Here is a 143,633-nt window from a genome sequence, read left to right on the forward strand (position 1 = left end):
GGCAGAGGGTCCCTGGGCTTTATTCAACCCAGACACACCGTGTGACCAGCTGTCACAGACCGGTTGTAAAATTAGAATAAAACCATAAAACACACTTGAGGGAAGGGAAAAAATTGCCCCTCCCTGGGAACGACACTTTGAGCTGTGACAAAAGATTCACAGAGCACATCAGACACAGACACACACAAAAGCTTTGTGCAGAACTCAGCTGGTTTTATTTTTCATGCTTGCACATTATACCGTGAGTAGGTGCCACAGTATAAAGGATTCACCTTGTTCCAGCTTCAGCAAGAAGTTCTGCTTTTAACTTTGCTGTCCAGAGCACGCACCATTTTTAGGGGAACAGTGGATCCTTTTAACCAGGCTGCAGGATTAAAAACAAGCTGTGAAAGCATTGGATTTTGCTCTGCTACATGAGAAAACAGCACAAGAATGGAGAGTTGTGCAGCCCTTTTCCATAAAGGGACTAAAATCTGTTTGTTTTCATTAGATCTGCCAGAGCCTGTGCGATGTAGACACGTGCACTGGTTGTGCCTGTTTTGCAGAGCTCTCTTTTCCCTCCCTTCGTATAAGGCAGCACACTGTGGGATTCTTCACAGATGCACCTGGGTATGTTTTTTTGTGGCTCCTCTGGCCTCAGGGCTCTTAAGTGGCCCAACCCCAAGCAAAGCTCTGACTTTTCCTCGTCTTCACATAAGAAGTGAAGCTGGGTGACTATCACAGTGCACTGAGTGCATGGGATGCTGGACCAGGAGAGAGGGATCTGCACTGCAGCTGTTCCAGGCATCCTTTGAGTGGAACACCAGGCAGTAATCAGCTGGTGCATGAACCTTGTTGAATCTGATTATATGGCTAAAGTACCATTACAGAGTTGAATTGTAATTCTACTGCATTTGAGAACTTGCTTGGAGTCACTGAGGGACTGATTTTTTTGAGTATCCGTATCTTCTCTTGGTGTCAGATGGAGATCCTGATTGTAATAGGACTCCCCAGATTAGTGGATATGAAAAGACTGTGGCCTGAGTTGGCACAAACAAAAGTGAGTAACAGAGTTGGTACAAAATTTCTATTTCCTGACTTTCATTGTTGCAGTTTAACTACCTGGTGTTATTTTTATTGCCATTGTTAGGTAATTGGATAATGTATAAGTAGGTCATAACTTTGGCAGAGAAATAATTCGAGACTTCAAGCCCCTGATAGGTGACTACTGTAGATGCTAACAAAATTAGTTAATTAACAGTGATGAAATTATATCATCATCCAGTAAGTGAAGCGTGCAACACCATGACTGGAATCTGTTCAGTGCCTGCTGTTTACCTTGATTTGTGCCAATTTATAAAATGGGTTAAGCGATTTCCATTCCAATATCATGTTCTCCATGCGCTTTGTCTAATGAAATGCTTTCAACTGAAATATTAGTTTTTGAGGCTCTTTAATCTCTTTCCTCTGTGATAAGGAGATGCAGTTCTATGTCCATGCTGAATTCTGACCGCTCTGGAGCCGAGAGGGTAGCAAAGTATACAACGTGGAAATTAAATGCATGTTAAGTTCTCATTTTTTGAGTGACACACATAACCTTGGATAGAAGAACAGCTTTTTGAGGATGTTAACAGGCATCTGCAATGACTTTTCCATGCAATGTTACAAGTTGCACTCATCTCTTAAAATCAGGTCGGTATGTTGAAAAGACAGAGAGATGTGGCTGCTGAGATGTGTCAGCACAGTAAATGAAGGTTTGGGTTCAGGTCTGTTCTCTGTTGGACTCAAGAGTCACATCAGGTTCCTGTTCTGAACAGTGACACAGCCCAGTATTGGAGATGGAAAGCCCCCACATGCTTCATGATAGCGCTGGTTCTGCTCTGGGATGGATGGATAGATGGATGTATGGATGGATTTGGGTTTGGAAAAGGCCAGGCTGCTCTGTTTGTGTAGGTACCCTGCATTTTGTTCTTCCTAAGCGTAGTAAGATGCTTTGAGTCTGATTTACAGCAGAATTTATTAGGCTAATCCTGCATTATTCACTGTGTGGGAAGAGATGTGGCTTTTTGCAATATATAGACAGAGGTCCCTCTTGCAGCATTATTTTATCGATAAATGTGTTAAAAAAACCCCACAAAACAAACAAAACACCTCTGATATTGGGAAGCAATAGGCTGGTACCTCGATCCAAAAAGAGCATCTTGAGTATGAGTATAAGGCTACTATGAGGAAAACTAAATTATGATGTTGATGTTTTAATTGCCATTTTACTAAAAGGATGGCAGTGTTCCGCATCTCACAGGATTTAACCCAAGACATTTCTCTTTATTTCTACTGTGTTTCTATAAATCCTAAGCATAAGATTTTTTTTAAAAAAAAACTTTTTTTAATGGCTTTTATAAAAACAAATTTCAGGTACAGATACACTTTTACCTGATGAGTTCTGGGATTTCACAGCCTTTTTTTCCTTTTTTCATTTTTTTTTCCCTTCCCCACCCTCCCCCCCTTTATTACAGCTGGGGATCTGAGGAACAAGGCTGTTTGTCAGGCAGCATTTTTGTCTAAAGTGGAATGTGACCAGCCTTCCCAATGAAAGGCTTTCAAATGGGCTGCCTGTGGGATCTCACAGCAAACTCACCCTCACTGCAATAGTAAAAGAGTGGCTCTGCTTTAGCTGGCCCGGCAAGATGGATACACAGGAGTGAAGGCCCCTCAAGGGAGTGAAGCCAGCTGGAGTGTCCTCTTGACTGAGCAAATCATAAAGGAAGTCCTTATTCTGCTGGGAAGAAATTGTGAGATTAGCTTTACTCCCAGCCTCTGGCAAGAGGGACATGTCTATGGCGGTGCTTTTGTCCCTAAGCACTGTGTGGCTTCCCTCTGTCTTCAGAAGAGGACTTTCTTGCTGTCTAAGGGGACTAGGGGAGACAGACTTGAAGGGAGAGTGGTCCTAAAATAGCTTCAGTGGCAACATGAGCTCAACTAGGCCCCAAAAGTCTGGATGTACCTTTATGATACTTTTCCTTCTCTCCTTTGCTTGCTCTTCTCTCTCACAGTATTTGCAGAAAAGCCCTCAGGGTTTTTTTTACCGTCCATTTGCTGTCCTTTATTTTTCCTGACAGGTGTTTCTATTGATTTTGACATGATCAAGTGGTTAGTGTCATTCTCAGTCCTGTTATTAGGCATTTTAAGTGCTTTAAACTATTGCACTGTGTGTAGATTCAGATGTTGAGTTTTCATCTTCTGAAGCATCTTGCCCAAGAAGGTAATAGATGCACTTTTACCTTTAAACAGATAATAGCTCCAGAAAAAAAAGAAAATGCTAATGCTGCTTTTCCCTTGAGGGTTCATATCCTGAAGGGCCTCTCACCAAATAAACTGCTGCCAGGCTGGGAAGGAGGGTTGGATCTTCAGCTGTGTGCTGGCTTAGGCCTTTTAAATGCAAATCCATGTTTCTGGGATCTGATTTAACAGAAAAAGATTGTGTGAAAGCAACATCTTTAAGTACATGCAGTTTTTAAAATCTGGTAGTTTAGCTTTGGCAACTGGCTGTTCATATGACAATTAATTTTTCATGGTAATAGCTACTTTCTTCTAACTGGAAAAAAACCCTGATTCTTCTGTTAAGCAGGGATACTACAGACTCAGTCTAGTGTATGTGAACTTTTTGATTTCTAAGGGACTTCTTGAGAATTGTCACTAGCATTAAAGAATACGTAAGATGAAATTTTGCTTTCAGTATATTCAAGGTTTGAATATAGAGGAGGACTTATCAATTGCTGTTTAAGTAATAATCCCACTGGGCAAAAATCACAGGCACAAAAGCATTTGCACAGGCCTGCTGTGAGAGTAAGGTATCCCTGGGTGTGCAAATACCCCCCTGGCCCCCTAAGGCAAGAACACAGATCAAAGCAGGGCAAGTGCATGGGAAGTCATGAGCCACACCTGTCATTTGACTTTCTGTTTCTGTACCTCAGTGTTTCCATCTGTAAGCTGGGAACGAGTAGCTCCACACTTCTCAAAACTGTTGTGAAACTTCATGCATGGGAATTTATAGAATGATTTGAGGTCCTCTGGCAGTGAGGTGGCATATTATTAGATCGGAACTGGGCCAAATACTGAGTTCATGCATGGACCCTGGGGACCATAGCTTGAGTCAGATGCTGTAGGTAAATTTAAATCCATGCCACAGTTGCTATGTCTGCAAAGAATGGCTGTTTTCCTTTTAATCTGCTGCTCTTCAATGGATTTCCAGCCTTTGCTAGCCTGTCTTTGTGAAATGAATTTTCACCATTCAAAAGCAGCAGTGTTTTATTTTTGTTTTAGCTGTGCTTGGGAATGCAGAGCAATTCAATCAAGAGGAAAATACACCATGAAAAGCTCTGAAAGCCCTGAGGTCAAGGATCTGAAGTTACCCACAATATTAATGACAAACCAGTGGCTGCACCATGGCAACGGACAGAAGAATATGTGGCGTGGAAACCATAAGTAGTGTGGGGCTTTGAAATAGCACAAACGGGAGAAAAATGGAAATTACATCATGTTCTCTCTGTTCTGTGCTAGGACAGCCATGTACAGTCTAATCCCTAATGCTGGTGAGTCCAAGACTTTCAAGAGGGCCCTGTGAGAGACAGAGAAAGGAGCTGGAGCTGGAATTAGACTGCTGAAAAGTTTTATTGAAAGGGGGAAAGGTTTGGATGGGAGCAAGTTAGATGAAGTTACTTTAAAAAAAAAGGATGCTGATGCTGTGGGATCTCCATTCTTGGGTTCTCCTCTGGAATTCCCTGCTGGGTCCAAGTGAGTCACTGAAAAACCAAACATGGGTGGTGGAGCCGATTAGCCGTATGAACCTCAACATCTTCTTTTGCATAAATGCCTTTTTTCCTCTTTTCTTCAGCTGTACGAGCACTTCAACCATGTAACTATTCATGGAGCTCTCTATGCATGTGGGGTTTTTCTTTTTTAAATCAAACCCCTACTTTTCAGGACACCAGTGAGATAGATGGTGGCTCAAAACCAGGTCATGGTAAACTGGATCACTGAACAGCCCACAACTCTGTGTCGATGTAACATCTGTTGCTGCAGGATTTGTTGTGTGTGCTTGCAATCAGATGACCTAATTCTCTTTGTGTGAGCAGGGAGGGCACTTGGGCAGGGAGAGGGCTGAGACTTGAGGACAATCCTGTGCAGGAATCGCTCCATTCAGTCTAGTTGGCTAGAGGAACTTGGTTGCAATGACTGAATGAGAAGAGAAGCATTTAAAGCAGCAAGACTTACAAGGCTTTGTGGAAGAACATTAAACATCAGTGGGGGAGTGGGCAAGGGAAGGAAAGCCATTTAAAATCAGAAGAGAAAGATTTTAAAGTTAAAAAAAAAAAACCAAAAGAAACAACTTCCCTGCATAAAGGCAAGAACTGAAGAAGCGCTGAACTTATTGCAGTAAATGCTGCAAAGGATCACTTAGTACCTAAAATATACCCACAAGACCCTTTTAATGGTATGAAAGGCAGTAGCTCTGGAGGTGTTAAATTTGAGAGGGGAGGGCTTTGTTGCTTCTGGGCACTCTGGTGAACAGTTTCCTTTGAAGCATTCTGATGACTTGGGAAAAGCAGGGATTAAATGACAGAAGAGGACACAAAGTTCAGCTGCTGGGACATGAGTCTGAGAAATGTGACTGTTTTCTTCAGTTTGTTGGCATTTCTTGAGTACTTTTTAATTTCTTGTTCAGTGTATCATTCAGTGGCTATTCAGCTGACCTTGAGTGTTTTTCTTCTGAACACCAGTTACATCTTTCCATATTTTCTAATGCTTTGTGGTGTTGTAGCTCCAACCACACAGCGAACATAAATGAGATGAAGCTGCCTAGTCGTTAGCACTCTTATTTCCTGAGGGCATTCTAATTTCCAAAATAATCCTAATTTTACCAGTTTAACTATTTTTTAACTACCTCCCTTGCATGGATCCTTTTTTCCTCATAGCTGGTTTAAATATTTAAAATGGTTGTGAATAGCTGGGAATGGCAATGAAGAGCGACTGGAGGAGGGAGGGTGAAATGTGCATGTGTGCAGTCAGGGTGATCCAGTTTCTGTGGAATTGTTTTGCTGACTAGTGTCTCCAGGGCAGAGGCATGCTCTGGATTCCCTTTCTATGACTAGCCAGGACTGGCTGGCAGCAGATTATAGTCCCATGAAAGATCTTCAGGAGCTCGTCATCTGCCTTAGAGGGTGTGAGCAGGACGAGACTGATGGCCAGGTTTGGGGCAGAAAAGAAACATTGTCTTTGCTGTTTACTGCTGGAGGAACCTGTGTGGTTTTGGGCTCTTGTTGCTTCCAAAAACTTTTAACAAAGGGATCTCCTAGGAGAATTTGCTTCCATACAGGGTAGCTGGTGGAGAGGAGCTGGGTCCATCCATGCAAGACTGATCTCTGTGCCACTGAACATGATTAGTGTGATGGATGTCCCTATCCTTTCGACACCCTTAATCACAGAGTCACAGATTGGGTCAGCTTGAAGGGACCACAGTGAGTCCCCTGGTCCCACCTCCCTACTTCAGCAGCTCTAGGGTCATCCTAGAGCATATGGTGCAAGATTGCATCCAGATAGTTCTGGGATATTGCCAGTGAGAGAGACTCCACAACCTCTCTGGGCCATGTGTTCTAGTGCACAGTAAAGAAGTTCGCAAAATCACAGAATTGTTACGACTGGAAGGGACCTCTGGAGATCATCCAGTCCAACTCCTCTGCCAAGGCAGGGTCATCTAAACCAGATTACTCAGGAATGCATCCAGATGGGATTTGAATGTCTCCAGGGAGGGAGACTCCACGACCTCCCTGGGCAGCCTGTTCCAGTGCTCTGCATTAAACTCTTCCTCATGTTCAGGTAGAACTTTTCATTGAGAGATATTTAGACATCTTGGCTAAGCTGAGAGATGTACAAGTAGTTGGCTACACTAAGGTTTAGGTTGAAAGCTAAATGCAATGCTGGTGTGATGGAGAGAGAAAGGTAGAAATAGTGGGTGCCCCATTTTAAGTGACTTTGTAGAAGGTTGCAACAGGCAACATGGGGAGAAGTTTGTGTAACATCCTTTGTTTTCTTGTGCTATTGCTTTCTCCAGGGGCTATTTTGCTGGTCAAACCAGATATCGAAAACTCTGAGCTACTTTCCCCTCAAAAATGGCACAGATGTTACACTTGGACTAAGAACTGCAAATCTGCCTCTCTTTGGCTACTTACTTGTTTCCCCTCATTAATGTCTTGATCTTTCTCAAGATGGTAGTGTGGCTATGGAGCCACAGCTGCCTCACAAGTACAACTCCTCACACACTGACTATGTCACATAACCAGCAGTGGGGGGCTGTAGGGCTCTGGAGGCTTTTCTGTGACTTCAGATCTATCTGGAAATAAGCCAGGAAGGGGCTAAGCCTGCTATCACTGCATGTACAACCCAGTGCCAACACACACAAGAGCAGTGAGACCCCATAGGAGCTGCTATCCTTGTCTCTCTGACATATTCCTGGGCTTGCAGAATGATGTCTTGTGGGTTTGGGCTGCACAAAACTTTCAGTATGCAAAGGAGGTTTGGCCACTGCTCCTCCAGCTGTTTGTGAAGTGTTACGTGTCAGTGGTAATCCTGTGTGTAATGTCAGAAACAGCAGCTACAGATGGAAAATCACCAAAGTGCAAGTCGTACTGAGATACTCAATGCCTGACGTCAGATTCCTCGGAAAGGATCCTGAGGAATCTGGGAACTGTGGCACATGATGGATTATTTCTGGTTTGGCCTGTCTCCTCTGTGCAGCTTATTTCTGTCAGTCTCTGCTCCTCTTGACAGCTGGTGGGTTGTGGAAATGCAGCTTGTCTCTTGCTGCCTTTACTATTCCAGCTCTGCTAACAGGCTGGCATAAGTCTCAGTGTGACACATGCGAGTGGTGATCATATGACCTAAGGTGACAAAGTCCTGGAGTACAGTCTGCTCTGTTCTTTCCAGCTAGGATGCAAAAAATAATTATATGTGTTTGCTGGAAGCAGAAGACATGCTGAAACTCCAGCTGTTATGTTCCTTCAGAGTTTGTAAGTAATTAAGCACCAACAAAAACAGCTTACATAGGTTACAGATAAGAGGCACATTTAAAGTCCATTGCTATCTTCTGCCAATAAAACTCTCAAACTTCTTCCAGCTCTTAGTAGCTCATTGCAGGGTATATTCCGAACTCTTCCATCACAGTTCTTTCACTGAGCCTGTTGTTGCAGTCAGATGTCAGCAGTCTGCCTGGGCAGCACTGGGCAGGGCTTGCAAACTGTGAAGCACAATGTCCCCTGTATGCCAAGCCCTCTGCAAGTCCCTTGTCACTGTGCAAGTGTGGGGTGAGACACAGGGAGAGATGATGTTCTGTGTAAGCACAAGTTTAGGGCCCAGCTTGTCAAATGCTCCCAGCTCCTCAGTGCTGCCAGTGGGATTTAGGATATTCAGTACCCAGTGCACAGAGTGGCTTGCTCAGATATGACAAGAGAGGTTTTTACTCCAGGTTTTGGTGATCTTACTTTAGTATGGGAGGGATGACTCAGGCATCTTCTTTTCTTTCAGGCTGTTTCCAAAAGACTCAAAGAACAATGCTACCAACTCCCTGAAGTTCTTCATCTTTCTCCCTTGAAGAATGTCCAACAGGGGGAAATATCCCAAAACTCACTCTCAAGCACAGATTCAAAAAAATTAGAGCCCATGCAAAGCTGTGGGATGATCCCACATCTGTAATGGGTCAAAAACCAGGGTTGAAGCCAAGATTGTAGTGGCATTTTCACTCTGGATCCAAGTTTTTTTTTTAAGAGTCTTATGTTTATACAACCTAAGTAAAGTTGTGGATGGACTCACAATACCTTACTGAGTAGTTATTTTGTATAGTTAATGTTGGTGTTCGTATAGGTAATGCTGATGACCAGTTAATACTGGTCAGTCCTTTCACTCTGCCTAGAAATTTCTTCCACAGTCCAGGGCTCAGTGAAGGAGTCACCCTATCTTTGAGCTCATTCTCTACAGGATGGTGTTTTTCTAATAGAGATCCCAGGAAAATAATGGCACTTGTGGGAAGGGTGATTTTACCCTGAGGAATCCCACTTACACAGGTGGAAGGAACAGAGTAAGAGCTTCTGTGGCTTCCTGCGTCAGAAGAGGAGGGGACGTCACTGCAGAGACTGTTATTTTCTGGGCACTGGGGCCAAATTTTGTTCTGTCAGCAAATATGCTCTTGTAATGCACAAGACCTCTTAGGTATGCAAATGGGGCAAGATGAGCCTTTAGCTCCTGTAACAGTTCCAAAAAAAAGAGCAAAAGTCCCATGCCGCTTGTTCACAACCTTCCTGGTGTCTGCAGAGGGGAAATGTAGTGCCATTCTCCTGCCATCTTGCTTCCCATGAGTATCTGGCAAAGAATGCCTGATGCAAAAAATAGCTGTGGCAAATGCCGTCTGTTTCCATTACTGTATGGGGAATGACTGGCTTATGTAACATGCAGCGTGAAACCACTGCAGAGATCAAATATAAATATTGCCCTATTGTGGAATGTACTGGCGGCATAGCTGGTATTTTTGTGGCTGATGAAAAACCAAAGCTCATTATCGCTCCTGAGGTTTGCCCTCTCTGTGCGTGTCGGTGTGTGGGTCTATTTCTGTGTGTTAAAGGCTCTGGGTCGAATCCTCATAATTCCGAGTCTATTTTTACTTGGTTGCTACTCAGGCAAAACTTTCATTGACACTAATTGGAAAGCTGCCTAAGTAAGGGGCGCCGAGGGAATTGAGAAGCTGACTGTAACTCAGCTTGAGTTTAATTTTTGAAAATCCCTTTCTTGAGATTTTCTTTACGTTAATGCAAGTTTAAAGTCGGTGCAAATTTACACTGCACCACTGGAGACATACATTGATTTTATGCAGCTGGGATCTCTTCTACTCTACGTTTGGGATATAGGTGTCTTGTGTGTCTGTGGATCTGTACTTTGTAGGACTTCACACATGGAAGGGGTGAGGATCTGTGAGTGAAGGCAAGCAGATGGCAGTGGAGCTGTACTGACTTGCACTGGCTGTAGGTCTGGCATGCAGGGTATTTATCTTTTTTCTTCTTTTCTTTTTCCCCCTCATCACTGGAAGCATTTGGAGTTTGATGGCAAAGATTCAAACAAGTCCCCTTCAATCTCAAAGCTTTCCTTGCTTTTTTCCTTCTAACCTGCTGCTTTCAAGCTTGTTCTCTCTGAGCTGCCACCACTATCTCACACAAAGGTGGCAGGTTGTCATTTGGCGTGGAGGGCCCCATGTGAAAGACACTTGGGGAAAAACTGGCTCGTGGAGTGAAACACGTACCCAGCAGATGAAACAATCCTCTGGCAGTGTGTTGAAAATATTTGCCAGGTGGGAACTCTAAACCAGAGGCAGTCAGAAAGAAAGATGGATTTTCTTTTATCATTAGCCTGGTTTTTGATTTTGGACTCGCTCAAATCATGCACTGGCTTCTCAGGAAGAATTTGGATTGAGAAAAAACAGACAAGTCCATTCTGGACAGATGGTGCTGTAGAAAAGGGTGGCAGAGAGGTGGCGTGAAACAGGGATGGAGAGAGTGAATGTGTCTGACACAGGCTCAAGCAAGTCTGTGAGGGATGATGTAAACCAGCCCCTGAAGTGAACTGGGGAGCCTGTGGTACGTGAAAGTCGTGTCAACAAGAAGAAACTTGTGTGAGTGCACAGGGGCTTCCTGTTTCCATCAGTGGTACCAATGAGAGTCATCAAGTTGCAGCTACTGACTGGACACAGTTAAAGGCTTTGTTCTTGTCTTTCTCTCCACATCCTGAGCTTTCTTTTCCTGGTGCTACCACTCAAACTTGTTTGGAGTTTGGGAACTCGGGACCAGCCCACCCAATTCCATTCTTACCTCCCTTTGATTCATCCTGTGTTTTAACTAATTGGGTTATTTTCTAATTATCCTTGGAGAGTGTGGGCGAGACCATGCTTTGGTGGGCCACATGTTGGTCATGGAAAATAAGCATGGAAAATGTTCTGATCAATGTTATGTTCTGCTATTAAGGAAGTAATGGTAGGAGAGTTGGCAAGGGCTTACTGCTGTCCCTGTAGAGAAGAGGTTCCCAAATTGAACTGTGACATTTCAGTACCCACAGTCCTATTTACTGGTGTCAGGCCTCTGACAGATTCTACTGAATCTCTTCAGCAAAGTGATATATCCACCCTATGTTCCCACAGTCAGGACATGCTTGCACTTGTACAGAAAGGCGACATCCTTCCAGAACAGCCTTTGAGAGGAGGTGATGAATAGATTAAACAGGTTGGTTATTCTCAGTGACACATTAATCTCTCTGGAGGCAGCAGAAGGAGGACCTCTATACTGAGAGATGCTCCTGATGAACATTTATCAGCACTAGCTTAATGTTCTGCAAACTCAGTAAACTTTCAGTGAGCTGTATATAGAGCTCATTGTCTGGCCTGACTGTTTACCCCAACAAATATGTTGGGCTGACTGTTGTTCATTTCAATGTTAATCAAGTCTAATATAAGCTTAAAATTCACAGTGTGTTTAAACCTCAACTTACATTGGTGATGACCACAGAGCAAGAAATTTCTCCTTTATCAATCAGCTTTACTGTCAGACTTCAGGTTTCTTACCCTTTGGTATGACAGGTTATCCCAGTTATTGGCCCAGACAGCTGATTCCACTGCAAAAACATAAACTTGGCTTCAAATGCAACCCTGGACTTCCAGGGAAACCATTCTGAATTTCCTGGGTTATCTGTAAAAGCAGTAAAATGCAGAAATCCCTTCTGTTATGAGCCTTTTTCATGAGGTTGTTGACTGACTATTTAGGAAACCAAAAGGACTGAGTAATTTGGATAGTTTTGCATGTTTCTCATCTTCATTCATTACTATACTTAATATGTAATTACAATCAGGTAAAATACCATTAGCCATCAATTCCCTGTCACTGATGAAGATGGAATTGACTTGCCACATATAAGTGTCTTATTTCATGCTTCTTAGTGCCTGAGCCTCCAGAGGACCATTTCATTAATAACTCTGTAGTGTAGGCAGAGCTTTACTTTACTAGAGCTGGGCTGGAGTTGTATTGCAACCTGAACAAAGCTCTCTAGCACGTAGCAAGACTACTGGTGTGTGTTGAGAAAACTTCCCCTTCCTGAGCCAAGAAGGAAAGCAAACATCTTCTCCAGGCACCTCTTGCATTCTGATACACTCATTCTGTATTTCTGCATGCACCTAGTTTGATCCTCTGGACAAAAAGCTTCAGACTTAAAAAAACCTGAGCATAAGCTCCCACAGTGCCTCTGTTCCCAGGCTGGTTGCTTTGCAAAATGCTCCTTCCTCTCAGGCTGCTCGGAAGTGTGGCTGATCACTCATTTACTGGGAGCGTGCCAGCACTTTAAAGGGTTCATGTTCAATTACCCCTCTATGCCACTTTCTGGTCACCAAGGAAATGTCTCTAACAATCAAGAAGGCAGTACAGCTGATGAGGATGTTTCCAGCCAAATCCCTTAGCGGGAGGGTAAAAAGGGACACAGAATTGCTCAGAAAGCCACAAACAAAGTAAAAAGTGATCACTTTAGGAGTATCCATTCACACCTCCCCTCCACCTTGCCTTTAGGTCATATTGATGAAAGTTTTTATTACCACTGTTATTGTGGTTCGGGTAATTTAGCAATAACGAAGTCTTTAGAACAAAATAAATCTAGCTGTACCTATCAACCCCATTGTCTATCTTCATACGTAGCTTGCAAAGATATTGCATGAATGATTGATGGCATGATTCATATTATGCCATTGATTAGTTAGCCACTGACTGAACCATTACCCAACCCTTTGAAGATGAAGGGCTGAATATTTATTGCCATTATCATAATTCTGGCTTTCAGTTCCACGGAGAAGGGCCAGCACTGAAACTTCTGCTCCAGCCACCCCAAACATAGGTGGTGTTAGAAAGCTGATCCACAACCGGGTTCCAAGTTTAGCAAATCTTTGTCATGGCATAAAACCCCAGGTGTGACCTTCTTGGGATCAGTCTCTGACTTCACTTGAATCACTGGGGTTTTTGGCAGTGGCTAGATTGGAAACAGGAGTGCTGACTTGAGAAGTTCAAGATAGGATTGTGTTTAGAACTTGATCTTACTTTAATCTGGGACAGGAGAAGAAAGTGTTCCTTAGTTTGTAACCTATCCTAAGGACCTATGTAGAAGTAGCTAATTAAAATTGTTGTCTTAAGTGTCTTTTTCTCAGGCGTTGGGGAAAATATTAGGGGCTTGTGCCCCATCTTCTACCCCTGTGGGGTACACATCCCCTTTGAGATGTTCTCACTACAAGTGGTTTAGCCTATTAACCCATCATTTCTGGAAACCTGTAATGAATTTTATTCTCTGAAGGACCTTTATCCCTTTAGCCATTAGTGTCCCTTAAAAACAGCAGACTTTCACTCTTTTGGGAAACGAATGAGATCAGATGAGTGTGGAAGTCCTTTATGGGAATGTGTTACTTTGAGGACCTTGGCCAGAACCAGCATCATTTATTGCTGTTTGTAGACAGCCTAATCTGGCAGCGTTGTCCTTCCTAGGGACAAGTTAGGTGTCTTTCTGAGGAAGAGTCTTGTATTAAGGTGATGATTTTATTCTTCATGTCAGTACCCAGATGTTAGAGGTGGAAGGAAAAAAGGACCTGCTTCTTTCAGTCACCCCTGTTCCTTTTGCACTTACACTGTGACCAACCTTAGAGTGTTTGTCAGACACACACTGCCAAAACACTCTGAGTGGCTATGCTTGGGAGCACTGGGAACAGGAGCCAGCCCTGCACCAGCTGTGGAGCAGCTGCTGCCCACAGGCACGTTGTGTGCTTGCTGTGTGGTGATGCTCACTGTGACCTCAGTGCTGGGCTCTGACATCCAGCTTGCTCTCTGCAACACCAAACCACAGTAATCTACCCCTTCCCAGCTCTGTATTCCATCTCCAAATGTGAATTCTGGTGAATGTTGAGCTTGAGAACCAGTTTCTTTGGGCATAGGTAAAGGAGAAGTAACACACTGAAAAATGAACATGTTAAGAAAGTTTCCGTACTGCTTGTGGAGAGGATGGGCTGCCAGTAGATAGAGGTAGACAGAGAACCTTCTCCTGCCTGGAACAGGGCAGGATGTTGGGCAGATGCTGACAAGCAAAACAGCTTGTGACAAGGAAGATTGAGTGATCTGTATTTTACTCTGACAAACTCTACCAAGCCACATCAGTATATCTCATAGTGAGCTTAGCTTTTTCCTTCCTCTGAAAGGATCTTTGGGAAATGAATGCTTAACACTCAGATTTCACTATGTCCTTGCACAGAATTTATTGGCATGTGCAAAAGACACAGTGAGTTGAGGCACTTAACTGTGTGAACTTTGAGGATTAAGATTGTAACGTGGGTAAATGCTGGGCAGGTCTCCCTCTGCTCTCCCAGTGTGAAAGAACGTATTCCTGTGAATGCAAACCTCCCTGCATAGCTGCAGGGCTGAGATAAGTAGTTATACCACAAGAGTTGTTAACCAGATGAGAAGAAATCCAACCCTGTCCGCAGGCATGAGCCCTGATGAACCCAGAAGCCACTTGAATATTTTGGTCACTGAAGTCTGAGATAAAAACATTCCTCATTGTCCTTGTTTAACCAAGACCAGCACATCCATGTCCAAGCAGAGAGGTGGGAAGTATTGCTAGGCTTTGTTTACTTGGAAGATTTCTTCCAAGATTCATATTGTCTGTTACTGCACCTTGAAATTTGGTGTTTAAAGCAGATTCCTTCAGTAGTCAGCAGAGAACGATGAGCACTTTTACTGGGTCCCATCTGAAGAGAGGTGTTTAAGATGGATTCAGTGAATTGCTCCCTGAGTCTCTAACCTTCCTAATATTTAGTGGGTTTAATCCAGCCTGTCTCAATTTTGACATATGCAGTCAGGGGCTTTAGACACTACTCAGGTTCTGCTGGGTTAACAGTGCTCACAGCTCACATTTTCCCTCTCATCTGTGAAAAGCAGAGATTTATGTAGCTCAGCTGATGTGCAGTAGCTCAGTAAACCAGAGTAACTCGATAGAGTGTCTGAGGGTGAGAAATGCAGTTAACTGCAATTCATAAAATACCCAAGGATGTACCTCCAGTTGCTGATATTGGATGATTTTTTGAGAGTAGCTAGTCGATGTTTATCATAGTTAGTTAAATTGTGGAGTGGGAAGGGACCTCTGAAAGCCATCTCATCCATCCTCTACTGTAGCTACCTGCATGTAGACGTTTATTCCTGTAAAGATCTCCATTACTGGAGGCATGCCGGCCTAATGCTTCATTATCTCTGTAGTCTGAAAGCTCTTCCTAAGCTGAAGGCCAATTTTCCACATCTTTCTGGATGCTCGTTATCATTTCAATGTAGGCAATTAGACTAGTGTATTAATGAACAACAAAATAAACCAAAAATTCCCAGAGGATGTTTAAGTGGGCAAGAGATGAGAAAGGAGTTTACTAGTACATAGCTAGATTTTAACAGTGACTGTCTACAGTGTTCAGGAGATGTGTTAGGAGGTACTCTGTTTGTGGAAGTAAGGTTGGAGCATTTACATTTTTTAAGCCAGTTTGCTTGGAAAAACAGCAAAGGACTTTTGAAGGGCTCTTCCAGATCAAGTTAATGAAATACATTTAATTACATATTGATTTGAAAAGTAAGGAGAGCTTCAGCAAGATCTTTTTTTCACCTGCACAAGATTCTCTCTGACACCTGTGACCTGGTATTTGTTCAGTTAGAGTGATAGTCCCTTGGTGTTATAGAGTTGTTTTAAAGTTGTTTTAAAGCTCACTCACAGCCAGAGTTTTCTGGGAGGGTGCAAATTCTTCAGAAGCTCATTAAATTATTACCTTCACCTCAGACTGAACACTGCAAAACATTTCCCCCCTGGTCTTAATGTCACCGTCCGTTCAGGCTTATTATTACAGAGCACATCACAAGATGTAATGTACCAACAGCCTGTCACAAATATGGAAAGCTCAGGGCCCACATACTTATTACGGCTCCCATTACTCCAAACCATTTTGGTGCCAGCTCAGAGTTTCCAGGCAGGGCAGGGCAGAATTCATTCACCAGTGTCTCTCGTGGCACAGGGGAGCATTAAGCGCACGGTGCTCAGCAGCCTTGCTAGGGAGGCTCTCCAAACAGAGAAACCTGTTTGTCTGTCATTTCAAGGACTCTGTCTTTTTGCTTAGCACACAGATACATAAATAGATCTCATCTTAAGATATCAAAGCTGGTTTGCATCCTATTTGTGGCAGAAGTTGAACTACTAATGGAATAAAAATCCATAAATGCATCTGCAGCTTTTTTCATTCAAGTGTTTAAGGAAGCTTTACCACAGATTATGCTCAGTTGTTAACTGTAATTATCCTGGTAGCATAAATGAGAAGCCTGAGGCACAAGAGACTAAAATGCTGCTCAGACTAGCAAGTGTAAGTGTAAGCTTTGCTTTGTCCCCTCCAAACTTGCTTTTCCAACAGCTGGACTGTGCTACCTCTGAAGTCAGCAGCAGTGCCAATATCCTTCAGAGTCATATCAGAGTCATATCAGAGCTTTTGGTAAACAGATTAAAGAGCCACTTAGCATATATTATGTGCTATGACTTCTTTTTTTCTGAACCAGAAAGGCTCTGCATCTGGTATTAACACTGCTGATAGAGGGAAGCAATAGTTCTCCCTATGGCCAGAGGCGATTAGAAGAGTGGGTAATGTTGAGGGTACAGATTCTTGAAAAGCCAAGGCATGTGATGGCTACTCTCAGCATGCTGGAATGAGACTTAGAGGCAGCACATGGGTTGTATCCTGATGGACAGGCTCCTCACTGACAAAGCATTTCTTGCATTCAGGAACTGAGAGTTTCCCTGCACAGAATGAGTGGTGGCATGCAAGCAAGGACATGCTGTCTCTTCCCTTTGTCTAGGCTGCAAGTTAAATGGAAAAAACAAGATTTCCTAGAATTATATTTGCCTCTGGTGTTGTAATGTTACATACATACTCACAGTAATCAGATTTTCTAAGCTGCTTTGACAGAGTATCTGGGCTTGCCGTGACAGGACAAGATCTCCTGCATGGCAGTGTACATGAACCCTCCAGGTTAGGGTCTGAGCCTGGAAAGAGGCTCTTTGTTATTAGGAAGAAGGCACAGGAGAAGAAGAGATCAGGGAATAATAAAAGGTGATAAAGAGGTTTAAAGGTTATAGAGTTTAAACAGGGAAAATTTTTTTCTACTTTGAGTCTACTGCTGATATGCCCATAGTTTTGTGTTCATTAGATAAAGCTCCTTGTGTTTCAGTTTCCTTAAGTATACCACAAGAGGAATGCAACCTAAGTTGGAAAGGCAGATCCGTGTATATTTTTTAGCCAAGTATCCCCAAAGTATTTCACAAATAGCAAGTCAGGTTCAAAACAAGCTGGTTGGGGTAGAAGGAAATACACAGAAATAGTGTCCCTTGCTCAGGAATGTGCTCATGTCTGGAACTGAATGTTACAGCAGTCCTTTTTTCACAGCCTGGCAAAGCAGTTCACAGCAGGGTAGAGAGATCAGGCACTGCATACCTTTGAAGAAGCAATGGTGAGGCAAATTTGAAGAATGTAATTTACCCAGGCTGAAGCAAGGAGATCATGTGTGTAAGGAAATCTGTTCCTTCAGTTTGCAGACATGCTTGACAGTCCTTCTCTCACGGTGTCCTTTGCCTTTGTGCAATGGTGGCAGAAGACTGATTCCAGAGGCACAGTGTTGAGTTGGCAGAGCAGCTCCCGAAGCAGCTGTGAGAGAAGTGTCTGCCTGCATCCAGCTGTTGGACATCACAGCCACTGCATCGCCTCGCTGGGTGTAGCTGGTGAATTTCCACCCCTGGGAAATACTTGGACAAACTTACTTTGGGGTGCGTATCCCCCAAAAGATCTGATGCAGTGTTTCTAAACTTGCTGTTTAGATGTGTTCATGCCCTTCAATTTGTCCTCAAAAGGCAGAAGTGATCTTGCTATAGCATCACAGAACAGAGGTTCGTGTGGTACCGATGGCTGCAGCACAAAGCACCAAGAATGTGTTCAAACACTGATTTTCTTTTTCAAATATAAAATAAGACTCAGCAAAACCTTGAGAGTTACTGTCTTCTTTTCCTCTTGACTATACAATTTTAAGTCTGAATCTTCTGACAGGTTGAGAACAAATTATCCCCTGGTTTAACAGTAAACAATTATGCTATTGGACTCTAGCTCTGTGGAGGACTAGGCCTGGAAATACGGTAGGTGTACTAGCTGATACTCAAATAGAACCCAGCAAGTCCCCAAACCTAATACTACCAGAGCTAATCTGCTAGGAACACTTTGTGTTTCTAGAAACCATTTTTCCATCTCACAAACCACTTATAAATAAATACCTTTTCCTTTTTTTTTTTTTTTTTGGTCAGAAGAGCCTGGCATGACCCCAGTGAGCCTGATCAGCCCCTGTTGTGGAGCTGAGTGACAGGCAGCTGCAAAGAACAGGCTGACAAGCTGCAGCCCAGCTGCAGAGCAGGGACACAAGTTTTCCCCTCATTTCTCTCTACCTGTAGATGAGGTGCTCTGAACAGGACTACGGAGGCTAAGGATGAGCAACGTCCCTTTCTCCTGCCTGTGGAGGAGAACGCATTGATGGGGAAAAGAAACTGGATGCTTTGCTTGGTGTGTGGGAGAAAAAGGAGAAAAGTCATGACTGAAACAGAATTGAAAGTGCTGAAGAAGTTGTTGCTGACGGTTTTCAGTGAGGAGAGTTTGTCAGATTTCTGCACATATAAATGATACCATGAGCAAGAGTTTGCAGGTATGCAGGCCTACAGCCAGCTGTGTACCCAGGGAAAAGGGGCACGTGAGTACATGGAAACCAATGGGGAGAGAAAACCCTTAGTATCTGCATTTTTAAGGAGACTGAGTCTGGTTCCACAACCTGCCTTTTCGGGCCTAATAACAGCAGAATGTAACGTTTATCATCTTTTCAGAATACTATTTACCAAATAAATCTACTTTAGGAGGCTTGTAAATTGCTCAAGGATCCATGGGGAAAATGTCTCTATTCTCATGCTACTAATACATCTTCCCTGCTACACAACCCATGAACAGATTCTGCTCTTAACAGGTGATCTGCAACACTTCTGTGTGTCTATTCTACAGCAGATGGTCCCCCGGCTGGCCAAGGACTGGCTGAGTAAAGGGTGTTGTCAGAGGTGTGCTGGTGTGTGCCCAGGTCTTGTTCAGACACAGAGTGGGGAGGAGAAAGGCCACATGCACAAGGGTGGAAACTGGACAGTGGCTTTGTAGCACTGCTAATATGGGCATAGGCAAATGTCAAAACTGTCCTTGCTCCATTTCCCTTGTTGCAGCACTTTTGCAGGACACTGGCAAGGAGAACATGCCTCCGAGCACAGAGGTGTACTGGGGACAAGCAACCCTCACACCAGCCACAGCAGGAGATCTCCACTGGTTAGGGAAGCTGTAGATATGTTCCTCTCCAAGAATGCTTCTACTTGAGTTTTTTTCTCTGATCATCTTCATCTCAGAAGTACATGCAAGTCAGTCTCAAAATCCATGGAGCTGGGTTGAACTCGGTCCCTCCCATGATTTCCAAAAGATCTCAGTGCTGTCTTATGGGAGTTCTGCATTGAGATGCTGGGGGATTAAAAGGCATTTGCATGATAACTATGTGCAGTTTGCATATTCATTTGGCAGGTCTTGAGACAGGGTATACAATCTGCAACTGCCTTGTATGACAATTCCTTTGAAAAAGTGCCCATGAAATTCTACGGTTATAACTACCCTTTTTAAAAGCCTGGTTTTGGTAATGGATGTGTTCATGCTCGGACTTCACAGTCCTCTAAGTTTTCTAAGACTTGTAAGCTTGGGCCAAGCTTGAGGCCATTTCTTATGGTGATCTCTGAGACACCTCTGGGTGTTTTGTCAAAAAACATTGCTTGGACTTCCCAGATCCTTTCTCCAGAAAGATTCAGCTTTTCTGAAAAGAGTTCAGGCAGGAATGTTTGCTTCTATTTGGAGCAGCAAACAGCCAAGAAATCAAGTGCAATGATTCATAATACAGATCAGCAAAAGGTAAGAATGAAACAGTTTCCTGAGGAAATATCCTAACAAACCGGAAAAAATTTTCAAAATGATAATTTGTAAGTCACTCAATAAAATTCATTTCAGCACAACTGTACCCTAAGGATAAGCATCTATATTTAATTCCTCTTGAGCAAGAGGCGTTTATCTGTAGGGAAGGTTTGCTGGATGAGAGCTTTGTTTGTCTTCCTTAGGGGCAATGACACAGCTCCAAATACATTCAACGATGCCCAACGTTCTGCAAAACTGAGTAGCTTTGAAAGATGGTTTATTTTCCCAGTTATAAAGAAAATTCAGTAAAAGGATCACTGCCTTACTTGAAGATATCACTTCCAGGTAGAACTGAATGGAAGAAACGATGCTCATGTTGCCTACTTTTGGAGCTGCTACATCCCAGCAGAAAGGTTTCCTCCTGCCTTCTTCATCACACTCAGAGCACCTAAAAAATCAGAGAGTTGCCAGTCAGAGTTGCCAGGCTGTGTCCTGTATCAAGACTCTGCAAGTGTAACATATTCTTAAATGGTTCTACAAGTTATTTTGAAGTGATGACTACAAACTGGGAACTTGAGGATGACTGAGTACAGCTTTTACCTCACATTTTGGTGTTTGCTACATGGAACTAATTTTAGTGCTTAGCATAAATACATCCTCTTGTTTCTTAGCAAAGGTGCGGTTATACTAAATTAAGCATGCTGTGATGACTAAGAATAATTATTCATCATGACATCTTACTGAATTTTCAGGGGTCAGGAAGATGACTCCCTTTTTAATAATAAAAATCACATTAGCTGAACAGACCATATTTGGCATTGCCATTAGTAAATTTGGAAGATGAAGCACACAGAGTAACTACTTTTTGGTGGCTAGAAAAGCTTCTGCCCGTGGCAAAGGCATTGGAAATAGATCATCTTTACAGTCTCTTCCAACTCAAACCATTCTGTGATTCTATGAAAACACTGATTTATTTTTTTTCTCTCCCTCTTATTCAGTAGCCTGAGCTGTCAGTGGTGGTGAGAAATGGACCCTGCAAGGGCAGCAAAGGACAGGTATGTTCCCGGAGAACAAGAAAGAAGGCTGTGCTATGTGTCGCTCTTTGTGACAGTGCTATTAGTCAAAATAATGGAAGAATTTAGAGCTGACTCATGAATGAAAATAACTGGGTAATTAGCAGCAGTGAACATTTATTTAAGAAAAACAGGTCCCTTCAAATGAATCTGGTTAAGCTGACAGGTTACAAGCAGTGATCTATTGCTTGGCTGACAGTGACACTGTAATATACTGACAGTCTCCTGTTATACAGGCAAATACCCAGCATTTTAGTTAGGAAAATCCACGGGCCAATGTACCCATCTTTAGAGGTCTAGAAGGGCTAAAATGGTCACTGGATTGACAAAATCTACTGCTGGTGCAGGTGGTTTCAGTTCTATCTGTATTCAGCACTACTGCCTAATATTGGGCCCCATTCTGCAGGACATGGTTTAGAAATTTGTTAGTTAATTGGGTAAGTTTTGAGGGGAGCCACATGAATGAGTGGAAGCTGATCTGCTTTCCTAAGGGTGAGAGACTCAAGGAGAACCACAAGAAAGGAAAGGGCAGTTTGGAAATGAGCTTATGTAGTCATAAAGATGCAACTGCATTTAGGAGTTGAGAGAGAAGTGCATACTGGATGAGCTGTTAACCCTTGTGGTCAATTCTCCCCCATCACTGGCTGTTTTTTTGCAGGTCAGGTACTTTTCTAACAGAAATGCTGCAGTCAAACCAGGAACTAATCTAAAGACATGCTGTGTCCTTTGAGTCACACAGGACAATGGTTCTTTCTGGTCTTGCGAGGTATCAACCACAGATGAGCTGAAACCACAGAGTTCCAGTCTGGGATCTGAGCTGTTTATTCAGGTTGGTGAGGCTTGGATTAAATATAATACAAAATGAGTACATTATAATGTGTTTTTTCTTACCATTTTTCTTCAGCACACTAACTGTGGGAAAGCCACAAAGTGTTTGGCTTCTTCCCAAGCTCAGGCAGTAGCCCACATCTCAGAGGCAAATGAAACATTTCCTGTTTTCAGACATTCCCTGTTGGGGTATCAGGTGCATCTTTCCTGCAGTCATGTAGAGCTGTGCTGTTAATTCAGCATGGGAGCACTTTAGCAGCCTGTTAGCAGAGCTTGGTGAGGAAGGACAGATTCCCTAATGCATGTCTGTGTTTTCCTTACTATATTGCTCATGATACCTAGAAAGTTCAGTGATGTAAACATACCCAGAGGTGGGAAGCATGCCCTTAGTCTCATCTGCCATCCTGCTCTGGGACTGTTGTGAAGTATTCCCATTCTGTTACCAGTTTCCATGTGAAGGAGGCTGGGAGAATAATAACCGTGTATGCAGAGGGCCTGGGTGTGTGTCCTTGGAATGAGGCAGCTGGATTCCATCCCTGGCTAGCACTGGCATTTTCTGTTGTGTGGTGGCACTGGCACCATGAAATGTCAGCTCTCAAAATGGAAATGGCCTGGTATTGTTTAGGACTGATTCCAGGAAATGCCTTTTGGATGGAGGCACTTTCTCTTGCTGCCCCTTCTCCATGACCTGGTGAAGAGAAGTATCTAAAATAGGTCATTGTTATGCACGGAGAGAACCCTGCTCCCTAAGCTCCCTTGGTTTCCAAGTAAATGAGCTTTGGAGGTAAGTTAGCAAAAGAGGCTGATTCATTAGCAGCAAGGGAAATCTGTGTGCTGGAGGGGTGCCCAGCTGCCCAAAGGGATTTACATAGTGACACAGTGCTCAAATCTTAATAGAACAAGCTGAGTGATACACACACAGGCTTGAACTGTATCACAGTCACATGCTTGCTAGGCTCATTTCTTATCTCATGAGTTTCTCTGGAGAGTATCTGTTGCTCCAGTCCTTCATAGGGATTTAAATTTGTAAGGGAAGGAGTCACTGTGAGGTATCTTCTAATGTGAGAAAATTCTGTATCTGTTTTCTTTTCCAAATTAGGTCACCTTCTAAGGCAGTTCTGGATGGAGTTTGTCCCTGCAGTTATAGAGGCTGTAAATAACATAGGTGTTACAACATGTTTGACAGGATTTCATTGCGCCATCACTAGTCTATCTGAATATCATATCTCAAATTAATAACAAATTAATTTTATCTGCTGAAAGACCCCAACTGTCGCCCTCCTGTCTGGAATGAGATAATTTTGGGCAGTTATTCGCTTAAAGGAGGAATGGGGCCAGCACATTCTTCTGGCATCATTACCAAGGGCAGGCTTGTGCAGAGAGATGAGTGCTCCCCTTTGTCGAATCATCTGGAGTTCATGGAGGAGAATTCAGTCTTTTTGGAGCATCTTCTGTCTCTTTGTTGGTGTGTCAAGCAGGGATGGGGATGCCAGTTAGTGCCAGTGGTGAGATGGGCACTTGTCTACAAGACCAGAAATGGAATCGTGCAAAACTGCTCTCACACAGGACACTGAGCAGCTGTTGGATTATAAAGATCTCTGGCCCCTCCTGACCTGGGCCAGATTTGAACCATTGACCTAGAAGTGAAAAGCTTGAAATCCCTGCACAAGCCACGGGATAAATAGGACTTGCAGAGCTGTGTGCTCTCATTCCACATTCAGTTGCTGCCATCTAATGGCAGATGGAGAGTGGAAAGGCCTCAAGCAATAAAAATATCTTATCCTTGGATGTCTAGGGTGTGGGAGAACCTGTTCAAATAGTTCTCATCAGAGTGCTGGGGAAGCATGGTGATTTAGGCTAGCTTTATTCCTCTAAAGAATAGTTTGACAAAGAAGTGTTGTGCTGCAAATCAACAAAGAAATGTCCTGCTACAAACACCAGGTCTTCACACTGCTTTTGCTCTTCTCTGCTGGGTTATTTCCATACGTGAAACCTGAGGGAAAGTCTGTGATTGTAACCTGGCTTAACAACTGTCTCAAGGGCAATGGTAACTGAGTGGTGGTGCCTGTGATAAAGGGAGGTGATGAAAGAAAGTAGGTAGGAGATGGGACTTTTAATTTCTCTTAGTACCAGTGGTGCACACAAAACACCTGGACTTCCCATTATTGAGCCTGAAGGTTAGCAGACACATTCCTTCAAATATTACACATAGAGAAAAAAATAAAGAGAAGGAGAGATGTCTCCTTCTCTGCCTTACTCAGCTCCGGGACTCCAGGAAGTTTGTGCATTGTTTTCTGTCTCTAAAACTCCAGATTTACAAGGCAAAAAATACTGATCATATATCAGTTTTGCACTGCCTGTTTCTGTCTGTGCACAAATCTCCAAATAATTCTTTTAAGCCACACTAGCTAACACTGTCTCACAGAGGAGAAAGGTTAGAGACTGGATATTTCTTTATGTATCCCTGAACTGCAGCCACTGGGTATCCAGAGTCATGTCCCATGATGGAACTGCAGCCCAATGAGCCATGGAGCAGCCTCCAGCAGCCTTAATACAGCCCCAGTGGTGACATGAGAGCTTGCATGGCCCAACAGCCAAATAAAGTCTGTCACCGGGGCTAACTGAAATCATAAATCAAGCTTTAAATTTAAGAAATGTCTCTAGTAGTCCCTAGTCACCTGAGAAATGTCATTTTATAACAGAAAACTGGGAAGAAAAAAAAGTGATGTCTTCAGACACAATACTTGAAAAAGCTGTACAATTTCACTCTTCTTAACTGAAGGAATAATTGTTGGAAAGAAAGTCCAGTAGTGAAGCAACGTGGAGGAGAGAAAGAGAACACCAAACTTATTCTCTTTTTCCTGCTGGAAGAAGCATTCTTCCAAAGCACTGTGGAGAGAAAGAGAAATGAGTATCGTGAATCCTCAAATGCCCTTGTACCTGCTGATTCTGCGTGCATGTCTGTGGGAGAGCAGAGAAAAGCAGCACACGTGAGTTGTAAATCCGTGGGGAGATAAAACATTTTATCATGAAGTTGGTCAGCTTTGTGCCAACAGGAACTTCCCAGGCTGCAGGGAGCAGCTGAGCTATCATATCTAAAGAGTCACGGGAGCTCTGTTTGCAATCAAGGTCCGGCCACCATTCCCTTACGTCAAAGCCAGGATCTATCTAAACACTGCTGCTGCACTTCCGAGAAAGTGCAGCTTTGTGCCACTGCTGAAAGGCAGCCTACTCAAATATATACCCACTGGGGATGCACCAGGGATTTCTGCCTGGTACATGAGGTCATGATACACAAGCCAAACAGGTCTTCTGCACACAAAAAGAGGCCTGGCAGGGAGCTGGGAGCTCTTGTTGGAGCTCCTGGTTAGACTTAGGTAGGAGATCCCTGGTAGAATGGTTACATTACTGAGCTGGAACCATTACCAAAATGCCCTTGTCAATCAAGTTCCCCAGGAGACTTTCTGCTTGCTCTGTAGATATTTTTCTTTAAATTAAGCTCAGTGGTAAAGTGATAGGAGAATAACAGGTCTAAAATTGTCCTGGCAACGTTGTTACTTTTTAAAACTGCGTTCCTTCCCCTCTTATTTCTCACACTAAGAAGCCGTCTTCTGACCACTCTCAGCGAAGCATCAGTTGCAAATTGAAGACATAAAATTACACCAAGTGAGCTGAAATTTGAGCCTTGCCATTACAGAGTGACGTTCAACAGCCAACGTGCACCCTCAACACGCAGCAGCTGCAGGGTTTCATTACTGCCACTTACAAAAACCTTCAACCCCTCTTGGTGTGCCCTGCTTTGAGCCAGAGGCACTGTTTTATCTGTAAGAGCCCTTTCACGTAGCATGACATCTGAGAGACTCCAGTAGGATATAAGTGTGCTCTGGTGCTGAGGTATGATTTAATATCCTCAATTGTTCTGGAAATTTGAGCTGCATGATTCAGGAGACTTGCATGAGTATGGTTACTTCAGTGCTTAATGAGATTTATGTGCTTAAATGTGACAGATGCTGCAATTACATTTCTAACACGCTGGTTCAAAATGGAAGGGGGAGAAAAACTAAACCAAATCAACAGGAGTTTTGGTGGAGGCAGGCTTTTGCACAGGAAGCTTGCAACACGAGCTCTTGCAAATGCCAAAATAAGGACGGGGGGGGGGGGAAAAAAAAAGAAAAACCAAACCCAACCCAAACAGAGGAAACGTCTTTCCGCAGCTCGTAATTGCAGCCTCCTGTTTGCGCTGCCCACGCTGACAGCTGTCACCCTTTCCCTACCATCCGCCACGGGCTCTGGGGGAGGCAGGAGGCCCGGAAGGGTGGGGAGCGGGGGGTGTTCGGGGCATCCCGAGCGCTGCCTTCCAGGGGGCTGTTTCCCTGAGCGGGACCCGTCCCAGCTGGGAATCCTCCATCCCCGCCTCGGGCTGTCCGCCCTGGTACGGACAGGGGGATGAGCGCGTCGCGGGGCTTGCGGCAGCCGCGGTGCGGGCACGGCGCCGGGGCAGGACCGGCGGCTGCCACTCACGGCACCGCGCCGCCTCCGCGGGCGGGGGCCGGGCTCGAACCCGCGGCCGCCGCGCAGGGCGGGCGCCGAGCCGCGTCCGCCGCGCCCAGATGTGGCGGGCGCCTCCCGCGCTCGCATCGTCCCGGCTGCGCCCGCGGGCCTGCGGGCACAGCCCCGCCGCGGGCAGGGCACGGGCAGGGCACCGAGCCGGTAAGCGCCGCGGGGAGCGGGGGCCGCGTTTCCTCCTCCCGCCAAGGAGGACTTTGGTCGTGTCCATCCCTCCGCCCTCCCCCTCCCCAGCCGTGGTTGGGGCCTCCCGGCAGTTTCCTCTGCTCGCCAGATGTTGGGCAAGAAGAGGATTGGTCCCTACCTGGGGTAGCGCAGGGGCTCAGAGGGCCGGGGGCCCATCCTGGCAATGAGAGCATCAGGGAACATCTGGCAGCAGGTGATGGGGAAAGATCCAGGGCACTGCCTGGGCCAGCAGTGGGACAGGCAGTATGAATGACAATTTTATCAAGAATGAAATGTGATGGCAGGAATAGGGCTAATGGTAACAATTTTCCTGTTTATTTTTTTCTTATAAGATTGTGTGGGGTCACTGCATCTTCTCTATAGACAAATGAGTCATGTGGTGTATGCATGTCAACTAAGGCTCAAAAGGAAGGAGAAGTATCCAGATTAGAGAGAAGATCAAAGAATTACCTTGTTACTGAGGAGTGGTGGACATCTAGCTGTACTATGCTAGGTACTATGCATAGTACATACCTGGATGCCAGTCCTTTGTGTGACTGTAGGATGCTACAATATAAGGATGTCAGACCTTGGCTAGGGGTCAGACCCTGAAAAGGGTTGAATTCTTCTGGGTTCATTAGTTCTTGTGACTCCCAATGGTTCAGGAACTCCCAAGGGTTCAGGCCATGTGCAGCGCCTTCTGAATTCTTCTACTTGTCCTCAGGGTAAGAGCCATGATGCACAGCAAGCACTCCAGGGTGAACACAGGCCTGGGATGAGATGCTGTTACAGAAAGGGAGATTGGCTGGATGCTATACAAAGTTGAAAGTACTAGTATTTGGGCCAGTAGAGTGTTTTGGGTTTGGGGAGTAGGTGGTTATTTACCTTCAGTACACAAAATACTAAAGGATTTCCTGTCTCTCACTTGCCGGATACTTCTTTTTGTTATCTCATTGTTTCTCACTTTGTTTTTCAGAAAAACTGTGATTCAAGGAAACCACCATGAAAGGTGAGGAAGTTCGGCAGAGGAGGAAAGAGGGCAGGACTAAGAATGGAGAGCGATCCAGGCACAAAGGAAGGAGCAAGGGTAAACACAGAGAGAGCCGACTTGGCAGCCAGGAGACAGAGGATGTCTCTCTGCATGCACAGCAGAAGCTGTTGGCTGAGGAGAAAGTGGCCATGGCAAAGTCACAGGAAGAGTCAGCCATCTCAATTTGCCTGCAAGTGCTCCTGCCATACCTCCTAGCTGGGCTTGGCATGGTCTTGGCAGGCATGGTTTTGGATTATGTTCAGGTAAGGGAAAGAAACTCATCTGACATACCTGATACGGGATAGGTGGGGGAGTTTTCTTCAGAGGCAGAGGATTTGCTCTGTGAACAGCACAGTAAGGGAGAATTTGCAGCAGTTTCACATGCCACCATGTCCTTCAGTCAGCTACTAAGTAGTTCTGTGTGGCTCTCAGGAGATAGCATGTGGGGCTTTTTTGGCCCCTTTTCTCCCCTGGAGAAAAAAGACTATATAATGCTAAAGTGTACACAAAGAACATGAGGTATCTATGTAGGAATGTGCAGCCCCGTGCAAAGATCTCACCTTGGTCCTTGAAAGAGGGTGGGTGACCTGCAGCCCCAAGGGCTGTGGTGACACAGTGCTTTCCTGCAGTAGATAGAGTAGTATCACTCATGGATGTGGCTCTGGGTAGTCCTGTATCTGCTGCTTCATTGTGCAAGGCATCAGCCAGCCCAGCTGTATGAAGTTAACACTTCATACAACCAGCCCAGCCCAGCCTGTGCACCACATCCTTGACTGAGGCTTCATACAGATGACTTGAGGTTCTTCCAGTTCAGGTTCTGATCCTATGATGGTCAGGATGAGACCTTCCCTCCTGTGGTGCAGCAGTACAGAGCTTTAAGATAGTGGTGAGCACCTGATTTTAGACAGTTTAAAGATGCAGTTAATTTCCAGATTATAAATTGCTGTGCCTTTGCACTCTGGGTGACTCTCACTACTGCATGTCTTTTTGTTAACCCTTGTTATTTGACTAACTAGCTGTGAGGTCAGACTATTCTGACCTATCTGATACAGTGACACTGAAACTACTGTGCTTGCATTGACAACTTTCACAAATCTGGAGCTGTGTTACTTTGTTATTAACCCAGGGTTGATCTCCCTAAGCTAGAAGAGCTGTAAAGGCTTAAGAGCGACACAGTATCCTTAACTGACCTTAGCATGTACTCAATACCCAGCAGAATGTCTCATCAGATCACAAAATGCCAAGGCAAAGCCAGAATCCAGTGACAAACTACTTTGTGTCTCCTTTGACATTATTCTGAGACTCTTGAGTGTTGAGCAGCCACTTCTAATTTTATTTTTTAGACTGTTTAGACCTGCCCAGCCTTATGGATCTCTGACGTTAAATGTATGTTGCTTCCTGTTGTGAGTTATTAAAGTGTGAAATAAGTTGCAGATGGGTTTATGACGTTGAAGGAGTGCTTTTCTTTCAATGTTTCTTCCCTGGGAGTTGTTTTTGTTTTTGTTTTTCTAGGAAGAACTGGGCCACTAATACAAACAGAATGCGAGGCAAACCTCACTCTCCTCTGAAACTGCAAAAGTCTGCTTTCTGTTTTTGAAATAAAGAGCTGGCAAAGAGCTGTCATGTTAGTGCTTAGAGTCTGGGAAATCAACCCATGCCACATCTCATAGAAAGCACAGGCCTTTGGCAACTATCACAGAGGTTGTTTGTGCATGATCGTGGGCTACTTGAGCGTGTCTCATCATGGGCTCACTGCTGCTGGAAACTGCCCTTCCTTCCTGAGCCAGTCCTGGCCTTTGCCCTGGCTGCTGCTGTTGTTTCTGTGAAACAGCAGTGGATGCTGTGGGGCTCTGCATCTGCCTGCTCTCAGTCTCCCCACTTAACTTCTCTTCTCTGCCCTTTCCCAAAGTGGGAAGAGAAGAGTCAGGAGTGATAGTACTCGAACAAATGGGATGTGCAGTCCCTGCAAAGCATTGTCATCCCATGAGTCCAAGGCGTTGGAATAGTGCTGCCTGTTGCTAACAGGAATGTTGTAAAAGCATTCACTTGTCTTCCTGTCTCTTCTTTGCAGGGATGATAAGGTACATATGAAACTGTGTTCTTTGGCACTTGTCATCTTTCTGTTCTGTGTTTTGTACCGTGGCAGTGGACGGAGGCCCTAGGTCAGGGTCAGGACTCACCCAAGTCTGCTTCTGCTTTGACTCCTCCAAGGCAATGCTACTTGTTGGCTAGTTTGCAAGTGTGGGGATACAGTGTATCTGTGTGCAGTGAAGGGCAGCAGTGTACCTCCCCAGGCTTTGCCTTGATGAGTGGTATGAAAATAAGGTGGTTGGTTTGGAGTTTTTTTCTCCAGCTAGTTATAATCTTCTCCCCACTGTTGAGCAACTCTCTCTTTCTTCCCAAACCTGATGCATCTCTTTGTGGACAAATATGGTATATCTCTTTGCCAGGAAAATATGAGGCATCTCTCTGCTGACAAATATGGTGTGGATCTTTATCAGAGGCTCCTTAAAGGCATAATAAAATGACCCAGTGTACACACGCGGGTCACCTACACCAGTTACCTTCTCTGCATACTGATTCATCGGTTGAGGGCTTTTTATGGTGCTTGCTTAGAAACAGGGAGAGCCAAAGCATGATAAACTTATAAACCCTGCCAGGCTGACGCTTTGGTACAGGCTGTGCTGCTGCTCTGTTTTTTAATGGCATTTGAGTCATTCAGACTCATTAATATTTTCTTTACGTTAATGTTTCTGCCTGATATCAATCCAGTTGACAGATACAGCAGTGTGTGGGAGTAGGTGTGCACATTATTAGACCTTGAAAACCTATGGTAGTTTCCCAGAAATTGTCTTTTGTTTCCTTGAAAGAAGGTCCACAAGCCATTAACCTTTACGTCTCTCTGCAGAGGGTGATTGGGAAGGGGTTGATCCATCCTAAATTGTGTTTTTAAATTTTTTTTTACCCTCTGATTCAACTAGTCTACCCAAATTAATTATTAGAAAGGATCCCCAACATAATATCCTGACTCCTTTCCCTATGTGTGTGACTTTGAGCTGAAGCCTTTACTGAACAGGATAAAATTTTTTGGCAGTGTGTGGCCATGGTGCAGCTCTGGTTTTTGACCCTGTGTCAGATGCTTCATCATGGAGTCTCTGGGATGAGATCCCCTCTCTCAAAGACAGCAGCTTCCTGGGAGCATGCAGAAGCAGTGTGTTTCACTTTAGGACAGGAAGGGACACCAGCTCAGAGAGTGTCCTTTCTCTCCCTTGCCTGCGGTGTAGTGAGATTATGGAGCTACCTTAAATAAGCTCTGGCTATGACTCTTATCTTGGCCTTTGCAAACTAGCAGAAAGTTGAAGTGATGACAGCAGATAAGGGTGTTCACTTCTGAAGCTTATTGGCTGGTTCTCTGAACTTTTTTTTTCCCTGAGAGCCAGTCATTCAGAGGTACAGCTGGCACAGACCGATTGTTATATCCTGCGGAGACCACGGAGGGGACACGAGGGGCCAGGGTCCAGAAGTGCAGATCTTCTCTCACCAGCTGGCTCAACCGTGTCACTTACCTGGGGATGAGACCTGTGTAATATCGTCGGCTGGGAGAAACATGGCCCCGTGCTTTCCTTGACCTTTCTTCACCTTGAAGAAGCGCAAAATGGATCAGGGTTTTTAACTCCCCACCTCCTCAGCCTTGGGACAGTGAGAAAAGTTCAGTGGTGCTTACGGTGGGAGTGAAGGGACTGGGGCTGGTTCAAGCAGGCTTACGTATTAAACCGTCGTATCAAACGCAAGCCACGGTCTGACAAGAAATGTAACCCGAGGAGAAAGGACACCAGTTCGTTTGAGCACGCTGAGGGATTCTTGCATGACCTGTCACTCTTTCAGTGCCGTAGCCTGAGCAGGTCTTACTGGTTTTTGCCGAAGTGGTGGGAGCTGAATGGGGTGTGGGCTCATTTCTATTCATCCTCAAACGTCTCTGCAATCTTCTCTTCTCTTTTTTAATTTCCCCCTGGATATAAATCAGAGAAATTGTGTCCATCAAGTTTGCTGCCACCTGAGCTCAACCCAGCTGAATCAATTCTGGAGGATACCCTTGCTGCAATACTCTGGATGTGCTCCTAAGAGAAGAAGAAGCTAAACCAGCTTGGCATAGTTGCTGTAGTTTGAGGAAAAACATTTCTTCTGACTTCGGAGAGAACTACAAGAAGGATCTGTACGATGTCCTGATCTCCCTCCATTTTCCCTGCTGAGCATGGGTTAACAGTGTGTGACCATGGTGGTCACTCAGTTACAATTGGAACTGTGCTTCCATGGCAAGAAACTGAGAGGTTTCACCTGCAAGTTGACCAGATCAGCCAGTGGATTTCTCCCAGAGACTTCATTCTCCATTGCCTCCCAGATTTTCGTGCCATTCCTTCTGGCTGGCTTGGGAATGGTAGCTGCTGGCCTCTTGATGGATGTTGTTCAAGTAGGTGCATGTGGTTAGGAAACCTGTAGTGAGAGGGGGGGGGCTAAGACACTGACCTCGAGTATTTGTGCTTTTTTGTTTTTAATTTGTGTGGTCCTAGCAGCCAGTCAGTAGGATGGCTGTAGGCTTTTTCCTGAGCTAGAGAGACACTATCCATATTCTTTAGATCAGTAGCTGTGCTCCTTGTAAAGTGGGATAGCGGCTTTCAGACAGGCTGTGTAACACTGCACTTGGTGCATTAGACTGGGTGCTTCCTTTTCTGTATTGAGCTAAAACACTTTGGGGCTGACTGCTATGAAGCAACTGGATCAGAGTACAGCACGTTCCCCTGTTGCATGATATTATTTTTTTCCTTCAAAAATTGCTGATAAGGAGATCTAGGTCAGGGTTGTTATTAGCTACCTGTCTTACTTAGAAGAAAGTTCATGCTTTCAGTTCTTTGCAAACAACCTAGTGTAATATTTGGTCTAGAAGGCATTTAGATACTGTTATGAGAGGCTTGCCAGCATAAAACAATTAGCATTGCCTACAAACAGTGCTTCTCAGGCAGCTTCTGAAGTGGGTATAAATTTAGAATAACTTCCATTGACTTCCAGGGAGTGCTGCTGCATTTACACCATTGTGCCCACTACCAGAATCTATCCCATCTGTCTTTCCTTTGTACCAGTGGCACAAATAGAAATGTAAAATTCGATCTAGTTTGGGTGTCTCATGCCAGTGGATTTACAAATCAAAAGACTGGCAGTTTCCCGAGGATATATCCTGCAGTCTGAGCTCACTGGAGTACATTGGATTCTCTGGCATTAATACCACAAGAGGAGCTAAATATGGATACTTGAATGTTTGGAAAGACAATACCTTGCTGGTTTTTTCTTGCATTAGAAGAAACAAAGAGGACAGAGAAGTTGAATTAAAGAGAGTATGAGGAATATCAAAGAAGGGTTAACTGAAGTGGCACTCACTGTTGCTGTGCTGTTTGTCATCTCCACCTTGTGCCGTGCTTAGGCACAGACCTGTCTTGCAGCATTACAGAAGTTCTCAAAGTACCCAAGATGTTAGCAGTTATCTCAGAGAAGGATAAAGACATAGTACATACCTTGGAGTGAAGAAATAGAACACACTTGCTAAGAACTGGTCTCTGTTCAAAAATGTAACTGTATCCAAACTGATGGAAAACACATGTATGCCGTGTTGTATTTGTCCTTTAAATACCAGTGTGCACCCTAGTTTGTGTATTTGTTCATTAGACTCTTTGAAACGGAGTCACACATAAAGTGCAACCATAGGATCTGTATTTGTTGGTGAAGGTCTTTCCAACTATATTGAAAAAGAAGCCATCAGTCCATGGGTTCAGTTCCCAGAGGAGGCAGCCCAGTGCATTGAGAGTCACGGCTGGCATAGGAGAGATGTTAGTGAGGTGAACTACCACAGTGTCAACAACCATGTATCAATAACATCTAAAACCAAAACCAGTAGCTGGGAAAATCCAGAGATCTTAGCCTTTAAAGGTTTGGAATACTCTTCTATGCTTCTTTGTCTCTGAACTGTTTATTTTCAGCTTTTCTTGCTGCAAGTATGAGAGCTAGAAACTCACTGTCCTGTCCAACTAAAACTTGAGTCTAAGTTTGTTTGCTTGAGGTACTGTAAGACTTATATTGCCAATCATGAGGGCTCACACTACTAAAACTACAGGTTTTTCTGGTCCTGGAGTCTGTGATTTGCCCATTTTTTCAGTGGTTGGTCTGGCTGAGGAATGCTTTATCCTATTTGCATTCACTGCAAAATGTTCTTAGGAAACTCTGTGTTTGCCTTTGACAGGGAGAAATATGAGCAAGCTCAAGGATTGTATCAAGAGCATATGTGTGAGTTTAATGCAGCTGCCCTTGTTTTATTACATACAAAATATCTTGAAATAATTTGGTTCTGTGCTGGGAGTCGAGCTGACACCCTCTTTTTCAGGGCTGACGTTGCTGTAAAGAGGACAACAAAGTGGAAATTGCTAGTCTGTGTCCTATCAAACTTGCCAGGATTTTAGCAGTTTCTGATCCATCCTGGGATGAAACCAAGAACTGTTCATGTTACTGTTTACAAAAAAAACCAGCAAGAGAGATTTGTCGAACCCAGTTGACTCTAAGGCTCAAACCTGAGTCTTTCATACTGTAATAAAAAGACACCCCAAGAAATAGCTATTTGCCATTTTCTCTTCCTGGATGTGCAGATGATGCAGTCTCCCTGCAGGGCTGATAACGTGGCACTGGTCTTTTCTTGTTGGATGTTTCTGCATCTGCTCCAGTGATCCTTGGCCAGCTGGTTGATCCAGATTCTAGGCTGGTTGGCATTGCTGGAGACCTTGCAGGGCCCTGCCAGTGTTTGGCCCACTCTTTTACAGTAAGGTGAAGAATCAGATTGAAGCTGCAGGATCAGATTTCAAACCAGAGAATTCAGGAGGAAAGCTTCCCTTTCTTTCTCCCCTTTCATGCCACTCCAGTGGGACACAGTCCACATAAAAGTCACAGACAAGATATCCCTGTCCTTTGTTGATAAAAGCCCATGAGATGATGGACATTGTAAACGATTTTGTAATGGTTTCCTTTTATACTCCAGGAGCAATGAAAAACCTCTGAGGCTTCTGAGCTGTTGCCATGGGAGATGGATGTCCTGGAGAGGTAACAGGACATGTTTGGGACAGTGAGAACAATGTGAGGATCTACAGCAGGGCTGGACTGCAGTTGGGGAGGCTGGCTCAGTACATCACAACTTCCCTTCCTCTGAGGGACCCCCTGGTCAGATCCAGCTGCTGTGGGGACCAGCTGCAGTGGAACATGGGGTTAACCCAAGTTTCTTCAGAGCTCAGTTTTAGGGCTGAAGCTCCGTTATGGAGATGTGAAGTTGGAAATAGTCTCTTTCTGGCTCTGTGTCCCTGTGTGGGTTTGTAATGCTGTATGGAATGTTTCTGTTCCTTCCAGGCCAGTTTTCATCTCCAAGGACAGAGACAATTCCTAGACTTAGTTCAGCTGTCTTTATTCAAGCATTTCCTTGCCTGCATAGCTCTAACCTGCCCTGCTCACCCGCTCCTCCAGCTGACAGTCCTGACAGTCCTGCAAGTCAATGGCACAGGCATCATCTGTTTATTCTGTATTTCTGCAGTTGCTAACATGATGGAGTCCTGGATACTGTGGTAGAAATAATTATGAATCTGTCCTTAGGCTATTGGTGAGTCACTAATGAGACTCAAATAGAGGCAATTAAGTTAGCTTTTTTTATCAGTATGGTTGTGTGATTATTAATTGTTCAGAGCGTTTAAGTTTAATGGTACATAAGGCAGAGTCCCAAAAAATCATACCTCATATGCTGAAACTTCTGCATATGATGGTTTGAGACCTGCAAAATTAATCACGAACAAAAGTATTGGAGCTTACCTAGATATATCAAAATCATATTTCCCAAAGATAACATGCACGGGAAATACAAAGAGTTGAGGGGTTTTGTTACTTATTTATATGTCTTTTTATATGCAAGATATCCAAGGTCTTAAGTATAAATGTCTTCACATCTCTGTATTTTAAATGGGTGGGGGTTTTAACATTGTGACTATGAAGTCTGTTTTTTCTCCTCTTTCTTTTGAAGGATTCAAAGATTGTTTGGATCTTTATTCTTAATCAAAAAGAGGAGAGATGGGGATATTAATCTTTAAAAGAGATGTTCACCCCTAGCTTTCCTCAGGTATTTAGGTTCCATGTTAAGAAATTTAAACAAAATTATAATGTGTCATATAAGGTGATTATTTTTGTGTTGTTGATTATTTACTCAACAGTAACTAACTTACCTTTAACATTTTGAAACATGCCTGTTTCCAGGCCACTACTGCCAGGAAATATGCCTTTTTTACATTGATAATAATGTTTTGCCTCTTATCTGCGTGTCTGAGGGGTGTCTTGCACCACGTGCTCAGGACTGGCTCAGCCCCACTTTCATGCCAGCTTCCTGAGAAGGAAGCTGTGAGGTCTTCCCAGCAGACAACCACACCACTGGCTTCCCACAGCTTCCCATGGCACAGCCAAAGCAAAACACCAAGCTGTTACACCCTGCACATATTTCCTAACAGGCAGACAGCTGAATGTGTCAACATTTATTGAGTCTGTCCAACCTCCTAGACTTTCAGGTTTATAGAATCACAATGGGTGTGAAACAGGTGGGCAGGGATATGTTGTTTGTTTTGTTCTCTAGTGCCAGATTTCGGGACCATCATGGGATACTAGAGTGTGACAAGATGAAATTAATGAACACATTGATCCTTCACATGACACGTAGCTAAACTACGGAAATTGTTGCCACGGGATGGCACATGGGTTGGAGGGGGGAGATTGGATGAGCACCTGAAAGAGCAATCCTTTCATCAGTGGTAAGTGTGCAGAAAAGCCTCACCAGCTCTGTACCCTGTGACAGACAGTCATAGGCTGGAAAATACACAGGAAAATTATCCCATTTACTTGTCATATTTGTAGATATGTTTTATACACCTGAATTTGACTACTGGTAGAGCTAAGGATGGGTTAGATGAACCTGTGACTTGACTCATGGCAATCAGTCTTTTTTTCTTGTATTCTGCTCTTAGATGCTTGTTGGTTTTACTTCACACTGAGCTGCCCCATTCTGTGATTTCATCCTGATGTAAACCTCTCTGGCTACAGTGGGACTTTGAATGCACAGAGGGGGGAATGCACGTCCTTGAATGCACAGATGGGGGAATGCACGTCCTTGAATGCACAGAGGGGGGAATGAATTATGTTCCAAGGAACTGTATGGTCCATAAATTAGAGAAGACATGTCAGTCAACAAAGTTTCTTAAGGTCTCAGATCATCTCTAGTGTTGCAGCTGATCCAACAGCTTTGTATAGTTCAGCTTCAGAGAAGCAACAACGGTCAAGATATTGGCTCAGCTGTTCAGCTTATGAGATATCTTAATTCAAAATCCTTTTTCCAGCTGTGCTGGGAACATACTTGGTAACAGGAAGATTTAGGAACTGCCTGTGGAGAAGAGATGCACAAATCTCCTTCCCTTCCACCACCAGTCTTAGATGCTTAGTTTGAAGTTTGGTAAGAGAAGACAGACACAGCTTGTTGTTGTTAGATCATTTTCAGATCTTTGTGTTTATTTTTATGAGTCTATTTAGCAATAGATGTTCATGTATCCAGTGTCAGTGCAAAGGATGGAGAACATGCTGTATTTCATTTGGCTTGTGAACCCTAATTATTTTTCATGTTATTCTTGGCTAGTGCAAAAGGCACATTTTAATTTGTGGCTTTCCAAAATCTTATGTTACCCTCAGGAAGAAAGACCCTTCCCTGTTAGGATAGTGCTTTATCGTGCATGAGATGAGAAAGAACACTGCAAGCTGAGAATTCCTTCCTTCACTCCCAAAATGCAACAACAAAGTGCAACAGGGCAGCATCTGCCCCCATGTGCAGATGCCTGTGGAGCAACAGCATTGGACTGGTCAGCATCATAAACTGAAGTTGTTGCCTTTGTTTTTTTCCAGCACTGGGATGTGTTTCGGACAATTACCGAAGTGTTTATCCTGGTTCCTGCCTTGGTTGGCCTGAAGGGCAATCTGGAGATGACACTGGCATCCAGGCTCTCTACTGCTGTGAGTGTTAACAAGGTGGTGGCTGTGTGTGTGGGGAGGGGGGTGATTAGCAGGAGACATCAGGAGATTCTTCATTTATATAATCACAATATGTATGAGATATGCCCTTTTCTGCTAAGTGGAAACTAGTGGTGTGTGAGTGTTAAAATAATGTGTTTGCCCTCATTTTGTAACTGGAACAGAGAATTTCCATCTGTGCTTTGAAGGTGAATTAATCCCTGGGTGGCCAGTTGCTGATATTTGGGGCCCTGTGACACATGAAGGAGACGAAGACAGGACTCCACAGCTGTCAGCTTCAGTATTGGATTGCTTTTCTGCGGGTATTGATTCTTGAGAGGCCAGGGCTTCCCAGCTATCTTAACTTGGGGGGAGCAGACTGAGGCTTCTTGGAACGTGCAGCAGCTTTTGCTACTCTGTTTGATCTCTTGTATCTCCCTAAGCTGTTTTGTTTACTTTGGGCTGTTTATGTTACATGTCTCAGGAGAATTTGGAGCTTAACAGAGGAATTTAGGGGGAACAAAGAAGGAAAATTGGTTTAGTTTGTTTAGCTTTTTCTCTGTGTGGGATGTGATGGATATGCCCACTCCACATTTAGCTGGGTGCCCTGCAATGCCTCTGCACCTCCAGTGTGAGCCTCTGATGCCCCTGGGACATTGGGCTAGAGCATGATGGAGAAGTGTCAAGAAGCAAGTGCAGGGAAGGCTGGGGGATGATGATCTGCAGTTGCCTCTCTCTGACTTTAACAGCCTCTTTTCCACAGGGACCAGGTGAAACTGCCTTCAGCAGCCACCTGTGCCACAGAAACAGGCTTTCAGGGTATCTCTCTTGACTCCTAGGCTAACACTGGACAGATGGATGATGCCCAGAAGCAATGGAAAATGGCCACCTGCAATTTAGCCCTTATCCAGGTGAGTCACTTCAGCCGGGAGATGAAAAAGTCCCTCTTCTCTTGCTACGCTGCAGACCAACAGCATCTCTGCCCAGCAGTGCTGAACCCAGAGTAGGTGATTTGGGGTGGGTATTCTCAACAGAGCCAAGCAGAGCCAGGGCTTTACTTCCAATAAAGCTCTGTGTGACCCAGAGCTTGTAGTTTAGCTGCAAAATACATCTAGACATTCGTTGTCTTTGTGGGCAAACTGAAATAATAAAAAAACTCTTTTTGCAGGGGGAGCTATATCACAATCCCTGTTTCACAACAGCTCCCAGATAAAGCCTGTCATTTACTGACAGCGTTTGGGAATCAGCCTTGGGCAGGAGGGGAAAGGTGGGAGAAATGTACCTCTTGTAGCTCTTTCTGCTTGTTAAAATACAGCAACTAGCCCAGAGTTTTCACATGGCAAGACCACAAGGCTTGCAACGTGTGTCTGTGTGCTTTCCCTTATCTCCTTCCTCAGCTTTCAGGAGTGCTGCCTTGATGGGGATCCCATTTTTGTGTTGACCAGGGCTATTCCTTTGCTGATGGACTAAATGTCCTTTGCTGAAATGTTATCTGGCCTTTGCAGGCCTTCAGAGTTTTTCTCCAAACTTTGTCAGGATTTCTTTTGAATCTAGTGGAGCCTCACAGGGATGCTGCTTAAATACATAAGCAATCAGCATCTGTGCCAGGCTGTGCCCTCTGAGCTATGTGACAGCACTGCAGTCATGTGGAGCCGGGGCTGCCTGGAAACAGAAGTGGATGATTGCTCACCAGCTGTCTTTTGATCCCCAGGTCCAGGCCACTGTGGTGGGACTGCTGGCTGCTGTTGCTGCTGTGATCCTGGGGGCCATCTCTAAGGGCTCTGTGGAGCTGAGCCAGGCTGCTGTGCTGTGTGCCAGCAGCGTGACCACGGCCTTCATAGCTGCGCTGTCACTTGGTGAGTCTTTTTGGTTCCTCAGATCAAACATGCAGCAGTCAGGTGTGGAATAAACTGCCTCTTCTGCTGGGGAGACCCAGCTGACATGCCTCTGCTCTGGCAGAGGGAGGAGGGATGCAGGGAGCATGAGTCCTATGTGTGCTGCTTTCACCCCCTCTGCATCCTGCCTATGCTTCTCTTCTCCCCTGATCTGTTGTTCACTGGACTCTTGACATCCACAGCAGCAATCAGAATGTCCTTCACCTGACACACCAAAAATGCCTCATGCTGTGCATGGAAGTACATAAACATGCACATACTTACTCCATGTCTCCTGGGTGACACATGAGACATCTACACTGGCCCTTTCTCTAGGGGAAGGTGAACTAATATCATGCACAAAGCAGGAAATGGAGAGTCTGTTAGCAGACAACTCCAGACCATGCTCAAGATGGACTTGGGTCACCCAATACCCTGGGCAGGGTTGTGGCCAGCCCTGTGGCTTGCCTGCTATGAGCTCACAGCTGGGCACTCCTCCCCCCTGGCTCTTCCCCTTCAAGGGAAGTGTGATGGGCTGGGTGGTAGGATCTGTTCTGAGTGGCCTGAAGATCATCAGTTTGTAGGTCTGCCATACGAGGGCAGCATGATACCCTGAATAGAGTCAGCTGGCAGAGTCAAATAAAGCAAGTTTTCTAAATGAAAGGAGCAAGTTAAAACAAGTGCATATCCTGAAGCTGGAGTCAAAGGGTGATTGTAGATGCCTTTCATGAAAAGCATGGCATGAGGTAGTTGTTAAAAACAGCTTTCATTACTCTTCCCTACAATCTCCCTGCTTGGTGTGATACAGATAGGCTTTGTTGCTGTACTGTCACAGGCTTGCTGCTGGCATTAGTTTCTTCCCTGGACATGGTCACAGGCAGCCTGTGTGTGGGTGTGCACAACGGGAAGCTGCTATTTTTATGGCCAGAGAGGGAAACAGCATGAACTGTGCTGTGGTGAGGGGAGTGTGGGTGTCTAGGATGCCTCTTGTGGAAATGCCATGTTGTGTGAGGATGTGTTTCTATATAGGGGATTTTGTATCAAGGAAGGTGCACATGTGGCATTTCTTATGGGAGAGCTGATCATCCCCTGTATGGTCAGCTCTGGTGGGGCTGTATAGACCAGCACAGAGGAGTTGTGAACTGGAGGGAACCACCATCTTTTGAGCTTTCTTTGCTGTGTACTGTCAACCATGGAAGGACTTTGAAAACATGTCATTTGTCTTGTCTTAAGGCTGCCCTTGCTAGTAACACAGCAGTGGAGGCCAGCCAAGTAGGGTTTATTCCAGTTAGCTTATCCACAGGCCTGTGAGAGATCTGATGGCTGAGAGATTCCCACATGTTCATCAGGGTTTGGGGTTTGCATTCCTTAACTCACCTGGGCAAGCAAAACTTCCCTCCTCTCCAAGAATGCCGAAAAGCAGCTGAATTTTCCAGGTGCAGCTCAAAGGACAAGGGAAGAGAGGTGATGTGGGCCATCTCCATAATGCTCAGAGCATCAGCATCCACACAGTGCAAATTAAAGCAGCCCCAAAGGCTCTGGGGCATGAGGGGTCAGTTTGATGGATGGACTGAAATGCTAATGCAGGCTACTGTAAAGAAGCTTGTTTCTCCTTGGTGATTCAAACTTTGAGAAATTTTGGTCTAATATGGAAAATATCTTTGTACTGTGGAATCCAGAGCAGGGGATGGCACTAGGGCTGCATGCCTGCTGTGTGCTTATCTCTGAGTGTGCTTCGTGCTTGGTCCTCCTTCAAGGCAGCTGAGATTAGGCTGCTCAGGAGGGAAGCTTCTACATTTGGGCTGCCTGCTGGTATCTCCTTTGATCCCTGGAATTTGCCTGTGTGCCTCTGGGCCTTTGGAACAGTTCATAAGGGCAGTCATGCCCTTCAGGTTGGTGAAAGCAAGAGGGCAAACTCCTGAGGATGTCCAATCTCCAGCTGCGTGGTGCTGGTACGGGTAATCTGCTTCTCACTTTTCTTAGACCCCTATGTCCCTCTGGGAGCCAGAACAGCAGCTCTGGGGTGAAAAACAGCAGGATACATTCTCTGATGCTTGCTCTGTGTCTTCTCTAGGTCTGGTGATGATTGGCGTGATCATCGGAGCAAGGAAAGTTGGGATCAATCCAGACAATGTTGCCACACCCATAGCAGCAAGCCTTGGAGACTTGATAACCCTTTCCCTGCTGGCAGGAATCAGCAGTACACTCTTCAAATACATAGGTACAGTGTTTAGCAGGGAATTGCAGCTCAGCAAGGAAGGGACAAATCCTTGTGAAATTACTGCAGGGCACTTCCCTGTTTCTGGCATGGTTCAGAATGGAGACCGTTGTGCCACTGGGGTAGAAAGGTGACCAAAGAGGCTTTTTCCAGAGTTTCTATTAGTAACAAACTGGAAGGCAGAGCTCTAAGAAACACAACTGGGATCTGTCAAAGAAATGACCAACAGATACTGTGCAGCTTTGGAACAGAAGGTTGGCATATGTGACACTGACTCTGTTCCTGGATCTTTCACTAGCCAAGCATAACTATTTTCTGTGTGTGGGTAATAGCAGGTCCTTCCTCTCAAAGCAGTTTCAGGGGTTTAGCATTTGTAAAATATTCTTGTACCTTCTTACATGGGGAGTCGAGGATGACATCAAATTGGAGGAAGGCAGACTGCAGTGTTTCATGTTTGCAGGACTCTAAGTAGGACTTATGGCTGTGATGTTAAGCTGTGCTGCTGATTGGCAAAGGCATGGGCATCTGTTGATTCTGAAAAGCCCAAACATCTTGCTACTTGGTGATATATGCTTGACTGTTGCTTTTAAAGTGTTAGGCTGTTTACCATGAGCCTAACCTAGAACAGAAATGGGAAAATAAAAAGATCAGCAAACTCAAAACCATTTGACGCTCAAACTGTTGCTTCAGACTGAGCAGAAGCAGCAAGGCAGCTGTTCTCAGTTTGCATAACTGGTTCCATATGTAAGCGCAAGCGAGGGAGGGAAGGAGCACACACTGAAGGGAGAGGCCTATGAACTGCTTCTGTCCAATCCTCCTTGAGCTTCAGAGTGCATTTTTTTTAACAGGCTTTTTCCATGACGCCATTGCACCTTCCTCTGTAAAGCCAGGTTGTCTTTCAGTCAATACACCTCAGATAATATCTCCTAGGGAGCACAGGGCAGAAGAACATAATAACCTTCATGGCTGTGAGCAAAGGGAATTTGTGGAGTTTTCAGAGTAGTTTAAATACCCTCTTGAGATCGAAAATACTCATCATACGAACACCAAGTCATTGAGAGCATGAAGTGAAGCAGGTAGGAGGAAGGCATTGTTGATGGTGGCTGAATAAATTAATTTCCCTCCCCACTGTGTAGGAAGGTATGGTCATGCTGTGAAAACTTCTGGGTCCTACCAAAATGTATCCTTCAAAAATACTGATGAGACTGTAAGTTTGGAGTACTACGTGCCACCTGATGCAGCACTATTCCCTTTTGCAAAATACCCTTTTGCCAGTGAAGATTTTAATTTTTTTTTTAAATTGACTCTGATCCTTCTCAGTCCTGCATAATGGAGGTACAAACTGTGCCAGAGGGTTTCAGCTTGTTTATGGGCTGTGTGTGAGGGAATGTGGCAGAACTGGAATGTGGAGACTGAAGGTCATTCATCCCACCAGGAGTCTCTCTGTGGGCTTTGATAAGGTTTGATAGACTCCTGTGCTCTGTGTCTGCATTATTTAAGAAGGAATTAATTGCTCAAAACATCAAGGGGTGTGGGTAGGAGACCCAGAATAGCAGCTAAGTTTGTCATACAGCCCATCTGCCCTGAATGACTCCGGGGGGTTAAGTGCACTGACACAACAGTGTTTACAGCTGTTTACACCCCAGAAGTGGTTGCATTTCAGCACCAGCTAAAGCCACTCACAAAGAGTGCACCTCCTTGTGTAAGAGCCCTTGATTCATGGAAGATGTCATCACATCAGTGCTATCTCATCCAGGTAGCCCAAGGCCCTGGCAAAGACATTTTAAAAAATGCACACTTTGAGTTTGCTTTATCTCCCAGATTACCTGCAAAGTCGGCATTACATCCCACTGCCTTTGGCCCCAACACAGAGACCAGATGGAGAGCTCTGTTGATGAAGCAGTTTTGTATCGAAAGGGTTGGCATCAGCCCCATTGCTTGAAGGTGTTTCTCGTGCTTCTCAGTCATATTTATTTTCTTTTCGTGCTGCACATTTGCTTATTTTTTGATTCCTGTGCTTCTAAAAATCACTTCAATTTTATGCCTCTGCTGAATGGAAAAAGGACCTAATGGAAACACATGTAAGCTAGCACAAAAGAAACCCCAGATCTTAACTGGCTTGTACGTGCAAGAGAATATTTGTTCCTATAGAGCAGACCAGCTGTTCAGCAATTCTGCTGGCTTGCCACCTAAAGTATCTCTTACGTCTTGTTTTAGGTGAAGGTATGAGGTGTCTGCCCTAAGTGTGATACAGGAGTTTCCCCCTTGCCCTGCTGTTTGATCTGTACCCTGGAGCCAGAAATTTTGTAACTTTTTATCTTTCTTAGTTGGAGATTGAATTGGAGACTTGCTTGTCTTCAAATATAACTTGCTTTGAATCCTGCTAATTTTCAAACAGCATCCTCTAGCAGTGAATTTCAGGGATTTAGAACGGATTTCTGTGGTGGAATGAGGTGGTTTTGTGGGGAACATCATGGTTCATGTGATTTTTCTGCTAACATAACTCGGTTGGAGCAAGAGTCCCACTGCCTTTCTTCCCATCTTTGTGCAATTTGATTTTGGCAACCTGTGAAGCTATGGGCGTTTAATTCAAGATTTCTTTTCCTTGCCAGACGTGAAATACCTTTCTCCTCTGATCTGTGCTGTCTTCATTGTCATGATCCCTCTCTGGGTTGCTATTGCCAAGCAAAGCCCTTCTCTTGCTGAAGTCCTGAAATCTGGATGGCAGCCGGTTATTGTTGCAATGAGCATCAGCAGGTAAACCAAGGAGCAGCTCCCAAGCCCACACATGTATTCACACTGCAGAGAGACCCTGTGCTCACTTAGAAGGCCATCAAAAGTGAAACTGGAAGAGAGAGAAGAAGGGTATTTGTCCAGAGCTTCTGAGCCACTGGTGGCCCTCCCACAGACTGTGAGATAGCAGATAAGGAGCCTCCAAATCACTGGAAAAAGCAAATCATTTTAAATCTCACACATCCAGGCACCACGTGGGTGCAAGCTAGGAAACAGAAAACAAAGATGATGACCATCACAAATTGTCAGGCTTCAACTTCATTTTTATCCAGCTGTAAAAAGAAAAGACTGGTTAATGCAGAGCCAGGTAGTTCATTCCTCCTGTGCTGCATGTTTCAGATCCAACTGAGATCCGGGAGAGAATTTTTAAAAACTTCTGAAGCCGGTATAGAAGTGTGAAAAAGCTTTGGGGGAGGGTGATAAAGCTTCCCTAACTACTACCAGTTTTGCTTATGGGTGGGCAAGGTCTCTGTGAACTCATTATGCCATTAACAAAAACTGTAAGGTTACCTGTTGGTGGAGACTGAGCTGTAAAAGGAGTACCTGGGCAAATCAGTCCAGCCCTGGCAATGGGGAAGATGCAGTAACCCATCTCAGTGTGCTACTTTCACAGCATAGGAATTGATCCACACTCACTGCCTGTCCTTTTTTTAACAGCATTGGGGGGCTCATCCTGGACAAAACTGTAACTGACCCAAACTTTGAAGGCATGGCAGTTTTCACACCTGTGATTAATGGTAGGTTGGGCATGGGGGGATTCTCTGCTTTTATTTATACCTCCTCCCCAAGGGTTGTGGTATCCACTGTTCCCTCCTCCCATCATGAGTGGAAGCAAAGCTACTGGTCCCCATTACATCCCTGCTTACTCATGCCTTGAAGCATCTCTGGAACAAAACAGCAGGCAGAGCTGGAAAATACTGGCAGAGCTGTGGGAAAGGTTAACAGTATCTGATAGTTGTCTCTGAGAGCTACATTGACACTGTTCATAACATCAAACCTGTTAGGATGTCACAATAAATCCATTTTCCCTTGTCAGTCTCCCTCCACTTGGTAATTTGAGCTGTGAAATCATCCCCTATACAGGTTGTTGAAAAAGATCAATATGTTAAGATTAGATATGTGTATGTCTACAAAAGATTATATATATGGATCGCATATAGAGGGATTTTTGCATATTTATCTCTCAAGACCTTATGTGTGTATATTTATATTTATTGGAATCCTCACAGTACTTTTGTACACACACATATCATTACAAACTGCTGGAGATCCTGGTATTATTGAAGATCCACTGGTTTATTTTTCTGCTGTTATAATGTTCCTGTAGGACAGGCCCATTCCAAGGGAAACCCATGTTCCTAGGGTAGGCTTGGACTCATGCCACTCTCAAAGCATGGTGTCCTCTTGCAGTGTCAGAGGGTGACACCCAGCTGTCACCTTACTGCATCTGCATAAAGACAGCCACCTTGCTGACAAATCCTTTCCAGCAAGGTTACCCAAAAAATCTGATTGGGAGAGTACGTCAGCAGCAGTTTAGTTGAACAGTGATTGACCCAGACATCGCCCTGTGGGGCAGGTGACCTGTTTGGCAGAGCTGGTGGCAGAGTTGCTCAGTGCTCTCTGTCTTTGCACAAGTAGCTCTTCACCTGTGCAGGAGAGTCCTCCAAAGCGTGGCAGTGCAGGGTTCAGAAAGTTTCCATCTTCAGCTACGGTGACATAGTCTTAGTATTTGCTTTTTGATTCCCATCTGGAAAATCTCATATTTAATGATGGAGAACTTTCTTATTCAAGGAAGGGAAAACATGAAAAGCCTGCATCATCTGGTTCTCTTTTATCTTTTCTGTGGCATTTCTACCCTGAAAATACTCAGGGTGGTGGAAGTTTACTCTGTAGATCATTATTCTTCTATTTTCTACTTGAAAATGCATCTGCTTTTTCATGTTTTCTGGAATTAATCAGTCTGTAAGGAATTAATTTCCTTTTAATTAGCTAGCATATTTGGGCTCTAATTCATTCTCGTGATTTCTTCTCATTTGACAAAGTCAGATGCCTTAATACAGACATATAATCACTCTGTGATGTTTGTTGTCTTTTAAACAATAATGGTTCTCTGGATGAGTAAATCCAAGAAGTGGCCATGAGCAGCATCTGCCACTGCCTGCACTGCTTTCCCCAGGTGTTTTTAACAGGCTGTGTCAAACCAGGTGCAACTACATCATCTCCAGAGGCCGTGTGGCATTTACACCCAGTGCTGGGGAGCAAGGGAAAAGGTTTTCAATACAGCAGTCAGAAGGAGACGATAACTGGAACCTTCCTGATTTTTAGAAGCTGTTCCTGCAAAGCGAATAGCCCAGCATCACCTTGACGTGTGGGATCAGACTTCCTCTTTTTCTCACTGCTGCTCCCTGTGAGCTTGTAAGTGAGTTCAGATCAACTCATCTTGGGCTGGGTTTTAGGCTGATGTTTCCTGCTGTGCTGAAGGTGCTTTACACGTTTTCTGTGTTTCACCCTCATAGGTGTTGGAGGGAATCTGGTCGCCATCCAGGCCAGTCGAATTTCTACATTCCTGCACTTCTGGAGCATGCCTGGAGTTTTGCCGTACAAGATGAGGCAGAACTGGCCCAACCCATGCACCACATTCTTCTCATCAGGTAGACCCTGAACCCTAGGTGTCCATGTCTGAAGGCCTGTCACCACAGATAGCTCCTTTACCGAGCCTGGTTGGAAAAGGTCTAGGTGGGTTTCAAAGGCAGAACTTCCCCCTTACAGGGAAAACACTCAGATCAGAGAAGAAGCATCTTTGCAGTGGGCAGTGTGAAAAACAGGCTTGTTCACTGCTCACTGGCATGGAAAGAAAGCAGCCTTCAGGGAGCACTAAAGAAAGTAATTGAAAAAGAATCTTAGATTTGATCTAATAGAAAGTCATTTTAACCACGGCCAGTCTAGAGCCATAACCTGTGGATAGAAGGGTGAATAGACCATATTCTTGCTGAAAATCAGCAATTTCTCCATCTTCAGCATTGGATATACTTAAGCATCAGCAAAATTTGGGTCTGTTGTCTTTATAGATTGCAGATTCCTCTTGATTTTCCCTGCTGGGTTAGGAATCAGTGCTAGATCAAACTATAATCTGGGAAAATGTGTTGCAGCAAGACAGAGCAGAAGTTGTGGGAGGCAGAGAGCAACTGAGAGGAGTGTCTGTGAGAATTGGAGTGGATCAGCATGGAGCTCACAGTCCCTGACACACAGTTTCAGTGCTAGACAAATCTGCTGGGCTGATCCTGCAGATGCTCCTGATTGCTTTGTGATCTAGAAAAGGCATTAGCAATGTTGCTGGTGGGATGGGACAGCCCCAAGTCTATGCAATAAATATGGGTCCTGTCTTCCCCCTACCCTCTGCAGCTGCTGTTACCCCCCTTTCTGTCTCTGTCCTCTGCAGAGGTGAATTCCAAGTCAGCTCGGGTCCTGTTCCTCCTGGTTATCCCAGGTCACCTCGTGTTCCTCTACACCATCCATCTGCTGCAAGGAGGCCACACGTCTCTGTCCTTCACCTTTGTGATGTTCTATCTGACTGCTGCTTTGCTGCAGGTAAACCCCAAACTCTCAACAAAAAGGAACCTCTCAGATAGCAAGAAAAAAAGCCTTCTCCAGGCTAAACAGGAGTCATGGTAAAACATCCAACAGCAGCCACCCTTTTCTGTCATTTCAGTGTGCTTCTACCAAGCATCATGTACCTTCTGTGGGTCCAGTAATACTTCACCCAAGTTGGGAGGGTCTAGTTTCCCATATGAGCATGACTGCAGTTTAGGGTGAGTGAGGGATCAGATGTGAGATGAGGAACAAGTTCTAGTCCTCCACTGAGCTGCAGTAAGTGTGCAGAGACACATTTAGCAAGGAAGTACCTTGTTTTAAAATGTTCACTCCTTGAGTCCCTAAGCTCCAGGTATTTCTAGGCTGCCACTTGTCATTCCAGGAAGAGGCAAGTGAGAAGCAGTGAACTCCAGCCAGCAGGTTTCCTCGCTCATTTTGGAAACCAGTGTCACATATTATGGGAATCCATCGGGGCAGGGCCATGTAGGTCAAAAGCGAAGGGAAAACCCAGGCCTGAGCAGTTCATCTTTGAAAATAAAAGTTCTGGATAGGCAATGGGCAGTTCATTCAATTTGTTGTGCCTGTTCTCTTTTGCTGTTTGTCCTGCCCTGTAAACTTTGTCATCTCACCCAGAAATGCATGTGGCTGTTGCCTGAGCTCACAGAGGCTCTAACTTCACTTGCCCTTTTAAATCAGTGATTCATTAATTTGCAGGGTGAGGTGGCTGACTCTCACTTTGCCTTACAAGCAGCAACGTGTCTTCGGGTGAATTCCTTCTGTGTGCAAACAATCAGTTTCTCTCGACCTTTGCACAACCCTAAGCCCAGCAGCACAGCCACAGTTGTAAAGGAAAATATTTATTCTTCTCTTTATGCATCGAGGTAACACCTCAACTAAAGCCAAGCATGAAAATACACAGAATAAATGACAGCGTAAAGAGCAGCATCCCAGCAACACCACTGACCCTGAAAGATTCCCACGGAGGCCAGTGGAGGAGAATGCATTCAGCCTGTTTCTTTTTCCCCCTCCGTTATACTTTATAAAGAAAGACAGAAAGAAAGACGAGGGGGGAAGTTTAGGTCAGCTGGAGGAAGCCCAAAGAGAAAGATCAGAAAGCTAGAAAACATGACCTCAGAGGAATAATTGAATGGACAGGGGTTAGCTAGTCCAAAGAAGAGAGGCTTGAGAAAAATATGGTTAATATCCTTTAAACCACCAAATTTTTGGAGGGAGGGGCAGAATAACATTTACTATGTGGTCACTAGGGAGAAAATATGAAATCATGGATTTCAAATGGAAAAAGGCAGATTTATGTTAGACCTTAGGAAAAACAGAAACAGAAAAAAGAAGCCATGGGACTGATTGCTTAGAGTGCATCTCCAGCTCTGAGGGTTGTTTAGCACAGGTTAAGCAAATTTTCCATCAGGCGCATTTGATCCTGAATTGAGGCAAAGGAATGATCTGTGTAAAACTCTTGAGTTTCCAGCCAGCTTTAGTTTCTGTGATTCTGTTATTTAATTTGCTTCCCCCACCTCTCCTCCTCCCTTTCCCTCAACCAATTTTCACCTTTAGAAATGCCTCCTCCGGCTTTGGTTCCTGATGTGCTGTGGTCTCCCATGGAGGGACCACAGATGTGGAGAGCAAACTCCCTCTCTCCCTTCTTAATTCAATTAACAAGACAGTCTTTAATCTTTAACCGAAGCATTTTTCTTCCATCTGTTTATCAGAACTGGGAATGAAATAGGTATTAAAAGAAATCACAACAAAGATTTTTAAACTATTGAGGTGAAAAAAAAAAGAGAAATTATTTTATTCTTTTAGCATGTCAGTGCTGCTTGGGATAACTTTGATGTAAAAACTGCCTCAAACTCCAGTTGTCCACTGAGACTTTTAGGAAAAACAAAGTACATGTGATCTGAATTTCTAATGGAAAAAAGAAGTTATCCTTTGGGGTTGCCTGCATATTCAGAGCAGCCCTGTATCTGGTGGAATGAACGTGAGCAGTCCAATTCAAGGCATGGGAAGTAGGAACTGTACCTTTGGGAGAAGCTTTTGGTGTAGCCAGACTCATATTTTAAGCAGGAGATGCTGGTGAGCAGTTCAAGTGGGGTTGTCCACACTTGTGGCTGGCAGCACAGGGCAGTGGCATCAAGGGTGGTGCCAGGCAAGGCAATGCCAAAGAGTAGGAACCAGATACATCCATCCCAGTGCAGCTCCATCCTGCAGGGAAACAGCGTTTCTCTGGGGATGGTGAGAGCTCTCAGTGATCCCTGTTAGCTCTGATGCCTTGGCCATGACCATGTCACTTTGGCTGTGAGCTGACGGAGATTGGATGTTGCCTTCTTGCTGCCTCACAGCAGGGCCTTTCTTGCCTCTACCCAGGTGGGAATCCTGCTCTACGTGGCTGACCTAATTGTGCGTCTGATGTGGAGGAAGGCTCTGGACCCGGATAATTTCTCCATCCCCTACCTCACCGCCCTGGGGGATCTCCTGGGCACTGGATTCCTGGCCATCTGTTTCCGCCTGGTTTGGCTCATCCACGGTGCAGACATGAACCTGGGGAACTGAGAGACCACGCGCAGATCCGCATCCCTCGTGTGATACGGTGCTTTCCTCTGGGACAACAGGGTACTTGGCGATGACTGCTGGGTCACCCAGCTGGATTGGGCCTCCCCTGCCACCCTGACACCTCCCCTCCCCATCGTGCCTTACAGCTGGGCTCACCCGCCCCGAGGAATCAGCACCCACAGACTTGCACCCTGGCAAGTGAGCGAGCTGGTTTTAAGAAGTGCCCGCTGCTCACACCTGCACCCGGCAAACAAGGGGCTAAGGAGTGTTTGGGCCATTGGTAATGAATGAGCATTTTGGTCGGTGGTTTCAGTCCACCTACACGGCCCTGAGGCTGCTCCAAAGCCTGCCGAGGTCACTGCACCTGATCCTCCAAGTGGATGTTGCAACCCCTCCATTGGTAACTCTGACTTTCCCTCAAGGGAAGTTCTTTATTCACCCCCCTTTCCTCCTGCTGAATCCCTGGAGGAGGAGAGCAACTAGGTCTTTAAACTTGTCTCCTCTCCATCGCTCAGACAGACGCTCAGGATCTGAGGCAGTGAGCTGCTGGCTCCCGCCCAGCAGGAGGTTATGTAGGGATATCACCTACCTGCCCTGGCAGCATCACTGGTGTCTGACCAACAAGCTGGTTTGATTGCATTTTGGGGGTAGGAAGGTTTGTTTTTACGGTTTATGAAATACCCAGTAGTTAAAATGTTTATAGAAACACACATATAAATAAAGTGGGTAAAAAAAAAAGAAATGCTGTGGATTTGGGGATTGTTTTTTTCTTGCTATGACTCTGCCTGTTTCTAGTTCTAACTTGTCAGGTAGAACTTCTTGCTTCTTTCTCATCCATTCAGGTTGGACAATGCAATTTTAATAGAGCTTCTGTAAAATCAGTGTTTCCTAACCAAGAGTAGCCTTTTGCTGGCCACGTTTCAGGTTAGAATTAAAGCCCATTCCCTCTCCCACAACTGCCATCCACTCATTAACAATTGCTCTGGGATGAGTCTCGAATCTGTGTAAGGCTTCTGTTGGGTTGGGTGACGATTGGGAGTGAGGATGTGGCCAGTGACTCCTTCAGTCCTCACTCCAGGGCGGCTCTGGAGCTGTCAGGGACACGTCAGGGAGGGGTTGTGGGGCTGAAAACATCCAATTCTCACTGCAATTGAAGAAGCAATAGGGTCATCTGGATAATAAGATGCTGAAGAGTCAGGAGTCAAGGACATGGATCAAACCTTTGAAAAATGTCACTAGGCCTCAACTTGAAGAATAATCTGCCACCTTCTTGTTGGAGAAGGGAAATGGGAGGTCAAGTCCCCCAGCCTGCTGGCAGACAGGGGCCTTGTTCAAGGACCTGCTAGCTCTAAAACACTTAAATCTGAGCTGTGTTGGGTGACTGCTGGTGTTGGGCGTTTCTTTGCTCCCAGTTCCGCTCTGGTTTCCCAGAGCTGCTGCAAAGCTGAGGCCCCTGCACGGCATCAACACATGGCTGAAGGTCCCTGAGAGCAGAAGCTGTTCAGCTCTGGGCTGCCAGGTGTGGGGAAAAGCACTCCTTAAAAAAATACTAAGCTGTTGCCTCCCCCTTCCTCAAGCTTCCTCTTCCATTTTTTTGTTTTGAAGGATAAATTGCCCCCTGCTGGCTTCACGATGGGGAGCTCTCAGCATTCGAGGCACACACTCCCCCAGCTCGGGCCTCGCTGCTTTATCTCCCGCTGCAGCCTGAGTGCTGTCGGCTCTGCTTGGCTGCACCATCAGCCCCGAGCACCCACGTGTGATAATTGCAGCCCAGCAGCTGAGGGGGCTTGCGGGGAAAGCAAAGCGACCGTCTGATTGCCAGCCCCAGTTTGACGGTGCTGTGTTAGGGGATGCGTACGTATATATTTTAATAACTTGAGCTTAGTGCTTTGTTTTGTAAACCTTTATTAGCTCCTCCAATTTGGCACTGGCTTGAGCACTCCTGGAAAATAACTCCTCCTGCCTCACCGCCATCACTCCTTCTCCTTGCTGTGTGTCCCCCACTGCCTTGGAGAGGTCTTCTCTGGAGCCTGGTGCTTTTGCTGCTCATATGGATCAGGTAAGGCTGGTTCTAAAGACAAGCTGATGAAGACACCCCAGACCTCTACAGGATCCTGAACACGTGAAACGTTTTCTGCTTTCCTCATAATAGCACAGATTTGCCCTTGCTTCCTCCAATCCTGCAAAAGCCCTGACTGGAGCCTGTGGCTCGAGCAGACTACAAGGGACCCCAGTCACACTCCAGCATCAATTCCCACTGCCCAACACACAACTGCTTCTCTATGTGTTTGCAGCAAAGCCCTGGTACTGGTACATCCCTTTATCAGGGATTTCTGGGAAGAACTCAGCTTAATCTGGCTGTCACTGTTGACAGAGGACACGGATGGGAACACATAATGGATGCCATCCGTGTCCTGCTTGTGGGACTCGGCTGGGTCAGGGTGACCTATGCTGCAGCTTGCCCATGCTGGGCTTGGGGGGTTCCCACCTTGCAGGAGGCACTGGGGCTTGGAGCTGATGTGGGGAGATTAGAGGGCACAGCAAGACGTGCTGTTCTCCAGGGTACCCCTTGGTGGGCAGCCAAGCTTCAGCCTCGTGCTTGTGCACACAGTGCAGGGAGTGCACTTAAGACTCAAAATTGCTTCCAGCCTCAAGCGAAATGATATAACCAAAGGAAATGGTTTCAATAAAAGGGGATTTTTTTTTCCTTTTTTTAAGGGCAGCAAGAGGCTAGTTATCTGGCTGTTCAGACTGTTTACGCTTTCTCTTTCCTCCTTTTTTTTCCCTGTGCAAATGAGAAAGGGCCTTTGCTAACGAAGGTTATATGTAACCCTGGATCAGCATTCCTGTAACTCCATCTGAACCTGCTCATCTAAGAAAGTACCCCCAGCCCCTCCAGTGACTAGTCAGCACTGCTCCCTCTCTCTGACACTGGCTGCCCTGGCTATCCCAGCAGGGCCAGAAGCCCCTGAGTTATCCAGGCATCCTCCTCCTTCCCTCCCCTTAAAAGCAGAAATTTGGTGCTTAAATGCCTGCAGGATCCTCAGCTTTTAAGAGCTTTCAGTACATCACAGAAGGCCCTACCTGGTTTTATGCTCTCTGTGGTGTTGTGTTGATTTTGTTGGGGAGGAGATTTGGGGAGGGGGTTGCTTTCCCTCCTTTTCCTCCACAAAATTCACAGTTTCAGAGCAAACCTATGTGGGTAGCAGAGCCCAGACAGGGTGTGGACATTTCATAGTGATTTCTGTCTTTAATCTAACCCAGCAGGGAAGTCATTGCCAATGGTGGGCCTGGCTTCTCTGCTGCTGCGTCTGTGTCATTACTGTGCTCGGCTTCTCACTGGGCTGCAGCCACCCCACCAGAGTCACCAGCACCTCTGTTTGAGCCAACAGTGACTTTTATTTGTATTTAATCCTTGTAACTCCCAAGTAAGCAACATCCTTAAAAAAGGAGGAGGTGAGAGAAGAGAGCTTCTTTCTTGCTGCTCTTTAGTCCTTGTCTGCTGACCTGCCCATCTGGGCTCAGTGCTGGCCCTGGACTGAGAGACCCATGAAATGCTGTGAGACGCTAGTGGAAGGCTTATCTTGTTGTAACCTTTAGGGGGAATAGAGGAAAATGTGGAGTGTTGGCAGAAGAATGAGATCAGCTGTTTTTGAGCCCTGTGCAGCCATCAGTCAACTGATCCAGTCTGTAGCAGGGGGGAGTGAAAAAATACAATTTTATTTTTTGTTTAAACTCCTTTGATTTTATTTCCCGCTGTATTAGCAGTGCCATTACATTCACTCCTGCCATCAGTCATTAGTTGTCCCCCAGTAAACTCGGGTTGATGTAAGTGTTGTGGGACAGGGGCTGAGGAATGGCACTGGAGTTTGGGAGGGAGTGGGTGTCTGCCATGCACTACCACAGTGCCAGTGTGTTGGGGCCTCAGGGAGATCCAAGCTGAATTGGGAAGGAAGGTCAGTAAAGGGTTCCCCCATTCCTGGGTGCAGAGCAGTTTCTCTTTGCAGGCAAAGAAGGGACTGTCCCCATCTGTAGAGACAGATGAGAACAGGGGTTTGTTTTCAGGGACAGTCAAAGCATTTATATTTCTCCCCTCCCCAGCTTCCAGTCACTGCCTCCATCCTAATACAGTAATTTTCCAGAAACTCTGAGAATGCAGCATCCTTACCAGGGACAAGTGAAGTGCCAGCCAGCAAACACAAGCAAGTCTGAAAAGCCTCCTTCAAGCGAGACGCCACTTCCAAGACATACTTGAAAACACAATTTTTTTTTTCCCTTTCAATGGAAGTCTATTTAATCCTTCAGCTGGTAAACAACCCAGTCTGTGGTGCACAGCAAGCTCTGGAAGGAAACCTCCTGATTACTGAAGCTCTATTTTGTTCCACTGGAAGGGGAAACTCAACAGCTTCACATGGGCCACGAGGGATGGGCCAGCGGCTCCATAGCATGGAATACCCACAGCACAGGCAAAGTGCCCTCCATGCTCCTAATTCTGGTGCAAGTAGAGCTGTCAGTGGCACTCAGAGGAAAGGGCAGACTTTCCATCAACTGCTAAGCCATGTTGGATTGTGGCAAAGTTCAACACTGCAGGAAGGGAAGGTACTCTCTTTTTTATGCTAGGGGGCATCACTGTATTTATATAATAAATATAAATACAGTGCACATATGTATACGTAGACATAGATAAGCCAAATGCCTATTAAGTATTATAACCATATACAAATATAATAACTTAATATATAATATGTAAATATAATAATAAATGCTCTTTAATTATTCTTGTAATACATACTTTATACATATATTCATATTACATACAATGCATGTATTATCACCTATAAATATTTCAAGTATTTGCAATAATTCTATTACACATTATAGTATAATCATTACTTACCTTGCCTAAGTGTGCACACATAAACATGCCAAAGTGAGGCTGTTCTTGTATCTTTTGTGTCCCCTGGTGCTCTGAGAGCTCCCCAGTAGCTTCCAAGCCAAACTCCAGGACCAATTTGACTCATTCGGAGTTGTTTGTCCCCAAGCTTTTCAGTGTTTCTGAGGCCAGGATGGGAACTCCCATGGTACCAGCTGCCTTTCTGAGAGTGGAGGGATATTACTACCGGGGTCCTCACTTCAGCAAGGCCAGGACTGGCACTTACCCCCAGGCATACCCATGCTGTACTTGCCCCATCTTGGCTCTGTGACACAGGCACTCTGTGACTCAGAAGTCTCAATGCTACTTCATATGGCAATGGCCATGCTTTGCTGCTTAAATTATTTATTTCTAATAGGCAGCTGATGAGAGGGATTAGGAAGGGAGGGTTTAAATAGAGTTTGCAAGGTTATTCCTTCCCCAAGGCTGAGCCCTGTGTGATCATGGTGTTTAACTTGGATTTTTCTGTTAATCTTTGTGCTTCCTTTGCAAAGCTGGGGTGACCCTGGCAGTGCTGTCATGGCAGCTCTCCCTTTGCCAGCACAGTCCTCCTGCCCAAACCCATCACTGCCAGTGTAAGAACTCCAGCTTGGGCAAAAAACAGCACTGCCCAGTCAGCGTGATGCAGTGCCTAAACCCCACAGCAGAGGAGTTGCCTAATTATGGGATAGGTGTCTAGTGGCAGCCACACCCATTCTGTGATCTCTGCTCCTTTCAGTGCTTTAGCAGCCACTAGCATCCTTGCTTGGCTTTCTGTGGGACCAACCCCTCCTTGTCCACAGCCCAGCTGCTCCTAGCCAGGCCCCAGATGTGGGAGGTCAGTGGAGTGTAACCCCTGGGCACCAGCCCCACAGGGAAGGTTTATTTCCCTGCAGAAATACCAAGCTGTTTTTTTTTTCTTGGCAGTGTAAGGCTTGTATTTAAGGGCACTGAAAGAAGTCCATGTACAGACAGAAATGCCCCTGCTGCCCTTGGGGTTAACCCTTTGCTCCTTCTCCAGGTGGCAGCAGTTGAGCTCATTCCTGGTGCGATGGTTGGGTCTGTCTTCACCTCGCTGCTCTTGAGGTTGCCTGAGAAGAGTCTTCACCTCCACTCATCATCAAACCTTGGCAAAAGCACAGCACAGTACAAGGTGTGTAGTCCCACTGGCCAGTTGAACCAAAGCTCCATTGCCACTAAGACAGACAAATCCCACAGGACTGCATGTTGGTCACGTTTGAGATCCCAGCGGTGCATTTGTGCCCTTCATCACCAGACCACTCTCTTCCTTCCAGGAACACTCCTCTGCTCCATGTTCCTGGAGGGCAGACCCCAGGTATTCCCTTGTATTCCATGCCCTTGTGGCACATCAGGCACTGCCACATTCCCACTTCCAAGTAGAGGAGTAAACGAAATCCAATTACACTTCAGAGGTGACCGAGGGTTCCTTGGTATTTTCTCCTCTAAAAAGAAAAAGGAACGCAATGAAAGAGTTAAAAACGCCACAAGCAATCAGGATCCCTCAGAGAAATCATTCCCAACACACTTACACCGCCTGTAGTTGGGATCATCGGTCACACGGGGTCCTCCTAGCTCCGTCCTGCTCCCGTCCTCCAGCGCTTTCAGTGGGACTGGGGAGGGGTCGGGCCGTGCCTGCCGGGAGGGCCGCAGCATCCCGTCCCCGCAGCATCCCGACCCCGGTCCCGGAGCGTCCCAGTCCCGGCTGTTCGGCTTTGGCACGGCCGGAGCGTTTCCAGGCCCGGAAAGCTCCAGCCCGGGCTGAAAGTGTTCACAAACACAAAGTGGCTCTTTTCTTTTCTTTTTTTTTTTTTTTTTTTTCTGTTTTCACGGGCAGGTTTTGCTCTGGAAAGCGAGACGCAGGCAGGGAAGAAGCCAAGGGTATGACCTAAAAGGGTTGGACTGTGGACGTTTTTAGTTGGGTTTTTACAGTAAAAGCCCAGAAGTGGCTATTTCCAAAGGTCCTACATGACCCAGAAGACACCTTGTTAAAGGGTATTGCCTTCAGCAGCCCGTGGCTGGGGCTGGAGGGCTGCACTCGCTCCATACACGTGTGGCTGGGCTGTTGTTTGGGTCAATGGGTCAGGACTGATGGGGATGCCAGGAACAGGCTGCCGATCAAACAGTCGTTCATGGCTGGGACCATCACCCCATCACCACCATTGCAGGAAAGGCTAGAAACTGGCTAAAGAACAAAGCCCAGAGCTTGCCCTTCCCTCACTTTCACACCAAAGAGAGCCCAAAGGGGCTCCCAGACAGCCAGATGTTGCCTAAACACTCACAGAGAGCAGGGAGCAAGCCTATCTATCCTTGCCACTCATTGTGCCATCAGCTCTTTAGAGGTACCTGCAGGGAACAGTATTTAGGAAAAGAAAAAAAAAAAAAGAAATCCATCCAAAAATCTGTCCCTTTGTGACTCTGCATCTGACCCCACATTATGACCAAAAGGAATGAAAAGATCTCGTGGAGACTTGAACAATTACTCTTCCAAGCAGAGGCAGTGCTAAGCAGGGGAACACGAGACTCCTGAGAAAGCAGGAGGAATGCTCTCCAAACCTGAATGCTGCCGATGAAATTTGTTGCATCATATAATCTGTTTTTGTGCTTTGTGTTTCAGCTAGGCAGGGAGATACTAAGACAGCATGAGAAAGGCCATTTCTGCGAAATCTCTAGTCCAGATTGGGAGAATCAGTCAGACTGCCAGGATCACCAGCAGTTTCATTTGCTTTTCTTTTTCATTGCTTTGCTAAACCCAATCTCCAAATGCAGCAAGCAAGGAGGGAGTGTCAGCATGTAGATGCCAATCAGAGGCAGAGAGGAAAAAGGTTAAGATATAACAGCTGAAAGTTGTTAGATGGAAACATTGTTTTTGAAAGAGCCTGAGAGCACTATAATTTTATAAAACCTCCCATTGTATTGCACTAATAAGTCAAGTGTTTGCAGTTGAGCCAGCAGACACACTCTACAGCATCTCTAACCAGTGTATTTATTTACAAAGGCAGTCACTCAGCCAAAGCCAAACAGAAAAGAGGGAAGACTGAAATACGGTTTTAAAGAAATACAGCTCCTTGGACTGGTTTTAATTTAAAATCCTAGGGCTAGGTTTGTCATTTTCTTTTGTGTTTCACCCCATCCTCCCCTTTTTTAATTCAAGGAATGATTGTCCAAAGGCAGCCAGGCAAAGGGTTGTTTCCCTCTAGGTGTCTCTCTCCCCGTTTTTATCCTCAATTTTTTCTCAAATACAGACACACAGACATGCACACGTACACACAGACAAACAGACACAAACGTACAGAGACACTTTTCCGCTTTTGGAGTCAGGAGAAAGCACTGTGGACCTGCTGCAAACATGTCCTCTCACTCTCTTTGGTGTATTTTGTATTCAAACTGGGAGCATATGGAGAGGAACAAAAAAGCCCTCCAGGTATTGTCAGGGAGAAATGTGTGGTCAGAGTGACACATCTCTGCCTTCTCCAGCAATGGGGGATGGTGGGAGAAGTGGGACAAGGATGGAGGAGAACAAGGGAAAAAGAAAAGGTGGGAGCAATTTTCAACAAAAGGAAAAAGTTACATTAAATTATTGCTTTATTTCTGGTTCTATGCAAGTCTCTGACACACTCCACCCTGACCCCCAAGACACCATGTCTGCCCCTGAACAGCCCAGAAAGGAGGAGAAAGACCTGAAGGGATCCTGCCCATAAAAGGAGCCTTCCCAAGACTTGGATCTACAGAGGAGTCCCTTAGTTAAAAGAAAGTCCCCAACCAAGGCAAGCCCTCCTACCCAGCAGTTTCCAGTCCCACCACCATCCCCTGTAGATATTGAAGGGTGGGAGGGATAGGAAAGGAAAAACTCCAGCCTCAGTGTTTTGAGAGGTGTCCTCCCTCCAGACCATGCATGAATAAGGCATCAGGATGTGGAGCAGACCCTAGTGAGAGGGCACAGGGAAGAAGTCAACCAAGAGATGAGCACAAGGTGGAAGGAGAGGAATTTCGGCAAGATGAGAGTTATCCAGCTCTCCCTCCCCTCTCCCCACCAGCCCCTGTCTCATCGGATGCGGAGGTATGAGGGGATGGAGTAATTGAAGAGCAAGTAGTCCATTTTGTATAAATTAAAAAGTCTTCTTTGGTAGAAGGGGTTAATTTGCTGGAAGAACTGGGCCGTCATGTCGTCTGTGGTCCTGGTGGTCTTGGATGAAGCTGGGAATTTGACGGTCGTGTCGGCCCCAATCAGCTGGAGGATGTAGTTGGCATCTTCGGCCAAGGTCTCATACTTGCCCACCACGTCGTAGTGGATGATGCAGGGGTGGCAGAGCGAGTGCATCCGCTCCCAGTGCTCATTGAAGGGCCCCTCCTTCTGCGTCCGTGGATCCAGCAGGTAGTAGACGAACTCCTCAAAGCGCACGTCGTCCCCGCGCTCCAGGGCCTTGTTGCTGGGCTTCTGCCGGTGCCGCCGGATGATCTTGGTCCCGTAGTGCTTGTGGAAGGCCTGGTTGTAGCTGAGGGTGAACTTGTTGCGGTAGGCTGAGACCAGGCGCTCGAAGGGCTCCCGCACGAAGACGAACTTGAGGTAGCTGCGCAGGCGGTAGTTGATCTCGGAAACGCTGTACTCGGAGAGGGTGCGCAGGTTGGATGGGACGTGGGCCTCGTGGGCGGGGATTTCCAGTGGGTCCTTGTACTTGCCTTGCCCTGTCAGGACCATCATCACCCGTTTCCAGTTAGTGCAGGCCACTTTGGGCACATAGCAGTAGAGCAGCCCATGCGTGTCATCCACCACCAAATGCCGCAGGTCATCCCGCTGCAGGAGGCGTCTCTTGCGGGTGTAACGGTTGCAGACGTTGCTCAACGTCTCCCGTCTCTGATGGTGAATAGCCTGCAGTGTCGATTGCTCAAACTGGGGAGAAAAAAACCAACAGAGATGGTCACCAGTTTACCCAAGGTAACTGTAGCCTACACACAAGACTTGGCCCACAATTGTCTCCATTCCTTCCCCTTTCCTGGGTTTGGCAGTCACTCATGCAGGATTTTTGGGGACAGCATTGGCTTTGAACACAACTTGATTTGGTGCTTTTAATCCTTGGACAGGCTGGGGGCAAAAGGGAGGACAAAATAGGATGAAGAGCCGGGTAAAGATACAAGTCAAAGGGGGTGAGGGAAGAACAGGTAGTGCAGAGAGGGTCAATAAGGGAGTATCTTTTAAAAGCATCCCCGCACGCACTGACCTAATGTGTTCTCCCTTACACCAGCCTGGGGGACATGCACGGCCCCAGGGGCAGACACTGCAGCCTGTTTGCTGGCACAGGGCCCCTCCTGCTGCTGTGGGGCATTTCTGCGTTGCACTGACACCTACACCCATGGGCTTGCTGTGAATGCCCCACCCAAGAGTGGCACACACGTTCAGGTAGGCATGATGGAAAAGGCATGGATGTGCTGCCAAGGAAAGGCAGAGGGAATTGGTCTTTAACGCTGACAGTCCAAGCCTGGGGAGTAGGTGGGGAGCTGGAGGTGAGGTGGGGTGGCAAGAGGAGGAGCAAGGGGCTGCTGCAGATGGTGGTGGGACCCTCTCTGACGGTTTTGGGTTCCTTCTACTGAGGGACTTTTTCTACACAGGCCATTCCAATGCCTCAGCTCTGGTCACAGTTTCCTTTATCACAGGGATGAGGAATTAAGACATGGTCATTTATCCCTTTTGACTCTTGCATCAAGGCCTGGTAGCTGCTGCACTGGCTTCTGAGGAGCCCAGAACCCCCTAACCACTGCCCAGCTGAAACCCTCCCTTCAGATTTGGGGATGTGACCTTTCCTGTCATGGTTTTCATCAGAAATCCCAAAATGTCATTAAAACATCTAGGGAAGGAAAATCATTACCAGGAAGTCAGAAGAGGAAGGTCCCCTCTTCCTCCTACCCACTCACTCCCTGTTTTGCTCACAGGGCTTGGGAGGTTTTGTGTTCATCATTGCTGGGAACAGCCTTGTCCGGGTGATGACCACTAACGGCTTCACCACACGCCGGCCGACCCGGGATGGCTCTGATCCCGCAGGGCTCTTGCTCTGATGCTGTGTAATTACTGCCATGTCGCAAAACAACGGGGGGTTCCTCTTTGGGGTTGTGAAGACAGTCCTGTCAGTGTCCCAGGGTGCCACAGCAAACAGCTCTGCCACCCACAGAGATGTGGCAACCTCCAAATGAGGGCAAGGGCAGGTTGTGTCCTTGGTCCCTCCATCCTTGCTGCTGACAGCTGTCACGGCCTAGGCGTGCCCTTTGCTAAGATTCAGGTGCACTCTCACTGCTTCCTGAGGGACTGTAAGCCGGTTTGGGAGGCACCAGAGCCTGGGAAAGGTAGGGTTTGTAAAGCTCCTTAAAGAAGTTGGGATACTGAGACAAACTGCCCAGCCTGTGGATGATCCAGCGGACTTGTCTCCTTCAGAGAGGCATTAACACCTGGGCTAAAAGCTCCTCCTGCAAGGAATGAACCACACTCAGACCCTTTTGGATCTCATTTCCACAAAAGAAAGAACATTGTCTGGGTCACCTTAGCAACTACTTTCTCCAGGAACATGCATGTGCAGTAACCTGCGACAGGGGTAGGAGAAAGCATCCCATCCCTGCTCCTTCCAATAAGGAAAAGGGAAAATGTTCAGATGGAGGAAACGCAGGTGAACAGATGCTAACTGCCACCAAAATATGACTCTGACATTGTTAGCTACTTGGCTATGAAGAAAATACAGCACCTAGGGAGGTGATAACCATAGCTGAAGAGGCATTCTCATGGTACAACGTCTTGTGACACAGCCAAACCTTTCAATAGAAATTTCTTTTGTTTGGAGCCTCCCTGTAGCCTTTTAAAATTGGAAACTCTTTTTGCAAGGGCTTAAAAAAAAAAAGAGGCATTTTAACAATGTGATTTTTTTTCAGGTGTTTTTCCTTGCACTTGCATAATTCAAAGCTATTGGACCAGAGAGACAGACAGACAGACAATGTCTGCAGGCATGGCAACAAATAAATGTGACTACTTTTCAACAGCCGCCCACTGGAATAAGTGCACGTCTTGCAGTTATTTCAGAGCAAAATTGTTCCCTTCATTTCCTTCTCTTTAAAAGCCAGGGAAATTAAGCATGACTTTTAAGGAAATAACACCATGACATTCCAGCAGCATTAAGGTTTGCCGGCAGTGTGGTCGAGGAAGTCCATATTTGCCATTTTTCAGAGAGCAAACGTACTTCGGCTGCTTATAGGCATAAAAGCATCAACCTAGACAGTAACACAAAGCATCACATCTGGAGAGGAGATCCAGCTCCACCTGCATGGGGCAGTGCTGATGGGCAGTGGGGAGGCAGCAGGGATGGCAGCCCACTGCAGGGAACACCAGCATTGCCCTATGCCCTGCAGGAGATGACAGTCCCACGGACACAGGGAGATGAAGGGCACATTTGGTGGCTGGGGCATGTGGCAAGGCCCAGCCTGTTGCACCGGTTGGAGGGTGGTTTCCTGTAGGACTTCCTGCAGGGAAGCTGTGGGCGAGGATCCCTCTGCAAAGACAAGTGTGGCTGCAGGAGGGGAAAACTGCCCACCCAGAGGGGAAACACAGCAGAAGGAAACAAACACCTTTTGCAGTTTCAACCACAAACCCCACTGTGAAGGGCAAGCAGGACACCTTCCCTGATTCCGGCTGGGATGCAAGTGCTCCCTGTTTCAAGCAGGGATCATGGCTTGTCCTGTTGCAGACCCTTGCACAGGGAGGGACCCACTAATCCCTGGAGGGGATGATCTCTGCCCAGGTGCCAATTTTTCAGGAAATGTAGACGGCACAACTGAGGGTGACAAACAGGCCTGAGACATCCCAGGATTGTAAATCCCTCATGGCTGAGTACATAAAAATATATATATAAAAATATTTAGATATGCATATACGTATGTGTGTGTGTATATATGCAGCACCCAACACAGAAACATCTATCAATTATTAGCTCAGAAAGGGCAGCAACGATGCTCTTTCCCTGCTATGACAGCCCAGAATTGGCTTTGAATTCCTCAGATGGTGAAATCTCCCAGTTTGCCCACCTATGGCTCAGCCCACTGGTAATGAAATCATTTGCCTGAGTACCAGCAAGGGCCATAAGTGGTTTGTATAAACAGTTACTCCCCAAAGCAGTGTGGTCTTGTCTTTTGGACACAGCCAGGTGTTCAGGTGTGAGGACCTTGGGGGTAGTTGACGACGGCACAGCATCCTGCACACCAGAGGGGTGAAAGAAAGGGTCAGTGCCCAGCACTCCACTCCATCTTCACCTCATCATCTCCATCTCCCCTTCCTCTTACCTGGTAACTCTCATACAGGGCCTGGAGTGGGCTGCGACCGGCCTTCCCCTGCCAAGTGGATCTCATAGCTCCGTCTTCTGAGGCTGGAAAAGCAGTGAGAAAAATCAGAGGGGTTAGAAGAGTCTGCTTCCCTCACCTTCTCTGGAGATGCTCAAGCTGGAATAAGGCAACATCTCCAGAGAAGAGACAAATAAATACACCTGGTTCTGAAAGCAACGTTCAAGCAATTCTTGTCCCTCCCTCTTACATTTTAACAAAATCTGCAGCTAGGATTCAAAAGATCCAGACCTAATCTTTAACAAATAAAAGACCATAAATAAAGATTACATCTTGTTACAATTTCAAGAGCAACTGGGAACAGTTTGATCCATATGCATTTGGGAAATGCCCCTGTGTGCAGGCTGCATTGTTGAGGGAATGACCCAGGAGGAGACAGGACCTCAGTCAGCATTGCCACAGCCCTGTGAGGGACGAGATGGCATCTGTGCTTGGCAGAGGGAAGGGGCAGATCCAACACCAGCAGCTCTGTGCTGAGCCCTCCCAGGCTCAGAGTTTGCACTTCCAGGCTCAGAGACGTGGACAGAAATAGAGAAATTGGTCACGTGCTTTGTCTGACTAGTAAATCAATTTAAGTTCATTTTTGCTATTTGTTTTTTTTCTTCCCTTCTAAACCAGCACCATCTCCTCTGGTGTTTGAAGCTGAAGACAGCCACCCAAGCAGTCGTTGCCCCTTCCCTGCTCTGCAGATTGGCTGGTCTCATTTCAGAGGTTGATTTGCAGCAGCACCAAACCTAAGGCTGGATCTGGCCAGGTATGAATGTGGCACTGGACACTCAGTTGGTGACAGCTGCTCAAGCTCTCATGCTCATAAATTACGCAGGGATGCAACCACCTTCCAGGCTATGAAGCATCTGCTTCAGCTGCCATTCCTTGGCCCTAGAGACATGTTTCCAGGACAGCATGAGCAGAACCATGTGGCCTGGATATCCCAAACCTAATACAGGGAGCCAGCCATGGCAGGAGCACAGGTTCTTGACTGCAGTAATACCTTCAAGCAGCTGTCCCACAACTCAGTCTGCTTCGTGTCTCTGACCCTCCCTGTTGGCAGAGGATGTCACAAGAGTTTTAACATGAGGTTTCTAACCATGGGGGTTGTGCAGGCCTAGACTTGGCTTCCACAGAAGAAATCACACTCATGAGTTTTAAAAAGAAAAAGAAGATGTTATTTCTGAAGGGGATGATAGGAACCATTGTTCAGGAGATTGTGGCCTGGGAGGCTCTTCCAGTCCTCCAAATTCCTGGGAAAAGCATGTGACACAAGCCATTTCTAGCAACATGAAGGTTTCTAATAGAGGGGTTTTGCCTGACAGTTTGAGGCTCTGGATCTTTTTGTTCACTGACCATCACCAAACAAAACCAAATTTGTTATACAAGCCCCAGATGGCATCTGTATAACCAAAATAACCAGTAGGAAAAATCCAGATCCCATCTCCATTTTCATGTGCCTGTATTTTGCTTAAACGAAAACTGCTCCAAAGCATGAAATAACCAGGATCTAAGCTAAAGATTATTCATTCCTGGAGCTGCAATTAGGAGGAAGTGACTGCCTGATCTCACAAGATTTCATCAGCAGTGCCTGAATGCTTGCGCGTCCGTGGGAAACGACACTTCCTGCAGGACTGGATTGATCAAGATGTGACCCAACGAGAAGTTACAGTTTCTTCCTCAATCTCCTGTATCAGTTACCCCACAGGAGGGTGAAATGGCATCTATGCTAATGAGAGATAAGCAGAAAATCCAACGTACAGTGCTGGGCTGAGATGCTTGTCCCAGAGGGGCCTCTTTTCACATTTCCAGGCTCAGCCCTCTGCAAATGACAGAGAATGAGATCAGCCCTGAAAACTCAACTTGCTGCAGCTCAAATCTGCAAGCGGAGACCATTAAACTTGAGTCTCTTTCCTGTCTGGGCCTGATAAACTCCTGTTCGATGTAGGAGAGTGACCCCACTGTGGGCTGTCTGCAGCGCCCTGCACTACAGCAGACACTGGTCCTATATTTAGTAAAAACAATGCAGAGGTGTTTGTTTTCAAGATTAACATGTGCATCAACCAGAACCTTTCTCCCTAGGACAGAAGCAAACCCTAGGTGGTTCAGGCTGACTTAAAGCTGCTAGAATGCAAATAGCTTGCTCTGGTGCTGTGCAAGAGGGGGCGGAAACGTCCCAGGGAAAGGCTTCAGTGTCTGGTGCAGCGTCAGGTCATGGCCCTGGAGGAACACTGGCTCGGCAGGAGGCTGTTTGGGCTGAACAAAAGGCAAATCCGCAGTAGAGTGGGGAGGGAGCAGAGGTTGGGCAGGTCACATCCATGCTCTGACCTTTCAGTCCTCTTTTCTTCAGAGGAACCAGCCTGGCCAGCGGCTGCTGCACCTTGCAGGACTCTTGCCAATAGCCCCAGCAGAAATGTTCCAAAATGTATTTCCTCCAGCCTTTCCCCAGTGCAAGAACTGTTAGAGAACGAGGCATCTTCTCTGGTTAGCAGCAACCCCCCTGGGATCCCTGCTATCCTCTTGCTGCACAGGGTTCCAGAACAAAAGGGAAAGAGGAAAAAAAAAAAAGGAAAAATCCCCTGTCAGGCTGCTCCCGTGCAGCTGGAGGAGGCCTGGAGTGCTGAGCTGGCAGGGGGAAGACGCCGGTACTCCACACTCCTGACGTGCACATCCTGACGTGCACTCCAAAGCGATGACACCATCCCTGCCAGGGCACTGCCAAACCCTTCAGAGCGTCTGGCCCAGTGGCAGGATTTTACAAGGCTCCACTGCAGAAAGTCTCCCCCTCAGAAACTGTCTGCTCTCACTACACACAGCGTCCCAAGGAGAAAAGCAAACGGGATCCTGGCTGGGCCACAATGATGACTTTTGAAGCCAATGTTAAGCCCCACGGCATATGGGGAGATGCAGCTGCAGCCCAGCACAGCTCCATGAGGCACCAGTGCATGGGAGGGCAGCAGCTGGTATGCATGTGTGTCCCATGGGACCAGAGTGTCCATTCTCTGCAGGACTGGATCAGAGTGGCTGCAGCGTGTGAGCGAACACAGAGAAGCCCAGGCTGCCTGTGCCCAAAGCATCCCAAAAACACGTGGGATGACCTGGCAGAGCTACACTGGCCATCACAGTGGTAAGCAGGCCAGGGCTGCTGCGATCCTCTTGAGCCAGTAGCAGGCTGTAGATGGTGATTTAGCAGAGTCCAGCCCCACTAAGATCAAGCTTTGTCATCTAACACAGATCTGCCCCATGACCCCAAGATGTGGTCATCTCTTATTCACCATCTTTCAGCCCTGACCCTGTAACATCACTGCTCATGCACTCCTCTGCCAGTCCTCCCCCATCACCAGACCCTGGGTCCTCATCATGCAGCTCTACGAACACAGCTCAGGCCCAAGCTGAACACAAACCCCCACTTCCTCAGCTGCCTCATCCCAACCACCTTATCACTCAAAATCCCACAGCTTGTTCCCATTCTGGGCTTTCTCCCTATTTTGGGACTCTAGTTTTGGAAGGCCAAGGAATACTGAAATAAATGACAGTGTTGAGGAGGGAGTATCATCCGAGTAAATCAATGGTTTGTGCTGCATTTTGGCACCATGGCCCTGAGTACAGCAGGATATTCCATCATGGAGGAGCTGCCAAGATCTTCACATCCTGGCTTTTCTCCTGACTTTACAGCTTGTTACTGAGGTTCCCAGACTCCACCACATGCAGTGGTAATGCTTGGAAATTTAGCATTGCCACAATTGCATCTGAAAGCAGCGACGTTGCTTAGCCAAGGCATATCAACATTCTCAAGGGGAAAAAATATCAACCCTTGGCAGCTGCTGGATCACTATTTGGGTAAGAAGTATCAAAACAGTGTATATCTGTGATGCAAATCCAAAATGTTTTTCACTGAGATGGGCAGAAGGAAGTATCACATTTGTCCTTTGCATCTCCACCGTGTGAGACAAGGGAATAGCAGTGATGCAGAGCAAGAGAGCAGAACTCCCATGCTAAGAGACCCTGACCAGAAATCACTGAACGAGATGAGCCTGAAAGGGAGCTCAGGCACATTTTTGAGTCTCCTGTGCAATACATGCTTTCAGACTTTCCCTTGGAGCTCAAAAAGGCATCACGCGCCCTCCTTCCTTTCCCCCTGCAGCCCAGACTTTAGTGCTGTGCCATCACAACTGAAGTTATTATCTTGCAGCGTGACATCAATGCAGCAGCAGGATCTGAGGTTTCAATGACTTGCCAGCTCTCACTGGAAAAGGGAACAGATTCTAAAGCTGTGACTATTTAGGTGTACTAGCTGATTACAAAGACAGCCAGACATGTGTGAGGTGAGGGAAAGACTGGATCATGCCCATTCCAGACCTCTGGAAGCACCAGTGAAAGAATCTGCTGTTTTGGTTGCAGAGACCCTTAAGAAAGGAGGGAGGTTCTTTCTCTGCAACCACAACAGCAAATCCAGTGCCTGAGTTGAAAAGTTTGGCCAGGAGACAGGATTCAGGCAGCGACGAGCCTGCTAGGCTGACATCAGCATTACTCAGGCTTTAGAAAACAGTCTGAAGGAAAGAAAACAAATAGAAGATGTGGGTGCAACTGAAAAATAAATAAACGTGGCACTTGCCAAGCACAGCTCATACCCAGGCAACCTCGCCTGTGAATAAATTAAGCCACTTCTGTAGATCAAGCTCATGTGTCAGATCTTCACCCAGATAAACACAGTACATGAGATAAGACACACCACAGGAAACAAGTACTTCAGTGGAAGATGAAGTTTAAAAGGAGAACTGTAAAGGACAGGAGCAACTAGAAAGCAGGTGGCACTTAAATGAGAAATACTGGACAGAGGGCAGATTTCTAGTAAAATATCTCCCAGATCAGCTTTGGGATTAATACTTTGGGAAGGACTTGACATAAAAATAGAAAGATACTGATGACAGACAAAGCATAGAGAAAGGTTGCCATGGCAGGGAGAGACTGAAACACCAACAGGGAAAGTTCGTCCTGGACCAGGGGAGTGGAAATTTAACAGGATTTAATTTCACAATGTTGGAATTCAGCTGTGTCTTCTACTTTGCTGCTGGAAGTGGCAGGAGGTCCTAGATGCATTAGTTCTGGGCTATCAGCTGCCAGTGTGACAGTCATAAAAAAAAGGCAAATGAAGTCCTGAAACATATCAGGTGAGGTATTTGCCACAGCAGCAAAAAAAGCATGAATACTATTATCCATAGCATTGGTGACCCTCACCTGCTGTGCACTGCCAGCTCTGCTCTCCTGGGACAAAGGTAGATCCAAAGCTGCTGAAAAGGTGCCAGGTGATCCCAGGACTTGCTGCCCCACAGGAGGCTGCAAGGGCTGGATGTGTGTATGAGCTGAGCTGGGACGTGATTATACCCTGGGAACAGGCCAGCAGAGAGTAATGGGAGGTGTTTCACATGCAGGACATCTTCATGCCCACTTATGCAAGTGCCAGATAGGAATAGGTTTGGAAAATTCAGATCAGAGGGACCCAGTGGCTGAGACAAAACAAGGAGGCATCTCAATTCATTTTGGGCTGGAGGATGAAGATTTCAGGCATTTTCCAGGCTGGACCCCAGGGCCATGAGGAGCCAAAAACTCCACTTGTGGTCTCCAATACAAAACACTGGAGAGGGTTAAAACCTGGAGGAGATTCAGTGGTGTCCAGCCAAGGGAAGTGAAGAGACAGCACATGTGCTTACACATGAGCAGGCACCCCAGAGGCCCTGAGGAGCTAATCCTGACCCCACTGCTGCCTCCCGCTGCTGTCTCACAGCCCCAGCTTCACTTCCTGTTGTGTCTGTGCAAAATCTAAAAAAACAGAAAAAATAATTGTGGTGCCTGAAATGATCAGTGTTAATTACAGACTGCCACTGCCAACGGGTGAGTGGGATAGGTGCCTCTTTGTTCTGTAGGAAGACTCAGTTCTCAGGACAGACCCTCTTGGAAGGGGATGTTCTCTCTCAGATCAAAAAAACGCTCCAAACTCAGAGGAGGTGCTATTATTGATGAATTCTGAATGGAACATAGGAAAAGATATTGGTGATAGGAACTGTCTGCCTAGAACACATGGCATGTGTGCAGCTGAACTGCATTCATGGGAGAAGGAAGAGTTTACAGTGGGAAACAAATTACTATATTACCCCTTTCTATCAGAAGGGGAAACAACACCCAGAGGTCTATGAAGTAAAGGATTTAGCACTTGCATTAAGTCAGTCACTAGAAGAGCCAGAAATTAGGACCTGAATCTCTTTGTGGGCACAGCAATGAGCTTCTCCAGACCTTGCTGACTCCTCTCCAGCACCCGTCTCAGGCGATGAGTGAGTGCTTCAGCCACAGCAGTGATGGCTCACTCATCCCTGACTGCAGAAACTCAGTTTTGCTTCATGAAGAGTCTCCTCACTATTAAAATAATGCACCCAAGAGACACAGAGAAGGATCCTGCCATCTAATTTATGAGAGGATATTGTGACTGTTAGTCGAAGCCAAACCCAAGCTGCAGCCACTGGCTGCTGAATCTGTCCAATTTTCGATTTTAACATCCAAGTTGAACAAAAAAAAAAAAAAAGAGAAGGAAAAAGAAAATAGAGCTTGGCAGCAGCAGTGATAGATCCAGACAGTTCCTTCAGTCTGAGCTCAGTTTTCCCTCCTGCTTTGATAGCAAAGCCTGGGACATGCAGTTGGACACAACAACTGGATGAGGATGGTCCAGGGCACAGCAGCCAAGAAATCCCACATGGAACCACAGTCCTGGGCCGTGGCCAATGGTCCACGTGAAAAGTCCTGCTTGGAAAGAATCAGAGCTATTGGGTCAAACAGCGCCATCTCAAGAAAGCAGTCTAATTCTAGGAAGGTCTGGTTTTTATGCTTGGGCTCCTAATGGTGGAGAACATATTTCCTTAATTTCTACCTAAGCACAAGGTCTGATTGTTGTTTGTTGGTTTTGTTGTTGTTTTTTTTAAAGATAGCTACTTTTTAAAACAAGGGTGATGTGGGAATCCAAACACCAAGAATTCCATAGAGAACTCCAGATACACTGGCTTAATGCTGGGGAAAGCAGTGACCTCTCTTTGTGTAAAAGATGAACAAATAAGTGACTATTTGGTTTCTCACATGCTACACTTGGCTGTGAAGAACTGTGGTAATTTTGTCATTCACAGAGCTAAGGGAGAACCTCCAAGAATTAAAACCAAAGCTCATTCCTATTTTAATTCTTACTCAGAGGTTTCGATTTGGAAATGGAAATTTTTGGCTCCAAAATCAAATCAAATTTTTGGCTTCAAAGAGGCAATCAAGTACCCTTAGATTCTCGTGACTGCTGATTCTTACTGCATTTAGAAAGTCAAGGATATAGACAAAAGAGGCTGAATTAAAATGCTTAAGAAAGGAAAAGAAATCTAACAGAGCCACATGATTGATTTGCTTAAATGCATCCTTCGGCTTTGTGAATTCAGACAAAAACACCTCCACCAGAGAGCTGCAAGTGTAAGGAGGTGTAAGTGCAAAGGCTCATCCAGATATTTGCACCCAGAATGCTCAGAGGTAGTGGGCAGCATCCATGCCCCATTCTGGCAGGCAAATTGGCAGCAGAGCACAAACACAAGTAAGAATTTTGGGGAGAGAGAACATGTTATGGGGAACAGCAATATTCAGAGAAGCACAAGCAATGGCAAGAAGGAACCAGTCCTGTGGAGAACAACCAGAAGAGATGTTTTCTGGTCTTTTCCTCCTGCCTCTCCCAAGCAAAGTACTGCTCCCCAAGAAGAGGAAAGCTCAGATATCAACCTGTGACAGCTCCCACCTTGCACAGCTTCCACATGGCAGTGAACAGATCCCTTTGGAGCAATCGCTGTGCTTGACCTCTTTTGTTCATCCTGGGGCTGTGCCAGCAAGTGGTGAGCAGGAGGAGTGATGGAGGGGAGCTGGCATCAAATCACAAACTACGTAATTCTAACATTTACAATACAAACACGCATTTCTTGTTCCAGACCAACATTCTCTGCAACTCAGGAAATGCCCCTGTGGCCCTTCCCACCTTTGCTCCTCTTGTCATGGTGTTTTTCTCTCCAGTTATGGCTTGTTCAGTGTGTTCTGCCTCATGACAATGTCCTATTGCAGAAGCTCAGCACAAGCACAACACACCTGTTCCCATCAGCAAGTGAGCAGTGAGTGGCTCTCCTGTGCAGGTTATGTGGACACAGGTAACAGGCTGCCACCTAACACAGCCCTGTGTGGTGTGGTGTGGTCACAGGCAGACCCACCGCTGGCTGCCTCCAGTATTTTCCTGGCCGATGAACAAGCCAGCAATGTATAATCCAGGCTATTCCTGACAGCCCGCCCTCGGCTCTGCAGGCCAAGCCTCAGTGAGGGCTGGCTGCTCTGCATGACTCTCTGCTGAGGTAGAGGCGGCACAGAGTCTGTTGGAGATGTCTGTCTCGGCTCACTTGTTAGGGAAAGGGAATAATTCTCCATTCTCCCTCAAACCTTTCCCCTGCCAGCTCCTCCTGTTGCCTTACAGCAGACTGACAACCTGGAGCATCCTGGGGAGCAGCAGGGACCTTCGCCTCACTTGCTCCAGAATGTTTTCAGACATTAGAGCAGAGCAAGGGGCAGGACACCGCTGAGCTGACTAGCTATGAATAGCTGAAAGAACTGCACAGGAGCCCATGGATTCACACCAGGACCAGTTAAGGCCCTGATCCTGTACAACTCTCCCTGGAGGAACGGGCAGTGGGAGCTCCAGGACCTACAAGGGGAACCCAAGGTCTGTAGCTGGTTATACCCCTGCAAGTGTCCTGGAGCGGGTCCTTCCCAGACAACCTGGCCAGGGTAATGTAGCTTATCAGAAGGGTAGGACTGTCACATTTGGGATTCTGCTTCCTTGAGCAGATCAGCAGGTAGACACATCCCTGTGCCCTGCAAAACTACCCATCACATGATTTAGTGGCATTCCTCCATGTCACCAGCTGAGCCACAACCCTCAGGCACTGGCATGGCACCAGGAAGCTCAGCTGTCCCTCTAAAATCACTAGATAAGTGTCTTTCACCAACACTGCCTCCAAACTCTCAGGATAAGAAACTGCCTCAGGTAGGTCGTGTTTGGGTCATACAACTGTATTTTCAAGCATAGCCACCACCTCGATGTTGTCGGCCTGATTATAACCCATGGCAAAGTCCCATCTCCAGCCAGATGTCACCTCTCACAAGGACAGCCCCTAGAAGCACAAACAACCAAAATATGTCTGTTCTCACAGGGTTGGGGAGCAAAACATACATATAAGCCTGAAGCTCATCTGCTTGTCCCTCAGAGGGCTTAATGAAGGGTATTTAATTTTTCTTACCACTACAAGACTGCTGCTACGAGTTTGTATAAGGCACTTCCCAAATGGCACCCACATGACAGAGTGGGCTGGAAAACACAGATCTGATCACTTTGGGGCTGAGCAACAGATCACTGGATGTTTTGGTTCAGGTGGTCCAGCACACCCTTGTTTAAAGGCCCTGCTGAATCAGCCAAATGGAGGATTGTGCCCAGAGAGACCCTGGTACCATCAGCCCAGCCTGAGGGGACTGCTCCCCATGGGAAGGCAGAAGGCCCCCTTTGGTGATTCACATGGTCCTGACTTAACATGTTTCATTCAGCAGAAACTAAACTGAGCGACTTGAACTTGGCTGGATCAGACAGAATCGAGTCCCAGCAGCATGGGGATGCTTGAAAGCTTAGCTCAGGCTTTTTTTCCAGCGCTGCACATTTTCTCCCATCCAGCCCTAGACCTTTTGAAACAGCCAAATCAAGTAATTAACCCCTTCGTTCCCTGCCTCCCCTCACCTCCCAGCACTTAGAAACTGTGGAGAACTAAACAGAGATGTGCTGGGAGGAGGTTACCCACAAAGCTAAGGGAAAAACCACAAGCAAAGCAGCTCGGGGCAAACCTGAGTGGGGCAAGACAGGACGTGCACATGAGGAGGTTTACACAGAGAACCAGCCCACGTACAACAGGCACAATGAGCTGCAGCAGGGAAAGACAAATCATCTCTCCCATCAGCTTGGATGGGTGAACCTGCACATGTTTGCATATGGGAGAAGGTGGTTTTGCAGCACCACAGGCACTTGGGGTCACTTAGAAGTGATGTTTTAGCCACCATAATAAAGTACCATCTCAGAGTAAGGTGAGGGAGGGGTGCAGAAGAGGGATGAAGGCTGCACAATGGTCCATCATCTTCCTCTTCTCCAGTACCTGGCTAAAACATATCTCATTGCTGGGGAGCCAATGGAGGGGTCCTACCAGCCTCTATCATGCAGACCTTCCTTCCCTGAAAATCTCTCCCTTTTCCCCAAATGACTCCTGTTTTTCTGGGAAGCTACTTAAGGCAAACTCCAAGCAGCCACAGATGGCTCCAGAAGGGTGACAGGGCACCCCACCCCCTGAACCTATTTTCACCCCATGTCTCTGCTGACAAAGCACCCCCAATAACTCCTTCCCAGCCATGTTCCTCAGAAGAGGCTCCATGGGCAGTGAGGTGACACAGCTCACTTCCGAGGAGGCACAGCTGTACAAACCTCTTAGCCAAGAAGCAAAGGGGGATTTTCCAAACTCTTTCCATCAAATGTATATGCTAAATAGCTACTATCCCCTGGGACAAACCCTTCTGCAGCATTTTCTGCCCCAAGCCACACAGTTCCTACACACACAGAGATGTGGAAGTATTTGGGATCCCCAGAGCTCACCATTACAAGATGTGCATGGGCAAGATGTCCAAGATTACTTCTTCTGGGAAGCAGGTGAAAGGAGGTGTCATGTCCTAAAAATAATACCTTTGTTTTCAGCAATCACCCCCTTGCAGCTTCTTCAGAGTCCCAGGGCTGTGTGGCACAACTGGGCAGTAACGGCAGCCAGGCTCCCTGGCACTGATGACATTCTTCCTCTAGCCAAGAAACACACTCCAAAAGGGGACAATGAGTCACTGTTTTACATGGGATAACTCGACAGACTGCACTGCCTTTACAGGAAAAGTCATTCACTCCTCCAGGGATGTGCCCTGCTGGCTGGAAGGCAGCAGTCCATGGGCAAGAGAGGCACAAGGGGAGCGCTGCCTCCAGGAAATGTCAATGCAGGGTGTGGATGAAGGTCCTAAGCTATTCTCTATGGAAAGTCATGGATGGGAAGAGCCACGCAGAGGGGTGAGTACATGTCCTGCTCTAGTTCCAGCCAGACAGGGAACAGTCAGGGCTGCCAGAAGCAGCAGTGGCTGTGGTGAATGTCTGGGGGTGTAAACACATGGCCCCAGGCAACTGAAGCAGGACCAAAAATCAGAGCATTCCTGCCTCCACCTGTGCATAAGATCCCTGACATCTGTGCACAGTAATCCACTGCCTGCATCCCTGTACCTGGGGCTCATGGGGCTGGAGTGCCTCTGGCATGCTGCATAGGGGGATGGAGAAGCAGCAGAGCTGTATCACTGCTCTGCCTGATATTGGGGCACTTATCCCACTCACACAGTGCAAATTACTTGCAGCACAGAGCCCTCACACAGAAATCTGAGGGTAGACAGGTGTATGGAGAGCCCAGGAGCCCCGGGCATATTAAATGCTCTCACACGGTTTCCAGCCCAAAAAAGGCAGATGGATGTTCCCTGCTTCCTTGATGTGGGGTTGCAGCGTCCCTTGTTCACGACTGTCACCTACCCATAACCATTTCTATGCTCAATGGCTCACCAGATGCAATAAAACTGCAGATGGTAGACATGAGGCACTGGCCTCCAGCATAAAGTGCCACTGGCACCAAGTGCCACCAGACTTCAGGTTTCTCCATCTGGATCCAGCTCAACATAACCACATTGACTTTCATTGGAAAATGCCTCAGCCCAGCCTCTCAAGTGCTGTGGCAACCTTTGTAGGGCAGGCAATGCCCGTGTGCCAAGAACAGCGACAGACGCCTCCTGACCAGCTGGTGTGACAGGCAGTAGCCTCACAGCTGACCTGACCTCTTTCCCAGACACAGTCTGGCACTGTCCTCCTTGTCACCAACTTTTCAGTATCTTCTCTTTTAGCTTGAGCATGTTCTGACCAAGATCCTTGCCAAGAATCACATCCGAAGTGAGCCTTGTGACAGGTTACACATGAGGCTGGCATTGCCACTACTACAGAAACATGACAATTGGACCTATTTCACATCACCACTCCCTCCTCCCCTGAAAGGATCCAGAAAACATTTCTCCAAGGGGCAACTTCTCCATTCTCACCCCTCAGGGTGTGCCGTGCCTTTGGCACAGTTCATGGTTGGAAACAGGACGCTGGGTGAGATCAATCCCTGCTGCACCACAGCCTGCGTGTCCTATTCAGCACCACGTGGGATGTGGGATGGGAGAGAGGCAGCAGTCCAATGTTCAGAGCTCTTTGGATATTTCTCCAAACCACTGAAAAAGAGGGATCTCTGCTGAAAGTGCTCAAAAGAAACATAGCACGCATTGCTGACAATATAAGCTCCACTGTGCACTTCTATTAATGCTCTTACAGGTTTAGCAGGAACTGGAAGGCATGGAGCTGACTTTTCACCATCTGAGGTGTGCAAACACTCCCAGATGAGCAAAACCAGTGTGACCCTGCATCCCCCACCAGTGCCCTTCAGAGGGGCACTTCCCAGCAGGCTGCTGGAGCACTTGCCTGGCAAAAGAGACAATGGAGTCATTCGTGTGTGCTTTGCTCCACGTGCCTGGCCAACAAACCCATCCCACAGAGCTTCATATTTGCAGTGCACACTCAGCATTCTGCAGTTAACAGGGGCTGAGAGACAATTCAGAGCTGATGATTTGCAGCCAACTCTGTTTCCATGTGCTGTACACCACGGCTCAGACAGCAGTCACAGAGGTGGCTGGGAGGTTTGAGGGGGTGTCATCAGATGGATGTTTTTTTAAGCTGCTACAGAAAGAACATTAAACTCCTGACATGAGATGGGGTCTGAACATCCTGCACAAGTTTAGATTTCTACTGCATGTCACACACACTGGGCAGGAAAATAATTATCTTTCTAACTTTATTTTTTTGCCTTTTTTTTTTTCCCCTTAACATGAGGCTGCTCAGCCTTTAACTGCCTGGAAGAGATTTCTGAAACCTGAAATCCCTGGTCTGTCCATGCTTCAGCCAGATGACTACTGTTTAGGGAGTGCTGGCTGTATGCAAGCCAATGCAGGGACTGGCAGCCGCTGGTTCAAGAAGTGACTGTGATTCAGAGATCTGGCTTCTGGACATGATTTAAAATCACTTGAGCATTACTCTTGATGTTCAAGATCCTGGGAGGTTTACTTAGGAAGAAGTTATTGCCATTTCCATTAGGAAGATATTAAAATTACATAAGGAAACTCCTTGTTTTCTATAAAGCCTCAGTAAAGCTCTTTCCTCTCTTGACTCCCACTTTCTCACACAGCTTACTTTGCCTTTACATTTCTAAAGATAATTTTTCTTCATTTTTCGTCAGTGATACCTCTTGGACCATCACAGTGTCACCAGCCATACCCAGGCACAGGGGCTGGCACAGCTGGCCCTTGGCTCTGTGGCTCCCTCCTCCACAGAGGTGGGGATGGCTCAGGCTCTGTTTTCCAAGGAAGGTCTTCTTATTCCCATTTAGTCAACTTGAGTCAAGGATCAGCCAGGGAAACTCTAATCAAGTGATGGAAAATGGTGACAGTTCTAGGATTAGCTCGCAATAAATCATGCAGAAAGGGAAAGAAAGAATCCAGCTGCTTCCAGGAAGCTGCCAAATACCCCAGTATCATCTGTGGGGATCATATTAGGAACAGAGCCAACAGCAGCTGGTCTGGACACTCCATCCCATTCAGTGGTTCTTCCTAAACCCTCACGTCTTCTCGGCAGCAGGAGGCTCTAGTCACCTGCTATCAGCCTGAGGCAGATGCCAGGAAGGTTTAATAAAAGGATCACAGGCATTAGAGGTGGAGGGATGTATTTTGCTGGGGCAATGTCCCTAGCTCTCTGCTGTCACAGGACTGCAATTAAGATCTTTATAGGAAACCAAAAATTAATAATATCTAGCAAGAATATGGCCCCTGTGAGCAAATAAAGTACCTGTGCATAAGTACTATACAATCTTCTGTTTCCAAATGGTTAAATCCTCATATAAGCCAAGCTAGAAGCTTTCCAAGAGCAATTTCTCTTCCCCATTATGCCTGTCGCTCTCCTGGCCCCAGTTGGCTGCTTGCATTTATAATGCAAGCCTGGGCTGCCAGCAGTTCCATTCCTTGTCAATAAACTCCTCCTCTGCAGCCTGCTACCCACAGGAACTGCAGAAGAAGGGCTTGCACTGGCAGTGCCAAGGCAGGGGTCCTTGCCGGGGTGCACAGGGGCTGATTTTCCATGGGCAAGGCTGCACCAGAGACCCACCTCTCCCTGCACACACACACGAGGTGGTTGTGTCCATACCCCCTCAGGCTCTCATCACTGGGCAGGCTCAGGCAATCCACAGCTGCTCACACAGCACCATGGACCTACCAAGCCAAGAGACCATCTGCACCAGCCTGCTGCCTTCTGCTCGGCTGCTGAGGCCACGGCAGGCCAGGGTGCAGGGGACCAGGCTGGACTTGCTTAAAACCTGCCCGCAGGGTCTGGTCTGGGCAGATGCTGTTTGTGCCCTCTGCACACAGGCTACCTGCACACATACAACAAAGAGAAGCCTTGCTGAGTAGGTTTCAAGCCATCTTGTCAGCTCTGTGCATCTGGGATTGATGAAAGCCTCAACAAGCAGATCTTGGAAAAAATGCACACTCAGCAAACTCTTCCCAACACAGCACCTTGCACACAGCCATCCCTCCCTGGCTTTGCTTCATGGTTCTCACCTCTCTGCTCCGTGCAGAGGCAGTTGAGGGTCTATGTCCTGCCTTTCTAAATGAAGCAGGTGAGGCTCATTGTCACAAGATACAGAGCAAGAGGCTTTACAATGTGTCGAAGAGATGCATGAGCTTGCAGAGGAGGACAGCAGCTAATTACAGCCCAATGGAGATTAGGGAGAACCACCTCCAGCACATGAAGTCCCAACACACAGCCCCTTGTGCCTACTTCTGCTGCATTTAGCCATTGCCTGAGGCCACCAAAGAGTCCTTCTCCCCAGCCAGCATGTTCAACAGAGGTGACAAACATCTCCAGTGTCATCAAAGCAGTGAGACACAACAGATTCAACACCACTGGCAGCAGCTCATCAGAGTGGCTGCTGGATTTAATTCCCTCTTGCCAGTCCAGCCTTGAGGGCGGCTGTTAACAGCAGGTGCTCTGAAGACATCTTTCCTTTTTACAGGGAACGAGCAAGCTCTGATGGAGACCTCAGGAAGAAGAGAACCATGAGGCTTGCAGCCACACCACCCAGCAGCATTGGTAGGTGCAAAACTCCATGAGTGTCAAGTCAGCCTTGTTTCAGCCTCACAGTGCCTGTGTCTGCTGATCCCATCAAGCTACAGGGAAATCAATCTCCCCGATACTGCCAGAAGTAAACTTGGAAAAGACCCAGCTGTGAATATGCTACCCCTGCACCCTTGCCAAAAGGAAGGGCCTGGCTCTGTGCAGGGCTGAACTTGCTGCCTCTTCCTGCCATGGGGAAATCTGGCTGTGCAGAGATGCTCCCTGTGGCCAGACAAGGTAGGCAGAGCCACACACTTGTACAAATGGGGATGGGGAGTTGCTGAGAAGCTTCTAACTTCCAGTTAATTGCTGATTTCCCAGGTCCCTGCCTTGAGGAAAGCCCTCTGGAACAGGGCAGCCAGCCCCAGAGACACCCACGCCCAGTGGCTCCAAACAAACATCACCTTTGAACATCATGTCAATATTACCCACCTTCCTGCAAGGTCAGTGAAGCAACATCTGGCCAGAGAGCAGGCTTGGATCGGGTTCTACATCAACAGTGAGGCTGCAAATTCACAGGGAGAGAGAGCACTTCAAGGGACGCCTCAAACCTGCTGCTGCTGCTCCCTCCCTGGAAGAGCTGGGAAAGCAGCCAGGAGATGGAGGGCTATAAATCAAGTGGCATTTACATGGAGAAGGAAAAGCTGTGAGCACTGTTGTGACAGGAGGCCAGGACTCATGGCCTTGGTGTCCCTCCATACGACAGGTGACAAAGCTGATGGGAAGGGACCCATGGGCCATGACATGCCCTGTGCACTGATGTGAATATCCAAAACATTCAATGGCACATCTCCACACACAAGTACCATGGGTAGAGATGCCAGCACCTGCCCATCTGCCATACCCAGGCTAGAGGCATGCTGATCTGTCACTCAAGCCACTGCAGAGACAGCAACACCTTCAGAGGCTCTTCTGGGGAGAAAGCAGCTTCAAGTCCCATTGGATAATGCTCTGAGGGAGTCTATGAAAATTAGGTCCAATTATGAAAAAGCTGGATCTCACCAGAATCAGGTATTTCTTCACCACAGCAGGTCTCGGCACCTGTGCTCAGCACAGTTTGTGTACAGGGCCACATAACAGACTCATCTGAGCACGACACCAGGCACAGATCTGGGGCAGTGTGGTTTGCAGCATCTCCCAGCTGCAGAAACAGCTTCACAATGTGACACATCGTCAGGCAGAGCAGGGAACACTGAATGCCTTTGTCATGCACTGCCCCAGTGTATCACGGATCATTGATAAGGTGGAGGGAGAGCCGGACATGCTCACAGAAAGGGAGGCAAACAGCCAGGCTGGGCTGTCTACAGGGCTGGGAATGGCTGGTGCTTGGAGAGCTCAGCTGCAGGTGAGGAAGCTCTCGCTGCTGTGCAGGGAAGGACCTGAGAAAGCAGGGGACAGCACATGCAACTGGGACAGAAAAAGTCGCACCCTCAAAACCAGGGTCTCGACCATTTTCAATGCAGAATGGTGATTACCATCTTGACACAGAGCTGCCAAAGGATGTGGGTTATGTGGTCAGGCCTTCCTGCATCGGTAGACAGTGATAAGACACCTCAGCTGCAGATGTAGCTGCCAAACCTGAGGGTGACAGAGCTGCTGCAGTCCTAACTAGCGAGGAGAAACCCTGCTTTCTTCTCCCAGGAAAGACCAACTCCCAGCTCTTCCCAGCCAAATTCCCATCAGTCTGCCTGCCCATAAATTTACAACTGTTTATCTAATCAAAGCTCATCCAGATATTAAGAGCTCAGGGGCACTATAGGGAAAACAGGAGGAGGCAGGGCAGCCAGCCTGTTTCTCCAACAGGCTGCAGGAATTCACCATTGGCTGATTCAAGGCTGGGCAACTCCGTGCCCTGAAGCTAAACATGTTCAGTGCCATCTCAGCAAGCTGAAGGGAATAGATTGGTGCAAGGATCTCTAAGGAAAGGATCACCAGACCTAGAAACAAAATTCAGGCAGATCTTTGCCTCTGAGACTTCAAATGTGGGAGCAGGAAAAGGTTACAAGGCAGGGACCTTCAGAAAGCAAATTGACCCCAGGCATCTCAGTAAGGGCTGCTGCAAAGGGTCTGGGAGAAGATGAAACCTGCTCAATACCATTCAAAAGAAATGCTAGTGGAGAACTCAGCTTCCTTCCCACTTCCCCTCTCCCTGTCCACCAGCAGACAGCATAAAGATGTTCCCACATCCACAGGTCCTGCCAGGCTGGCAGGTCAGCAGGACAGCACCAGCTCTTGCTCTTCACCAGCTTTTCATACTAGAAGTCCATACTTTGGGCAGCTGCCCAGGTCAAGTCACAGCAATGCCTGGGGCTGATGCTGAGACCAATTTGCCAACTGCAGGGGAGTGTGTATGCACGGGGCAGGGCATGTGTTTGCTTTTTGCAATCACTGTCCAGTCTGTGGGGCTCAGACTGAAAGCACACTCAGGGCACTACTGTACTCTGACAGATTCAGCCCAGTGAGAGGGGAGCAGAGATTTTAGGGCTGTTAAATTGTGTGGTGACAGTTGAGGATGTTAGCCACTGCAGGTTCCTCTGGCTACTGGGTCTCCTTGGCTTGCTCACCTCCTTGCAGAGGAGAATTGGCACTGCTGGAACCAACCGTGCTGCCTCCTACCAAGTCTGTAAATGTCCCATTGCCTGGCTGGTGCTGCTGCAGCCCCCTCTTGCAGACCAGCCAGCACACCACATCTCCTGACAGCATGAGCCTTGCAGTGGCAGGGTTGGGTATTGTTTCTGCACAGGATCCAAGTCATACAGAGCCATTTCTCAAACTGTGTCCTTTGGCTCCCCTTTCCTTCCCTGCTCTCATGCACACTGCATGCACCCTCAGAGCATCATGCTCTCCTTCCAACACAATAAAAGAAGCATCATCTCTGCTCCTCAGCCCATTAAAACTATAAGAGAAACAAAATCAAACCACGTGTCCTAGTGCTACCTCCTACAATGGGTGACCTCCTGTGAAGGACATGGTGGAAGAGTTTATCCAAGCAGTGGCCACACAGGTCCTGGGGATACGGAGCAACTCTTTGCCCATGGAGGGCTTTGACGTAGACTGAAATTTTGGCTTCCCAGTGGAAGCCACAGACGATTGGGAAACAGAGAACAGAGCAAGTGTAGACTGCAGAAGAGACAGTTGGGGGTTGAACCCTATGTATCAGAGCTCTGCAAGTGACTTTACTGGGTAATTTACTGGAATGACATGGAGTGCAGACCTGCAACAGAGAAAAACTGAGATAGCCAGAAGAAAGCAAAACAGCCAGACATGAATCAAGGATCCCAGCATCTGGAGATGAGTATGAGGGATGGGGGACAACCCCATAGAGCAGCAGTATGTGTAAGGTGCATTTAGCAATACCTCCCACCATCCAGCCCTACTGGAAGGATTTTACTGCCAAGGGGGCAGTTGTACCTGAAGAAAGGAAAAATTAAAAGATCCATGTGAATCAGTGGAGAAACTGCAGAGGGCTTGTGGTTGAATATAGATCTGTCCCACAGCTGCAGATCCAGACAGGAAACAGAGGCAGGGTGTCCCAGTTTACAACACCGCAAGCTCTGCAGGTACAGGTAAATGTATGGGAGAGAACAGACTGGTCTGAACTGAGCAGCATAGGCTGTGAGTATGGGGTTCAACTCTCCACTGACACCAGTCACTCCCATCCAAGAATAATTTCACTGAGGGAAAAAAGTACCCCCAGCTCTTACGGTAGCTCCATTTGCCCCTGTTTTCAGCATCAGTGCAAGCTGTGCCATGCAGGCAAGACCAAGGCATGGCAATGTTAAACCCAGGCCTTTCAGGCCACTGGAGCTACTTGGTGAGATGTTTCCCCCTTCTCAGACTGCAAATAGTCCCTAACTGCTTTTTAACAAGGAAAGTTTTGGGCTTTTGCCCAGCTGCGCCTCAAAGCCTCAATGTGAAACATCCCCTCTTGGCCCCACAGAGGTATTTGGGGAGTTAAGATCTTCTTTGGGTACTCAGCTCCAAGGGGGAGTTCTGGGAATTAAGTACCTAATGCCTTTGTAGTTTCTTGGCTTCTGATACGGAGTCCTGGGAAAGACAGCTGTGTTTGCACTGGAATTAAGATGGAGGGTTTGTCATGCTCTCCATTAAGATGCTTGCAGGAAGCAAGAACCAAGAAAGAAAACCCGGCATGTAATAAACCTCAGCAGCCCCAGGAGTGCCCTGGTCACTGCATGAGCACTCCCAGCCTCAGGCCTGACTGACCATCACCGCCACCAACATAGACAAAAGTCCTACTGTTGATATTTTTGTGGAGTTCTTATTGCAGTATAAATAGTAGTGTTGGAGTTTTGTGAGTGGGGACAAAACACAGGTGCGATGTGCTGCCAGAGAGAAACAGCCAGGCTGGGATGCCAGAGGTCTGTGGGACCAGCAGAGACACGAATCTCTCCTGCAGGGACAGAGTTAACTCCAGGCGTGCTAAGTCCACTCCTTCCCCCTCCAAAACCTCTCTCACGTATCAGAGATTCTCAGGAAACCGTAGAAAGCCAAGAAGGACTAGAGAAAGCATTCCTCATGAAAAGCCTGGCCCTCGGGAGCAGATGGGCTTCATTATTGCCCTGTTCTCAGCATCGGACTGGGCAGATTTTTCTATCATGATGGGTCACAGCTACAGTATTTCATGTCTTCTTCAAACATAGCACATCTGAGGGCTTCTAGCCTGTGTTGCCTGATGTCTTGGCTGACAAACATTGCTGTACTGTGAGCCCTGGATTCTCAAAGGGCAGCAGCTGCATCCTGGGCATCACAGCACTGTGACTGGGAATCTTAGCTGGGCAAAACTACCCCACGACAAAACCAAATAAAATAAAAGAAAAATCCACACCATTTAAGGGTGTCTTAGACTTGTCATCCCTGCCTGTGCTTGCACCCTTAGCCAGGGTGAAGGCAGCGTAGCCTTCCTTATCTGGAAGGCTGAGGACATGTGTCAGCCAGCTGGAAGCATGACCCAGTCTCAGAGAGCGTTTGCTGGCCGAACCTCGCTCACGTCCCAAGGCAGCATCTGAATTTCAGCCTGAAAACACCTTTAAACAATGGGGAGGAACTGAGGACTAAAATAGGCTCTTTCCTGTTCTGAAAAAAACCTCCCTGTTTTTTGCAAGGGTCTGCTAATATTTAAGTGTGTATTTATCTCCATTCAGGCCAGGTCTAGGTGCATTTGTAGGTTCAGGGACTAGGGCTCTGCAGGACCTCAGTCAAATCACTTATCAACTCTATAATCTCTATCAGTCTATAATCTCTACAATAATTTGTATCCCCCTGAAGGGACAAATCTTTAGGCACAAGGATGGAGCTGACTGAGATTTCACAAGAGCAACCACAGATTTGGATGCATAGCTCAGAAAACTTGAAAGACAAGATTTGGAACAATGAGAAGTGAGAGTTTCACCAGGACCTGCTGGTGCTGAGAGATGTTAGACTGGGCAACTGAAATCACTGGAAAATTGGCAGAATGGTGGCAGCAAGTGTCTTCCATTACTCACTTTGGCACATCAGAGGGCTAAGAATGTCACAATGATGAGACAGTTTCCTGAGGCCTGTGACACCTGCTACATGTGTTGGTGTGGCTTCTGGCATTGCTGCTGCTCTTCCTGTAACACCTCAATCCTTCTCTCTTGGGCTGGTGAAGTGGTATCTCCACTCCAGGTGAGGCTGGAGAAGGCTTTGCTCTATCAGTGCCCAGAGGAAGTCAACTGACTGATGCAGGGGCAGATAAGGATGAAGAGAGGGATCTTACTGCTTTCTCACTCTGAAACCTTTCTGGACCAGTATCACAACCTTGGCACTACTACAGCCTGGTATCTCTTGTTGTGAAAGGGTCACACCAAAGGCTGAGTATGTCTCACCTGCAAAGCCCCATGAAGTTCAACAGCTCGTGCTGACAGCAGGTTGTCAAACAACATGGGGACTGCAGAAGCCAACATTAAACGAGTGCTGCTAAAAAGACCTAAGAAACAACAGCTGGATGCTGCAGACGGGCAGAACCTGAGCAAAAATAAAGGAGTACTTTGAGATTGAGGGCTTTTCTTTCTTTCTTATTGGAGAAAACCTTCCAGCTCTCTGGAAGTCAGTACAATTTTCCTACTCATAGTTTCCCCAAAGACCTACCATTGGGGTGGCCCCACAGCAGTGGTCTGCAGAAACCTCAGATGCAGACAAACACAGGGCTTTAGCACCTGCCACTTACCTCCCTCTACCTCCTTCAGCTGTTCCCCCTTCCCTCTACTCCACATCTGTACTAGCAGAGTCATCCCAGCTCCCCCACTGTCTCTAAAATCTGTGTGGTGCCCCTGAGAACAGCAGCAATCAAAACTCTGATGTAGACAGGGATTGGCAGCCTCCAGTATCTCCTTCTGTGCCAGCCTAGATGTGCTGCCTCCAGAGTGAAATGGAACAGCGTTCTGGGAGCCCCATTGCTTATTCTCAGCTCTGTGCAGATAGTGTACAGTGTGCAGAAGTCAGCACAGCTAATGGTGCACTATTCCTGAAGGAAACAGCAGATCAGCTCAGAAGACAGATGACAATCATGCCAACGCAAGGCAGGATCTCCTGAATTGCTGTGGGGTGACACCAAAACAGCCAAGGCCTCCTGATGGCCCTCATCATTCCCTGAATCAAGCTGAGATGTCATGAGGTTTACCGAGGAGCTGAGCATACCTGTCCCTAACACCAGCTCAGATGCAGGAAGGCTGGAGATGCTCCAAGGTGACTGCTCCAGCCAAACCCTGGAACTACACACTGTGGCAGTGTTTGGAAACTCCTGTGGCCTGTGTGCTCTTCAACACCTTCCAGCAATGCAGACATCCTGCCCTTGGCCATGTGTCTGTGAGCCTGGAGTGAGACAGCCAAAGGTCAACAGGACAGACAGGTCACCACCAACTTGAACCGAGCAAGGGACAGTCCACAGGCACAGCTGCACCCCAGGGCCAGGAGAGACCTGGGACTACAGCCCCTGTGCCAGCCCACTGGTGCAGCCACTGGCAAGGAAAGTCAACAAAAAACAATCAGCGCCACAAAGCCAGAGCACACTCAAACACACAAGCCCACACATGGCTGCTCTCCCCGTGGAGCACCGAGACTTGTTCCACCTCTCCTGAGTGCCAGCGAGGTTGGCAAACACACCGAGGCCATTTCTGCCTCCAGGAGGTACAACGGGGAATTCTGCCACTGAACTTCACTGAATTCTGCCACTGACTTCTGCCACAAATTCAGCCCAGCACCAAAATAACCAACAGCAGCATTTAGAAGCAGAGTTATTTCAGCACAGCCTGGCATGTGGGTGTTCCTGAGGCAGAACAAGAAAGTCTTATTTCAGCACAGCCATGGAGCTCAGTGCAAACCACTCCGGTGCACAACTGCCAGGATGGAGTTATAAGTGGGCAATGCAAATGGAAGAGTTAATTCCTGCTCCCCACGCTGAGTGAGCCATTAGCACTACCAAACTTAAAGGTTTCTGGTTACATTATCTTTCTTCCCATATTGTATTCCTTGTCCTGGTCATAGGATGGTTCAGTCTATGTCCTGTTAGCAAGGATTAATTCAGCATATTACATGTAATGGGCTGTGGGTGGCCCAGGAAAGCAACCTGCTCAATCCTGCTAATGATGGAGAAAGGATCTGACTGCTCCTGGGGGAAACTCATAGCATTGTTGCTTTTTTCTAGCATATTTCTTCATTATTATATAGAAACCAAATGACACCAGACAACTAGAACTCCAAATAACCTCAAAGCAACCACCACTTTAAAGATGACACTTTTGTTTGCAAATTGTTTACCTATTATTGTGACTTGTAGCTTCTAAAATTCAAATAATTGGCCTCAGTTTGCTTTCCTTTGGGATAAAAAAAATGAAGCAACCTTTAGCTTGCTTCTTTCCTCTATATGGTAATGACCTTTCCTCTGCTAGTGTGAGTTTTTCACTGAACTGAAGAGGAAAGGAAAAACTGTAAACTGAGAAATAATAAGGGAAAGTAATGGCACAAAAATGGAGGCTGGACCCAGGGAGAAAACTATGTGGCTAGAAAATAAGCAGATTTTAGAGAACGTGAATATCACTTTAACTCACCCCTTTGGTGAACCTTAAGGGGTAAATCTGCAGATAGTGTTCACCACCCTCACAAATGAGCTCCCACTGAGTGACAAACATTACTTGGTTCCAGTAGCTGGGGATCCCTACCCCAGACCTATCACCATCTATAGAAGGTTCAAAAGTCACACTTGCCCCATATGAAGGAACAGATTTGCAGGTAGTTGCAATTCCTAAAGTCTCAGCTGTCCAGCACTTCTCAAGGGAGCGCTCCAGACCCAAAATCCCTCAAACCCCTTGTGAGATGCCATCACCATTACTGTCACCTGGTTTTCTCTGACCTTTCACAGACTTTCCTTTCACAGAATATGCTGAATTGGAAGGGACCCACAAGGATCATCAAGTCCAACCCTTCACCCTGCACAGGACCATCCCCAAGATTCACACCATGTGCCTGAGAGCATCATCCAAACACTACTTGAACTGTCAGGTTTGGTGCTGTGACCACTGCCCTGGGGAGCCTGTTCCAGTGGCCAACCACCCTCTGGGTGAAGAACCTTTTTCTAATATCCAACCTAAGCCTCCCTTGACACAACTTCAGGCCATTCTCTCAGGTCCTGTCACTGGTCACCACAGAGAAGAGATCAGCGTCTGCCCCTCCTCTTCCCCTCACGAGGAAGTTGTAACTGCAGTGAGGTCTCCTCTCAGTCTCCTCACATGGCTTCCCCTCAAGGCCCTTCACCATGTTCATTGCCCTCCTTTGGACACTCTCTAATAGCTTAATATCTTCCTTACATTGTGGTGCACAAAACTGCCACAATGTTCAAGGTGAGGCTGCCCCAGTGCACAGCAGAGCAGGACAATCCCCTCCCTCGCCCGGCTGGTGATGCTTTGCCTGATGCCCCCCAGGACATGTTTGGCCCTCCTGGTTGCCAGGGCACTGCTGACTCACGTTCAACTTGCCTCACGGGAACTCTGTGAAACAGTGTTGAGATCAGGCAAAGGATTAAAATCAACTCAGCACAGAAAGTTCTGCTGACTTAGACCTTCTGCAGAAGTCTCTTTTTGAAAAACAGTCCTGAAAAGAGCCGCATTTTTTCCAGTCAGATGCTAGAAAGAGTATCCAGTGTAAAACACAGTCATCTCTCCATTAGGAGCCTTGAAGATTAAAGCTGATTCAGCGCTGCACTTTTTACTGAGCAGTCCCAATACAAAATTAGGATGCATAAATTATTTCTTTTAAAAAATGTTACTAAGGAATACAATACTGATTGTAGTCTTCCGGGATTTCTGAATTCATTTGACAAACTTCACATGCTCATCTAGAAATAACAAATGCTTGCTGAAACCCAACTCCTTTTCAATCTTACTCAGCCAACAAGTTATGCCTTTTTTATTTTTAGGGAAAAAAACACATTAAAGTGATGAAGTAGCCCCTATAAGAGGAAAATCGCATTTCATTTAGTCCACGCTGATAAAATTCCATTAACGTTTCAGTCAAATCAGTCTTCTGAATTTTAAGATGTAACTTTAAAGGCCCCATTGATGGATTGCTGCTGTACTCAGGAAACATTAGTACATTGTTAAAACGGCAGGAATTACCCAACAACGTCTCTTAGGAAAGAGGAGCTAATTTCCCCAAAAGAGCAGAAATCGGGCAGGGAAATAAATTACCCCTCCAGTACAAAACTGTTTATATTTTAGTTCTGAATTGTTTCCCAGTGTGGAAGAAATTTTTAAGAGCGGACGCGAGAGAAGTCCCTTGAGCCATTCAAACCGATTCCCCAGGAATTTTAGTGACCGCGGGTGTAAGTGGGCACTTTCGGGACAGAGGAGCTCCCCTTTCCCGTCCCAACCCCGGCACAGCCTCGGCAGGGCTACACGAAGCTGAGCAGTTTCATGCCCCGCAGGGGCACCGAACGGGACATCCACCCGAAAGAAGGCGGCTTTAGAAATGACACACGAGTTTCGCTGCGGAACAGCATCGCCGGGACGGCACCGCCGGTCACGCACTACGGGCGAGCGCCGCGGCGAAGTTCAGTGGTCTCAGCCGAGGGATGTGCAACCCCCGGCGAGTTCACCCGAACTTCAACCCGCCGGCGGACCGGCCCGCTCTCGCCGACACCCGAGGGGTTCCAGGAGCAAGGCGCTGCCCGCCGTGCGGGGCTCCCCGGCCCCGCTCCGCCCGCACCCTCCCCTGCCCCCGCCACCGCTCCTGCCGGGAGTCCTGCCGAGAGCGCGGCGCCCCCGGACCCACCTGGGCTCAGGCTGCTCTGGAAGTAGAAGAGGACGACCAGGAACGAGCCGAAGCCGGCGGCCAGCACCAGCCGCAGCACCAAGCTCCGTCGCCGCATCCTCGGCCGCAGCCGGGCGGCGCAGCGCCCGCGGCCAGGGCCCGCCGAGCCCCGCCGAGCCCCGCCGAGCCCCGCCGCCCCGGGCGCCGCTCCCGCCCCGCCCCGCTCCGCGCCCGGGGCCCCGGTACGCTCCCGCCGCCGGCAGGAAGTGACACGGGGCGGCTCAGCCGCGGGAAGGGGAACTTCGCCCCCCGAGTGCCCCGCTGGGCTCGCCCCGTCCAGCCCCGCCGCGGGGGCGGGGGCCGGGGGTGCGGGGCTGGGGGGGGTTTCCTCGCCCGGTGCCGCGTCCGCTCCCTGCCAGCGCTCGGGAGTGCGCACTTCCCTGCCGAGCTCCCGTCACGGCTTTAAAACTCCCCGAGGGGAAGGGAAGAGTCGCTGATGTGCTGGCAGGCTCGGGAGTTTCCTGGTGACTTTTCTCAGCACGGTCAGTGCTTCGTAAGCATGGCAAAGTTTCGTGGCCTTAAAACACACCTCTTCTTCTTCTTCATTTTTAGTATTTTTTTTGGCTACCCTCGGCCCTGCAGAGTTTTACTGAAAGCAATAATGGTTCTGACTAATTCTACCTCAAGCAATAAATTTCTATAGAAGGAGGACAAAATTGTCTACTGCTCTCGGCATGTTTTTGGAAAGCAGAAGCACAAAGTTCTCTTACTGCATCCCCTATCCCCCAGGCTCTGTAATCACAGGCAGAACCAGCCCTGAGCTTATGTTGCCCCAGTTTTGAAATAGCAATGCTCTTCACTCAGCTCTGTAAAACACTCAAGATCTACTCAAAGGCCACCTGCCAAATTAGAGAGCCAGGCTGAGAGCTGGATTCCCACTGACAACACTCATTCCTGCTTCTCTTCAGCCCCCAAACACTTAACTTTAAGAAAAAGAGGACAGCTCAAGGAGGAGCCCCTGGGAATGATAAAGAAAGCCTGGGTGCATGCACATGCTGGGCTTCATTCTGCCCTCATTTAGAGCAGAGTAAACCAGGAGGAGAAATTCATTGCAGTGAAGGAGGCTGAAATGAAGTAAAAACACGCACAGCATCTTGCAGGCCAAGTTGAGCTATGACCATGGAATTACAGAGGTCTTTAAAGTCCCTGTTGGATGGTCTAGAGAGAGGCAATAAAAATGAGACCACAACTGAGACTGTAATATCCCTCCTTGCAAGAGCACACCAGTGTGTGCAGTAACCAAGCTGGAAAGATAACCTCAGCATCAGAGCCTCTGCCTGTTTGATATGTGCAGGGAGGGACTGTGACCTCTGTCACAGGCAAGTGAGACAGATAGTGCTAGGGGAGAGCTGCTGGCTGGGAAGGACTCTGCAGTTGCAGCTTGCTCTCTGTTGCAAGGGGTGCAGTAATTTTGACCCCTTGGTGAGTTGCAAAGATCTGGACTCTGCCTCACCTGTAAAGATGGGCTGAGAAACCCCAGGGCCAAAGAGACTACCTGAATCCAAGTGGGGAGGAGAGCTGGTGAGTGTGAACAAATTTGGTCACTTTACAGGTGTTACCCTCGTAACAGCACTACGAAATGAAAACTCCCTTTATTTTTGTTTCTGAAGAAGCTTCTGGTAACCTCAGAGGGGAATAAAGACTTATGGGTTTTGTCAGTATTAGAAGAGACCAGAGTGGTTCTGTGGGTGTCCTCAAAGCATGTCTGGGGCTGCTGTCCTTGGGGACAGAGTGAGGTTCACAGCCTGAAGGCGTATCCAGCCTGTGCAGTGGGAATTTCCTCCCAGTAGCTTTTCAGGAGGTGGATGTTTTACTCAAGACTGCTGGTGAATTTTTCATTATCTGTATCTCACAGTACTGAAACACCAGGAAACCTAGCCCAAGGCTCTTAGGGGAGCTAATGAAAATAATCATCCCTTTGGCCCTGCCTCCCCGGGTTCACCAGGGGAAATAAAAAACATAGAGTTGACCAACCTTCACCCATAGTTGGAAATTCCCTTTAAAGAAAATACAGTAAAACGTCCCAGTTGAAACTCAGACACTGACCTGTTGAGTCCTGCTGCCTGCTGTCTGTATTTCATCCCCGGGGGCAGGGCCGGGGCCATCTGTGTTCACATCAGATATGCGGGGCTGGTCCTCCAGCAGTCCGAGGTGAACGTGCTGCTCAGGTCCGCAGGGCTAGAAGGGGAAGCTCGCCATGAGGATTTCATGGGATTCCTATGTGGACTCAGCTGCAAATGCACCCTTTTTAGAAGGACAAACACATTTTCCAACAAATCCCTTTTAGAAGGACAAACACATTTGCAAGGGGGAAGAGGTGCCTTATGGTAAGGACTGACTGGTGGCAATGGCACCAGCTGCTGGGGGGTCAGGCCTTTGTTGTTGCCTATTTCTACGTGTCTGATAAAGCTCCCTGGTCACACATGCTGCTGCCTCATACCATCCCCCTCCCCCTGCAGCCCCACCATACAGAAAAGAAAGAGCAACTCTAGCCCATTAAGACAGACAACAGTGGCTGGCCCTTACCTGAGAAGAAAGGTGATCCCAGATGTGTAGAAGGGCAGAAGATTAAGGTCTCAGAGTCTCAAATTATTATCCCAAGCTATCTCTAAAGGAATCATCAGATTCAGTCTGCACTGGAGAAGCTCCTCTCTCCCTCCCCGGCACCACTGGTGGCTGGAGAACAACAGATGCACAAAGCACACATGAAAATACAACTTCTCGGCAGCACACGTGAAATGGCAAGCACTGATCCTGGCTCTGTTAATCTGCCACTTTACCAGGTTAATTGGAAGAATCAAGAAATGAGTATTTGCTATGGAATGGCAATGGCTCCTTCCCTGACAGGCTGTGAACACCCCATGGAAGGGCCACCCTGCTCCCGATCTGCACTGCCTCGCACCATGCGGTTCAGACCACGGCTGGAGCTACTTATGACTGCAAAGGCAACACTGATAACCAAAAGTAACGGTCAAAAAGTACTAGTAACATGGTGCAGAAGAAAATTACTTGTTACTGCTGAGGCCTGAACTGCAGCTGACTTGTAGGTGAAGAGGGAATGCTGTTTGCCTGCAGAAAGATGCTGTGCCTTTGATACAGTGCGTGTTTGATTCCCTCCCTGCTCATTAGTAGTGCTCGTTATTGTCTTCTCAGCAGGTTTCTCCCACATGCCTTGCTTTTTCCCAGGACCTTGGTGCCACTGAGTGAGATTAACCCCAAGCTTTGGTCTGATGACCATGTTGAATAGAAATTAAGCAGCGTCCAGCTTCAGCTGAAAACCGAGGAATCTATTGAACTCCTCCCCGAGTTCTGGTTGACCAGTAACGGTGAAAAAGAGCCTTTCTAGGGGATATTTTAATTTTGCACCCAGTTATTTAATTCTGGAGCCTGGATGCCACAGAGGCAGTTAACCCTGGCCTCATGCCGGTGAGACTCCCATCTGCTGGTGGCCCAGCACCGGTGCACTGACTGCTGCCACAGCCCGGGGGTTCACCGAGGGAGAAAAGGCTTGGACAGGGACGTAGGGAATGACATTGATGCAGTACAGGCTTCTCTCAGACACCAGCAGCTGGGGAGCTGCTCCCAGAGATGACTATGGGTATGTTTCCTAAGAACTGTGTTAGACATCGTCCGACCTCCGGGATTTCCATGGCCCCCAGTGTATCTTGATACTCAAGGCTTTGTTTTATATTTTATGGCATCACTGTAATGTGCTGACTGAGAGGGACCTTGCAAAGCCCCAACCCATTCCCTACTTGAGTAGATGTGTGTGCAGCTGGTTCTGGAAAATTCCCTGCGAGGGACACCTAAGATCTTGCCAAGCAATCCCTTCCAGATCTACAAACCCATAAGAAATTTTCCTACCACCTTATCTGGAACATCCCTGTCAAAACTGGGACCCATGACATTTTGTTCTGAAAGGCAAGCAGGGTGCCAGGTTCTGTCACCTTTTTTTATTAACCAGGAAAGGTCACTGCTGCTGATAGCACTGAGGTGGAATACTTGCTTTCTCAAGCAGTGCATTGATTTCCTATAATTTCCTGTAGTCCTTTGCACCTGCAAAATGCAACTTTTCAAATATTATTTCATAAAAACATGAGTGTTTATGCTCACTTTGCACTGACACCTAACAGCCATAGCTAACAGCAGCAGAGAATCATGCTGGGGTGGACCTTTTTACCACTAAGTGCTGGAGTAAATATTTCCAAGGTCAGTATATAAAAGAAACAGGTTGGATAAAAGGTAGAAATAACATTAAATACCTCTGGAGAAGTAAATGGAAAATTAATAATAACATATAATAAAACACGATGCTTGATAGACTTTTAAAGTCTATGGCCAGATTTTGACACTTGTTCATACAAAGTAACATTGTTGCCTTGAGAAATCTCCCTGGGTTTAGGGGTACAGGGCAGAGAAAAAGCAGCCAAAGGCATTTCACACCCTGGGGAATCCCACTGATTTGTAGGTTTGACAGTGTATGTCGCCTAAAGTTAAGCAGGTTCATATGCCTTGTCAGACAAAAAAATACGAAGGGTTAGAGTAGTGCAAATAGCATCTGATCCAGAGTAGTCAATATTGTAACCTGGCTAATTCCATAGCTTGCCAGCCTTGCTATTCCCACTTCCCACTCTCCTCCTCTTGAAAAAAACCCACCCCAATGACTTCCCAGGAATCCTTTTGCAATTATCCCCTGATATCCTTGAAAATTTCCCTAGAGACCAAGGAACTAAAAACTGGGCTGTCTCTTCTCGTTTTGAAATGCTGGCCTCTGTCAAAATAGATTTCAAGGGATCATTCCTTTAACTTTCTTGCTGCCACAATTTAAAAATAAAATAAAAAATAAAGCAGCAGCTGTTTTCTTTTAAAAGCACCAGTGGTGATGGGAGCAAACCAAATTACAGGCTCTGAGGACTATTCTCTGCCTGCATCTACTGGAAATTTCATTGGCAAGATGGAAACTCCCATCAACCTTTTTATTCAGTGGTGGCAACTAGGGACTTTGTTGCCTTTTGTACCAGGCATTTATATTTCACTGGTTTATATACTGTTCCCAGTTGGGAGCTCGTTTTCTGCTGATGTCTGATTTAGATGCTCGCATGAGGAAGGGATGTGATTTACAGGTACACACTGGAAAGCCAATTGACCTTGATCTGAGCACAGCGTTGGGAGCTGCAGTTACTTCGGCAGCAAGAGCAGCAAACCTGTCAAGCCTCCCGCTAGGAGCAGGGTCGGTGTTCGCTTCCTGCTCTGCTGTTTCTTGCACGTTCACAGCAGAAAGCCACTGCCTTTGTCCCTGCTGCCCAAAGCAACTGGTCGGTTCTGCCTGCCACCCCTGTGAGAGCTTCTCAGCACAACTCAGAGGGAGGAGATGGAGTGAAGCAATTTTCCTGCTGTGTGACACAGACCTCCTGCGAGCAAGGCTTTGCACAGAGCAGGGACTTGTACGCTCAGTGCTCGTTTGTACAGCCTGATTATGGTGGCTGGGAAAGAAGACTTAGAGCACTTCAAGCACAAATAGGTCTTGAAGGAAAAACATGCATTTCAAGTCTACTCCGGAAGTGGGAATTTTTCCCTCTCCTTCCTTAAGCTGTTGCCTCCTCCAAGGAAGAACTGTATCTGCAATATCATGAGGGCTCTGAAGGGAAGGATAAAGGCTGTTGAAACAGGATCCATAGGATTTTACCTGGCTCACAAACACCTAACTCAGAACAGGTACATTGTCAGACTTTTCACAGGACCTAAATTACCTTCTCTTGCAGATTTCTCAGTATTAGTGGCCACTGAATATTTAATATTTATTAAAAATATTTTCTGTCTTAGTCTTACCTTACGCTGCAAATCCCAATAAATAACACCAAATCCTGTGGGGAAAAAAATATACAAATACTCCTATAGTTATATACCCAAATCCCTCTGGGCAGGATGGACACTCAAGGGCCCAAGCCTGTAATATTTGAACTGATGGAAAAGCCTGACTGCATCCTATGTCTTGCTGCATCACCTCACAGTGGAACACAGCAGTACTTAAATCCCTGGGGGACTAAGAAAGCTGCCCTACTGCCTGAGTTTGGGATTAAAAAACAAGCACAACTTGTCTTCCTCAAAGAAAAGGGACCCTTCTCATGATGGCCAGATCCACGCCAGGACTCTTTGAGGATGTGGTGCTTACCCTGGTAGGAATGACTGGGTTCAGACTGGTGAATAGAGGTGCTACATGTGTGCCAGCATGTTTTGACTGGTCAATCTGGTGGCTCTACTACTGGAGAGCATCCATGCAGAAGACAGCCAGGCAGCCTGTCTTCTAGGAGCTGCTGTTGGCTTATAGGAGAGCAGAGCATGCACACAAATCTATTTGTCCTGAGTATTGTAGCATAGCAAACAAAATACTGGTGGTATTGAAGCCAAGTAACGGGCAGGAGAGGGACTGCCAGATTTTATTACACAGAAATGCATCTTCTAAACCCAGTAAGAGCCACATGAGCACCTCCCCAAGCTTACACTATGCCATCAGTCTAATATCACAGTGCCTTCCAACTGTGCACCAGAAGTGACTAACAACTGTCCAAAGTTTTGAAACTCCTCCATAAACTGAAACTCTTCCAAACCAGGAAAAACATTTTGTTTTCCTACCATCTACATCTGGAGGGAACACAGCCGGGAGCCTGCATTACTGGGTAGTCCTAAACCTCACAGTAACTCATCATGACCTTCTCAGGGTGTTTGGAAGTTCAGTGCTTGCAACCCTGTTAAGTTTCTGTCTGCATTCAGGTCCTATTGGACCTCCCCAGCAGTGGCAGGTGAGATGGGCACAACATCTGCACCACACGCTGATTTTGCTACCACAGTTCCAGCATGTCAGAACAAGAAATTCTCTCCTTGGAGCCCAGGCACAGTTTGTATTCAAAAGATTCCCAAACTGGGGAAACAGGGGCTTGGAGATGCCATTGGGGTACCTCCCCATATTCCAGGACAATTTGAGCACTCTGCTCTTTAAAGCATTTGGCTGAAGCTGGAGATAAGGAAGCAGGAGGCAGTGCTTGCCCATGCAGGCACAGTGCCTTTGCTGATGGATTTGCAAGCCGAGGATTCTTAGTTTGAAGCCTGTAATGAAAAGGCCAGATCTTTGGCTGCTATAAGCATTTGCTCAGAGATTGTATTCATTTTTATCCCAGTTGAGGAACCACATTCAGGAAGTCTAATACATATGTTTGATAGAAATAAATTTGTTAACAGTGTGCTTTTGTATCTTCACAGAAGGTATAAACCAGATTATTCTAAGCTGGGCTTTATTTGCTTGGAAGCCTGTGACTCAATAACAGAGACAAGCCTGGTATCTTAGGAGCAGAGCAGGTAGTGAAGGCTACTCAGAAATCTCTCTGAAAAGAATTGTTTCCTGGACTTCTGTCTATTTACATTGACTTGTTCATGACCAGAATCCCAGGACCAAATAATCTGGTTTTGTCATCTTCTACATCCATCCATCCAGGAGCCAAGATATTAGCACAAGAGAGACCCTGGTTTTAGTACCTCATCTGCAAAGTCCCCTTTCTTAACACAGCAGCATCAAACATGAGATTGTGATCTGAGGTATTTCATTCTCCAACTCTCCAGGTTTGAGCAAAGGCAAGTTTGTCCCTGAGAGTGGGGTGAGGGACTGTACTATGGGGATAAGTGCTTGTGGCCAAGCAGAGCATCTTCTCAGCCTGGAGGGGCATTACATGCTGGAGAGAGCTCTCTTCCCTGCACGTTCGTGCTGCTGTGATGCACACAGACATCTGAAGTGGCTCCAAATGCAAAAGGAAGGGAAAAAACCCTACTCTGTAAATGACAACATAAATTGCCAGCAGTGGTTAGAGCAGTACTGTAAAAGTCTCTTAAACGAGAGAATGAACATTCTGAGAAATTTCTTTCTCCTTAAAGCCTTGTGTTGTAGTCAGGGACAGAAGTCCCATTTGTTCCTGTCCCTCTCGCCTCAGAGAAACTTGGGAAGGTCTGTCCCTTCTCCCCTCAGCACCCCATGTCCTGACAGCATAACCAGATCATCCAGAAATAGTGACATTGCTGAAACTTTCTACAGTGATGCAGCCTGGCCCAGGGGAAAGAGGAAAATGAAAAAAGACAACTGTATAAAATGACATTTTCAAAGAAAACATGTGGCTTAGGTGCTGCCCTCATTGACCATGTCCAGATGAATTTTTGGGTTCCTAAATCTCTTTAGAACAGCTGAAACATTGCCTTGTGAATAAAACAGAGTTTCTTGTTTACTGAAGGAGGTATGATTAAAATAATCATCACCATCTAAATACCATTTGTGAGACTGTACCCTGCACATACTGCCACAAAGTCAAACCCAGGTTTGTTACTGCAATTTTAGGCATAAAGAAGTAATTGCATATGCCTGGACATGACAGGGCTGGTCAAACCCAATTCAAAGAGCTTCTATTTCATGAAAACCCTGGCTGAAAAGGCATATAAATATTCTTAGTCCAGCACTCGTTCATGACACTCTGTGTTTTCACTATTCTAGGAATCCTGAGATACTATTTTTATTTAGACTAAAAATAATAAAAGCTTTTCTCCAATCCTCTGGGTGCCCTAATTTAATTATATCTGCATTAGGAAACTCCAGCACTGCTAAACTCAGACACCCACTGTCCCATGTCTAGGAGGCATATCAAGGAGGTGTGGTGTCTTCCTCCACCAGAAACTCTATCCAGAGATGTCTTTTGCAAAAAGTTTGGTCCTGGAAAGGTACCAAATCAGCTTAGTATGGAGTGGAGAAAGCTCATTCCAAATCTCTGAGCCACTGCAGAGAAAGCCAAGACAGCTGGCTTCTTTCTTTCATAAAGAAATCTTTCAAACAAGGACTTCACTCCAGTGCCCAAGATAGACAGAAGGGAACAGGGCATTGGATTTGCAGCTGGAGTTCTTATTACTGCCACAATTAGTTAGGGAAAACCAGCCCAAGTAGCCCTGCAGTCAGCAGCCCAAACCACTTAGATCAAAGGTTTGCAGGTAATACCTTAGACTCTTCTTGCAGATGTTGGCCCTGGAGTGATGATTCATGAGTTTCTGCATCATATGCTCCCAGGAACTTTAACCTGTGAGTCCCAGTCTCAGTTTTCAAATGTTCTTAGTTGCAGCCCAGTGAGAATATGGCTGTCCCCTACTATGAGAGACCCTGGAGGGGGTACCAACATGACCTACAAGGTGACCTTCACTTTAGGCACAAATAGTCTGCTCAGGGCATGGCCAGACTTCCTCTCAGAGCACTTGGCTTGTAAGGCTTGTACTGCTGAAAATGTTCAAGAACAGCCTGACTGCTACCAAATCTATATATTGATGGCAGCTGACTTGTGTACTTTTTAAGAGGTTGTTGTATTTCCAGCTGTTTACAATGAGACAGGCTCTACTCTTTTCCATAGAGGTATTTCATTCTCCAACTCCACAAATCCACAGAAACACCCATGAACCTGACCTTCTCTGAAGTTTACCATCAGGAAGGGAGGGAGAGAAAAAACTGATTTGTTTCTACAGATGTTTTCAGCAATAGTGTGATTTCAGCAAAGCCAGAGAGAATTCCAATGCCTCTCTCAGCCGAGGAAGAAAGCACAGTCATATGCCTTGCCCAAACCCTCTTTCTAATGAACAGTGGAGCCAGTGTCACTGGAAAAAAAAATTAAAATGAAGCAAGCAGGGTGTTGTTTTTTTTTTTTTTTGGTTGTTATTTCTGTGGTTACAGCTAAAAGCAGCAGTAACAGGTTACAGCAGAAACTGAATATGCTACTGTGCAGAGGTTCAATTCAGTGGACTGGGCAGCCTTAAATTGCTTTTTAAACTTCATAAATGAAACAAAACACGATTATCTCTTTCGGTGGGGGCATGTTCAGAAAACACCAGCTGGACACAGTACAAGATAGCTCAGGCATATGTTGTGAAGTTTAAAACCTGAAGCAATTAGAACTGCACTGAAGCTCACTCTGTTTTACTTCCATTTGGCATCCCAGAGCTAATGGAGCGGAGGAGCTTGAACAAAGTGCTACAGTCAGCCTCTCTGTGGCTTATGCCCTGAAATGCCCCTGGCCAACAATATCATACTGCAGTCCTCCAGTCCTTCAGAGGGATCTTCCAAATGTGGCATGGGGGACTAAAGCCACCCCCAGCCTCCTGGTTTTAACAAAGAAAGACTAGAAATACCTAATAATTAGTGAGGAAATAAAAAACTGCTGCTCATATTGCAGGGGTGGCAGAAAAGAACATGCTCTGAATGAAATATAAATCTGTGCTGGACTGCAACATGGCTCTCTTCCAAGCTTGCATGGAGTGTGCAGGTTGAAGCTCCCTGTTCAGAGCTCCCCTTTGCACCATGAAGCTGGTGAGAGCTGGGGCTGCTGCTGTGCCTCAGCTTTCTGCTAAAGGGGGGTCAAATCCCTCTGGGCTGAAAGCACTGAGTTCATGTCACTTTTTAATGATGTCCACAGACCATGTGGAAAAGCTTCGTGCTGCCCAGCAAAGCAGCTGAAACTGAGCTGTAAGACAATCAGTGAGAGGGGATCATGGTTATACATTATCTAGAAATATGGCTGGCCCAGCATATAAACTCTGGCTCCATGCAAGGAAAAGATTAGGAATTGGGGAGAAAACGTAATAAAGGTCTGTTATTCTGACAGTTAATTCTCATCCACACTGCAGTGCAGTATATATGGCTTTACTGTAGTCCTGTACCTTTTATTCCCAGTCCTCTGTGTGTGCGTCTGTGTGTGTGTGTCTAAGCAGCTGTGTGGTGTTTAACTGCCTGCCAGGTTAAACCATGACTATTGTCCTCTCCTATTCTGCTCCCCTAGCTGTATTTTCTCTGCTAGTTGTTTTGTAGCCAGCCAAACTATTCCTGCAGAGTCCAGCAGAGATTCACGGTGTTAAACCAGCCAAGTATGCAGTCAAGCCGAATGCTGGCTTTCCAGAGCCTCCTCTGAAGATATCTAAAGCTTGACAAAGTGGGCATGACTCCATGGGTCTCGTGAGCTACTGCCTGACTACACAGGAATTTATAGTTATGTGGTTGCTACAGCTTTAGCTGAAGAAGTGACATGCTTAACTAGTTTTCCAATGAAATCTTAATTGGACTATGCAGAAGCCAAGAAAAGAAAACCATTTTCAGCTGGAGTCTCCCAAATGTGTTCTGCAATCAGTCAGGACAGAAGAGAGAAACCCAATCCTAAGTCACAGTCTTTGTGACCAAGGTTAGGAATGGCAGTGAATGACACAAAGTAAAATCTTCTCATCTTGAATGCAGCATCTCAAACACCTGTCCTGCATTCAGAGAAGTCTGATCTGTGATTTCATGTTGATGTTTGTGAGTGTGACAATGAAACTTGAAAAATTGCTATGAGGAAACTGTAAAGGAAAAGGTATCAATCAACAGCAGCATGAAACCACTTCATGTTCTTCCTTAATGTGTTAAATAATGGCTGAATAGAGTAAAAATATGTAACAGCTGAATGAAATATTAGACTGTACAGAAACAAATGGCAGTGCTAAAATTATCAGCTTTTCATGCATGGAGAAGTAATGCTAGTTCTGTATGGACTTAGCCATCACAACTTTCCATCCAGTCCAGCTTTTGAAACAATTAATCTCATGGAAGCCAGAGCAGGAAATCCTGCTGGGGAACCAAATGTTTTAAAAACAGTACTTTGATGAAAGATCCAAGAGCAGTGAAAGCAAATACACCTGACTTTCTGGGCTGCAGTCAGCAAAAGCCCCCCTTAGCTGCAGTGACAGATGTGAGTATCTCTGTTCTCCTGAACCAAGTCTCTCTTGCCAACTTTAAATCACATTAAGTGATATTCAGTAAATATCATATTAGCTAAGTAGGGGAGAAAAAAAGTTTTCTTTTACTAGTTTCAGATATCTGGTTTTCTCCTTATCAAAAAAAGCCTTCCACCCACCTGCCCTCAAGAATATTGGCTGTAAAATCAATCATCAATCTGAAGAAACCTGAAGAAACTCATCTAGCACAAGCATGTCCCAGGACATTGGTGTCCATACCCTCTCCAGATACAGGTGCCATTTCTAACAGTACAGGACTTGGTACTAAATCAGCATCTGAATAACCCCAGTTCCCAGGATGCCAACAGACACCTGAACAGAGGCAGGTGCCAGAATGGTTCTCTGAGACAAGAGTGAACTTGTCCAGGGAAGATACTGAGAAAGCAGGAAAGGCAATGTCATCTCCCAATTATGGTGGCTGGTTCCAGAGGGGTTGTACAACTGAGTAATGTTCAGAATGTCCAGACTCATGCAATCAACTAAAATCAGCCCATTTGATGACTTCAGAGGGGGCAAAAAGGTACATCCTGGGACAGATTTTCAAGGATCAGCTTTGCCACACAGAGGGGAAATAGATGTGAAACCCCCAGTGTATTCAATTAAGAGAGATAGAAAGGGGACACAGCAAACTATTCAGCTTGGATGGTGGAGTTGAGGACAGAAGCAGGGAAAGCAAGTTATGCAGGAGACAGACTGGAACAGGAGGCAATGAAATGGGCTGTGATTTTACCATTTGTTTCATACAGGCTCTCAGGGCAGCCCTGCCTGACACCAGAAAGCACATCCAAGACACGACAAGCTTCAAGTTCAACATATGTGGGTGGTAGAATTTCTTTCACAAAAGGGATAAAAACCTCCACCATAACCCAGAAAGTAGTAAGAACAAGATTCAATAATACATCTCCTTAATCTTGGTCAAAGAACAGCTGAAACATTTTCCTAGAATCTAAAGCAAATTAATCAGCATGAAGCAGACACTCTGTTTACAAAGTTTCAACCCAAATAGTTGCAATTTGGCAAACCTATAAGCAGCTGAAATGAATTATTGTTTCTGGAATTGCTGGTCCATTCTAGCAATAGGTGGTATACCTGCATCACTTGCCATATGCACAAAATCCAGTATTGTGATGACAAAGACAGAAATGAAGGCTGATGATGTTAATCACTAAAACCTAAAGCATTGTAAAGAAATCAGGGGAAGCAGGTTTTTCCTTGGAGGTAAGAGGTGGTAATTTCACCCTCTCTTTCAGGGGAAACACTGGTTGCTGAATTTAAATTTTCACAGATCAAAAAAAAAAAGCCCTCCAGGTGGTTTCTAATCCATACAGTTAACCAAGTCTGTGAATTTTGAGACCCCCTCAGATAGGCAGCATCTTATTTTCGGAGCCTTTTTGAAAAACCTAATAAAGATTAAATGAGCAGCATTTTTATTATCCATTCCAACACAGGGGCCAGGAGTGGAAACAACAGGGGACACCATTGGGTCAGTAGGCAGTGAATGCACCAGCCTAAAACTTGGATTGACAGTTACATAAAAAGAGATTAGTATGATGACAGCATCCTGGGTTTTGAATTTAAATTCTTCAACCAGCTTCTAGGGGAGTATTATAACTATTACCCAAGCAAGGCAGGTGAATTGTCAAAGTAATTTCAAACAAAAAGAACCCCAAAAACTCACTGAGATGGATGTTTGCTGGGTGATACCCTTTGGGATCAGACTTTATTAAAGCACATCAGAAAGATGTGCAAAAGAAAGTCCTCCCAACTATCTTGTCAAGCAGTCCCCAAAGCCACACCCAGTGACAAGCTCTGTTCCCAGTTGACCATATTGCACAAATCCTGAGTAAAACCCATGGGAATCAACTGAGAATGCAGAGCTCTGCTCACACACTCTGCAGAACTTCCTGAAGCTGGCACAGGCAGGAGAAAAGCCCACTGGCCATGAGGTGTCAGCATTTTCCCCCAAAATTTCTGCTTCAGGAAGGGGATGCTCAATTCTTCATGGCAAGCTGCAACATGGTTTTAGTGATGCCACTATAAAAATACTTGATTCAGAAGAGACTGCATTGCCAGACTGGTTAATGCAATGAGGAACATGACATATTCATAGCTCGTTATGGCAAAAAGCATGCAGCCAAGTGTACAGTGAATCTTGAAAGCTTTGTAGAAGCCCCATAAATGTTTCTGTGTGCTAATGTGGTGAGAAGTATGCCCTACCAGTAGCCACTGGTAGGCTCTTTAACCAATTATACCTTCACCACCATTTTAAACCACCTGTTTGGCTCTTTTAACAAGGACTTCCAATCCACACTACCCTCTTCCAAACATCAAGAGTATATCTCCAGATCAACTGAACATGGACAAAGTAGAAAGTAAACAGAGCCATTACCAGAAAGGAATGAGACAGACTTCTCCCAGAGGCATGTTCTTACAATCGTCGCATCAAGATGAACTGACTTGGCTGTGATGGAAGAACAAGCCAGTGGCAGAGGGAAACAGGTGACTTGATTCCTGGTAGTTTGCTCCAAAAAGTTAATCCTTCCTGATGTCCATCTAGAGAAGCTTCTCTGACAGACATCCAGGTTTGTTATCCTGGTAGTTTCCCTCTCCCACCTCTGGGAACGCAGGTGGTGCAGAGAGCCATGGGCTTAGTGCTGAGGGTCAGTCTCTGAGGGAGAGCAGGTATCACTTTTTGAGGCTGTTAAGTGTTGTCAGGTGATCCCTGCCTGTCCTGCACCCTGTTAAGGCACCAGCAGCAACATGCTGCAGGAAGACAAATGATTTCAAACACATGCTACAAAAAGCCCCTCCATGTTACAATAGAGGATCTCTCCAAAATAATACTGACATGGAAAGCCCCGTGCCACAAGCTGGAATGCTGCCATCAAAAGCAGCTGGCTCTTGGCTTGAACACCCAACTCATGTGAGAATCAGGAACCTGGAGGGGTTTTCTGGCTGTTTTGATGACCTTTAACTACTAATCCAGTGTGGGTTTTTTTGTTCCTTTCAAGTGTTTTACTTACACATTCAGAGTGTAAGTTCACTTGCAGTTCACTTCCAGAGTAAAGGGTAAATCTGTCACTTTGCTCCAACTTGCCCTGGGAAAAGTTATGTTATCAGTGCAGCCAAACATGAACATGGGGGCATAGCCTGGGTTTTTATCATTTCAGCAAGTTCTGTCTTGTGCACACCCACAAGAGGGGGGATGTTCCTCCGGAGGTCATTAATCCATGGGTTACAGAGCTTGTGACTGCCAGCCACGTTGGGTGGACTGCCTTGGCTCTTGCAGAGCCCTTCCCATTGGGTTTTGACCACGCTGAACATTTACACAATCTAAGTATTTCTAGTATTTATTTCCAAATGCTCTCTTGGATCTTTGGAAGTGTGCACTGTCCTTGTTTGGGTCATCTCACTGGTGCTACTGCAGAGGAATTGTTGGCTCCTTGGCAGACACAAAGTACTCAGATCCTCCATTCCAGCTTGAGCAACCCTTTTGGGCAGCCCATAGTTTCTCAAACATATCTGTTATTCAAGCTTGCTTAACACAAAAGCAGCCATCTCTTGGCTTGTACTGAACACCCATCCCCTCTGAGTATCATGGACCTGAGGGGGTTTTCTGGCTGTTCTGCTCACCTGCAAAGGAGCCTGGAGGCAATGAGGAGTCCTCCTGCAGCACAGTGCATAGATGGGAAAGGATGCAGGACTGCCTGGAGCAGCCAAGCAGGCTGCAGTTGCTCTCCCCACGATGTTTTCAGAAGACAGGATGTTTTGCTCTGAAGGAAAAGGACAGAGAGTTGCAGAGAAATCAGGTATCTGGTTGAACTTACACAGATGCACAGGCTGTGTATGTTACTCTTACATCTTGAGATGTAAGAGTAACACTGATCTCCATGTCTCTGAGGGGAAGGGAAAACATTCAGCCTTCTACTAAATTCTCCTTATTTGCAGATTTATTTTATTTATTGAGGGTCTCTCACAGCTCAGGAATATACAGAAGTGTTCATTTAATTTACTGTCAAGTGCCACACTGCGGTATGTAGTGTTTCATGCACAGGCAGGATTAAAAGGTTTCACTGAACTGAAAAGCTGAGTTGCATTTCATCACCTACAAAGGGGCCAAACTCAAGAGAATGGGAGGAAAATAATTTTCTGTAGGTTGAAAGGAGACGGAAGTTAATGATCCCTCATGGTTAACTTACAGCCCCTTATTCATTGCGGGTGTTAATGTTAAGTCAGCTTCACTGCTGCCAACTTATCTCCTTCAAGACACCTTTAACTACTGATCCAATGTTTTTTGTTCCTCTCAAGTTCTTTGACTTACACATTCAGAGTGTAAGTTCATTTCCAGTTCACTTCCAGAGTAAAGGGTAAACCTGTCACTTTGCTCCAATTTGCCCCGGGAAAAGTTATATTATCACTGCAGGCAAACATGAGCATGGGGGCATAGCCCGGGTTTTTACCATTGTGCACACCCACAGTTCAATCCAAACAAGCTCTCACAGGGGTTTAGTTCTCCATTGCAGCACACAGGCTAGTCTGCTTGGATTGTATTTGGACATTGAAATGAAGTGTGGCTGAGAAACTGGCTCAATTTCAGCAAATGAGGCATTTCTGCCTGGGGAGCTCACCTGCACCATGAGAAATGAAGCATCTTGCAGAGGTGCAGGAGCTTTTTACCTGCAATGGGAACACTCTAACCCCAAAAGCTACACTTTCCCAAGGATGCCCACTGCAGCAGGCGGCCAACCCCAGTGCAGGTCAAGCCCAGGCTATTCAACTGGAGTGTTTATATCCAAACCTGCTCAGAGTGCTGCTAAGGACAGAGGGAATAATGCCATTTCCAGTCCAAAGGCAGCCTCTATCTGCAGAGAAGTTCTGCTGCTCTTTCAAGAGCAGCCAAGAGCAGAGTGTGCTCTGCAAACCCCCATCCGCCCACAAACAGCAGGAGCCTCTTCCCCCGACTGCCTGAGTGCATCCGGGGGGACCGAGCCCCCAGCAGCTGTGCTGATGCCACACTGAGCTGCCAGATCTGCTCAGATCCACAAAGGCACCATGTGCTCCCAAAAACATCCCCTGCACGTGCCTGTAATTTTGTCTAAATTCACCTTTGAACCTCGTGGGTTTTGCAGGCTCCCCCTCTCACCCCTCCACAGTGCAGAGCAGACAACCCCCTCTTCACTGCATTTGAGGGAAGGACTAGATAAATAAAAGCTGTAATAGAGAGGAGCACACTTCCCTCGCTGTGCATGGGGAGCATCAGCTGGAAAGAAGCCAAGTGACTACTGAGCCCTGGAAGAACAAAACAGCAACTGGTTTTTCTGAAGAAATACAAATTGAGGCTGAAAGAGATGTGAATTAAACAAAAATCCAAAGAGGAGCAACACAGCTACTGCAAAGCACCCAGCCCTCAGGAGGAAGAATGTTTATCCCCAGCAGTGCTGCTCTGCCGGGAGCCTCTCCAGCCACTCCCTCATCAGTGCCACGGATATAGTGAATTCCCATGAATGTCTTCTGTGACTTGTGCCAGCCCATCGATCGCAGCCAGCTGAGAGGAACCACATCTGAGGATGTAGGGCTGAAATCAGTCAACAGTAAATCATCCATGGGGGGGGGACATTCCTCTGGAGGTCATTAATCCATGGGTTACAAAGCCTGTCATTGCCAGACACATTGGGTGGACTGGTCTGGCTCTTATGCAGTGCATCCTGTTGGCTTTTGACCTGACTGTGCATTTACATAACATAAATATTTCTAGAATTTATTTCCCAATGCTCTCTTGGATCTTTGAATGTGTGCACTGTCCATGTTTGGGTCATCTTCTCGTTGCTGCCGCTGCAGAGGAAGTGTTGATTCCTTGGTAGAAAACAATGTGGTAACCCAGATCCTCCATTCCAGCTTGAGCAATCCCTGTGGGCACCCCACACTTTCCCAAGTGTATCCATTACTCCAGCTGACCTTATGCTGTATGCTAGTATTTTGCTTTTTGTCTTTCTCCCCACTCTCTGTAGTTGTTACAAGCGGTCACTGATGGCCTTTGGGCTGTGATTGACGGTGATTGACAGCGTAAGACTGCAAGACCTTTCTGTTCTAACCCCTATAAGTGGGGGAATAGTACAGCTTTGAAGTAAAAAAGGTTGTTCTTTTTTTCTTTTTCTTCTTGAGAACATCAAATCTTCTGGATCAGACAGGCCTTGCTCAGGGCAGTGTTCCTAGAAAAAAAGACTGGTTTAGCTTTAACCTCAAACTGCACCCTGAGCAGTAACAGGCCGTGGGTGCAGATGGATATAAATTCCTCCAGCTAAGTTTTGAGCTGTCCAGATGCAGGCAGGCTCCAGGCCAAACTCTGTTGTGCTGCATGAGTGTGGCGCTGAGCCCGGCACGGCGGGTCAGAGCCCTCCACACTCAATACCTTTTTTTTTTTCTTTTAATTTGAATCTCTTGCAATTTCCCTCACAAACACTTGGCTGCCAAGTGAATTGTGATTTACAGTGAACTACTTGCAACACCATCCATTCAGGGGAAACCACTCCAAAAAAAAAAATTTGCGGGGTTGCTTGAAGCACGCGCCGCGTGACCCCAGCTGTGGAGGAGGCGGCTCACTCCTTTGTCACCGTGCCTGGGATGCCAGGGATGAACGAGGCAGCTGAGAAACTCCAAACGCTGTGTGAAGCCGGGTTTCATTAAAATAAAATACACCAAGCGCATTGCGTGTATTGATTTGTAATTCTCACCAGTGGTTGCTTTCATAAAGTAATTGCAGATGCTCGCTCTTGTCGCCTGCAAAGAGAGCAGTCAAAATCTTTGTCTTGCTTAACAGCCTCTGCATCAAAGACCTCGTGAGAGGCTTGGACACTTTAAAAGGATCGGCAATTATCTGTGGTGCTGGCTTTGCATTTACTTTCCTTGCATATTCATGCCAGTGATATTTTAGCATGCGCATAACAGGAGGAAGCAAAGACTGACAGTGGGGGATCCAGCTGAAGTGAAGCAGATGTCTTTTAAATTCAGAACACATACAGCACAGTAACACTGAGTGATCGAACACAAACTAGAAGTGAAATCAGAAAAAACAGATTTTAATACTTGAAACTGAGCACTGTAGAAAGAACAAAGAGTCTGAGTGGTGCAAAACACACTTATATTAAAAAATTCTTCACTCTGAGAACCCTACTGCATTGCCAAGGACAGGTAAGGAATTTCAATAAACTTAGTTTTATGTTGACTGTGTCCCTTTAATTATTACTTTTTGGCACAGCACACAGGACACCTCCAGGCCAAAACACAAGTGATGTTGAAAGTACAACTGTTCCTTCCCTTTGGGAATGAAGGTTTTCTGACTGTTATATAAACATATTTGGATCTATTTTTTAGAGATTCCTCCCATTAGCAATTATATTATTAGCAGTGAGTCAGAGAGCTTTTTGCTGATGTTTTAAAATACTTAACTTAAGGTCAGAACCTACTAAACTTCACCAAGCAAGCAGACCTGGTGTGAAACAGCCTTATTCTCTCCGGTGGGATTGCTCTAATGAGCAAGGGTTGGTAGCATGTGATCTTAGATTGTGAACTATATAGAGCCACTTCCTTTTAATTGCAAGGCACTGGGCACATCCAGGCAAGAGCAAAACGTAAGGATAAAAGAGCAAGTTAGAGGAACAGGAGATAATTATAAAATGAAAAAGAACCAAGGGTGGAGGGTTTCTCTTTTTCCTGGTTAATCTGGGAAACTTATTCAACTGAGGCAGCAACCAGTGGTCATTAGAGGAGTGCTGTGACACACAGGCAGTAAAAAAAGCTCAAATCCAGGCTTTCACAATAATCACAGACCTGAAGGCAGACATGCAGTTTCTCTCGGAACAGCCTTCTTCTAAAAGCAGACCTGAAATGTAACCCACATGCCTGAGGCTATCTTTGGTGCAGAAGCCCTTCTGGATAAACCAATGTGATGAGTTCCTTGGCAGTGGAGCAGAGTTACTTATAGTTTTGATTTGGCTTTTGCACAGCACAGATGAGGCTGCGGGGAGAGGCCGGCAGGCTGGGGAGGCTCAGCTGCTTTGTTTTGCTGTTACTCACTTAGGATTTTATGAAATTTTGATCCATACAGATTAGACAACTGCCTCCCCTCCCACAGCTTAATTTCACTTGGGTTTCGGAGAAAGCTGAAAAAATGGAAATAAAGCTAAGCTTAAAGCATAGCTTCTGTTTTGGGCATGTGTCCACTGGCTTAAATCACATAAAAGGGTCGACTTCCCCTAGTTTGGAGAACATTTCAAAATACAGCTCACACTTTTCTCAAAAACCTTTTGATTTCCCAGGCCATTTGAATGGCCACGGGCTGGCTGCTGGTTGTGAGGCAGAACCACACGGGGTTTACACAGTTTTGCTTTTTGCTGGGGTATGTTTCTAGCAGAGCTTTTTCCTGCCAAAACCACAAAGGATGAGGCAAAGAGGAAAAATCTCCAAGGCTGTCAGTGAAACGACTCTTGAATAAGGTGACATAAGCCTCGCACACAGAAGATTAAGCCTAATCTCTGAAAAGGGACAGCAGAAAGGCTGGTAGGCTTCAAAATGAGCTACAACAGCTGTGTTTTGGTTGGCCAACAACTGCTCCTGCATTGGCTGCGGCTGGCTCAGCTCATGTGAACAAGTCAGATTATTAAAATACAGCGTTCAGCAATCCCATCCTCGGAGCACTTGACAGTGCTGCCTTCTCCTTTGTGTGTCACTGCTTTGGATGTGGTAACAAAGCAAAGCAGAGCGATAATGTGACGTGACAACAGAGTCTGTCCATGGTTCAAAGCAAAAGATACCATTTACTGGCTTAAAGCTTGTCTTTTTGTTTCGAAAGTACCTTCTACTTAGGGAAATGCATGCCCTTCTCTTTGTCTAGTTTAACTGCTGGGTTTAATTGGCCTTATTTTAGAGCATAATAGATAAATCAGCAAGACATGGCAGAATTCAGAATAAATCAAGCTAAAAAGCTTTTCATGACTTACTAGTCACCACAGAAGGAGAGAAACTGCCCATTTTCCACAGTAATAAGCTATGCTACCAACCTGAGGAGTAGTTTAAAATAATTAACAATACCAAAAAAGAAAGGGTGTGTATATGAGTGGTTCAGCAGAGCCACTCCACCCAGTACAATGGGAAAAAATTAACTGGGTGGACCTGCATTCCCGTGGCAGCTCAAAATGTCTTCTCTTTATATTTATGTGCCTGGAGATACACATTTCTTGCACATGATCACAAGCATTTAGGCAAAATAAGATCTTGAAAAGCAAAGCAAGATAAAACAACACACTCAAGGGAAAAAATGGAAATAATTTGTACAGCAAGATAAAGAGCAACTCACTGTGTTTTCAGGAGTGCTGCTTTCCTCCTTTACAGTAATTATATCATTTATTAGGCTATGTTTCCTGTATGATATTTGGAGTTATTGTGGGAGGATGTCATAACATCCAGGTTTATTAGATAACTTTGGGAACCTTGCTGCGGGAGACTAAAAGAGAAAAGAATGAAAGAGATAAATTGTCTAAGAAAGATCAAGTGCTCTGTTTGAATGCAAAAGGCACCACACACTTAATGGAAATGGGAAATAACTGTGCAGTGCCCTTTTTCCTGCAGATGTAGGATGTCTGGTATTCAGCTCTAACCTAGTATCTAGGACATCTCCCATACTGACAATAATCAGGAAAAAAAGGGATGCAAGTCCTGCCAGTTCCTGCTGGGAAGGAAGGAGATCAAAGGAGAAATGCATGTGCAGAAAGGCTGGGAGATCTGGAACAGGAGAAGACTGGAAGGAACTCGGGGGGGGGACGGGACAAAAAAGCTCGTGCTATACACCAAAAAAAGCCCACAATGCCCTTAAGCTGTTCTTTTCATGGAGGAATTGCTCAAAAGGAGTTTCCTTCCCATTGAAGGATTTCTGTATGACTCTACTCTGGGGCCTGGACATTTGAGGCTGATCAACAACCTTGCTGTTGATGGCAGCCTGGGGACCACAGAGCTCTGTGCCACCACTTTGGTACAGGAGCTTGAGGCTAAGGTCAGCCAAAAGAGTTGGCTGGGCTCTGACACAGGTTCAGACAATGTATTGTACCTTATTAGAGTTGTGTTAGTCCAGGTCTGGTCACCATCACCTCTTTTTTGATAATTTTGGTTCCTCAGGAAAGTCTGAGAATGAAAGGCAACACCATTCATTTCACCTTGATGACAAAGATACTGAATTAATACCTATTTTAAAAAAGAAAAGCCAACTGAAGTGTAGTTATTGTTTGGAAAACAAAAAGCATTATATCAGTTGTACAGAAAGAAATATTCAAAGTATTCAATTTTTTTTTTGGAGTCAAATCAACTTGATTTCCTCTCCCTCAATAGGATGTCCCTTTGGTATTTGATGTATTTTCTGTTTTTTGAAATGCCAATTTTGTTGTTATTGTTAGTGAAAAAGATGTTAAGAATCTTCCCAGAGTGCACTCATGAATAAGTGTTGAATTCATTCATTTCCTTAAATCCATCATCTTGGCTGTGTAATGTTACTTGGGGCAACAACTAGGTTGTGTGGGGCTCACTCCAGGTCTCTGCTCAACTGGTACCCCTGTGCAGAGCTGAAAACATCACTGAAAACATCCACTGAATGTGGACACTGTTGACATTAGCTCCTAGCTGGGGAAAGGTTTAAGCTCCACATGAGAGGTCTGTGAATAGATGTCAAACTCTTCTGTCAAGGTGGGTTTTTCCATGGCAGCATCATGTCCTGCCCCAAAAAGCACCACAGGCAGAGCAAAAGAGAATAGCATCAAGCTCTGCTCTGCAGCAGCATTTTAAAGCTGAAGGCAATTCAGCTTTGTTCATCTGGAGAGAAGAAATTGTTCTTCGGTTTTTGAGTGCTGGGTTTGTTCTGCACTGCTGCTAAGCTGAGGATTTTGCCTTTTTTTCAAACTTTGTCATCTGAGGAAATCCATATCTAGAGTAAAACAAGCAAATTCATCTTACAAGGGAGCAGTCACTAAGGAGGCTCTGTCTTAATGCAGAATTTGATTTTTTCCTTTTCTTCCATCTCCATTCACTGTCTGCATACAGCTACTCAGGCTTGCCATCTTCAGTGTCCCTGATTAACACTTTCTGCTGGAGTAATGCCATCTGCCTTATTGCTGTGTTGTCTCCAACATCTGAGCTGCAGAGCAGTGGTGTTACTCCAGTAGTGCAGTTGTATAATCACAAACTCTTTCACTGTGGTATGGAATGGTGGCTCTCTCTAAAACTGCAAGTGTAATTTGCTCTAAGGTATTTTGATTTTCAGATGGAGAATTGCACATGTGGATCTGAAGTCTTTTGGAGCAATATTTCCATAGTAAAAATGAGACTGGTGGTGACAGTTTTCATTATGGTAAAGGAGATGAATTCTTAAAACTTCTTTTGGCAAAATTAAACCCTTCTGCTTGGCCCAAAAAAATATAATTTCTCTGACTCAAATGTAGATCTGATATTTTGCTATTCAATTAAATATCTCTGCCCTCTTAGAGAGATTGCAGTTGTTACTCAATTTCCTAAACGTGGCACTCTGAGAGAGGGAGGGACTTGTTCACTGCTTTTTTCCCTGAGGCTGTATCTAGGATCTGCAAAAATTAACCTATAAGTGAGTCTTATGGTGCAGCTGCCTTGTATTTGCTGCACCATCGCCCCTGTAAATACAATTTTTTCATAAAAACAAGCCTATTAACATCCATCAATTCAGTCACTTCCATGACCTTGGCAGGTCAGTGTCCTTGATAACAACTTTCCTGTTTGTTTTAAGCTGGTTTCTCACATGCTCCTATAAGTGACCCCAAATAGCAGAACATGGGAACACATACATGCTAATCACTCAAAAAGCCCACAAAGTTTCATTTTAGGTCAATTTGCCTCAACAGCATCCTTTGAAGAGACCTTACTTTGGTGCGTGGGTAGGATGCACTGGACTCTGACCATAAGTGTTTTTCTGATTCACTTCCTTCACTATCCACTCCAGGTCACATTTCCCCAGGGAGATTTCCCACAGTCAGGAGGTGATTCCATATGTAGCAACCTACATAGCATCATCTGACCTTACCATGCACAATGTTTAAACAGTGTTGAGCAACTGACTGTGTCAGGGATGCCAGAGCTTGGAGCAGTGTGGAGTTCCAGGGGAGACACCTCAAACTGGAGATACAGAAGGGATGAGGGATTAGTTACAAAATCAAGAGTGATTTGGAAACTTTACCCGTTTCTGTAAGTACTGATTCAGTGAAGCACTTTTTTTCTGCACTCCAGTTGTAGCCAGCAGCATATACAGAATAAGGATTGAAATATTTTGAAGTGCTGTCACAGTGTGAATGATTTTCTTTAGAGCATAAAATCAGATTGCAAAGTTATTTTCTGTCTGCAGTGACACAAGAAGAATTTGAATGTAATCATCTCTGGCCCTGGGCATACAGAAGAGCAGAACTGGCCATAACTAGATTCTCTTTCATTCAATCCTTCTAAGAAATATAAAATCCAAAATAAACTCTGAATCTGGCTAGATGTCTCTTAAGAGGAACAGGATTTCTGCATAACTGAAACAGCATGGCTTTGATAATTTAAAAACGCATGATTTAATCATTTCATTATGCATACCTTTTCTCAGCAGGTGCCACAGCCTAAAACAGACAGAGACAAGCATTAGATAAAACAACATGCTTTCTAGCTGAAGAGATTGGAATCAAAGAGCTTAATCTTGCAAGGTGCTGATATCCTCAGTGCCTTTAGACTTGGCTGCAAACAGCAGGTGTGCCATGCACAGCTGAATTGAGCCTCAGCAGAGTCCTTCGCTCAGAAGAAACATCCTGCGGGATTACTTTGATGTTTCCCTTCCTTAGTGCATATCTGCCCATGTCCCACTCTCCTCCCCTTTATCTGCACATGAATGGTGTGAGGAAGAGTTCTGCCAGTGTCCTCACATGCACTGTCAATTCAGGCTGCTCAGACCGCCCCCACCTCCCCACCACGCATCCATCCAACATCTGTCCAGGCTGTGAAATCATCGTGGAAGAGACATGGATCTCAGATCTGCCTCCCCAAGTACCAAAGAGAAAAGAGATTGATTGTGCCAAGTAAAGTATCAGCACAAAGGCAGGTTTTAGCTCTTTAGAGCATCACCCATTCCAGACAGAAAGCCACTACCCCCAGCACAGCCAAGGACAAGTCCCTCGGATCCCCCAAAGGACATGAGACAGACCAGCCAAACCTGTCTGAAATCTCTGCAGGGGACACCCGGGGTATCCCCACCTAACAGTCTGCACTAAATTGCTTCAAACTCTGTGGTTGAAGCCCCCCCACAGGAAAGAGCAGGGACTACAAACTCAGCATCTTCACCACGACTCGGCAGGTAAGAGAACCAGAGCACGCAGCCCTCTCTCTGCTAGAAAGGAGGCTGAGAACACCGACCAGTTTCCTGCAGACCTAAACTGGATTAATCCAGTGACCCAAGGAGGCAAAGCTCAGTCCCAGGTCCTAAAATGTGGTCTCATGGCCAATTAAATGCTGTTCAAAGGGCAACAGAGCATCAGAGAGCGCTTTGATCTCAGAGATGCCAGCCAGATGTGTAATATCTACTCAGGTGTTTGCCAGGGATCAGTTTACAGTCCTTGCACATTAGACAGACAGGTTTCTTCCTGGGTTTGCTAACAGAAGCAACAGTTCTCACAAATCACAGAGAACAGAAATAATCCCTACCTTTTTAAACATCAAAAACTGTAAAGCTTCACAGCTGCACAGTTCTGAAATTGAATTGAATGACTTGACTTGCCAAAACCAGAGATCAGAGTTCTAGGTCTTTCATGCCCCAGCTGAAAGCATCAATAGCACTCAAAGAAGAGCACAGTGCTGCCTTTCAAACACCAAATGTGGCTTTAGAAGCATTATTTGGTCTTTACCTTCAAACACGGTAACCTCAATTCAAAATGAATGTGAAGTAAAGAAAACTGACTTTCAACACGAACATTTTATTATTTAAAGACTGCTTTTCTTTTTTTCTGCAGTTACATCTAAAACTAGCCAAGGAATCTGAATTTTGATTAGGTTTTAAATTTAAAATAAAAAGCATTTGAGTTCATCTTTAAGTGTCTGGGCAGTAATGTGAGTGTTTTCTCTGCAAGCAATGCAACAGTTCAAAAGCAATATCCGTGCAAGCACAAATCACACAGGGATCCAGGGAAAAAGGCTTTTGGGATGAAGCATTCAATTCCTAGAAATTACTTTTTCCACTGATCCATAAGAATCCCATGTCTGTTGACTTCTCCTCATGCTGTAGGACCTTATTGCTCAACCGGAATATCTTCCTGCTTAGCTACAAATCCCTTGGCTTCATATATTGTCCCAGCACCTGAAATACCTGAACAGCTCAATGTAAATCATGTATTTATCCTCCTAACATCCCTTTGAGTTCTGGCACTGTTACTACCTACCTTTTACAACAGCTAAAGGCAAGGTAGAGGGAATCTAAATACCTGGTCAACAACAGCTTTTTACTCATTGGTCACTGCATTATTCAATCAGGTTATTATAGAGAAACAAACTGTTATTAACTGCTGAATAACATTAAAACATACCAGCATTAAAACCAGAACTATTCTTCTTGAAAACACACAGAAGGAGATCAGTTATCGTTTTACTCACCACAATATCTCCCTTGTCAGGACGAGCTGGAGAGCTCAGCCACTCTTAGGGGGGCATGTCCGATCCCTCATCATCTGGGGAAAACACCTGTGGGGACTCTGGCAGCAAAGACTAGATTCATACATATATATACATATATAAAAATCATACCTATATTTTTTATGATTTTATATATATAAATTCTCTCTCTCTATATAAACATGTATCTAGGTGTGTATGTGAAATGTAAAAATGTAAAATCCATAATTATCTTCAAAGCATAGCATCCTGAACCCCCTGGAAACCTATTGTTTGTGACAAATACTTTCTCTTTTTTGCCTTTTTATCACATCCCTCAACTGCAAAACCCAGAACCACTTTGTGTCACGGCAGAGAAGAGAAAAGAAAAGAAGTGGGAAAACCAAAGCCAAAGCAATTAAAAGTTTTAGATCCGCCTCTGCTAATGTTACCAGCACTTTCTCAGTGATCACTGGTGACTGGGGTGTGTATTGCATTTAGTGCTCATCCAAAAACCAGTGCTGATAATACAAAAAGACAGGACCTACTTAAAATGCTGAGTGGGGAATCTGCAGAAGGGCCTGAGCTGGTTATGCTGGCTCTGAACCAGAAACATCCCAAGCCACCAAGCTGTGAGCTTCTTGAACCAAAGCCTTGTAAGTTTTGCTGATGTCTGGTGCTTGTGTTCGTAATGCCCCAGGTAAGAAGCTACCTCCAAGCTTCTCTGCACCTGTGCAGTGTTTGAAAAGCACAATCCAAATTTTGCATCTTGAGACCACACAGACAGTGAACAATTTAAAAATAAACAAAGAGAATTCCAACCCACCCCCCCCAACCTGCTGCTTATTTTACATTCTCAAGTCTCTCTGAATCTGTAAAAATATTAGGAACCAGCCAGGCTACAGATGCATCAGGAAATTACCTCATCTCTTCTAAGAACACACATTAAAATGAAAAAAGAGATGAAGATCAGGGGACCTGATGCCCTTCAGGAACTACTGCTGGAAGCTTCACCTCTAGATGATGAGGGGGGAGGTGGTTAATCCAAGGCAGACTGAGGAAGATAACATTTCTGTACTCGTACAACATTAGTTCAGACAGGAGTCTATTAACAGTGTCTGATGGAAGCAATTGTATTATTTATTAAACTGACAAGATCAATTGGCTGCTTTGTACCCATATAAAGAGAACCATTGTACTTTCATGTCCTTTTAAATACAGAGAATAAAGCACTCCCCAGGGTGCTTTCATGGGCTGCCTTCGATTAAGAGTTCTGAGAACATCTGATATTGTCAGAGATGGCTCGCCAGATCCCCAACTGGATTCACAGTCCTCACAAAGAAGGAAGATGGTAGCAATTATAATCATCAGTGCTCTGAGAAGGAAGGACCTTACCTGACTTAGAGGAGTGCTTTTACTCAGTCTTCCCAAAGATTAGGCTCTCAAACCTGAGGGAGACTGACCCGCTTTGATAGCACCGGCAGCAGTGTCAGGACTGGTGTCGTGGCACGAATAACTGAGCACAGGATGTTAATCCCCTTCTTCACCTGAAAAATGGGATGAGGGAAGGAAGATGGCAGTTTCTAGGGCATGAGTAATTTTTACTAGGGCCTCTCACTAAATGACATATATTGAGGGGCTGGAGTGAGTCCAGAGAAGGGCAACGGAGCTGGGGAAGGGGCTGGAGCACAAGTCCTAGGAGGGATGGCTGAGGGAGCTGGAGATGTTCAGCCTGGAGAAAAGGAGGCTCAGGGAGGAACTTATGGCTCTACAACCATCTGAAAGGAGGCTGTAACAAGGTGGAGGTTGGTCTTTTCATCTGGGGAAATGCCCAAGTCCATTGTTATTTAGTACATGTTACTAACCAGGTGTGTTAACACACATTTTTACCTGCAGAGTATTTTGAGGAGTACATCCAGAGGTTGCAATTTTATAAACTACAAAATAAGCAATTTCAGTCCATTTAGAGTGGATAAATATGCTAACCTAGTGGTACACTTGATAAATTAATAGCAGTGCTGTCTCAGAGCAGCTATTTCTGGGCAGTTATGGAATTTTCCAAACATCTGAATGCACCTTTTACTGCGTGCTCCTAAACAGAGATGTGCACTGACTGCACCAAAGCTGGCACCAGCTTATGGAAGGAAAAATTCCTCATGGGTACCAATGCAGTGTTGTTCTGAGTTTTATTGAATCACACTTCTGTGTTTATCAACCTAGAACTAAAGCCTCCTACAAGCTGCCAAGTATTATTGTGACACATACATCCTGTATGTGATGAAGCTCAGACTGAATCTCTCACAGCTTGTCCAGAGACTGGGAATGTCTCTGCTCACAGTTACAGCAAAAAAAACTTGTAGCAACTCTGTTAGAGGACTTCCATGGTTTTTACCTAAATTTACCTAAGTGTAAATGAGTATGTTTTGCCTTATATTCAAACCCAGCTTTTATATTGTATTTTGCCCAGTCTTTGCCGTGAACATAGAAAATATATCTATTTTAACATGAAATCTGTACAGCCCAGTGTTCTCAGTTAATACTGCTCCGAGCAGTTTCAGAAAGAGTGGAAAACAGAGCTACATGAAATTTCCTTGCTGTTCTATTTTTCCCTATTTCTTACCTCTGCCACCTGGATGTGCCAACCTTTGCCAGCAGTGCCAAGAGACCTCGTGGCCAATCAGCCTCAGTTTTGGGAGTGATCCTAAAATCTCTCATTTTCTGCTATTTTACTCATGCAATTTTAATCTTCAGTCTGCTGCTTCTTTATCTCTGCTGAACCTTACAAACCTTAAGCTGGTGTTCAGCATCGGGCCTGTGCACCGTCACCGACACAAACCAGCAAAGCCCGTGCCCCACCTCCCGGCTGCTGGACAGCACTGCGGGGATGAGGCTGCCAAAGCTCCCGGGGGGAAATCGGTACCCTCAGCTATGGCGTGTCAACTGCTGCGGCTTCCCGGTTGGGGAAGTAAGCAGTGGCTAAATAAAATATGCATTTAAAATTATAAATATGTAAACATAAAATTATAAATAAATATAAATATACACAGCAGCATCCTCTGCACCCACTGAGGAGATCTGTATTGCAGGACAATGGTTGTTGTTACCAAATTTAACAAATCTGCAGCCCTATTTATTTTTACATTCTTTATAACCTGGTTTCCAAGGTACCACAGTGTGACGCTGTGGTCAGCCAGTGTCACAAGTGGAGAGGAAGCTCAAACCCTCCTGATGTGGAGCACCTGATCCTCTCAGGATCAGGTGACATCAGGAAAGAGCTCTGTAGGGAAACTATCAGACAGTGGAAGGAGGTGGCAAGGAATTACCAATAGAAATGAAAGGAAGGAAGAGCAAGGTAAATATTTGTGGTGGGGAAAGAGGACAAGGAGCACAAATGGTGCAATACACGGATAAACATTCAAACTTGGCCATCACACAACACCAGTCAGTGCCCACTTTCCCAGTTCTACAACCTCCCTAGATTTTAGGACAGTCAGTCAGTGTAGACAGGCTCTGTAGTGAGTAATTACAAAAGTTTTCTCGTTCATGTTTAAAATACCTACCAAGAGATGATGCATTAATTTTCTTACAAATTTCAATGAGAAAATGAATTCTTAACTCTACTAATTTGTGTGTAAATTTGAAAAGAATTGCTGACCTTGCCTGCAGAAATAGCTAAATGTGCTCACAAGACAGTCTTGATGTCTCTAACCATCCTGTGATCCTAGCCTGCACACACAGAAAAATAAACATATTTCAAGGATATAACTTGTGTGAGCACACAGCATAATTTATCCTGCTATGGATCGTTAAAGTCTCAGCACAGTGACAAATGTGTCATTCCCTGTAAGTTATACTGAGTGGGTAAAAATTGTGGAAAATACCTATTTAAGGACAGAATAGTCCATCTGGATCACAGGAACCTTCTTCTTCTCACAAGCATTTCTCAGGAGTTCCCTCTTTCCTGTAGGACAATTTTAGGAAATCTGTAGGACAATTTTAGGAAATCTGTAGGGCTTACTTTTTAGATTAAAAAAAAAATAACACAATGAGACCCAAAAACCATACACATACATGTTATTTTTTTTTTCAAGAACTATAACATCAAAACTTTCAAAGTCTTTTCCTATGTGACTTCATTCCAAGAGACATATTCAAAGAAAGGAGCACTTAAAGGTGAGTTTATCTATTTTATCATCTTTCATGAGTTTTCTTTCTTTATCCAGATGCAGAGTAAGAGCATGAGGGGTTTTTCACATCCCACACAAAAGCATCAGAGGCAATCAGAGAACACTTCTGTGGAAAACACCTACAGTTACAAGACTGAGTACCTGCATCACTAAGGAAACTCTTACTTGTTTTGGCATTTGTGTCTTTCTGGGACCAACATTTCCTGGTTTAGTAAACTTCCTGGATATAATCTTCTAAGCCATAATTAAAAGACAAGTTTAAGCATATGTTGGATAACGAAGTGATATTGTGAGCAAAGCAACATCCGGCTTAACAGACAGGAATACTCTAGAGTACACTTTTATAGAATCATATCTAAATTACTAGTTATTATAAGTGAGACCAAACAGAACCTAAGAAATCTTTACATCTTGTGGGTTCTCAAAAGTCCATATCTATTGCGACTTTTTATACTTGCTTGTTGCCAAGCCAAATGTATGAATGTAGTAAATACCAAAACCAAACTTTTTCTTGCAATCTTAATTTGTCTTCCAGGACCCTGTGATCCTTTCCTGATCCAGTGTTTCCCCCACAGGATCATTTCTTGCTCATGGCACTAAATCTGACTTAGAGTATTCATTGACTGGTCTAAGCTCCAGTTCTCATCAGGTCATTCAAATTTACCTCTGAATACAGAGAGTTTAAATTCCTTATCTCTCCCTCTGCTGTCCCTGGTAACACCCTGTCTCAGCTACTGCCTTTATAACTCTTGGAGGAACTTATTAAAAGCACAAACTACTGACAATGTCCTGCCAACTCCAGCCCTTTCAGTGATTGAGAATATTTTTTTTCCCCACTTGAAGATCTTTCTGTCTTAGAAGCCTTTTCTTTTTCATTCTTTTTTCAGAGCTTCAGGATTGGTAAGAACTTACTGCACAACTCATCTCTTGTGCTTAATTGTGTGCACATTAATACGTGTGCTCAGGAGAACTGAGCAAGCCTGAGTTCAGCTCTTGAGCAGGGGGGGTATTGCATTTGTAAAGCATTTTGAATACAACTCTGATTTTCCTCCTCTGCCAATAAACATCCCTGCGAGATCAGGTTTTTGGGAGCAAGGTGCATAGGATTTGGACAATGTTCACGCTGTGTCTTCAATCAAGTACTTTGATATCAGCAGAAAAATGCTTTCCCTTCCTCAAGAATCTCACAAACACTAACTAAGCCATATAGTACCTTGTACAAGCTTACATGGGAAAGATGAGAGATGGACAAGCAGAGAACTTAACCTTGTGTAAAGCCAAATCAGCTGCAGGCACATGAAGAGAATTCAACCTCCCCAAACCTAAACCATTGCAGTTACAGAAGCATTTTTCTTCTGAATTCATAGACCAAAGAAAACATATTCACAGCAATAATGTGGACAGGGTTATCATCCTTAAATACCTACTTTTATTTTTTGATGAACTCTTGCCTTGTCCCAGTAGAAGGTCTCAAAAAAAAATCTGGTTTGGCTCTTTCTCCGCTTCTAACTTCTTGTTCCTCGCTTCATGTATTCTGAAGCTGTCTTTAACAGGGGATTAGTTTTCAGTGTCAGTAACCCCGAAAAAAGACACATAAGACAAGCCATTAGCAGAAAGAGAAGCCTGGTTTACCGTTGTTTCCTAAACCAACAGCCTGTGACATGCCAAGGCCAGAAAGCATTGATTATAAACATCTCAGGTTCCCATAGTGAGCCTGGTTTTCAGTAACCTCTGGTAGTGTAACACTCCTTACCAACAGCTCCTTTGTATGGGGAAAGCAGAACAAGCAAACTAAACAAAACCACAAAAAAGCCTTCGAGGCAGCACCAGCATAATCCCACTTATTCATAGCTCAGCTGAAGTGCTGCCTATAAAACCCTCTGCAGTGATTTATTCTGTTCTCATTTCAATATTGCCAAGAGCCCTGCCTTCCTGCCACAAATCTGCCTCCCTTTGCTTACAGAATAACCCATACAAATACAGAAATGTTTACAGTAATAAATTCTGTGCTGGATTTAGGTGCATATATTAAACTTGATGTGTACATCTAAGCTACCTCCTGCAAACGCACAAGCTGAGATCGTTCTACCAGTAGATGTCACCAGGAGCAGAGAAATGCCCGTTGAAGCCATGGAGAATCCCAGCTATCCCACCTGTGTGTCAAAAGACACCCAGCTCCCACAAGAGGTTTGGGAGGGAACCCGAAGGGGGATGTTGCCAAAGCAAATATGATTCATCAGCACTGCTGCTCTCTGACCCAGTGGGTGCAGGTCTGGGGGAAGACACGCATGACACACTGCTGCCCTTTGTACAGCCATGCAAAGTGGTTTCACACAAACCTGTTCCTCAGGCTGTGTCTCCAAACATACCCTGACCGAGGAAGAATGCAGGGAGATTCCAAACTCAGGAGTTTCCCAATCCCTGTCACCTCCAAGCTTTGGCCCCAGTGATTATACAAATTCTCTGTCACAATCATTCCTCCTGATAAGGAAAAGGTAATCCCTGAGTTGATTTTACACTTTGCTGCTGTGGGCTGAGTCTAGAAACGTCATGATGAGGGTTTCTGATGAAGAATTGATCAGTCTGTGTAGTGGAAATGTGGAATTTTGGGTTGTTTAAAAATCAACATTCCTATAAGAAAGATGCTTATTAAAAAAAAAAACCAAACCCAAATGCCTTTGAAACCCATCCCCACCTGCACTCAGAAGCACAAGAATCCAGCCCACACACCTTTACATGTATGATGCACTTACCAGAAAATGGCTCACGGGAGCAAAAGACTCACTGGAAAAAAATAGTTTTTGCATCAGTGAGCAAAATTCAAATATGGAGTTTAGGTGAGACATAAATGGTACACAGGAGAGACCATCAGCTGTACTAAATAGTCTAAGGAATATGTTGTGTTATGCCTTTTTACATCAGAGCAAGCAAAAAAAAAATTATTTCAGATTAAAAATGCAAAAGTAAATCTCAAGGCTTTCAAGCCCCCTACCTTCCAGGACACATGCATATTTCATCTTGAGTACTGCTTTCACCTACAGCATCCTTCTGAAAAAGTATTCTGAATCTTTTATTTTGCTATACCTTGGTTTTTGTATCTGGTACTGTAAAAATACATGTAAAGATTTTCTCCCATAATTCTTAGAAAAAAAATTAGAGGCTGAGTGAAGGACCCATGATGAGTAAGTGAAACCTCAAAACTGTATTAGACCAAAAGATATTTTCTTTCATGAAAATGTCTCTTCATTATCATTCATTCATCAAAATTTAAGTTTCAATGAAAAACTTCAAATACAAATTACTTTTAAAAATAAAAGGCCTATGGAAAATACAGAAAGAAGCAGAGAACTTTTGCAAAAAACCCACAGATTAAGTTTTGTGTGTTTAGTGAGCGGAATGTAGAGGGAGCAGAGTATCAGGGAGACATCTGGAAGGAGAAAGGGGAAGAATAAATCCATGCCACTGTGCCTAGTCTTTCCAAGGAAATTCTTTTTGGAAACCCAACCTGCATCACACAAAGAAACCCCCCACTCAAAACCCAGTTTGTTTGCACAGTCTAATTTGACAGATGTGTTTTGTGCATATTTGTAATACAAAAGGTTTACTTTTCAATGGGCATCAATCTCTGCTTTGGAAGCAACTCTTTACTAAAGCAGGATAGGAAATCTCCCAGTCATTGGCCAGAGCAGTAGCTGTTCTTGCAAAACTTGTGCCCTGACTCTGGATTTCACAACAGGTTCCTTTCTTCCTTCCTTCTGCTGCCTACAACACAACTCCAGATATCACCACAAAGGATTGTTCAGAAGTATTTTTGGCACATGGTGGCAGGCTTAGCTGCTGGGATCAGTTCTTCTTCACTCTGAACTGATTCTTATGTTTCTGAATGCAGCAGCTCATTCAGAATTCAATTCCTTGTATTTCACAGCAGCACAAGTTCAACTAAATTTTTTACAGGTTCAAAAATCAATCAGGCAAACCCAAGACAGAAAAATCCATAAGATGTCCCAGTCAAAGCTCAAGTAGCTGCAGTACTACAGTGCACTGGATGCTGTGAAGATGTACTGGAGGGCTTTCATGGGATATTTTCCCTATTCTTTTCACTTCCTCTTCATTGGCCTCTATAGGAGACTGTACAGACCTCTGGTCTGGCTTAGTATGGCTGTTCAAATCCTACATTCTCATTAAGAAACCTTCCAGATGGGAGTTAATGGCAGCGACCCCAGGAACAGCAACTTTTACTCTCTTTTGGTGTTTTAAGATGGGTTTTTGAAGATGGATGAGTGTGGTAAGGATATAAAAAGAGTAATATTTTATGAACATAATAAAACTGGACATTATTAAGTTTAAAAGCACATTTACCTGCACATGAATATGCTTGCAGAGTTTCAAATCAAGATTCCCCACTAGGAACCCCATCCCATTCCAGCTTTATTTTTCCTCCAAATGATGCTGTAATTTTCTTTTTTCAGCAGCTCATTCAATGCAGAAGTGAAAGGAGTGTGATTTATTCTTGGTTCTCCACACTAAATAGCCCGGTGCTATTGTGTATGGACAGTGAGCACTTCAGAGGATGATAAGAAGTAAAACCAATTTTTTTTTAAATAAAAGTGACCCAATAAAACATTTAAATATATATGATAGTTAAAAGGATTTCTTTCCAACTCAGGTTTGGATCTAAATGTAGCTTCTTTGACTTTTACATTTAACTAATCTTGCATATTCATTTATTTGGGCACTTATTCCAATTCACAAGCACTGTATAACTCTGTGAAATGGCCAGCATTATTGGATTCAAAAAGCTAGGTTTGGATCTTGTGGAAATTCAGATCATCCCAATTTTCTACAAAGAATACATTTTGATCAAGTCCTGCTCACTGATGCAGCAAAGCAGTATATTTTGAATATGATGAAAACAGACAAAACAGCAGCTGAGGAAAAGGGAAGATCTACTAGGTTAAGAATTTTTTACACATTCCCTTTTTCTAGTAGTTACCAATATCCAAGAAACATCTGTACATGCTAGTGGGAAACTTAGAGCTTTAGCTGCACAGCAGGATATAAAGATATTTTTTAAAAGCTTCTAAGATACTTTCAAAAGCAGTCAGGAAACAAGCACAGGAATGTTATCAAGAAGGCTCTCAGCCAGCAAATTCTCCTAAATGGCCCAGAGCTTTATTGAACAGTTTGCACTGGAAGATCAAGGAATCGAGACCATCTATAAAACAATCTTAATGCTAATTTAGTAATTGCCTGTGAATACAACTCATCCCAGACTAGATGAGGCTCAGGAGACCCAAGACCCATCAGCTCCCCAAAATAGGTCATGAATGGAGCTTTAAGTGATGCAGACCCCCTGTATGGATTCCTCTCTGGGGAATAATTTTTTGCCACGTTGTTACAGGAAGAATCCATCACCTGGTAATTTTATTCCATTTGTGTGGCAGTGAGCAACTTCAGCAAGCAACAACTAAATTAACCTTAGAAAAGCAAAGCCAATCTCAGTTGAGATGAGGCAGCATTTTACTATGGGGACTCAAAGACATACACAGACAGCTGAGCCTACTGCCAACACCAATATGTGCCATCTTGAGCCAGCACAAAACTCAAATATCACAGGTTGAGCTCTGACTCTTTGGAAATACTAAACTTGAGCTGAACTTTTACCATTTCCACCATTAGGTGTGGACATTGTAACACTTAAGAATCCTGTGTAACATCTCCCAGAATGCTGCATTCTGGTTCAAAGCCAGAAATATGTAAATAGAATATTCTACCACCTTACTCAGTGACCTTGTCCCAGAAATGCTCCAGTCTCCTCATTTGCTACCACAGAATTTTCAGAGCTCTGCTGTTTTTTTTTGATCTGCTCCTCTCTAGCTTTCTATCTATTGCCAAGAATTTTCTCTTCATCCATAGGTTCAAAGCACAAAGCTGAAAACACAGAAATTAATCACTTTGAAACTTCTCTGTGTGGATGAGCACAGCCTGTCTCATGTGAGGATGGGCAGCCTGTGGTTCATTTCAGCACCATGGGCAGATTAATTTGCTGAGCCATGACCAGAGAAACTGGGAGGCTGCTCTCCACAAACAGCCCAGAGCACTTGCCAGGGGCACAGTGTGCTCCCTAGTGCTAGTGGTGTATCTCCAGCTGCAGCACAATCTCATATGTGCAAGCAAGGGGCAGGAAGAAAGAATGTGCTCCATGTAAATTTAGCCAGAATGTTCTTGGATCTCAGTGCTTTAGGTGGCTGGCAAAGCTGACATAATCTACTTGATGTGGAGACTCACTCCCAGCCTCCTGACAGACATTTTTAGAACTGTACCTGCTGACTAGGGACAAAAAAACGTTAGGAGTCCAAAATCACCTGCCATTTGCATGGGCTGAACACCTTCTGTCCATGAAGCAATAGGCTTGAAGGCCAGAGGACAACTTGTCATTTACATGGCACAGCCATGGCACAGCTAGGCACAAAGTGCCTAACAGTACCCCAAAATACTCACTGTGAAGGACTTGAAAGCAGAGAAGACCACTTTACTCAATTTTGTGAACGGCCTTCTAATGTATTACTATAAAATATCAAATGTATTTTTAAAATGTAGACTTTAACCCCTTTAAGATCCACACCTTCTTATCTACCCAACTGCATGGCTGTGAATCTGCAAACATGCTGCTGCCAGCCAGGGAGGCAAGAGACACACATCATCTGTACAGAGCAGGCAGGACCTTGTTTTGGGAGTATTCCCAAATACCCCCAAATCTGTGACGTAGCATTATTTCTCTACAAACCCTCAACATACTGGAGATTGGATCAAGGTTAAACAAATCAACATGTTGGAACATATTTTGGAGGTAGGAGAGGAAGGAAAATAAGCAATGTTCAAGGAGTTGCCTTCCATCCCCTTTCCAGATAAAGTTGGAACGCTGATTGGCCCAGCCCATGTAATTGTGTCTAAACCACCACAGGCACACTCCCTTCACACATTTCTGGGAAAAACAAAAAACCAAACAGAAACCCAAACCTCCCAAAACAGTAAGGGAAACCCAGGGATTTACTAAACAGTAAGCACCAGACCATTACTCTGATTTTAAATAAACTATTCAGAAGAACCAAGTCAGTTAGTTTTAAATGCAAAAGAACCCACCAAAAAGACCTCAATAAGGATCAAATATTTGCGGATGAACCTTGTATGTAACATAGCTCTGACCATGGAAAATTGCATCTAATCAGATATGTTGGCTAAACTGCACGTGGGTGGAATTTCAGTGGGTTGTAAGCAACTACAGTGCAGAAATCAGATTAAGCCTGGGAGAAACTGCAGTGTGTGATTATCATGTGATAATTACTCAACATTTTGACAGAGCCTAAGACTGGGCTCAGCCCAGCCCTTGACAATGAGGAGGCAGCATAAACATCAGGGCATGAAACTCTGTCACTTCTGTTAATCCACAGCGTTTCCTCTGTGGGAACTCCATGAGCTTCTGATGAAACCCCAGGGCTGCTAATTCACGAGAGCCCCTGGGGTTCAGAAACAAGGTCCAGACCCCTGGAGAAGGCAATGTTAAGTCAGCTGCAGTACAAATCTGTGTTGATAACCTTTTGGAACTGGGTCACCACCAATTGTTCACATATGTGGAGTTCTTAGAGAAACCCATCTGGTCCTGGCATCCATCTGATCTGCTCTTCATGCTGTTACCACAGCAACTGATACTTAAACGAAAAATCTCTTAGCAAGCTGGATCTACAGACAGCCCAACCAAATCACAAGGTAGCAAAAGTGGATGTTTGAGGCAGGTCGGGGAGGCATTTAGATGTGTACTTACCAAAAGGGTTTTCAGCCTTGTTTTCCATTTGTGCTTTTATGTCTGACAGAATAAGCATCAGCACACCAAAGTTGCTTTACCAACAAGTCACTCTAGGTCAGTCACAGCAATGTCTTTCCATTTGGCCTGTGCTGTGCAGTCTAAATAGATCTTAAAAATTTTGATTTCTGCATTGTTTCCGTGTCACACACAAATTAAACATTTTTTTTTTGCTGTAAACATTATGCTGAGAGAAGTAATAGTAGCCACATGCCTTTTCAGAAATAAAAGGCGCTTCACAAAACTATAAAATCTAACTAGATCTTCCCAGTGGCATTTAGATTTGTTCTGTTGAATTTGATCTAAATGTCTTTAATACTTTAGGGGATACAGACCTAACACGTAAGTTCTTTGCAGGATAATTTCATGTTTGGCAATACAGGTTCTAAGAGTCATTTTACTTTGAGAGAGGAAAAGTCTGTGTTTATAGCAGAGGATATTACACAAGTTGAAGTAACCATTCTTAATATTCTCCCAGCTAACTAGCTGAGCTAGCTCTGAAATATGCTTTATTTCTGTCTCTGGTGTAACAGAAACATAAGAACTAAGTTTAAGCACTCGATCTTTGTTCTGAATGGCAGGACAGAGGAAGGAGGGTTTTGCCCCAGTACCTGAGCCAGATGTAGGCAAAGCAACACCCACAGAGGTGCCCTGTGTAATACAAAGGGAAGGAGGAGCTGGTGACTGGGGACAGGAGAGGTGACACTGGAGTTGGCACTAGGTTTCACAATCCACATCTTTAGTCTTTCAAATCAATACTGAACCTTGTCAGTGGAAGGTAAATGGAGGAAAGTAACACAATTTAAGTGGTTTTTTTCTTGTTCTTTGAACGAGTGTTTGAATTTTTTTTCTTCTTACTCAAAATCTACAAGTGAGTAGGACTATTTCATGTGTAAAACATTCTGTGTCAGAGGTATTATTTCTTTCAAAGACCAAGAAGGAGAAAGAAACTCAAGGACACTATTGAGAGAAGTGAGAAGCATAAAAGACAACTGAGTCTGAAATGGAGAAACACATTTCCATAAAGCTTCACTATTGTGTAATATTTTGCTCACTAATTTCTTACAATCAAAAGAATTGAAAAAAACTTCACATACAACCCCCCAAATATTATTTTGTCACTCCAACTTCCTTTTTTAAAAAATGCCAAATTAATTGTATGTTATTTACTCATGAGTCAAATTTCTTTCATTTGCTTATTTAAAATTGACAACAGAAGTCATGTTATGTAGATTTCTCTTTGACAAAAAGTCAGAGGGACTTCTGTCTTTATGTTTCCAGTCGTAAATGTCAGGCTGACACCCTTCCTCTCACTCAGTTCTTTTCTGCTCCATCATTGGTTGCCAAATTTGAAAAGAGGAAGAAAATTGGAGTAACCACCGTGATTTACTCAATCAGCAGCAGAACAGTGACCCATAAAATTTTCTGGCATAAACTTTCCTGTGAACACATTTACATGTTTATTAGCTAAACTTTGCCGTCTGCAACCACTCTTGTGAAAAACTAACAAATCATTAGTACAAGAAACAGTAGAAAACACTTTTTTAAAGGTCAGAAAACCGAAAATTAACCGAAAATCTTTACTGCTGGAAATGTTTGAGAATTGGCTCATCCTTCTTAAAGCCCAAAGAGCCCTAAGATACAAATTCTGTCAGAAGACTAGTCTGGGTTTTCTCAGAGACACAGAATATTCTGAGTTGGAAGAGACCCACAAGGATGGTGGAGTCCAGATCTTAAGTGAATGGCCCATATGGGGATTGAAGCCACAACGTTGGTGTTATTAACACCATGCACTAACCAACTGAGCCAGCCTCAGGGGCTTCAGAATTTGGACTAAATTTTGAAAATCCCAACATGCAAACCTAGTGTGGATCTTCTCTGTCAAATGGAAATACTTCAAGTATGAGAAACAACCGGTCAGGAAGATATGGTGTACACACTATGAAAATTCTGAGATGTTTTGGATGAAACAACTCTATAAATGCAATTAAACTTTTTGTTGACCTCAGTCAGGTAAAAGCTGTTGAAGTAACTAGGGAAGAAACAAAGTAGTTAAGGAAGAAGACTCCAAACCTTACTTTGACACTCTACTTCTAGTGATTAATTTAATAATACTTATACAATAGTATTGAAAATCTGATTTGGAAAAGCAATATTCCGTGTCATACCATGACTGCCCCTCTTCCTCAGCAGTAAATCATAACCCACCACTTTCAATTTGTGAGGGCAGAGGACAATTATTCATATCCAATATTCTGTTAACAAGTGTTTGTTCTTGTCCTTCTCCAGTGACTTCACAGAGTTTTCTTTAATTGACAGCACAGATGCTTACAGTTCCTGTCTCCAGTCCAAGCAATTGTTTTAAATGCTCCTGAGTTATTTAACTGATGGTGTTGACAGGAAGCTGGACATTTCTGCTCTGATGAGGGTTTTGTTTTAAGGTGTCTCAGTCCATCTTACCTTCTATCTCTTTGTATCTTACATGCCTAAAAACGCTGCTAATGGCCATGCACACAAGACTCCCCATTTCAGTATCATATTTGCATTTTGCAGGAAGACTCCCAGGAATTTTTGAGGTTGCCCCAGATTAGAGAGAAACCAAATCCACCAAATGACAATCAATTTTAGCAGAGGCAGGATCACAGTCTCAACTTCTCCCTGCGTGTTCCCACTAAGGTCATAGTGCCTTCATGTTCTCCCAAAGTCAGCTATTAATTAAACAAAGAAAAAACCCCAGATGCTGCCAGCAATTTACTGGACATTTGTATTCCAGACAAGATCCTGTTAACAATCCTGGTGGATGCCACAGTCTTACTTCACATATTGATCGCATGGAGCAAGTACAAGGCATGTAAACTTCTGGTCTGTGTTAATTTGTACTATAACTCTTGGCACAGTATTAGCTGCCAATGGTCTGAGACCCTCATGTTTTAAATCAATTACCTAGAGTGGTAATAGTCTGTTATCAGCAAGGGGGATTTAATAAACAAACACTTGATAAATCAAGGCAGAGACAAACACAGACATACACGTATAAATTTGTTTACATGAACTTACAAAAATGAGACTACTGGAATGATAATGTTTCAGTACATCAGAATAACATTACCAGTTCTCATAACTTGGCATGATAGATACACCTCTGTCCACTTTTTGATCTTTATAGCTTTGCTTCTGGAGAGACAATTCAGTAATACAATTCATAAGGAGGTTAGGCTGGAAAGCCCAGATTATTCATATTGTCTTAGTAGAGTCAGTGAAATAAAATGATGAATTATGTTGTTATACCATCAGCTGAACAGCTTATATACTGTACCTCTCTTCCTACAAAATTGAAATCTAGTGTTTTAACAATGGACTTTACTCTTCCACTCACCTGTGAATGAGCACTACTGGAGCAGCACTGAGACCAGTTCTGCCTTCTCACCAGGTAAATCTGTTTCCTCCTCTGTGAAATCACTGCTGCTTTACATCATTATGAATTAGGTCAGAAACAAACCCAGTGACTGCTCATTCCAGCTAGTGAAACATATGAAGAGTGGCTGCAATGACACATCCATAATAATGCTTCTCATCTGCAGTCAATTAAATTTAGACTGCGCAGAACTACAAGAAGCACACAGTGGAAAATTTTGGCAGGGTGAATGGCAAGCTGTAGCAGATCTAACAAACCTGAAGACTTTTAAATTCATCTTTCCTCTGAACTTTAATCAAAGGCTATAAAAAAAATCCAGATGAATACAATAAAAATTTAAACAGTGAATATCATTAAAGCAGACACTTTCCGTTATCTCATGGTGACTTGCAGAAAAATCCTGTCAACGTCAGACTCTCATCCCTGGTGTTACAATCATAACTCACCTTCCTGGAACAAACAGCCTGGGAATGTCTGCATTTTCTGAACGTGTGTACCCAAGGCAGATATGAGAGGAGACCAAACACGTTTTTATAAATTACAAAAGAGAATAATTATTTCTACCGAAGGGGATAGGAGCTTTTGGAATGTGCTTTTGGACATAGGAGTGTCTTTTGAGAACTATTGAATATATCTTCAAATGAAAGCTATAAATTAAGTGTAATTATTTCTGACAGCTTGCATGAGAAAAATAAAGCATTTATCCTGTCATTGACATTCTCTATCTCAGTGCACTCTCAGGACTTTGGAATCATTCTTGTGACATATTCACAGTGCCCTTAGCACAGACTCCCTTTGTTTTCTTTTCCTCCACCACAATTTTTTTTTTAAAGCACTTAATTTTCCTTCAAAAATTTGTGACTAGAATATTTGTCAAAAATCAAGCAGTCAAAGGACAGCTTCCCCAGCAAACCCCCTCCCACAGTTTCAATTCCCCCCTTCAGTCCCTGCCCAGCACCAATCATGCCCACATTGTCCTCCCACACCCGAACCCTAGACCTTTATATCTCTTCCCTGCCTGTATCTATGTATCTTTTATTTCCTTTATCCACATGCTCTGCCTCAGAATTCCTCAGAATTCGTCTATTGCCCTCTTTGTGCTTGCCAGTCCATCCTTTGCTTCTGATTTTGCCTTCATTAGGTGTAGACCCCACCCCTTTGCCTTTCATTCATTGCTTCTGATTTTGCCTTCATTAGGTGCAGACCCCACCCCTTTGCCTTTCATTCAATCAGCCCTAGAAGGCAGATCCTTTCTGTAAAGGCCACAAGTGATTCCACTGCAAGATCTGCCTTGCTAATTATATATTTAACATATATTTATCTGTTCCTGCAGCAGGTTCCAGAGAGCAGGGGCTTTTCTTCTGTGCCTTGCTCTGAGCTTGTCATTTAAAACACTGCCACTATCAGCCACTTCACAATGACATAGGCAGCACTACTTTGCTGCAATTAGGAGGGAAACATGCCAGCAGAGGATGGGGTTTAAACTCTCCTTGACAAAGAAAAGTACATGGAAAGAATTGGCTAGGGCTCTGTTTACAGAACCCAACGGGGTATCTAGAAACTCCAGTTCAAACACGGATTGTCTGTACAAGTGACAGGGCACATAATGGATGGTTTGGTTTGGCAAACAATCAGAGACAAGGAAATGTGCTTGTGTAGGCTGCAAAACTGTGCTCCACATAAAGCAAAGTGCACTACCTGAATTTAGAGACAGGTTGTTTTTTGAGAGATGGTGCTTTTTTTGATTTCTTGAAAGTATTTTCAAATATTACCTCTGACAGATAGTGCCATATATTACCATATTCTGCTTCAAAAAATAAATAAAAAAAATACTAAGGATGACATTAAAGGCTGACAACACAATATCTTTACTAACCTGCTTTCCTGCAGTGTTGTTACTATGAGATGTCTGTCAGATAGCATAAAATCTAAGGCAACCTGTTTTTAATACAGTAAATATATTTTTCAGGAGCAGGTTTTCACAGAACTGCCATCCTCTCTTACCCAGCCATGACCACGAACCAGCTTGTCCCAGCAGACAAAGAAGACAAAGCCCCAGTAGGAAAGAAGCAAGGAGGACAGAGGGTGATGGAGTTGTTCAAAGTAAAGGAATTCCTGTGGTGTTCCTGGTCAGTGGAATAATTTTCTGGGTTGTCATATTTGAAATAAATAGAAAGTGAAGCACAAAATCTGTGCCTAGAAAAGGCCAGAAACATTTTTTCCAGACCAATAGTTCTTTCCTGGAAGGGAAGCCACATAGCCTGCAGACCAAAACAGGGTAAAAATACTCTGATTAGGGAAAACCAGCTACATTTAGGGCTTTTAGGTTGGACTAATTGTTAGATAGAAAAAAAAAAAAAAAGCTGATATTTTGCCTTGTTTCTGACAGAACTTCAGAGGCTTTAATCAGCGTTTGCCCCCCAGGGCTGCTACAAACAGGTTTCATGCAGTATTTCTGGTGGAGTAGGATGTGCAAGGTGCTCCGGAATTTTCAGCAGGCATCAGCAAATGCATTTTAAGTTTGCATTTGAGAAACTAAATATAAAAAGCCTGTTTTTTGGATCACCAGCAGATTCTGTTGATAACAAAATAATTTACTCAGTGTGTTGCTTTGGGTTTAGGTGATATAATACTGCACATTAGAGAAGCTCTGTTTACCATCTCTCCTTTGTATAGGTCTGCTTACATTTATTGCACTGAATTTCCAAGTATATCCTATAAGTAGCAGAACAGGTGCACAGGAGACTCCAATGGGGCTAATAATGCAGCAGAAAATTCAATGCTATTATCTCAGATCTTTGTCAATGTTTTGAGAGAAGATAGCTTATTAAGAGATCAAATCCTACATCTTTAGGAGAGGGTAATCTGACCTGAATGAAGACAGCTAAATTCAAACTTTTTAAACAAGAAGTTTACCTTTACATGAAGTTTCAGAGGTGGATCTGCATAGGGTTTATGTAAGTTTCTGTCTAATAGACAAGCTGATGAAAGAGCATATACACCTTGTAATTCTTTCAGGAAAGTATTAAATCAATAATTTTTTATATGGGCTTATTTCAGATGAACAAACTTAGAATGTATTCAGTTTTGTTTACCTTAAGCAACACCATTTGTATAGGTTGACTTTCAGCTAATGTCTTAATTATTTCCTCAGCACAAGCTGAAGCCATTTTGTTTTACATGAAGATTGGTTAATTGGTTAATTAAAACAAACAAACAAACTTCTAATATTTTTAAGTGTCATTCTGGTGTTTTAAAGAAAGTCTCACCATCTCATTGATTGCTTTCAGATCAATTTTATGTGATGGCACAAGAGGCCAGTTGCCATTATCTCTGCATGGATTGAAACTCATCAACACTGCAGAACATTTTGTAAAATAAGTATCAATGATAACACTAGAGATTGAAATCATGCATTGATCAGCACTGGACCTAATTCAGCAAAAACCCCGATGAAATATCTGAATAATTCTTAAAGCTGGGAGCCATGCTCCAGGGAGACTCTTGGTAGTTTATTTCCTGTAAGTTGTATCTAGCTGGATGGAAAAGATGCATTAATGTACAAGGAATTACCACTGCCAGTATTGGTGAGAAAATAATGAAAATGTGATTGGCATAAATCATTCAGAAATCTTATTACACAATTCTGATCCATATATTAGATTGTCTGGCATTCCAGAGCTGAGAAGTACTAAGGTCAGACTTACTCTAGAGTACTGTATTTCTTTACACATTTTATTGTAAATAAAAAGTGGAATTCTAATCCCTCGGGAAATTCCAACATTCTGACATTTATTTTCAGTGCAAATAAAAAACATACTGAGTTTGAATCACTGAAACTCTTACATGCAATAGTATAGGAATATCAAAATAATGTAAATATCATAGAAGTTGAAATTAAAGAAATAAAATGCCAATATAAAATATTTCAACATTGCCAGAAAGAAATAAGGTACTATTATTCATTTTGATATTTTCTCATCAAATTTAATCTAAATCAATGTATTCACTTAAGATGATCCATTTCTGATGAAATTGCATTATCTGAGTAGAAGATTGGGTTTTTTTTTCAGCTGACTCTCATTGTTAAAGATTGATCAGACTGTAAAAGTGTTGGGAAAAAAAAAACCATTAAGAATTCAGCTTTTGCAAACTTATTATATTGAAGTAATTTTGATTAAAGTTTCACAATCCCCAAGAAGGAAAAGCAAATAGTCACAGTAATTGTCAATCATATTCAAAGGACTTACAGGTGGCTCTGAAGCGACTTCATAAGAGATAACTAACTGAATTGCTAACACGAATATGACCATTTGAGCACAAGTTCCATCTTTTTCTCTGCAGGTCCTGTGCTTATCCACCCTCAGCAGCAGCCCATGCTTTGGTCTCTTCTTCTCCAGTGTAATCCTGCATATGAGCATTTAGAGCTGCTCTGCTGCACCAACCTGCCAGTGTCCAATTTACTATCCTGTCAAGGGGGAGATGTGTCTGTGTGTCTGATTTTCTTTCTACCATTTCAAATTCAGCTCCTGCTCCTTGTTTCTGTGGCCTCACCTTACTCCCCTCATTCTGTTCTCATTGTGACTTTTTCATTCACATTTCTTTTTAAACATTGCCCACCTCCTCTAGCTTTTCTGCTTTCTTACAAAATCCTCTAATTTGTGTTGTCACAGACCAGAAAAGTTCTTCCCTCGCCCCGAGAATAATCTCCTAACTCACTGACCTGTGTCTCATCCTGCATTAAGCTTAAACATTTCAAGGCTCTTTGAGGAAAAAATCCGCATTTATATAAATAGTAAGACTTCAGTAGCATTCAGAAAACAAAGAATGAACGAGCAGAAACATTTTTTCCACACGGAAAGCAACTTAATTCTGTGCTAAGCTAATTGAGTAAACTCATGAAAATAAGGGATGCCTTCTGTTCAGACATTGCTATATTTTATCTACAGTGTGTACAGTTTTTGTACATACATTGTACATCCACTCACCAGGTGCAAATGGAGATCAGACCACAAGTGTTTCAGTGTCCTCGGATGGTTGTTACAGTGGCTTTGTAACTAATCCAGCAAAATGAGAGGAAACGTAGTTTGAAACACATTATCCTGGAATTGCTAATAAAACAATAAGGGGGACAAATAAAACAAATGAGTGTAATGTACTCACTGTTAACTAACTTGGTGCTATTGTGCATGGAGAAAATCATCTTGGAAATGCAGTTGGACCTATTCATACATATTGAACCTTTCCTCATCTCATGCACCACTAAACTTCTTGCAGATGCTTAAGTGACTTGAGCAAAGTACTAAAGAGAGCAAAAACATCAGTGAGGTATTTAGTTAGATGTTAGTTTCCACTCAGAAGCACCACATTTGGCCCTCTAATTCAGCAGCTCTGTGAATGATCCAGTACACTTTCCAAACCAGAATTTGTGAGTTTAAACCACTGCAGGCTTATGTGAAAGTATTTCTTACTATGCAGTCAGCATTTCTCTGATGTATCAGTTTCAAAACTTCTCTCTCAAGGAAGTTTTCTCCTCTCCCTAAGTCTGTGTAATTACTCAAGGGTGGCTCTGCCTTGTTCCACCCTAAATTCCTGATGGTATTTCTATACCATAATTGTGGACATTTATCACCGTCAGTTCTCTAGGCAGTCTTATGACTTGGACAGCAGAAGTATCTGGTGTTTAGCATTTGCTTTGTAGACTTCCCAAGTGCTAAACAACCTTTCATTACCTGCCTTTGGCAGCCGTCCAGAAAACTTCAGCTTTTCAAGCCCGTATGAGGATGGGAATATCAATAAAGTAGTATTCCCAGAATCCTGGATCTACATTTACTTCTGCTGTAATTCCTGTTTTTTCAGACAGGTAAGAGCCCCAGAAAGCTGCTGGTGCAATTTCACCACCTTTATACTGGGTATCTTGCAGTGCTGCATCCCTTCAACCCTATTGTGAATACACTAAAGGAGCCAGAGAGCTGTGGTGACTGAGGTGTTGAATCCAGGTGAAGAAGGTGGGCTTAGAGGGTCAAGGTATCAGCTCAGGCCTTTGCACAATGTCAGTGTTCCAATTAGAGTGAGCTTGAACCTGCCTAGAAGAGGTTAAACAGGAACATCCATTGCTTACTTCATCCAAACACACAGCTGTCAACCTGGAGACCCTTATATCAGGGCTGCTGATCATCTGGTGAGCTGGAGACGTGAAGCAAGATCTTCCAAGGAGTCCTTCAGGTCAGTTTTAGAGGATGAGGTTGCCTAACAACATAAAGCTTTCCGTTTTGCAGAAATCAAGTAATCTAAGTGTATTTTTTTGTGGTTGTTCCAGGGTAAAGTAGTTGAATGGGAAAAGGGATTCTTGTGCTTCAGTCACTAGGGAAGGCCACAGTCTGTACATTTCCAGAGACACAAGATAAATCACAAATGGCAGGATTCGGTGATCTATCATTATGTTAGGGATTTTTCCCCACAAAAATCACCACCCAGTCTACTGGCTGTTGTATCAGGGCAGGAATGGTCTCAGCAGACAAACTACAAGCCCTGGCACAATCAGTGCTCAAAAAACAAACCAAACAGGTAAACAAAAACACAACAACACACAAGCAAGCACAGAAGAATGACAGAGGGCTGGGAAAATAATTGAAATGCTTTTTGGCTTAATGTGTTTTTCTGATTTCACACTGCTGTCTTCTCATGCTATACATGAAGTGTTGTTACATATTATTACTGTTAACAGCAATATATAACAGCAAGAACACCTCAGTCTAGTAAATTGACCGTGACTAAATGAATTCTTAATTATAGACGATTTTAAAGTATCAAAGCACAAGTATTTTTCTCCTGGTACAAACAGCACACAAAATGCAACTCATTCATTTATTCATTTAAAGGATTTTAAATTTTAAAGGGGAGGATTCTCATCCATTTAAACTCTAATTACTCCAAAGATACTTGCATGTCCCTTTAACAAGGAAAGCTGATGAGGGCAGTGCCTGGAAAGAGTGAAAGGCCAAAATTCCCAATTGTTTGGGATAAGGGAAACACAGATTCAAGCACCCACACTGAATGAGAAAAAGCAAAAATGTGAACTTGCACTACGCCCCCTAGATTAAATCTTGACCACTGGGACAATTTCTTTCTCAGGACAAAATAATAAAAAAAATCATCCCGGTCTTTGGGATCTTTTCTAACACAAATTTCAGCTGGTATGCTCCTAGGAAACATTGAAGTTTTGACAATTCCACATCTCTTCCTGACTGCTAATTTAGTGGTGAAATGTTCATCTTGCTCTAGTTAAAATCTCCTTAGTTCTACCTCAGTGCTGTAATTTCACGCTCTGCCACAATCTTCACTATAACTTTTAGGTAGTCATTTCTTTTCCTGCATACCTATAGCGTTGCACGATGCTGTGATTTTACCTCTCCATAAACTTTTCCAGGAAATGGAGTGTCTATAATTGTGACTATAACTCATACCTTCATCTTCACATCTCAGGTTGTAACTGCAATAAAGCTCAGGACAAGAAAGCTGCCTGGAGAGATCAACCCTGTTCACTCGAGTTCTTGGATTGAGTGTTACAAAAAGCTTTTCATATGCAACGATCCCTCAGGTTGCACAATGTGACTCCCAGTAACTTTAGCATCCCAATAGGGACACACCCATTCATCCAGAGCCATGTATAAGTCAGCAGAATAATAATGTTCCCCACATTCAGCTCATCATAAAGACGTAGTAAACTTCTGTGAACTCCAGCTGTGCACGTAACCAAGCCTGCGAGAACGGCACGTGAGAGCGTGTTCAGCCACTGAATCATAACAAACTGCTGGCTTTCAACAGCTACACAGTGCTACAAAATTACTGCATTATTCATTTAAAGCCATAGTGCAACTTCTTCTTATTGATTCCGAGTTTAATGCCTGCTCCAGCAAAGGGAAGGGTCAGATAACAATTACGAAGGGCTCCACAGAGCCCCCACAAAGCTACATTAGGTAACACAATGAGTCATTCCGTGTACTTGCCCCTTAATCTCTGCCTGGGGCCACCACTAGTCTCCCACTAGCACTGGCAACTAAATAGGTATTATTACACCTCTGGCTGTATGAGTGTTGTGTGTATGAGTACATGTGTATAAGAAGGAAGGAGGATTGTTTTTTTCCTGTTGCTACATAGGCAGTTCTCCCACCATTTTCTGGGAGAAAATATTCAAATCAATGCTGTGTCTGAAGATTAGATTTACAGGCAGAGGCTTGCACAGTATGTTTTGAAATAAACCACTACTAAAAAGCAATGACAAGCAATCATATAGATCTGTACTTGCAATCCACTTCTACTCACTCATCTTAGTGAAAACAGATGATTTAGTAACATGTTCTTATGGACAGCATTGCAACTCATAGAGAATCCAGTCTGTATTTTGTAATTTCTCACATTCCATCAATACAACTCTTAAGCAGCTTTCAGAGGTAGAACCAAACTCCACTGCCCTCTGATGCACCTTCACACACCCTCTGAGACTTCAGGTGTTGCAGAATTCTTACTGAGGGCAGAGTACGAATTGCAGTGAGAACTGCTGTGACAAGAGTACAGTGTGGAGTTTGTCTAGCAGGATTTTCCCTTAGTGCCCCAAAGCACTGTCAGCTATACTGGTCAGATTCAACAAGCCATGACTGTGTGGCTGATTTTTATTAACAAATCTAGCAGACATAGTAGTTACTGAGAAGTAAACACACGGCTCACTAACTGTACATCGTAACAGAGCCACATGTTAATAAAACTTCATTAATTTACTAGAAAAGTTCGAAAAACAAAACAACCTCTAAGATGCTAATCTAAACCTGCTTTCACTCACTTTCTGCCGCTTTACTCCTAAGGCAAAGCTATCAGTTTTCACCATGGATTTCTTCTATTTGAGAAGCTGTGTTATTTTTTCCTCCTTACCTTTCCCTGGATTCACATTACATTTTAACATCTTAACCACAGAATAATAGGAGCCCACTAAAATTCGCGAAGGACACATAGGCCATCAGACTCCATATGATTCACCCTCTCCTGCCTATCTTTCGTTAAGATCATCACAGAATCACAGAATGATTTTAGTTGGAAGGAACCTTAAAGATCAGCTAGTTCCAGCCTACCTGCCATGGGACACCTTCCACTAGACCACGTTGCCCAGAGCCCCCTGTTGAGTGTGGCCTTGAATGCTTTCAAGGAAGAGACATCCACAACTTCTCTGGGCAATATGTGTCAGTGCCTCACCACTCTCAAAGATTTTCTTTATAATATCTAATCTAAACCTACTCTCTTTCAGTTTAAAGCCTTTATCCCTTAGTCAAGAATTCCACATTCAGAAAGGATTGGGGGTAGCCACCTAAGCAGGTTTCAATATGGTATTTGACCTGAGACAACACACTTGCATTTTGTTAGGGATTTTTTCAGATTTTTAAATACAAGTGAGAAGATTAACATTATAAAATCTAGCAAAGAGAAGAAGAATGGAGTCAGGCTTCCTGATTCCTAATGTTTATCTTAAAAGCCATCTGATTATCCCATTCTATTCTGAGCTGATAACTATATGAGTATTCTACAACAAAGTAGAAAATGGAAGTAATAGAAAAGAATAGAAAACAGAAATAATTCTACCTAGAGAAATAATTTTGCATAAAGAAATTCACTGTCCATATTACTGTGAGATGCAGTCATGAGAGTGTTTTCCCTGCAAATACATTGGTCCAATGTCTGCTCTGAATCAGTGGAAAAGACTTTTTACTCTGATTCCACCACCCACAGATCTGCACCAGAACCATGAGAACAGAATCATCAAAACCAGAGAGAGCAGATCAACCTGCCCTGGTTTGCTTTGGCAATTCTGGTCCTGGGAAGGAGTTGGAGGTTTCTTTACCTCTGATGGTTAATTAAAAGACGTTTGTGCACTTATTGAATGACTTTGGTTCCTTGGGAATGAAAGATGCAGGTAGACATGTCAGATAATCCATAACACATTAGCTTCCTCTCCACAGCACTCCTGAATATGCTTGCAGAGGATCAGAGTAACAGCTTTTTGAAACAAAAATTGGTCTGTGAAAGACAGCCTAGTTCTCAGTGCTCCACTTCTTTATCTATAGGTTTGGTACTCTAAAAACAGGGGAGACACCATGCATGGATGCAGGTACAAGCACCAGAGCAGGTCACTTCACCATCCCCAGCCCTCCTGCCTGCTTAAACTGTTTGCACTCTGGCTGTCCAGGGCGCCAGTCACCAGCGACAAACACCAATGGGGGACTAATCCAAGCTAATCCTCGGCATTATGGATGAATGACACCTATTAACTGTTATGCTGATGCTTTAACTGAAATTTTGCAACTCATTGAGCACACCAGCAGAAGTAATGCTTTCCTGGCCAGAACGAGAGCAGTAATGCAGCAGCTTTGCAGTTGGAAAGGGACATGAGACTTATTATGACAGAAGGAGACAGCAGAAACAGTGGTCCACCCTGTGAGTGTTGTAACAAATTGGTCCACATTTTGTATTTAAAATGTATCCCTTTTTTTATATTTTTCCTGTTTGACATACACAGGAGATAACAGAATTGTTGGTCTGGACCACTTGGTGATTCCCTAGGAACACATTAGAATAGCCTTTGGTAATCAGCTCCACTGCAAAGCCAGTGAAAGTATCTAAGAGTCACTATTATATTACACAGCAAACACAATTTAGCAAGATTAGAATTATTTAATTAGACAGTAAAACAGAATCTATTTGGAAATGCTACCTGTTTTAAAATTCAATGATTATCTGAATTGATATTTTCTTTGTTACTTAGGAGAGACAAGGGGGATGAAAAATAAGTATTGCTTTTGCCTTTTTTTTTTGTTTGTTTGTTTTTCAGTGAAACTCAAGCTCTCTTTTTTTCTTCCTTATTACTTCACCATTGGAGAAATTATAACTTTACTGTTGAGATAAAATAAAAATAAAATTAATAAGTTTGCTAGATTATTTGTAGCAGATAAGACCACTGGATGCCTGTGGGTACGGCTCATGTAAATACAGCTCTCTGATTACAGTATCCCCACAGATATTTTTTGGTTTTCCTCATCTAATGTGCCTTCACATAACCCCAATCTCTCTTTACAATACAAAGGGAGTGTGCACTTAGAGTGATGCTTCTAAGTCCCACAGCAACCTATGTAAATAAACAATTACACAATCCTCTTTGCATACACGATGCTACCTGTAGACTGGTTGCTTCAGGAGACAACACACATATACTTTCACTGAAAATAAAACCCTATTTGTAATATGAGCTTTCTAAGTGCTGGATTTAAACTTGAAGCGTATTCAGAATGCAACTAAAATCCCATTAAAATGGAAATGAATTTTCTGACTCATTCTTTTATCAAAACTTTCTCCTCAGTTTCCCTCATCGTTGGTGGGGTTACAATTCAATGTTTGTAGCTCTGTATTTAGTCCAGCAGAATAAGCAGTATTAACAGGGTGAAAGCTTATACTAATGCATAAAATCCTTGGTATTTTTAATAGTATTAGGAAGGGAAATGTAAGGCTACAACAGCACAGCTTCCCTTATAATCATATCGCAGCTTTTACAGAATAACAACTTCTATAATGTGAGGTTCATAAAAAGGGATGTTGAAGTATTTGGTTAATTTGAGACTCTCAACACATC

General features: G+C 45.0%; 2 protein-coding genes and 1 long non-coding RNA gene across 8 annotated transcripts; 1 reads left to right on the forward strand and 2 right to left on the reverse strand.

The window, feature by feature from the left end:
• Positions 1–25,764: 25,764 nt before the first annotated feature.
• SLC41A3 (solute carrier family 41 member 3) lies at positions 25,765–51,689 on the forward strand. Of its 4 annotated transcripts, none has more exons than XM_051788920.1 (11): positions 25,765–25,923; positions 27,737–28,053; positions 37,799–37,906; positions 38,743–38,814; positions 39,615–39,759; positions 41,852–41,998; positions 44,608–44,752; positions 45,446–45,525; positions 47,305–47,439; positions 48,228–48,376; positions 50,762–51,689. In XM_051788920.1, exons 2-11 carry the CDS (start codon positions 27,763–27,765, stop codon positions 50,945–50,947), a joined length of 1,458 nt encoding a protein of 485 aa, XP_051644880.1. In that variant the 5' UTR covers positions 25,765–25,923; positions 27,737–27,762; the 3' UTR covers positions 50,948–51,689. The 4 variants fall into 4 exon arrangements, with proteins under 4 accessions (XP_051644880.1, XP_051644881.1, XP_051644882.1 ...); XM_051788921.1 differs by lacking the exon at positions 25,765–25,923 and adding an exon at positions 26,613–26,739; XM_051788923.1 differs by lacking the exons at positions 25,765–25,923; positions 27,737–28,053 and adding exons at positions 32,138–32,258; positions 36,486–36,660.
• A 7,755-nt stretch (positions 51,690–59,444) lies between these two features.
• Positions 59,445–92,058, reverse strand: CHST13 (carbohydrate sulfotransferase 13). 3 transcript variants are annotated; one of them, XM_051788926.1, is made up of 3 exons: positions 92,038–92,058; positions 64,191–64,273; positions 59,445–60,768 (listed from the first exon to the last, which is right to left on the reverse strand). In XM_051788926.1, exons 2-3 carry the CDS (start codon positions 64,254–64,256, stop codon positions 59,923–59,925), a joined length of 912 nt encoding a protein of 303 aa, XP_051644886.1. In that variant the 5' UTR covers positions 64,257–64,273; positions 92,038–92,058; the 3' UTR covers positions 59,445–59,922. The 3 variants fall into 3 exon arrangements, with proteins under 3 accessions (XP_051644886.1, XP_051644884.1, XP_051644885.1); XM_051788924.1 differs by lacking the exon at positions 92,038–92,058 and adding an exon at positions 89,953–90,102; XM_051788925.1 differs by lacking the exon at positions 92,038–92,058 and adding an exon at positions 80,080–80,100.
• Positions 92,059–113,906: 21,848 nt separating this feature from the next.
• LOC127471715 (uncharacterized) lies at positions 113,907–116,579 on the reverse strand. Its single transcript, XR_007904745.1, has 3 exons — positions 116,503–116,579; positions 114,463–114,485; positions 113,907–114,006 (listed from the first exon to the last, which is right to left on the reverse strand). It is a non-coding gene; the product is annotated as an uncharacterized LOC127471715 (long non-coding RNA).
• Between the last annotated feature and the right edge of the window lie 27,054 nt (positions 116,580–143,633).

The sequence above is a fragment of the Manacus candei genome, unplaced genomic scaffold, assembly GCF_025592945.1.
Source record: "Manacus candei isolate 608988 ecotype Guabito, Panama unplaced genomic scaffold, ASM2559294v1 h1tg000025l, whole genome shotgun sequence".
Classification (NCBI taxonomy): domain Eukaryota; kingdom Metazoa; phylum Chordata; class Aves; order Passeriformes; family Pipridae; genus Manacus; species Manacus candei.

What these genes read in the sequence shown, in the direction of transcription:
- CHST13 (XM_051788924.1), bottom strand. Translation starts at nt 90,049, where the DNA reads ATGCGGCGACGGAGCTTGGTGCTGCGGCTGGTGCTGGCCGCCGGCTTC. An exon ending in CCAGAGCAGCCTGAGCCCAG is followed by an intron (nt 64,274 to 89,952) that starts GTGGGTCCGGGG and finishes CTGCTTTTCCAG; the next exon opens with CCTCAGAAGACGGAGCTATG. An exon ending in CCCTGTATGAGAGTTACCAG is followed by an intron (nt 60,769 to 64,190) that starts GTAAGAGGAAGG and finishes TTTTCTCCCCAG; the next exon opens with TTTGAGCAATCGACACTGCA.
- SLC41A3 (XM_051788920.1), top strand. Translation starts at nt 27,763, where the DNA reads ATGAAAGGTGAGGAAGTTCGGCAGAGGAGGAAAGAGGGCAGGACTAAG. An exon ending in TGGTTTTGGATTATGTTCAG is followed by an intron (nt 28,054 to 37,798) that starts GTAAGGGAAAGA and finishes GTTTTTTTCCAG; the next exon opens with CACTGGGATGTGTTTCGGAC. An exon ending in CATCCAGGCTCTCTACTGCT is followed by an intron (nt 37,907 to 38,742) that starts GTGAGTGTTAAC and finishes CTTGACTCCTAG; the next exon opens with GCTAACACTGGACAGATGGA.